General features: G+C 37.7%; 4 protein-coding genes and 1 pseudogene across 8 annotated transcripts; 4 read left to right on the top strand and 1 right to left on the bottom strand.

Moving 5' to 3' along the window:
* The first annotated feature begins 16,287 nt into the window (after positions 1-16,287).
* On the top strand, positions 16,288-17,659 carry LOC122224974 (annotated as a pseudogene).
* Positions 17,660-29,030: 11,371 nt separating this feature from the next.
* On the top strand, positions 29,031-35,355 carry CCNG1 (cyclin G1). The gene is made up of 7 exons (XM_042947461.1): positions 29,031-29,255; positions 30,359-30,622; positions 32,315-32,568; positions 33,139-33,217; positions 33,297-33,395; positions 33,629-33,823; positions 34,625-35,355. Exons 2-6 carry the CDS (start codon positions 30,359-30,361, stop codon positions 33,818-33,820), a joined length of 888 nt encoding a protein of 295 aa, XP_042803395.1. The 5' UTR covers positions 29,031-29,255; the 3' UTR covers positions 33,821-33,823; positions 34,625-35,355.
* Positions 35,356-43,538: 8,183 nt separating this feature from the next.
* On the bottom strand, positions 43,539-49,412 carry NUDCD2 (NudC domain containing 2). The gene is made up of 4 exons (XM_042947450.1): positions 48,984-49,412; positions 46,738-46,786; positions 46,381-46,532; positions 43,539-44,042 (listed from the first exon to the last, which is right to left on the bottom strand). The coding sequence occupies exons 1-4, from the start codon at positions 49,170-49,172 to the stop codon at positions 43,959-43,961; spliced, it is 474 nt and encodes a 157-aa protein (XP_042803384.1). The 5' UTR covers positions 49,173-49,412; the 3' UTR covers positions 43,539-43,958.
* A 265-nt stretch (positions 49,413-49,677) lies between these two features.
* Positions 49,678-89,624, top strand: HMMR (hyaluronan mediated motility receptor). 2 transcript variants are annotated; one of them, XM_042947437.1, is made up of 18 exons: positions 49,678-49,880; positions 53,917-54,015; positions 54,484-54,563; positions 58,187-58,231; positions 61,360-61,548; positions 63,006-63,092; positions 63,180-63,280; positions 64,811-64,885; positions 65,019-65,197; positions 65,862-66,010; positions 70,725-70,939; positions 73,911-74,027; positions 80,838-80,984; positions 81,254-81,406; positions 81,497-81,596; positions 82,277-82,453; positions 88,079-88,241; positions 88,775-89,624. In XM_042947437.1, the coding sequence occupies exons 1-18, from the start codon at positions 49,835-49,837 to the stop codon at positions 88,792-88,794; spliced, it is 2,142 nt and encodes a 713-aa protein (XP_042803371.1). In that variant the 5' UTR covers positions 49,678-49,834; the 3' UTR covers positions 88,795-89,624. The 2 variants fall into 2 exon arrangements, with proteins under 2 accessions (XP_042803371.1, XP_042803362.1); XM_042947428.1 differs by having other exon boundaries at positions 58,184-58,231.
* A 15,683-nt stretch (positions 89,625-105,307) lies between these two features.
* MAT2B (methionine adenosyltransferase 2B) lies at positions 105,308-128,081 on the top strand. 4 transcript variants are annotated; one of them, XM_042947390.1, is made up of 8 exons: positions 107,755-107,926; positions 114,205-114,399; positions 116,723-116,837; positions 117,027-117,179; positions 120,064-120,257; positions 121,595-121,708; positions 122,327-122,498; positions 127,907-128,081. In XM_042947390.1, the coding sequence occupies exons 1-7, from the start codon at positions 107,864-107,866 to the stop codon at positions 122,495-122,497; spliced, it is 1,005 nt and encodes a 334-aa protein (XP_042803324.1). In that variant the 5' UTR covers positions 107,755-107,863; the 3' UTR covers position 122,498; positions 127,907-128,081. The 4 variants fall into 4 exon arrangements, with proteins under 4 accessions (XP_042803345.1, XP_042803324.1, XP_042803334.1 ...); XM_042947400.1 differs by lacking the exon at positions 127,907-128,081 and adding an exon at positions 124,092-124,264; XM_042947411.1 differs by lacking the exons at positions 107,755-107,926; positions 127,907-128,081 and adding an exon at positions 105,308-105,508 and having other exon boundaries at positions 122,327-123,253.
* Positions 128,082-144,179: the final 16,098 nt, after the last annotated feature.

Here is a 144,179-nt window from a genome sequence, read left to right as displayed (position 1 = left end):
CAGTTATCAATACTTTCTGAGAAAGTGTATGTGGGGTGTAAATGAGAAGACAAAATAAGCCAGGGCATGGGATATCCATATTCTCATTTCCAAACAGTTTGGTATTAGCATTCGGTGTCATTTGAAGCAACCTTTTTAAATCACATTGGTGATTAGGTAATTTTCCTCTTCAGCTATCCAATTTTTCAGAAGCTCATCCCTTGAATTGAGTGTATTAATATTAAAGCTTGCAAAATAGCGACCTTGGAAAAAATGTATGCTCTGACTTTTCCCCTTTCAGAAGTGACTTCATAAGTGGCTGCAGCCCTCTGATGCCCAATCAGCTGAATCGCAATGACAATAATTAATATTTATCAAGCACATGTAATATGCCAACACTGTGCTTTACATACATTACTTCATTTAATTTCTACAGCAGCACTATGAAGCAGATACTCTCTCCATCCTATAAATGAGAGAACTGACACTTAAAGTCTAAGCAAGCTGTAAAATCTGACAGCTGGCAAACAGTGCAAGCCACATTAAAAGCCAAGAAGCTGACCAAAGAGCTCACACTCCTACCTTCCAGACTACAGTCACTTCTTCTCTTAAGGGGATAATTTACTCCGACTGATTACTTAACAGGCCCAGGTAAAATTCTAAGAGAATGGAATTTTTCTTTTTTTCAGTGGACCAATAATCCTGAGATTATGATATAAAAACACTACAGCCTGAACTCCCCAAACCTAAACTGATGCTCTCTCATTGTCAGATATTCAATAAGATTTAATTGGCAGTGTTATGCAGACAAAACCTTTCTGGATATGGCAAGGGTTGGGGTGTCCAGGCATCCTCATATCGACGGCATCAGCTTAAAAGATGTAAGCTAAGAAAGCTACAGCATTTAATCTTCAACGTAAATATTGATTGACCTCTTTTTTCCTCCAACTTTTCAAAAAGATGTGGAAAGAAAATAAAAGGGTGAGCCAAGCTGAGAACACGATCAAGAAGAAGAGGGGGGAAAATACCACTATCGGGTGCTGCTTGGTTTCACGTTTCTCCAGTGAACTACTCTATCCTGATAGCTATCTGAATAACTCCACTTGACTTGGGTGATTTGTCAGGAAAACTGATAGCCATAGAACTGGGAAAATCCTTTTGAACTTGCAAAAGTCTGCATTATCTTCTTGAAGCTTCCTTTTGCATCTTTTTTAAACACAAGAAAGGGAAGCACAAAAAGTTCACTAGGATTCAGCAGAGTTCCTCATCTACCTTGGTGTTAGCCCATTCAAGCTATCGTCGCAAACACCACACACTGGTGCCTTATCAATCATAGAAATTAGTTTCTCATAGTTCTGAAAACTGAAGGTCCAAGATAGGTTACCCCCATGGTCAGGTTCTGGGGAAGGCCCTCTTCCAGGTTAGACTGCCAGATTCTCACTGTGTCCACACAAGGTAGAAGGGGTGAGTTAGCTCTCTAGACTTTCTTTTATAGGGGCATGGATCTCACTCCTGAGAGCAGAGACCTTGTCACCTAATCCCAAAGGCCCCATGTCCTGATACCATCACATGGGGCACTGGGATTTCAACATGTGAATGTGGGAGGACACGAACATCAGACCATAGTACTTTCCTAGATAGGTATAATCTCACTCCCTCCTCCCTCTCTCTCTCTCTGTCTGTCATACACACACACACACACACACACACACACACATGCAAAATAACCTTTATTTATTTCACAATTACATGCGCACTCCAGCTACCTAAGGGCTTTTATGATTCTAATATGTACACATTTCCACATGTTTTCATCAAACATTTACTGAATTCCTATTACGTCCTAGATGCTATGAAACAACATCAAGTATACAACATGAATAATCTATAGTTCCTATTGGATTTTGGAGAGTCTTTGTTTAAGGAGACATAGAAAAAAAAAGGTCAATTTTTTTTAGTACTTACATGTCCAGCAGAGTGATTTCCATTTATGCTCTCACTTAGTCATCACAAGACCCTCATGATGTAGATAATAATTTTTTTTTCCATTTTCCAGTTGAGGTAACTGAAGCTTACATAAGGCAAGTAATGACAAGATCCAGGTGATGAATTATTGCCACTATAACTAGTAGAAGCTCACATATATATTAAGCACTTACTGTGAGCCAAGAATTGTTCCAAGCACCTTCCACGGATTAGTTTATTTACTCTTATAATCTTCCTTCTACCAATAAGGAATCAGGATCACAGAGATGTTAAATAAGTTCTCCAAAGTTACCCAACCAGCAGATGGCTGAGCTGGGAGGCAAACCCCAGCATTACGATACCAGTTGTTCTTAAAAACTCACAGACTCAAGTCTGACCATCCCCAAATTCATGCTCATCACCATGATGAAACTGAAAAGCAATGTAGGGCATCCTTAATTATGATAATGTGTTCATCTTCCTGGTCAGAATACTAATGAGAGAAGAAAACTTAAGGACAACAGTTTATTTCAACAGATAATAACCGTCTTTTGGAATGCTGTCTGACCTCAATCTATAAATTATACTCAGAAGTTATAAAATTCAGAAACAAAACTAGGGCTCCACTAAATTGCCATTACCTGGTTCAGTTTGCCACCTATTTTTCCTGTTTATAACAAAGGACTGAGTGACTAATAGTCAATTACTACATAATAATGCTTTCCACCTATGAGTAGTATATTCCATATGCTCCATGAGAGCAAAAGTTAGGTCCATTTTTACTCCCCATTTCGTTTCACAAATTGGGCATCATGATTGGCACATAGTAGTCCCTCAATAATTTTTTATTGGCTATATGTTGAGAAAACCTTTCTGAACAAGCACTTAAGAGGATTTCCAGAGCTGGGACTAGGGCAAATGAGGCACCCATCTTGACTGCAAAATTTAAGGAGGCACCAAAAAGCTGCTTTTGCCTCAGGCTCCAAGTTGGCTTAGCAAGGCATTTAACAGATCCTGTCTTTACAAAAAAGTTTGGTACTTTGTTCATATGGATTATTGTACATTTATTTTTTCTCTGCCCTTATTAGATACATTCTGGTTACACACAAACTCAATAAAAGCAATGTAAGGCAAGAATATAAAGAAATGACTCGGACATGGATCCTATCTTCCTGGACTCACAGGGAAGTAGATTATTTCATTGTGAACACAAATACAGTACAGAGTAGAAAGGGATGCATGCCATAAGAAAATCATACCTAAATTTCTATTATTTTTGAAGCAAAAGGGTCAGAATTATAACATCCAGTTGGAATAAGAAATTTTTATTTCTAAATCCTAACTAAACTGATTTCTTTTCTATAATAAATCTAGAAAAGACTCAAATGCCATCCCACAAATAAAACCAGTGAAACTTCTTTTTTTTTCTTCTTTTCAATGAAACTTCTAATGTTGGAATATGGAGAACAGTTATTTTAAAACCTTATGTGTGATTCCTATCTTAGAAAACTTGGAGCTCAATCTAGCTGTAATTTACTGAGATTGCAAAAACCCTACTAATTCTCAAGGATTTAGTGAGAATGGTTTACCATCCAGTTAAGCTAACCTGGGCTCCAAACAGTTCTACCTTTCGGCTGGGTGGTCTTGGGCTAATTGCTAAACTTCTCTGACCCGCAGTTTTCTCCAATGTAAAATGAGAGGTAATAATACTTAGTTCATAAGGATGTTATGAGAATGAAATGAAACAATTTATGTAGAGTGCCTGGCGCGTGGTGGTTACCGAGGCAGTGCCCCCACGGGTTTAATTAAAGCTTTGGCTCTCTGCCTCTCAGTGAACAAAAAACTTTGAGTGTCATAATTAATGGAAGAAGTCCAAAGGAATAGAATGTCAAAACCACGAGCCAGATAGAAACGAATGAGCTGGCATCCTTTCCAAACTCTTGGCTTTTTTTTTTTTTTTTTTTTTCCTCCTAAATTTAGATTTTTCTGAGTGCTTGAAAAGTGGCCCGAGGCTGCCATCTAGTGGTTGAATGAATGAACACCAAGCCCTTGTATTTAAGAACCAGAGCTATGAATCCTTCCAAAGGGGCTTCTAATGTAAAAAAACACCTCCTCCACACAAGACTTGATTGGTAGCAAAGTGCCAGCTTCCTTGAGCACAGAAGTAAAGCTACTGACACATTTTCCTTGAGTTCCCTTCAACTCTGTGCCCCACATTTCCAAAGGTCTTGGCCCCACCATCCTGTCAAAACCTAGGTCAGCCACCTATCACCTTGAAAAGACTGAGTAATTTACATCGTTATTTCTAAAATTTCCTAATGCAAGATCATTCCATGAGATATGTGCACTTTAATTTTTATTTAATTTGGATTTTCTTCTATTTTGCATTTCGTTTTATTCTGCATTCAGTTAAGGACACAATTGCTTCAAGGCAGTGGCTCTCAAACTATGGTAGGTATCAGAATCATCCTGAGGGCTTTTTAAAATACAGAATACTGGACCCCATTGCTACACTTTTGGAAACATGGATTTCTAACGAGTTCCCAGATGATAAAATGCCATCGGTCTGGGGGATCACAGTTTAGTCCCCACTTCTAATGACAGAATTTCACTTTTTAAAGGAGCTCCTTTACAGACTTTCTTATGCTATTTCCTATACTTCTGAAATCCATCCATTCTCTCCATCCCCACAGCCACCTCTGCACTAGTGACCGCTGCGTCTCTCCTCTACTCCTGCAACAGTCTCCCTCAGTTTTGCCCCCTCTAGCAGATTCTTCATATATAGACTTAAGTCATCAAAAGCGTATCACTATCCAGCCCCATCAAAGGCTTCCAATGGACCTCAGGACCCAATTCAAACATATCCTTCAAGACCTTTTATAATCTAGCCCCTACTTTATGTCCATCCCACTCTACCCAGTTCTGCACGTTACTCATTGTGCTCGTTCTAGCCTAGTGGTTCTCAAAGTGTGGTCCCCAGATGAGCAGCATCAGCATCACCTGACAACTTGTTAGAAATGCAAATTCTTCAGCCTTCTTAGGCCTGCTGATACAGAACGCTTGGGGTAAGTCGCAGCTGTCTACATTTAACAAATCTCCAGGAGATTCTGATGCAGCCGACGTTTAAGAACCACTGCCCCTGCCATCTTCAACCATTTGCCAAACATGTCATACCTTCCCTCTCACTGCCACAGTTTTGCACATGCCTCTCCTGGAAGTGTTCAGCCCTACCGCCTTACCATGACAAGTCCTCACTGCTCCTTACTTATGTTAATCACTTCTTCCCAGATAATTTCCCTGTCCCCCAGTCTAGATTCCAAGCTCATGTTAGGAATTTCACAGCACCCCGCACCTCCCTCAGCACCCAAGTCATTACTATAATATAATGTAAGTTGAGTGCTCACATGTCTCCATCCTTGTCCAGGTGCTGACTACTTTTTATCATATGCATATTGTATCTCAAATGCCTAGGGCAGGGCCTGGCTCAGAACAGGTGTCCAGTATTTGTTGAATGAATAAGTATCACATGAACAGTTGCCTTCTCCACTTGGCACCATATGTAAGACATAAAAAAGATGAGTAGTGATGAGTAAGATATTTTCTCACTCAGACATTATCTGGCCTTGGAAGAAGCTCATTGATTTCAAAGTGAATTGTGAGTAGCTCTGGTCTGAATAACCTATTGCTGTTGTAAGTCAGCCTTAGAATAACAATGTGACGTGAGCAATGCTTTGTTTAAGTTCAACCAACACACTGAGGTCTTATGACCTCGGTCAGGCACTGAGCTAGGAACACCAAATCTAAGGAGCACCTAATCTCTCATGCGTTACGGGCCCACAAACAATTAGAATAGTGCCACAGGATCACGGGGGAGGTAGAAATAGTGTGGACCATTCTGGAAAGTCTTCAGCAAGAAAAGTGAGTTAAGCCATTGTAATCGGTTGAATAATGCCCCCCCCCGCCCAAGAGATATATTTAAGTCCTAACATCCAGTTTCTGTGAATGTGATATCATTTGGAAAAGGGGTCTATGCAGATGTAATTAAGGATTTTGTGATGAGATCACCCTGGATTTAGAGTGGGCCCTAAATTCAATGACTAGTAGTATTCTTCTAAGAGAAAGGAGAGGGAGGGTGGGTGGCTCAGTTGGTTGAGCATCCGACTTCAGCTCAGGTCATGATCTCATGGTTCGTGGGTCCGAGCCCTGCATCAGGCTCTGTGCTGACAGCTCAGAGCCTGGAGCCTGCTTCGGATTCCGTGTCTCTCCCTCTCTCTGCCCTCCCCTGCTCATGCTCTGTCTCTCTCTGTCTCTCAAAAATAAATAAAAATTAAAAGAAGAGGGAGACTTGAGAAGAGGAGAAATGAGGAAAAGGTCACGTGAGGATCGAGGAAGAAGCTGGAGTGACAGGGCAAGGAATGCCAAGGATTTCTGGCCCCCACCAGAAGCTGGGAGAGGGGCTCAAAGTCTCCAAAAGGAACCAATTCTGCCAACATCTTAATTTTGGACTTCTGGCCTCCAGAACTGTGTGACAGCATAAATTTCTGTTGTGTTAAGTCACCAAATGTGTGATAATTTGTAACGGTGGCCCCAGGAAACTAAAACAGCCTTGAAGGGTGAATTGAAAGTAAGCTGCTAGTCAATGAAAATGGAAAGCACAAAGGTACAATCTCATTAAATCATGTGTTTCCCCCCCACACACACACACACAAATCCAGTGAATAAATGAGCAGAAGACATGAATAGACACTTTTCCAAAGAAGACATTCAGATGGCCAACACACATACGAAAAGATGCTCAACATCACTCATCATCAGGGAAATACAAATCAAAGCCACACTGAGATACCACCTCACGCCGGTGAGAGTGGCTAAAATGAACAGGAAACAACAGATGCTGGCAAGGATGTGAAGAAATGGAAACGCTCTTGCACTGTTGGTGGGAATGCAAACTGATGCAGCCTCTCTGGAAAACAGTGTGGAGGTTCCAGGGATACAGGAGTGCTGATGCATAGGGGCACTTGTACCCCAATGTTTATAGCAGCATTTTCAACAATAGCCAAATTATGGAAAGAGCCTAAGTGTTCATCAACTGATGAATGGATATAGAAAATGAGGTTTATGTATACAATGGAATACTACTTGGCAATGAGAAAGAATGAAATCATGCCATTTGCAGCAAGATGGATGGAACTGAAAGGTATTATGCTGGGTGAAATAAGTCAGAGAAGGACAGGTATCATTTTCACTCATATGTGGATCTTGAGAAACTTAACAGAAGACCATGGGGAAAGGGATGGGGGAAAAAATAGTTACAGAGAGGGAGGGAGGCAAACCACAAAAGACTCTTAAAAACAGAGAACAGGGGCGCCTGGGTGGCTCGGTCAGTTAAGTGTCCAACTTCGGCTCAGGTCATGATCTCACGGTGCGTGAGTTCAAGCCCCACGTCGGGCTCTGGGCTGATGGCTCGGAGCCTGGAGCCTGCTTCCGATTCTGTGTCTCCCTCTCTCTCTGCCCCTCCCCTGTTCATGCTCTGTCTCTCTCTGTCTCAAAAATAAATAAAAGTAAAAAAAAAACAACAGAGAACAAACTGGGGGTCGATAGGGGAGGAGAGAGGATAAAACGGTTGATGGGCATTGAGGAAGGCACCTGTTAGGATGAGCACTGGGTGTTGTATATAAGCCAATTGACAATAAAATAGATTCATAAGAAAAATCATGTGTTCTGAAGACACCAAGAAATCTAATGAAAGAACCAATAAATCAACTCAAAAGGTAGGATATCACTGGCTTGTGCAGGGCTGTGAATCTTATGCTGTGTTAGAAACTGGAATCATATTAAGAGGTATTGGATGTTATTACAGGCAGCAAACTCAGAAATAGGAGAATTATAATAGCTATTATCATTGCTCTTAACCAGACACAGGAGAGGAAAGGAACACTTTAATACCAGCCAGGCCTTGAACCCAATCTCAAGAGCAGAAATCTAATAATCAAGTTGAACCAGGTAGAAGCTTTCTTTCTCCTAAGCCTCAAACCAAAACAAACTCTGAGGCCTGTTCTCCCTATTTACTCCCTCGACTTCCAATGCTCTTTGCCACTATGCTGCAATGAAAGAAAACTGTTAAAATCTAAACTGAGGCACCTTAACCTTTTCAAAACTTAAGCTGAGCAGACATTGATTGGAATCAGGCAGTGCCAAACGGTCAGTGGTTAGGAGTTGCTCCACTGACAGGCACTAGGGGAGAGGTTTTTAGAGAGGAGACCTAGAAGCAAAGAAGGAAATTATTTGATTGGTGATAGCTTAAGTGCTTGCCTTATCTGGGAATGCCTGGTTGACTGTTTGTGATTGTTCTTCAGTTTGATTTTCTCGGGTTCCAGTGCATTGGCCCTGGCTCAGGTTTTGGTTTGCTCAGCAGGCTAACAAGCATTAGAGGTACCCCAGTCTAACGGCCAGCTTGTGTAATTACTTTAACAAAACAAGCCCACACCCTGTGGCATCACCAAAAACAGAGCCAGAGAGTTCCAGAAGGATTGTGTTTACTGGCACTGGGGCACCTAGGCCATTGTTCTGGGACTGGCTTCAATATGGAAAAAAGAGATGGTTAAGAACAGTTACACCCACTCTGGTACATGTCACTGCCCTCTCAAACTTGCCACAGGTTGCCTGTTGTAAATTTTACATATATAAATATACATGTATACTTACACACATACTATGTACACACAGATATATGTATACATATATATATACATATATATATATAAAGCAAATACAATTTGCATTAAAGAATTTCTTTATTACTTCCTATTCACTGAAGGGTTCTTTTCTTTTTAGCTAAAATCACAGTTACTTCATAGCTAGCACACAGGATGGTATCTAAATGGTTGAATTCTAGGCTTTTGAAAACATTCACTTGTTAGTAAGATACTCTCTATCTTCTTTGACAGATCCTGTAAAGTACTTAATTGTGAAATGTTGTTTGCTCATAGCATCTTTTCATAAATAACTGCAAAATAAGCTATTTCAAATGAAAAGAAGACAAACAGTGATATTTTTAACCCAAGAAAGAACTCTTCAGTCTACTTACTTTGAAACACATGATCTGTCTTAGCCAAGATTTAATTTTATCCTGAAAGTGGTCCTTCTCAGCCTCCAAACCAAATTCCCCCATCATCCTATCCCCAGAAATGTCATTCGTACTACACCCCGAGGCACAGGACTCACCAGTCTGGATTTGATCCATTTCCCCGACTAAGTCAGGTGGTGCTCACACATCCGTGATCCTCCTTCCTCTGTGACACCTGCCAACACAGCTGGAAGCCCTTGATCAACATAAGACGTGAGAGGCAAGGGAAGCAGGTCCTCTCTGAGCCAGTTCCTGCAATGACAATGTAGAACCAAAGTCAAACGGAGTCATTATGTCAGGGGAAAAATGGAGACGGTCAATGCAGGTGTATAAAAAAGAACAAAAGTTAACCTCACCTCACAGGAATTCACAACTCTCCTCAGAGATCAGCAGAGGATGCCAGCCAAACCCCAAACACCAAGGCTCTTCACAGCATCTCTGGACATCCTTGTTGCCCTGACTCAGCCACCCTATTCCAGATAAGGAAAAAGACCACCTGGCAACCAATCAGCTGAACAAGCCAGATAACTTCTGCATTTACCCTATAAAAGTCCTTCAGTCTGTGAGCAACTTGGAACTCATTGCTCCATAGTCTTGAGTTTCTGGGCTTGCACGTCAAAACTGTTGCAATGAACTCATCTTTCTGCTTTGTTTTGCTCAGTATGCAGAGTTTGGTTTTGCACAATAACCTGGTTCCTGGAGAAAGCAGGGACCACAGGAGAGAGCATGTGCTCCATTAGTCTTTGTCTGCCCCATACTAGTCTATATCATCTAGACTCAACCTGCCCTCACCCCTTTTCCCATTGTGCTGTTTAAACTCACTTCTACTTCTCGAACACTATAATGCCCCACCCCCCCATAGTTCTAAATGTCAAGGGCCAACAAACTAAAGTTTTCAAAGCAATAAATAGTCTGCCCTCTCTGCAGCGAAAAAGATCAAGTCTCTTTTGGTTCAACAAGCCTTAAAAACATCCTAGTTTCATTTTAAGTCAGGCCATAGTGAGACAGGGGGACAACATCTCAAACATACATATTCTATGTGACACTTAATTGTCCAAGTGTGTAAGAAATTTCACATGTATTTCCCTTTAACCCAGCTCTGTCATCATTTCCTTTTCCAGAGTTACATGGGAATGTTGGGAGCTTACCAGCACCTGAAAAAGCAACAGAAGTCATCTAATCTTCAGTCCATTGTGACTGTTGCCACTATCCTCACTGTCTGCTTTTGCAGGACCCCCTGAGGTGGGCAGTTCCACTGCTACCATGTCAATGGTGCACAAAGGACTTTGCCTACCTAGCTCAGTAGCCCCAGAATTCTGCTTCCTGGCAATACTGATTTTGCTAGACTTCTGTACTGCCCTAGAATGAGTGGACAAAAGTTAACAACCTGCCTGCTACTTCTGTCTCTATGAATTTTCTCCAGTGAACACTGCTGTCCCAGATCTGATGTGTATGCTCTCTGGTTATCTGCCTTTGCATGTATATCGCACCCCCTATGCCAGAAAAAAGGGGAAAAAATGAATCTCTGGAGTAAGAATCACTTCATTCTTTTATGGCAATCTTGTATTAGCCAATACTCCAAAGCCATGCAAAATGACTAAGGGCATTTTGGGGGCAACTGGGTGGCTCAATTGGTTAAGCATCCAACTCTTGATTTTAGCTCAGGTCATAATCTCACACATCAGGCTCTGCGCTAACACACAGAGCCTGCTTGGAATTCTCTCTCTCTCTCTCTCTCTCTCTCTCTCTCTCTCTCAACAAATAAATATTTTTAAAAAAAGACTAAGGACACTTTGGACTTCTTCTAAGGTGGCTGACTGAATACAGGTGTTCCATAAACAATAGTAAAATAAATACAATAGTAAATCAATAGTAAAATAAATACAAACAATATCATTCTAAAATGCAAAGAGAATGGAAGGAAGCTGATGAAGAAGTTAACACATTTTTGAAAGATGAAAACCTAACTGATTCACCAGAGTGGAGAAAGCTTAAAACCTGACTTCAGGAAAAAGATTATACCCCCAAAGAAAACCTATTCAGTCAGAGAAAGACAGAAAGACAAAAGGAAGGGAGGGAAAGGAGGGACGGAAGGAAGGAAAGGAAGAAGGAAGGAAGGACACAGATGTAAGGGTAGGGAAGGGAGAAAAGGAGAAGAGAGAAGCACACAGGAACTGAAGGCTCCAAGTACCTCAGAAAACAGAGTGAGATGTGGTGATCATTTAAAAATCTGTATAAGGAGTCATTAAACCCCCATATCCCCATGACCACACCACAGCCAGGAATTTACTTTTCCCAGACCACCACAAGACACTGCAGGACTTATTCTATAAAGACACTGAAGCAGAGAGATCCTGGACTCTGGAACACTGGGCACTGAGGAGAGAAGGGGTAGGGCACCTAACTGGAAACAGGGGGACTGAGAATTCCCCCTCCCTATCTCATTCCCAAAACACTGTCAGCTAAACTTTTTTTTTTTATTCTGCAGGCATAATATTAGAGGATCCCTTGGTGGAGAAAATGAATGCTCACTAAGAAGTTCTATAATAATTTTTGAAAAAAGTTTGGGGATGTATCCCCAGTTGTCTGATCACTAACACAGCAGAGGTCATTACATGCAATCACCTTGGTATAACTGACATTTTGGACCATATGATTCTTTGTTGTGGGGCCTGTCCTGTGCATTAGAAGATATCTGGCAGCATCCCTGGACTCTACCACTAAAAGACATAGCTCTTCCCCAGTGGTAACAATCAAATATTATTCCAGGAGCAACTTGGTGGCTCAGTCAGTTGAGCATCCAACTCTTTTTTGTTGTTGTTGTTAAGGTTTATTTATTTTTTGAGAGAGAGAGACGGAGCACAAGCAGGGGAGGGGCAGAGAGAGAAGGAGAAAAAGAATCAGAAGCAGGGTCCAGGCTCTGAGCTGTCAGCAAAGAGCCCAACACGGGGCTCAAACTCACAGACCACGAGATCATGACCCGAGCCAAAGTCAGATGCTTAACCAACTGAGCCACCCAGCCGCTCTGAACATCTAACTCTTGATCTCAGCTCAGGTCATGATCTCACAGTTTGTGGGATAGAGCCCCTCATCAGGCTCTGTGCTGATAGCATGGAGCCTGCTTGGGATTCTCTCTCTCCCTCTCTTTCTCTGCCCTTCCCCAGCTGTGCATGCTCGTTCGCTCACTCTCTCTCTTTCTCTCTCTCAAAAATAAATAAATAAACTTTAAAAAAAATTCCAGACATTGTGAAATGTCCTCTGGGGGGCAAAATTGCTCTTAGATGAATGATTGCCCACAGTCCATTTAAAAATACAAAATAAAATATTAAGGTAAATGCAAGAAGAGGCAGTTACAATGTTCAGTGCTTTGTCTCTAATGAACATAAGCAAGGGATGAAAAGTGGGGTAGGGGATTTGAGTCACAGAGGTAGATGGAATTAGCTGTTACTATAAGTGCTAAGAAGACAAAGATGATAACTGTCAAATGTATAAGACCAATGATGTAAAAACTTAGAAAAAATTGTTTTTCTTTTGGGAACTAGGGAGTTCTTCACTGAAGAAGCTGTGTTTGAAAACTATCTTAAAGGGCCATAATGATTGAGAAGGATAGAAAAAAGAAGGTGGAAGACATTTCAAGCAGAGGAATTTATGTTTAGATCACACATGCAAGTCAGGGAAAACAGAATCAATGTTACTGGAGCAGTTACAGGGGAACAAGACGACAATTCAGTTTCTTCCACAAGAAAACAGAGGGCTGCAGAGGTGCATTGTCACTTAACAGTGACATGTTAGGTCATGTCAGACTCTAGCATTCTAGAAATCTGCTGTAATTCTAAACTTTTTTAAAGGAGGGTGTGAACTCTAGTATTTGGGACTAGGAAGTGTCTACAGGATTGTAGTCTTGGAGAGAGAATTAATGTTTCAATATCCAAGTTTTAGGGGCGCCTGGGTGGCTCAGTCAGTTAAGCATCCAACTCTTGGTTTCAGTTCAGGTCATGATCTCATGGTTCATGGCTTCAAGGCCCGTGTTGGGCTCTGCACTGACAGCACAGAGCCTGCTTGGGATTCTCTGTCTCCCTCTCTCTCTGCCCCTCCCCTGCTCAAGCTCGCTCACTCTCGCTCTCTATCTCTCTCAAAATAAATAAACATTAAATAAATAAATAATTGAATATAGGTTTTAGAAAACTACCAACATGAAGAGCATTGATTTAGGATGTCCTCATTATCTGAGGATAATTAATAACAGGAAAACAACGTCTATTAAAAGTGGAATAGAAATTCATATTAAATAATGAGAAAAAAATTTTTATAGAGACATTCATAATGAGAAGAGAAACCAAAGATTGTAATTTTATCTTATATTTAAAAGTTAGTTTGTAATTGCAAATATGTCCTAATACAACAAACAAAAAATGAATTAAGGATTGATTTTGTTTTAGTTCTGGCATGATTCTTTTGATAAAGTTGATGAGAGTCCTAAGTCAGTATTTCCTTCATATTCAATTTTCAGATTTTTGCAAAATATACTAGAGTTTCATCAATTTTCCCAAGGGCCCCTCCTTATCCTTTGATATTCAAATCATTCCCTTCTGAATTATCTATCCTGTCATCATCCTTTTTACAAGGTTTGCAACTTCATTTTGTAATCCATCTGTGTCCTATTTACATTATATATTCTGCTTGACAAAGACATTGACCTGATGGGTGGGCTAGACACAAGTGTTAATGAGTGAAAGAATCTTTGAGATGAGACTAATTTCATAAGTGCTTGGTTCATTAGTGAATATGTTCATATTATGTCTACTATTGTAACTGGGGGTAACTTGCATCAGCACTTATGTAACAAGAACTCCCAGTACCTACCACAATGGTCTTGAGCTTACATATAAGATAAAGGCTCTGTTGTCTGGGGCAATGACAAGGGAGAGTTAGTCAAACATTGTGGTTAACTGATAGTATTAGGGTTTACTTAACCATTAACCTAAAACTCATGGGAGTAAACAAAGAAAAACAATGTCTCACTATAACAGTCTGTGACTAAGAGCATGAAGAAACAGACTCCTTCTTAAATCAGAATAATTAGCTGTCACAACCCAAAATTCACTTAATGCTCTGTTCCAGTGAGTGTCAGCATTTGGTACTGGTAATTAGACTAGAGTTTGCAAAAAATATCAAAAGTATTCATTTGTAGAACTTTCTGATTGGCAAAGTGACAAACAGTATAAATTTGGAGTAGTTCTTTTTCCCCCAGTTACGAGTAACTTTCTCGACAGGTACATGTTAGAAATAATAATAAGATCTGGTTACCAAATGTAAATCACTTAAACCTTAAGTTCAAAAATAGCATGAATAAGGCACTGTTGATATTCTCAGCACTCAATTCCAACAGAATCACTCTCCACAGAATTCTAGATGACCTTCAAATCCATGTCCTTTTCTGCTTTCCTTGACATAATATTTTTTCAACATTCATCTTTCAAACTGTCTAATCTTTACTAATTTTATATTTAGGTAGCTTCAGAATTTAAAAAAAAGAACCCACACTGATAACATCCTGACCATTCTGGATGACAGTGTCTCTACACAAATTTAAGCAGCAATGATAAGGAAACTTACTAGAACATTCTCTTCAAATCTTAAGATTAGTGAGTTTTCAAAAATAAATTCTACTTTGCAAGACTTTGCATAGACAGCTTGACTCACATAATTCTTAGAAAAGCTCATTGTTCCCTTTTAGAACTGGTCCATGTATTACAGAATATGTGGTTGCCTACCTAATGTTACTGAAAGGGCTGTCCAACTGTCTCTGCCAAAACTGTGTTTTATTGCCTGAAACTCCCATTTTGACAATCATTTCTTTAGATTTTTAATATTGCCTTTCCAGAATTTGTATATTGCCATTGTGAGGTATGAAGATTGTATTTCCAAAAATAGCCACAGAAATATTCCTGGCCTTAAATGCTCTCCCAGAACCTTGCAGCCATATATCAGTAAGCAGAGCCTATTTTCCCTGTCCTTGAAGTGGACTAGGCTACTTGGCAAATAGAGAACAACAGAAGGAATGTGGCATGACTTCAGAAACTGGTTCATACAGACCATATGGCTCCTGCCTGCTCTCTAATCTCTATCTCTCTTTCTTTATGTGCTCACCCTTGGAACCCAGCCACCATGCTATAAGAAAGCCCAGCAGTCATATGGAAACATCACATGCAAGTATTCTGGTTACAACCAAAGCTGAACTCCCACCCAGACAGCATTAAGGCCACACAGGTGAGTGAGTGAGTGAGTGAGTGAGTGAGTGAGTGAGTGAGTGAGTGAGTGACCCTTCAGAGAATTACAGCTATCAGTCTCTGAGCCACTCTAGTCTACTCTGGCTGAGTATGGATTTGTTAGTAAGTAAATGGCATCACTGTTTTAAGTCACTTAGCTTTGAGGTAGTTTTTGTTGTTGTTGTTTAATGTAGCCATAAATAACCAATAGGAAAAACACATTAATATTGGTACAGGTTAAATTCTCAGATTAGCTAGCCACTTTGTGGTAAATATAGGGAACATGAGGGATTACAACATGAAAAGAAAAAGGAAGAAGATAAATGATTTATCTAAACCAAAACCTTTTCTGTTTATGTTGGGTAGAGAAACTATAAAACTCTTAGAAGAAGACACAGGGGAAAAGCTTCACAACATTGGATTTAGTAATGATTCCTGGATGTGACATAAAAAGCATACGCCACAAAAGAAAAAAAATAGAAAACTGGATTGCATCAAAATGAAAAACCTTGGTGCATGAAAGGACACTATCAACAGAGTAAAAATGCAGCCTATGGAATGGGAGAAAATATTTGCCAGTCATATAAATAAAACCTTGGATTGTGAGTAACTTGTTCTGCAAGATGCGCAAACATTTCTAATAAATTTTAACTTGATAAACCAGTGATGTCTTGCAATATGAGTAGTATATGATGCCAAACATCACATGATCACAACTGGGCCATTGGTTCTTGAAATTCGCTTTGATATTCAAGTGCTTGGGATTACAAACATGTTTCCAGAATGAATTATGCTCACAAACCAAGGTTTTACTGTATATGATAACAGGTTAATATCCCAAATATAAAAGGAATGCCTAGAATTCAACAATAACAAATCTGATTTAAAAATGGTATGGGTGGTGGCCCAAGCCTGATTCCTGGCCTCTCCTCTTACTCCTGGAACAGCATGAGCTTCACCAACCGCTCTACCTTTTCCTCCAACTACAGGTCCCTGGGCTCAGTGCAGTTGCCCAGCCACCAGGTTCAGCCAGTCAGTAGTGCAGCCAGGGTCTATGCAGGCACTGAGGGTTCAAGCTCCTGGATCTCCATATCCTGCTACTCTAGCTTCAGGATGGTTGGGGGTCTGGGACATGGCCACCAGGATAGCCAGGGGTCTGGTGGGCATAGAGGAAATCCAGGGCAAGAAGGAGACCATGCAAGACTTGAATTACCATCTGGCCTCCTACCTGGAGAGGGTGAGGAACCTGGAGGCTGATAATCAGAGACTGGAGATCAAAATCTGGAAACACCTAGAGAAGAAAGAACCCCAGGTCAGAAACTGGGGACATTACTTCAAGACCATCAAGGCTCAGTTCTTTGAAAATTCTGTGGACAATGTCCACATTGTTCTGCAGATTGACAATGCCCATCTTGTTAATGATGACTTCAAAGTCAAGTATGAGATGGAGCTGGCCATGTGCCAGTCTTTGAAGAGTGACATCCATGGCCTCTGTGAGGTAATTGATGACACCAATGTCACTTGGCTGCAGCTGGAGACAGAGATTGAGGCTTTCAAGGAGGAGCTGCTCTTCATGAAGAAGAACCAGGAGGAGGAAATAAAAGGTCTACAAAACCAAACTGTCAACCCTGGGTTGACCATGGATTTGGATGCCCCCAAAATCTCAGGACCTCAGCAAGATCATGGTGGACATCCAGGCCCAGGATGATGAGCTGGCTCAAAAACCAAGAGAAGCTGGACAAGTACTGGTCTGAGAAGATTGAGGAGAGCACCACAGTGGTTACCTCACAGACCACTAAGATAGGATCAGTTGAGATGACACTCATGGAGCTGAGACGTACAGCCCAGACCTTGGAAATCAACCTGCACTCAATGAGAAACCTGAAGGCCAGCTTGGAGAACAGCCTGGGAGGTGGAGGCCCACTACATGATGCAGATGGAGCAACTCAACAGGGTCCTGCTGCATCTGGAGTCAGAGCTGTCCCAGCCCAGGCAGAGGGGCAGTGGCAGAGAGTGGCCAAGAGTATGAGGCCTTCCTTGCTCAATGTCAAGTTTAAGCTGAAGGCTGAGATCACCACCTACCGTCGCCTGCTGGAACACAGGTAGGACTTCAGTCTTGGTGATGCCCTGGATAGCAGCAATTCCTTGTAAACCATCTAGATGACCACCACCCACAGGATTGTGGACAGCAAGGTCCTGAGACCAACGATACCAAAGTTCTGAGGCACTGAAGCAGCAGAAACAGGGTACCTATGGAGAGCAGGAGGCCAATAAAAAGTTCAGAGGTCAACAAAAAAATTAAAAAATTAAAAAATTAAAAATAAATGGTAGGGTGTCTGATTGGCTCAGTCGGTTGAGCCTCCAACTCTTGATCTAGTCTAAGGTCACGATCTTGCAGTTTGTGAGTTCAAGCCCTGTGTTGAGCTGAGCACTGGCAGTGTGGAGCCTGCTTGGGATTCTTTTTCTCTTTCTCGCTCTCCCCCTTCCTTGCTCGTGCTCACTCTCTATCTCCTTCTCTCTCTCTCTCACAATAAATAAATAAACATTTTTTTTTAATGGGGAAAGGACTTGATAGATATTTTTCCAAAGAACATATACAAATGACCAATAAGGACACAAAAAGACACAACATCCATTCCTGTGGAATGGGTGTTATTACTTTTACGCAGAAGAGAGAGTGGGTACTCAGACAAGTTAGTAATTTTTTCCAAGAAATTTAAGCATTAGACAATGATGACAACGACGATGACGACAACTACTATTAGACTACACTCTGCTAAGAGCTTCTGGAGATCCTGGATCATGTATTTTGTTTCTGTTTGCCCAGACACCTAATAAACATCAGTTGAACAAAGAAAAGAGAATAAAATAAAGAACATAAAATGATGTCTAACATCACTAATCATTGGAGAAATGCAAATTAAAACCACATAAATCCAATTTCACACCCATTAGGTTCACTATTATCAAAAAAAAGAAAAAGAAATTAGCAAGTGTTGACAAAGATGTAGAGAAACTAGACCATTGTGCAATGTTGGTGGGAAAGTAAGATGGTACAACCACTATAGAAAACAGTATGGCAGTTTCTCAAAACATTAAAGATATAATTATAATATGATCCAGCAATCCCACTTCAATATACTCAAAACATTTGAAAGCAGGGTCTCAAAGAGACATTTATACACCAGTGTTCATCACACCAATAGCCAAAAGGTGGAAACAACCCAAGTATCCTTTGATTAATAAATGGGTAAACAAAACAGGCTACATACATACAATGGAATATTATTCACCCTTAAAAAGCAATGAAATTCTGGCCAGTGCTACAAATGAATGAACATTGAGGACATCATACTAAGTGAAATAAGCCAGTCACAAACATAACAAATACTGTATGATAACATTTATATGAAATACCTAGAATAGTCAAATTCATAGACAAAAAGTAGAATTGTAGTTTCCAGGAGCTGGGGATCAAAGTAAGGGGACTTATTTGATGGGCACAGAATTAAGTTTCAGTTTGGGAAGATGAAAAAGTTGTGAAGATGGATGGTGGTGATGGTTGCATAACAATTTGAATATACTTCATGCCAGTGAACTGTACACTTAAAAGCGGTAAATTTTATCTGATGAATATTTTACCATAATAAATGAGCAAAAGATTTTTTTTCCAAAGAAGATATTAAAATAACCAGTAAGGCCATGAAAAGATGCTCGACATTATTAGTCATTAGACAAATGCAAAACAAAACTATGAGATAACACATCACAGCCCCTAGGATGACTATCATCAAAACACCAAATAACAAGTGTTGACAAGAATGTGGAAAAATTGGAACCCTTATACATTGTTGGTGAGGAGGGACAATGGTGTAGCTACTTTAGAAAAAAAGCTTGGTAATTACTCAAAATATAGAGCTGGCATATGACCGATCAATTCCACTGCTAGGTAAATACCCAACAGAAATAAAAATATATATCCACACAAAAACATGTACATGAACGCAGAATTACTCGTAGCAAACAAAAAGTAGAAACAACTCTGTAATGGAGTGAATGTGCTCTCCAAAAATTCATATGTTGAAGCCCTAACTCCTCAATGTGATGGATTTGAAGGTGAGGTCTGTGGGAGATAATTAAGTTTGAATGAGGTGAGGAGGGTGGGACTCAGTTGATGGGATTGGACAGCTCTTCTTTCTTTTTTTTTTTTATTTCAAATTTTTATTTAAATTCTGATTAACATGTAGTTTCAGGAGCAGAATTTACTGATTCATCACTTATATATAACATTCAGTGTTCATCATAACAAGTGCCCTCCTTAATACCCATCACCCTTTAGCCCTCTCTTACCCACCTCCCTCCATCAACCCTTAGTTTGTTTTCTATACTTAAAAGTCTGTTATGGTTTGCTTCCCTCTCTTTTTTTTTTCTTTACTATATGTTCATCTGTTCTGTTTCTTAAATTCCACATATGAGTGAAATCGTATGGTATTTTTCTTTCTTTCCCTGACTTATTTCACTTAGCATAATATACTCTAGCTCCATCCATTTTATTGCAACTGGCAAGATTTCATTCTTTTTGATGGCTGAGTAATATCCCATTGCATATATATGCCACATCTTCTTTATCCATTCCTCAGTTGTTGGACATTTGGGCTCTTTCCACAGTTTGACTATTGTTGATAGTGCTGCTATAAACATCAGGGTGCACGTGTCCCTTTCAAATCTGTAATTTTGTATCCTTTGGGTAAATACCTAGCAGGGCAATTGCTGTATCTTAGGGTAGCTCTATTTTTCACTTTTTGAGCAACTTCCATATTGTTTTTCAGAGTGGTTGCACCACTTTGCATTCCTATCAACAGTGCAAGAGTGTTCCCCTTTCTCCACATCCTAACCAACATCTATTGTTTCCTGTGTTGTTAGTTTTAGCTATTCTGACAGGTGTGAGGTGGCATCTCATCGTGATTTTTATTTGTATTTCCCTGATGATGATGTTGAGCATATTTTCACGTGTCAGTTGGCCATCTGGATGTCTTCTTTGGAGAAGTGTCTATTCATGTCTTTTGCCCATTTCTTCACTGGATTATTTGTTTTTTGGGTGTTGAGTTTGATAAGTTCTTTATAGATTTTGGATACTAACCCTTTATCAGATATGCCATTTGCAAATATCTTCTCCCATTCTGTTGGTTGCCTTTTAGTTCTGTTGATTGTTCCCTTCAGTGTGAAGAAGGTTTTTATCTTGATGAAGTCCCAATAGTTCATTGAGAGCTTGCCTTTCCATCCTCCCAGGGCCCGGGACCCCAAGCCCCCTCTGCTATGTGAAGATAGAGCTAAAAGGTGGCTATAAGTATATCAGAGAGAGGGATCTCACCAGGAACTAAATCTGCCAGCACCTTACTGTTGGCTTCCCCAGCCTCCAGAAAGGTGAAGGGAGGGCACAGCGGACATATAATTTGTTTTGATACTCATAAGATGTCTCTATTAATTCCTCTATTTAAGAAAAAAAGAAAATCTGAAACAGCAATAGTTAATTCATGGCCCAAGAGGGGTTTGTAACATGACATCCCTTGCTAGCAATTTCATAACAGGTTCTTTCCCTTTTTTAAGTGTTTTTTGTTGAAGGGTTTGTGAGTTAGGGACTATTAGAATAAGCTAACCCTTAATTTCTCAAGCTAGTCTAAAAGCTATTGTGAAATGACCATCTAAAAATAGACAATAGTGAACTCCAAGACAGTCAGTTCAGTTGAATCGAGCAAAATACAATCAAAGAAATTCTAAACTTGGATTTCAGGTGTGAATAAAATACCATTCTTTTGTTTCTGAATTTAAATCATTTCATAAATACATGCCATCAAGAAAGCATTTCTGGAGAAATAATTTCAGCAGGAAATGTGAGATGTGTGATGGGGAAAAATAGGATCATGAAAAGCTAACCACAAGCCAAGTGACCCTGAAAAATCTCTGGCCTTACTGTTCTCTCCAAGAAACTATGGACTAAACTGTGTCCCCCTCAAAATTCATGTGCTGAAGTCCTAACCCCACTGTGACTATTTTTAGGAATAGGGCCTTTAATGAGAGAAAATTAAATGAGATCCTAAGGGTGTGGCTCTAAACCAATATGACTGCTGTCATTATAAGTAGAAGAAGTGACACCAGCAAGATGTGAGCACAGAGAAAAGTCCACGTAAGAACACAGCAAGAAGGTGGCCATCTGTAGGCCAAAGGGAGACCTTAGGAGAGTCCAAACCTACTGACACCTCGAATTTGGATTTCAGCCTGCAGGACTATATGAACATAAGTTTCTGTCATTTAAGCCATTCATTCTGTCTGAGATATTTTATCATGGCAACCTAGCAAACTAAAACGTAATCTTTGCCCTGAAACTCTGGGAAGGATTCTAGGAAGTTTAGACAAGAAAATATACGTGAAATTCCTTTGTCAGTGATGAAGTTTACTTAGAAGATGCCATTACCTCTTGATGGGAACCATTACACACTTTCACTTTAATGAAAAGTTTCTTAAGGAAAGTTCTTAAGGACAATGCTTACCAGAAGGAAGTCTAAAGAAAAACCTAAAATATTGGATTATGTTTATTAGATTTATATTAAGCCAACTCCTCCCAGTTTTTGAGCTCTTATATCTGGCATATTAGGAGATGAATTCCCGCTTCAAGGTTAAAACAACTGGAAGGCTAACTTATTATTGTAAGTAATGAAGGGCAATGTCTTGATAACATTACTCAGTTTAAATACACTTAATCACTGATGTCAGCAGTGCTATGGGTTATAATTTATCTCTCAGAAGGTTACTTAAACCTACAGATAATAATATCTAACACTTGGGATGCCTGGGTGGCTCAGTAGGTTAAGCATCAGACTCCTGATCTTAGCTCAGGTCTTGATCTCAGGGTCGTGAGTTCGAGCCCTGTGCTGGGTTCTGTGCTGGGTTCTGAAGCCTACGTAAAAATAATAATAACTGGGATGCCTGGGTAGCTCAGTCGGTTAAGCATCCAACTTCACCTCAGGTCATGATCTCGCATCACAGTACATGGGTTCAAGCCCCACGTCGGACACCGTGCTGACAGCTCAGGGGCTGGAGCCTGCTTCAGATCCTGTGTCTCCCTCTCTCTCTGCCCCTCCCCAGCTAGCGCTCTGTCTCTGTCTCTCAAAAATGAATAAAAAATGCTAATAATAACAATAATAATATCTAATACTGAGCTCTTACATGTTCTCTTTCCATGTATTAGTTCAATTAAGCCTCACAACTTTTGACGAACTGTTAAAATATGAAAGCACTGAGGCTGTAAACTAATAAGAAGGGAAACAGACCCAAAATGTAGTCTGTCCCTTGTGTCTCAACCAAATTAATTATTGAAAGTTCTTCTACCAGGCAAGGATTGGCAGGAAATGTCTTATAGAGAAATCTGTATCAATGCTATTTGGCAGTATTATTTATCACATCCAAGTATTTTCATGCTCACATAGACTGTATTTATGGTTGCAGGATGTAAATATATGCATATTTCCATTAAAAATAGAAACTTCAATAATGTGCCTGAAGTTTTTATTCTATTTGAGCTAAATCTATGCATGGGCGACTTCCAACAAAAAGCTAGATATTTTAGAAGGCTTAAGCAAATTGAAGCTTTGTTCCATCATATTTTAACTACACATGGGCACATAAAATGCATGTTTTAATTTATTACTCTTTCTTCAACACTGATACAATGCTCCTAAACTTGACAAGCCAGAATATTTTAAATCAAGAAGAGCCCTTTAAATAATTTCAGACTGGAAATCATGAACATAAAACAATTGTATAAAACATAAACATATATGAAGCTTTTAGTGATGTTTCTTAACATCTATTTAGAGAATTTCAAGCATGCTAAATACATCGAATTTCTGCTCCTCTGTGATGTTCGCTTCCATTGTAATCTGTGAGTATTTGACTAGAAGCTTCTATAACAATACAGCTGACCAAATGTAAATTGACTAGTGTCACATGAGGCTTTAGATTGTTCCAGTGGTCAGATGCTTCTTTTTCCCTGCTGGCTCTTTCCAAGCATCATTTAAACATGTGCAAATCTAGCTCATCTTTGAAAAGCAAAACATCTCTCTCAATATCATGTGCACCCTCTGCCCATTGCTTCCACCCCTCACAGTCAATATCCTTGAAAGAATGGTTTGTATATTCATTGATTTCATTTTCTCTCTTTTGTGTTCATACATCATTTTATCCTCTTTACAACATCAAGTACTGGTGCTCCCTCTCTCCTTGAAAACTTTTCTCTTGCTTCCTTAACACATTCTCTCCTGTATCTCTTCTCCCTGATTTATTTCTATAACTCAAATCATCCCCTATATTCTGATGAAGCCCACAGCTATCTGGAGCGCCCAGAGTTGTTCTGCATGTCTTTTGGACATCGCTATCCTCAGGCATCACTGGCTCAAATATTTCCTCTACAAACCCGGTCTTTTTCCTGTATTCCCTGATCTTAGCACATAAATAGAATCACCATTCAACCTGTTACTTAAACCAAAAATCTGAACATTATTACTGAACTCTTCCTTCTTCCTGATCCCCTGGCCAATCAAATCTAACTAGTCTCCACATCCACCAGCTCTAGCCCGAAAGGTCCCTCAAATCTATCTCCTTCTTTCCATTCCCATTTTTACTTTCTTACTTCTCAGTTCAATCCTGTCACTTTTTCCCTAGATTAAGACAATGGTCTCTCAACTACTCTTCCCAAGTACACTCTTGATTCCTTCTTCCCAGCCTCCACACTGTTGCCCAGTGGTCTTTCTAAGTCACAATCCAATTGTGGTATTCTCTTTAAGTTCCATGGTTGGTTCCCTAAAACTTATAGAATAAAGTCCAAAATTCCAAGAATGGTATACATGGTATACATGGCCCTTTAGGATGAACAACTGTTTCTTTCCCCATCTCATTGTTAGACACCTCCGCTCAACACCCTCCAACCTCTAGCCAGAGTAATCTATATCCCATTTGTAGAAATCCACTCACCCTCTCTTTCCTTGGAGCCTTTTGAACATACTGCTGCTTTTGTCTGGAATGCCCTTTGCACCAGCCTCTTCAGTTGGCTAAATCTTTCAAAGCTCAGATCAGGAATTAGAGTCAAGAGGCCAAAGAAATGAGGAAAGTAGTGACATGAAGCAAGGAAGGCCTCGGACAGTTTAAGGCTAACATAGAGAACAAAAGTTCTGACCTACAACATAACCTTATTCTAGTACAATGCAAAGGAAGAAAAAAGCAAGATTAGCAAATGCAATGTTTCATTTGCCAAACCTCAACTCTGTCAAAACCTTTTGTTTAGATGTGTATGTGTATACGCACATGCTTTGGGGAAGACAGGGTAGCAGCCTAGGCAGAAACCTGAATAAGGAAGGGAATTACTGGGGCCTCCGGGTAGCTCGGTCAGATAAGCTGCAGACTCTTGATTTTGGCTCAGGTCATGATTTCATGGTTCATGAGACTGAGCCCTTCATCAGGCTCTGTGCTGACAGTGCAGAGCCTGTTTGGGATTCTCTCTCTCTCCCTCTCTCTCTGCCTCTTGCCTGCTTACTTTCTCTCTCTCAAAATAAATGTTAAATAAAAATTTTTTAAAAGGAAAGGAATTGTTATCCCTCCCCATTCCCACCCTCTCCTACTAAAGCAGAAGACCACAGAGACCCCCTCAATGTGGCCTTCAGACTAAAGAAGAGATGCACCTGGAAAACAATGACCCAGCTTCTCCTTCCATCCCCTATCTTTACAGAGAGCAACAACCAACACACCCTGTGGCCCAACAGCTATTACATTTTTTAAATTTATTTATTTATTCTTTTATTTTTTAAGTAAGCTGTATGCCCAATGTGGAGCTTGAATTCACAACCCCAAGATCAAGAGTCACGGGCTCTAATGGCTGAGCCAGCCAGGCGCCCCAAGAACTATAACATTTTTACTTCTGGACTACAAAATACAATGGTCTGACACCTCCAAAGTCCTCAGTAAATATTTGTTGAATGGACAAACAAACAGAAAGTAAGTAGACAACATGGACAAAATGTTGATAGCTATTGAAGGTAGGTAATGAGTTTGAAATGTTCCAAAATAAAAACTTTTTTTTAATGTAATAAAATCCAAATTCAAGTTATGTATAAAGTATATTTAGTAAACAGTAAATGGTAGCTAGTAAATAGAAAGTATACAAGATATCCCTCATTTCTGAATAATAATAATAATGATAATAATAATATCCGAGTTTTAGAGAAGTAAGATCACGTGGGTTTAAGTTCAGCATACAACCTGGAACATGGTAAATATATGACAAATACAAACTTTTTTGAGAGAGAGAGGGGGCAGACACAGGCAGGAGGTTGGGGGGGGGGGCAGGAGAAGGAGCAGAGGAGAAAAGAGAGGGAGAGAGAGACAGAGAGAGAGAGAGAGAGAGAGAGAGAGAGAGAGAGACCCTTAAGCAGGCTCCATGCCCAGCAGGGAGTCTGACAAGGAGCCCAATGCAAAGCCCGATCCCATGATCCTGGGATCATGACCTGAGCTGAAATCAAGAATCTGACACTCAATCGACTGAGCCACCCAGATGCCCTGCAAACTCTTTTTATTATTTGCTGATCTTGGCTTTTAGCCCTGCAGTAAACAGAATCTATGACCATTAAACTAAATGCTAGAGAACAGGAGATCTCCCTCTAACATTTCCCAGTGCCTTTATGAAGCAGTGGTTACTTAACAAAGTTTAGGTTTTTTGAATATAATGAAACCCCAATTAGTTGAAAGCGGTTACCTTTTCTGAGGTAGTGAGAATCTCTGAAGGGCAAGATATACCTGACCTTACTAATCTATTTTCCATGGATCCTTCGTCCTGCCTCCCCACCACCACCCAGACGATACACAATTTCTCTGGTATCCTAGGAGCTAGTAAAGACTCAAAAAAAGCCACTGACAAGCAAGCTGTCTTCATACAAACAGGACTGAGTAGATGTTCTAGCGAACAGCTGGAGGTAGTAGGGGTTGTAATAACTCGTTCCAGGAAGGATCAGGAAACAGAGGGGAAGGTACTAAGCTGAGATCCTTTTCATCCTCACTTCTTAGTCCCTCATCACAACTGGAAAAATCTACATCCAAAAGTTCTGGACATTTGTCAAGGAGCCCAAAGAGGGTGAGGCAAAACCTCCTCCAATCTCCTGGATGGAAACAGAACCAATTAGGAATTTCCCTATGAGTCATGGCAGCATTTGACATACAACCACTGTTACACCTGTTATAATTTTTGTTGCTCAAAGGCACTTCTGCAGTCTAAAATGTAGAGAATATGATTAAATCTTCCTGTGACTGCCTGGGATTCTTGCCCAGCCTCAAGGCTATTATTCTGAGCTTTGGTTCTTGCTGCACTTAACTGTCGACAGAGAAGAAAGTAAAAAGATGGCAGCTGCATATATCATTGAGCCTAGAAAATACCTTAGAAGCCAGTCATTTGAATTATTCCTGACAGAAACTCATTATTAAATCTACACATCTTTAAAAATAAAATCATAACTAATGAATGGCTCATTTTCTTTCTTTTACAAGAGCACATAATTGGGTGGTACATTTGCACATTTTTCTAGTTAGGTCTTTTCAATTATTTAAATGATTGTCTGTATTCTAATATTATGAATAAAAATGACAGGGTGAGGGGAACGAGAAAAGGTAAGGAATATCCATTTGACTTGATTTATTTTTAATCAATGTTTCTTTAGCGCTATTGAAACAATTTCTTTCATGTAGGGAATTGCAGATTTTAAAATAATAATAATAAGATCCTAATGTGAGAGAAACATTTTTACATAAATAATGATATATTACCTAGAGTCTCATGTGAAAATTTCAAGTATAATAGGTATAGAAAATAATACATGCAACTTAGATACTTTTATTAATTTTAAATAAATAATATTCTAATAGTCCGATTCTAGGCTGAGAACACTAAATCTGACAATAGAGAAAACACAGTCAAATGTATGGTTAAGCAAGACATTTCGAAAGAAATCTTAGTAATTTAATAATAAAGGCTACTATTTAGCAAGTATTTACTCTGTTCCAGGCATATTGCCTACTTCTTTATGTACTTTGCTTTAATCTTCTCAATAATGCTATGAAGAGGGTGCTTTTACTTCCCATTTTTGAAAAAAGAATGGAAACTCAATGTGATTTAATAACTTGCTAAAAGTCACAGAGCTAGTTAGTAGCCTATGATTTGAAAAAGTTTTATTCCAAAGTCTACGTGTTCATAGTGTCCAGAAGCCTTACATGTTCCACAAGCACAGGGACCAATAAATGTTGTCCTCCACTGGCACGTATTATGTGTTCAATAGATATTAGTGAATGATGTTGTAACTAAAAGCCAAAAGAGAAACATGTACATTTGTAAACTCACACATTATTATAGTATTTTTTAAATATTTTAAATTGTCCATTTATATTCATTATGTAAGTTTGTTTTCAAGGAGGACCAAGGCCCCTTCCCCATTTGAAAGGCGGCACTTTGTCAACTAACATGATTTTGTGGCTGAGGTGTTATTTTGAAATATTAACTTTTCTCCCCAGTTTCTCCTCCCCCTTTCTCTCCACAACTCTGCCCCCATTTCAGGACTTGGTTCTCAAGTCCTCAAGAAAATACACCGTAAAGAGCAGAAATACCAGTAAATCTTTCAGAGTTTTACTTTTAATAGCCCAGATGGCCACTAACCAGGAATAGATCATGAGAACAGAGACATCCCAGCACAGTCCATGAGACCTGATAACTGACTCCTTGCTCACCAGTCCTCAGGTCCTTTTAACGCAGACCCTTCTCATCTGTGACAGTGAGAGAAAGAGGAAGGGAGTCCAGGAAGGCTTCAGGCCAATCATTTTCCCACCAACATGGCATGGGCTCACTTCACACACGGATCTGTGGACTTAGATTCATAGTTACTACAACTATTTCCCCATGTACTCCTCTTAGGAGTCAACCACACACCTTCCATTTTAAGCCCTTAAAAAGCTACCAACTTTTCTCTTTCAATTTGTTAAAAAATAAAATTCAGAAAATTGGTAAAGACCAAGAATGTACCTACCCCGACTCCATTCTTTGATAAATTATACAAAAAGCAAATTAAGGCAAGAAATATTGATATCCAAAGCTCACAAGAAGAAACCTATGAAATTTAATACACCACCCCATAGAAAATACACCAACTCTCCATCTGTAATGAAAAATCAAGGCTTTACTTTGTGTTTTGTAACTAGCCACTGTAATTTTAAAAAGAGAAGGCCGAACCACTTTACTAAACCACAGGAAACAAAAACTCCCAGTACACTCTGGAAGGATGTCCTGGTCAATCCGGTTGCCAGAGGAGACCTTACCCGGGACAGGGGGCGTGCAGCATTTAGTTCGACCTCCCCTTCATTGAAGACGCTTTAGAAAATTCTCCAATGAGAGACGCTTAGAGGAAGTAGGGCGTGGTCTCAAGGGGCGGAGAATTTGACTCGGATGGGAAGTGTGTGCTGATTGGCTAGACTTCTTCCTCCACAGACCAGCCCTCTTTGGACCGCTGGGGCCATCCATCAAAGGAACTACACCAATCAGGGGCGAAAATTTCCCCCTCCCCCTCCCGACTCGGGAAAGCCCCGCCCTCCAATATATTACCCGGGCAGTCAGGCGCGGTCCCTTCGGCTCGGAGCTGACTCTGTGGTGGGCAGTGTCGTCTGGGCGGCGCTGCGGAGACCTCCACCCAGGACGGCTCCCCCTCCCCGGGCCACTCACCTCTTACCCGCGAGTCCTCTCGCCTCGTGGGCTTGTCGGATCTGATATCCTGGGGTGAGGTGAGAGCAGGCCCGGGGAGGGAGGTTACCACCGAGGAGCCGCAGTCGCGGTCAAGGTGAGCTGGGACTTCGGGGTTGACTTCGTGGTGCAGCTAGGTAGCAGGGTTGGGGGCGTAGGGTGAGGGGTAAGTTCGGCCCGCGCCCTTTTTCTCAGTTAACTCTCCCGCTGCTGTAAGCAACAAGTCCAGGCTAGTTCGAGCTTGGAGGGGCGGGGCCAGACCCGACCTCCTGAGAAGTATCAACGCCAGGTTGGCCAGGCCCCAGGGACCAGCCCAGGGCTAAAAGAGCTGGACCCATAAAGTTAGTGGTTCCTCATCTGCGTCCGTCGCCCCACTTTAAAGATCCCCCTGCCTCCCTGTCTTTCAGTTGGTGTATGGGAGGAGCCCTGTATCCGGGGCTTCGTTGTGGCCAGGACATAGTAGCTGTGGAATACCGGCTTTTAAATTAATGAAACTCCTAAATTCGTTTTGCAACTAAATTAGCCTCCTGCCCTCACTACGTGTTCCCATAGCACCCTTTAAGCTTCCTTTCCTGACACCAATAACAGTTATCAATTATTGAGCGCTGTGTGTTACGCACTGTGCAAAACTCTAGGTGAATCATCTTAATAGCCATTCAGAGACCAATATTGTTACCTCGTTTTACAGAGGTAGAAGTAAGTTATTATTGTCCCGTGTTTACTAGGTACTTACTATAGGTGCTAAGCACTACACCTAGGTGATTTCATTTTTCCACACAAGCCTGTGAGGTAGGTAATAATAGTCATACCCGCTTTACAGATGAGGCACTAGAGATTAAGTAAAATTAACATTAACAGTTCTTGTTGCTAATATGTAGCAGAATACATACTACCATCTAATTTCACTCTTGCAGCATCGATATTCATAGTTCTTTCTTGACAGTGAATGGCTTGAACAAGAATTTCTTGAAGGTTTGCACATTTTTTAAGGCACAGCTCCCACCCTGTAGAAAACTCACAATTTGGGATGTGACCAACTGGTGGGATGGGGTTGGGGGTAACAGATGGCACTTTGCAAGGACTTAGATTTCACTAGCAGCTTTGGGGGAGGGGAGACTTGAGTAAAAACTGCTTGGCTTTCTGTTGAAGGCAGGAAGGGCTTTTCTTAACACTCCTTTCTGTGCCTTGTTCTATATATAGATGATAGAGGTACTGACAACAACTGACTCTCAGAAACTGCTACACCAGCTGAATGCCCTGTTGGAACAGGAGTCGAGATGTCAGCCAAAGGTCTGCGGCTTGAGACTAATCGAATCTGCACACGATAATGGCCTCAGAATGACTGCAAGGCTAAGGGACTTTGAAGTAAAAGATCTTCTTAGTCTAACTCAGTTCTTTGGCTTCGACACGGAGACATTTTCTCTAGCTGTGAATTTACTGGACAGATTCCTGTCCAAAATGAAGGTATGTTTAAAGCTACATTACACAGAGTATTTCTTAATTTTGCTCAGTGTGTTTTGGAGATGGAATAGCTAGCTTTGGGCCAGTATTCATAAACTTGACCTTTTTATATTCATCAAGTAGCCAAAACGTTGTGATGATTCTGTGTGCTACAGCATTGATGAGTACTCTTCCTTAGAATCAAGAGGAATGCATCATTAGATTTAACTTCTGACATTGAAAAACAACCTAATAACAAGTAATTGCAGACTCTGCCAGTATGAGAGGTGGCTGTTGTTTTTTAAAAATTTTTGCTTGGGCATTTTCATTTATTTACTGTTGTTTTTAAACTTAAAGAAATTTGTTAGAGGCCGAATGCTAGATTGTGGTTAAGAATTAGAGGTTTGGGGCACTGGGGTGCCTCGGTAGGTTAAGTGTCCGACTCTTGATCTCAACTCAGGGCTTGATCTCAGGGTCAGGAGTTCATGCCCCAAGCTGGGCTCCATGCTGGGCGTGAAGCCTACTTAAGAGAGAGGTTTTTTGCTGTTTTTGTTGTTTTTGTTTTTTTGATGCTGTGAACCACCTGGTCAATAGAGTATCTTAATTTCTAGTCATATATAAAGTTCTAATTGTTTTAGCCCTAGACCTATTCAGATCTTGCTTATAATTGCCATTTCCAACATCAGTTTGCACACAGTAGGGAAGACAGTATCTTCTGAAGGAGGAACATTTATGTAATTATTTCCCTATACTGGATAAGTGGACATCCATGTAACTTTCAGAGCTTGCTTAACTGTTAAAAATATATCTGCCTTCTCTGTGCCCATGAATGACACTCATCTTTTAGTCCTTCACAACACATCATATACAGAAAGAACTCAGTGTTTGCTGAATTGGATGGTTCAAAAAACTTGCTCAGACAGACTAATTAAACTATTCTTTGGACACTACCTTTGAATCTATAAATGTTGCACAGATTAATAATACACATCTGTCCCTTAAAAATATTATAATCTTATGTGAGGATGTTTGTGCCAATAACTATTATACAATGCAAAGTATAATAAAATTAAACATCTAAAGAGGAATAAATATGTTAGAGGGGTTCCAAGAAAAGAAGGGTACAAACACTGGTACAAGCTTCTTAAAGTTTAGTTTAAGCTGGAATTTAGGGTGGATAGAAGCTTGACACTGTTACATTGTAGGTATTCTGGAAAGAATAAATAAAAGACTGGGAGTGGGTAAAGCTTTAGAAGCAGAATAAACAGTGTGTGCTAAAGTATTTAAAAACTATTTTACACATTACATAAAGAAAACAGCCTGGAAAAACACATCTTCCTAGAAAGAAATTTTGTGCATAAGCTGTAAAGGTGTTTCAGTCCTCACAGAAGCCTTTGACCAGTTAATTTATTTGGCCCAACTAGAACACAGTGCTGACAGTTCTACAGTGAGTTACAAAGGGGGAAAAAAAAAAGTTTCATATGGGCTAAATCCAAACATTACACTGAAACTTAGTCCACTTTCTCCAAAATTGGTTCCAAGTGGGTACATAGCATTGACCGGCTGCAGTTGAAGTATGATTGGATATTGTTAGGTCCTTCACAGTTGAAAAATAAACCTCAAGGATACATTGTCATAATGATGGGTCTGAGTTCTATATTATCCTTTATGGTTTAATTGAAATAAGCTAAAGAAATGGGCTTACTGTCTTTTTAGGTACAGCCCAAACACCTTGGGTGTGTTGGGCTGAGCTGCTTCTATCTGGCTGTAAAATCAATAGAAGAGGAAAGGAATGTCCCATTGGCAACTGACTTGATCCGAATAAGCCAGTATAGGTTCACAGTTTCAGACTTGATGAGAATGGAAAAGATTGTATTGGAGAAGGTGTGTTGGAAAGTCAAAGCTACTACTGCCTTTCAATTTCTGCAACTCTACTATTCACTTATTCAAGAGAACTTGCCAGTTGAAAGGTATGTGACCTTTGTTTTGCCCAAAGATTTGGAAATCAAAATGGTGTTCTGGATGTTGCAAATAATCAGTATCTTGGGATAATTCTAATGAAAATAAGCAAAATGAGGGGGAAAAAAACTAAACAAAATGACACCTTCAGCACTTTCACTTCACTATCCAGCAGAAGCTGTCAACAGCTTCTTGAAGTCTGTGAAGGCCAATTCTTAGGATTAAAGGACATGTTTACATTTTTAAATTATATTTTCCATTTATAGACTAGTTAACTCATAGAACCTAGTAAGTAAGCATCTAACAGATTTATGGAAAAAGAACTTTAGTAGGTGTAGAAATAGATTAAAAAACTGGATAGTTGTGGCATAATACATTTTTCAAGAAGGGGGAACCAATTATTTAAAATTCATTTATGACATCTTTAAGAAGTTAATGCCATTGAAGGAATTCTTCAGATAATTTATTTTCTGTGGTAAGTGTGCATAAACTTTACTTTAAAATGACTTCAGTGTTCTAAAAATCTCTTGTGACTACATTTAAATTTTCTATATAAAATTAATCTCATTTTCTTTTTAAAGGAAGAATAGCCTTAATTTTGAAAGACTAGAAGCTCAGCTTAAGGCATGCCACTGCAGGATCATATTTTCTAAAGCAAAGGTAAATATTTTATATAAAGATTAAACCTACTTATATACATATTTTCTATTCAATACTTACTTTAAATTTTATCTTTTAGCCTTCTGTGTTGGCATTGTCTATCATTGCACTGGAGATCCAAGCACAGAAGTGTGTAGAGTTAACAGAAGGAATAGAATGTCTTCAGACACATTCCAAGGTATGTCAAGGTCATAGCCTAAACGGTGTTAACAGCTGTAAAAGAAACTAAACCACTTGTACTATCTCCTGAAGTAAAATGAGATGTCATGTGTCTGTTTGAAACGTAAGTAGCTTATCCTCAGATTTATTTGACAAGGAAAGACACATGTTAGGAAGATGACAATTATTGCTATAGTTAAATAATATAGGACTTTTTTATTGACTGATTTTTTTTTTTTTTTTTATGTACAGATAAGTGGCAGAGATTTGACCTTCTGGCAAGAGCTTGTATCCAAGTGTTTAACTGAATATTCATCAAACAAGTGTTCCAAACCAAATGTTCAAAAGTTGAAATGGATTGTTTCTGGACGTACAGCACGGCAATTGAAACATAGTTACTACAGAATAACCCACCTTCCAACAATTCCTGAAATGGTCCCTTAATTGGTAAATTTGGTTCATAGTTACTCTCCATACAGAGAAAATCTTCTAACGCTACAGTTTTATTCTAGAGTTGAGGAATTAAAATCTGAATTATTTTCAAAATAAACAATGGAATTAAAATAGCAATGGAGAAAATGACTTCACTGATCTAGTTAGCTAATATTTGAGGGCATGTACTAACTACATTTAAAATAGAATGCCCTGAGAGTAAGGAATTTATCCAATCATTGATATGTACATTGGCCACTTCATTAAATTAGCAGCATAGAAAATCACCTTAATAAGCTGAATTTTAAAAGAAGCACTAAGACAGTATTTTTCACCTATTTTGCTTTATGTAGACTCAAGTTCTTGCACATTTAAAGTTAACACAAGCCTGAGTAGGACAACAGGACCAAAAGTTTCAACCATAAATGAAGTAATTTGAGACTATTGACTTATAAACAAAATCAGTATGAACTTGGATGTTATTCTTAAAGTAAGTTATGGCAGATGGTCTCCACACTGGGTATCTGCAAATTGCCAGGGTGTCTCAGTGCTGTAGTTGTATACCATTGCTATAGCAGTTAGAACACTGGAAAATAGTTATATGCATAAAAAATGTAAACCTTGTCACTGATACGATACACATTGGTGCCATCTAAATTTACCTGAGTGGTGATTTCACTTTTTCCTATTCAAACTAAATATTAACACATCTACATATGACATGATTATAAATCTTCAATTGAACAGTTGATTTTTAATAGTTAATAATATTTATATTTTGCAGACTTCTAATAACTTGATTTTTTGTTTAAATAGGATTGTTACAATGACAATACTCCTCTGAAGCCTTTCTCCACAATCCTGAGCTATGGATTCCATAATGTTATAATGGATTTAAGCTGTGAAGCCTCAAAACATCACAACGAGATTAGCATTGATGTTTTCAGATTTGGGAAAACTACCTAATTAACATGTTGTAGTGGAATTATAATTAAATTTGAATTCATCTGTGAGGCATATAAATCAAAGCTAAGAGTATAAATGTGAAATGTTAATAACAGGCCTGGGAAGGTTAACTGTGAATCTTCATTTCAAACATTGATCCAACTTTGTAGATTGGGTCAGTATATTGTATTTAGGTGGTATTAAAAGTGGTAACCTAATTAAATTCTAAATTATGAGATATACGTCAAAACCAACAATTCACAAATGCACTTTTAAGGCATAATAAGGGTTACTGTTTTAGGCAGTGAAAATGGTTTCTTGGTACCTGTAGTGCAAACAGATAATCCAGAGATGTGGACTTTATTGCTACTTGGAAATCACATTTAAATTTGAGGGCATTTTATAAAAGCAAAACTACAGACCTAGTCATTTTGGCATATTAGGTTATCTTTAATATTTTTTCTAAAAAACAGGTAATATTTGTATCCATGACAAAACTTACACAATATCTACTGCCTCCGTCTAATCCCATCAAGAAAAACTGGTTTAATTGTGTAATTCAAAATAAATCAACTTCACTCCAAAAACTTGATTTAACACTCCGTAAGCTTCTACTAAGGGCTGTTTTTATAACAACTGCTATTCCAGGGGGTACTGGTTGGCTCATTCGGTTAAGCATCCAACTTTGGCTTAGGTCATGATCTCACAGTTCATGAGCCCTGCATTGTGCCCTCTACTGTCAGTGCAGAGCCTGCTTTGGGTCCTCTGTCCCCCTCTCTCTCTGCCCCTCCAATGCTCGCACTCTCTCTCAAAAATAAACATTTAAAAAAAGAACTGCTGATTTAGAATTTTAAAAGGAAGAGAATATACTTTCACTAATTGTCCCTCTTGTGCCTAAAGGAAGTCATTAAAAAGGTAAGAGATGTCTTCATAATTATGAAGTTGCTAAGGTAGTATTCAGGATTTTCTATTAAGTCTATAAGGAGATCTGTGGCATTAAAAGTGTTGTAAACAGTTACGCAGTGCAGTGAGTAGTAGCCTGAGTCCATCCAGAATGGCTCTACCCAAATTTGACATGTTATGGGTAAATGTGCCTGGAAAATAAACCAAAGAACCATAATATATCTTATAGTTTTGTAAACTCTGTTTTGTGGATAACCTCAGTTTTCCCAAAAGGCTCATCATTTCAATAATCTGACCTCATCAGTGATTAATTCTGAGTTGGCAAAGGCAGCCTAACCAACTACCATTATGTTTTGGTACTAAGGGATTTATCTTTCAATAAAGTTACTGACATGCATTCCTTTGCTGGGTAGTTTGTGTTTGTTTCTCTTCTGGTTTAACTATTTTGGCAATGTGATGCCAGAACCACAATAAAAAGCTATCTCCACTCAGTAAATTTAAATTTAGCAGGAAAGTAAGATGCACAGTAGCAGGAACAAAATCTCAATTAATAGTATGGCTTTAACCTAATTGTTGCTTTACTTGCTAATGGCTTTTTAGAAGACACAAGATTAGGACAAATATGTTTTAATATGCATTAAACAGGTGGTGTTTATGCAACATTGGTTACTTCTCTCATGTAGATTCAGGACTACTGTGGATATCCTCAGTACAAATTCACCCTTATATTCAGCCCACTTGAAGTTCTGTACAAACTGTCTTACTTTAAAGGGCATTCCAGCAATGTGCTTGGTAATGACAGATTAACAACCAGGTGCTGTGTTAGCCTGCTTAGATCAATTGGTAATTTGAACTGAAACAACAGGATTTTGAAGCAATTAGGTTAATTAAGAAGACAATGTGAACATTGCAAGGAGTTACTGATACAAAAACTGTTATAAAGGAAAGTTCCTTTTGCACTTAGCTTAGCCATACTTAATAACCCCTCTTTTCAGTGTTAGTTTTCAAAAGGGCACCTGAACCTTATGTATTTCAAATTATGTAACATACTATCTAAAAACACATTTCTGGGGGGCCTAGCTGGCTCTGTCTGTAGAGCATGTGACTCTTGATCTCTGGGTCTTAAGTTGAAACCCCATGTTGGGCACAGTACTTACTTAAAAATATAAAAACAGACATTGCTAGATCTAACATTTGTGATTAGCAATGATAGTTTTCTACTGTCAGGTACTACTGTCATGTCTCATATGAATCATCTCAATTCCTCCAAATTAAATGAGAGTATCCCAATTTACAAATGAACTGGAGCCACACAAAAGGTGAGCAATTAGCCCAAGGTCACATATCTGATATTTGGGAATGAGGATTTAAATCCAGGCAAAGGCCGTGCTCTTAACCACTGCACATTACCTCCCAAAATAGACAATTACATGGACTTATGAAATTGTGTACTTTACAACTGAAACTATTTTCTGGCCACATGAACTTCAGTGCCACCATCATGATCAGAAAATAATACTATGGAATTTGCTTTTCCTATTTTTACTAATAAAATGATTTTTATAAGATGTGTTATGGCTTACTAAGTTTAAAACCTGTAATTTTCATAAACCAAAATGAGTAAACATAAGCCAAATAAGCTTGATTTACAGATGTCAATTTAGGGCGGGGAGGAGGGCATCTGGCTCACTCAGTACAGCATGCAACTCTTGATCTTGGGGTCATGAGTCTCAGTCCCACACTGGGGGTAGAGAATCCGTAAAATAAAGAATTAATTAATTAATTAATTAATAAAAACAGATATGCCAATTTTTTGTATCAATTTGACAAAATAGATTTTGGAGCAATTAAAATCAGGAATAAAATCTTTGTGTGCACCTGACATTAGAACTTAAAATACAAGAAGCCAAAACAGCATTGAAAAGAGAAATGGACAAAGCTTCAACTATATCTGGAGACTTAAACACTTACCAGTAATCTATAGAACTACTAGGAAATCAGCAAGAATATACAAAAACTGAGTAATACCAACAACTAACTGAATCCCTGACATAAAAAACTTTATCCTATAATAGCAGATTAAGTATTGTTTTCAAATAGACATGGAACATTCACCAAAACAAACCATATCCTGGGTCACAAAACAACCCTTAAGAAGTTTAAAATAACTAAAATTACAGACTATGTTCTCTGATCATAAACTAGGAATTAATAACAGTAACAGGAAAATCTACGAACACCTGGAAACCAACAGACTTCTCAAAAATTCATGGCTCTAAGGGGAAGTCTAAAGGGAGTAAAATATTTTGAACCCAATGAAAATATCAAAATGTATGAAATGTAGCTATACTAGCGCTTAGAGTAATTCACATTCAAATTACTTTTATTAAGAAAAAAAAAAAAAGGTCTCAATAACCTTCCACAGAAAGAAACTAGAAAAAGAGCAGAATAAACCCAAAGCAAGCAGATGGAAAATGGTCATAAAAAAAGGAGGGGCTAAAAAAAAAAAAATCAATGAAATTGAAAACAATAAGGAATATCAACAAAACCAAAAACAAGTTCTTTGAATAAAGCAATAAAATTGATGAGTCTCTAGCAAGACTGACAAAAAAGACATAAATGACCAATCTCAGGCCTGAAAGAGGTACCACTATGTTAAAAGGACACTCAGGACCTAACACAAACAACTATGCACATCGAGTTATATGAATCAGTTCCTTGAAAGATACAAACTACCAGATCTAAACTAAAATAATGTAAACTAAAACTAGATAACCTGAGTAAGCTGTTTTTAAAAACTGAATTCAAACTTGGGTGGCTCAGTTGGTTAAGTGTCTGACTTTGGCTCAGGTCATGATCTCATAGTTTTGAGTTTGAGCCCTGCATCCAGCTCTGTGCAGACAGCTCAGAGAGCCTGGAGCCTGCTTTGGATTTTGTCTCCCTCTCGCTCCCTCCCCACTCGTGCTCTCTCTCTTTCTCCCTCTCTCTCTCTCAAAAATAAATGAACATTAAAAAAAATTAAAAACAAAAAATGAATTCAAGTGCCTGGCTGGCTCAGTTGGTAGAGCATGTGACTCTTGATCTTGGTTGGGGTCATGAGTTTGAGCCCCATGCTGGGTGCAAAGATTACCTAGAACAATTAAAAAAAAAACAAAACTGAATTTGTTGTTTAAAATCTTACTGGAAAATCCCATAAAACACTGAAAGAAGGCAAAACAAATTCTACAAATCTCTTCTAGGAAGTATAAGAATAACTTCCCAACTCATTTTATAAGGCTAGCATTACCCTGGTAGCAAACCAAGATAAAGATAATACAAAAACCAAAACTACTGACCAGTATCCCAGATGAACAGACACAAAAATCTTCAACAAACAATCCAGATACATAAACTGCAGTAACATACCATGACCAAGTTTGGGATGTGGGAAAATACAAGCAGGTTCAAAATTTGAAAATTAAATCAAAATTTGAAAACCAAACAGGACAGGGATGGCCACTTCCACCACTTCTATTCTTATAGCAAGTGCAATAGGGCAAGAACAAATAGACTTATGAAGTAGTACTGATTGAATAAAACCTCCTGTTTGGTTTATGAAGAAAATCCCAGGAATTCATAACAAAAAACCCCTAGAAATAAGTTTAGCAAGGTTAGCAAGGTTACAGGATGCAAGGTCAACAAACAAAATCAACATTTCTATACACTACTTATGTGCAATTGGAAACTGAAATTTCAAAAAATGTATCATTTACAACAGCTCCACAAAATGAACATTTAGGAATAAATCTAACAAAAGATATAAATGCTGTACAAGCTGAAAATCACAAAATGCTCATGATTGAAATCAAAGAGATCCTAAATGGAGAGATGTCCCACATTCATGGATTGAAGACTTATGTTATTCCAATGAAAACCCTAGCAGGACTTTTTTGTAGATATAGACTAGCTGATTCTAAACTTTATACAGAAAGGCAAAGGAAGTTAAAACAGCCAAAACAATTTTAAAAAAGGATTAAATTTAAGGAATCTTCTACCCAATTTTAAGACTTATCACAAAATTACAATTATTAAGGTAGTGTGGTATTTGTGAAGGGACAAAGATCAATAGAATACAATAGGAAGACCAAAAACAGACCCATATAAATATCAACTAATTTTTGACAAAAGTGCAAAAACAATTTAATGAAGAATGAAATGCCTTCTCAATATATTATTCTGAAACAATTGGACATCCACATGCAAAAATATGAACTAGATTTCACAGCTTATACAAAAAAAAATAAAATAACAAGTGACAGATCTAAATGTAAAACATACAATAAAACTTTTAGAAGAAAACACTGGAAAAGAATCTTCATAACCTAGGAGTGCACAAAGAGTTATTAGACACGATGCCAAAAGCATGATGAATTAGAATACATCAAAATTAAAAACATTCACACTTTAAAAGACACCATCAAGAAAGTGAAAAAACTACACAATAGAACAAAATACATACAAATAATATAAGAGACTGCATACAGAATATATAAAGAACTCTTAAGATAATCCAATTAAAAATGGGCAAAGGATCTGAATAAACATTTCTCCAAGGAAGATATATAAATGGCCAATAAGCACAAGAAAAGATGCTCAACATTATTAGTCATTAGGGAAACACAAAAAACCACAGTGTGATACCAGTTCATATCCACTAGGATGACTAAAATAAAAAACAAAAATTGTATAAAAAGTGTTGGCAAAGATGTGGAGATATTTGGTAGGAATGTAAATGGTGTAGCAACTTTGGAAAACAATCCAGAAATTCCTCAAATGATCAGACATAATTTCTATAGAATTTCTAGGTAAGAAATGAAAATATACACGCACATAAAAACTTGAACTTGAATGTTTTGGCTATTATTACTAATAATAGCCTAAAGGTAAAAACCTCCCAAATGTCCATCAACTGACAAATGGATAAATGTGTGGCAGTTATACAACGGATTATTCAGCTGAATAATATATATTATTCAGCCATAAAGAAAGATTGAAATACTGACGTACTAGAACACGGATAAACAACTAAAACATTATGTCAAGTGAAAGAAGCCAGTAACAAAAGACCACATATTATGATTCCATGTATATGAAATGTCCAAAAAAGAGAAATTTATGAGATAGAAAGCAGATTATTCAGTGGTTGCTTGGCTGGGGGTTCCGTCAAGGGAGAGAGTTGATAGCGAAAAGGAATGAGTTTTGAGGTGATGAAAATGAAAACTGACTATAGTAATGGCCGAATAGATGACTAAAGACCATTGAATTACATACTTTTAATGGGTGAAATGTATACTATGTGGATTATTTTTCAATAAAGCTGGGTGGTTTTTTTTTAGTATTATGTATGATTCCATTGCTGTAACATTCTTGAAAAGACAAAACTAGAGACAGTCTTAATCAGTGGTTGCCAGGGTCTGAGGCTAGGAGTGGGGTATGACTACAAAGAAGAGCATTGTTTTTGTGCTGATTAAACTAACCTCTTGGGGTGCATGTCTGGCTCAGTCAGTAAAGCATGGGTCTACTTGATCTCAGCGTCATGAGTTTGAGCCCAATGTGGGGCATAGAGTTCAATCTCCTAATTTATGAGGTGCTTACACATACCTCTACATGTTAAAATTCACAAAACTTATGAACAGAATCAATATGTTAAAAATTCACAAAACTATGGGGGCACCTGGCTCACTCAGTTAAGCATCTAACTCTTGATTTCAGCACAGGTCATCATCTCACAGTTTGTAAATTCGAACCCTGTATTGGGCTCTGCGCTAACAGTATGGACCTGCTCAGGCTTCTGTCTCCCTCTCTGCCCCTCCCCTGCTGGTTCTCGCTCATGCTCAAAATACATAAATATTTTTTAAAAAGTTTATAAAACTATGAACAGGAGAGTTAAATTTACTGTTTATTCAAAGTATTTTTTTTTTCTAAATGTCAAGAAGAGAAGCCAATTAGAAGAAAAAAGCCTCTTCCCCAACAATTAATTCCTAAAGTAACTGGGTAAAGTGAACAAGGTAGACATTTTGACAAAGGGTATGGCTGGGTTGCATTGGCCCATAATAGGGTGTTCGGGTGCAAGCAGGTGAGGATATCCTTGCTTGGAGCAGGGTGTCGGGAGCCTGAGCAGAGTAAAGAAAGAATTCATGAGAAGATGAGAAGATGACCTAGTATAGGGAACCAAATACATTAAGAATATAGGAATCAGGCTTCTCACCGTTACTGTTTTATAGGAAGGGAGAAAAGAAAAATGAACCCCATGGGATCAGAAATGAAAGCGTAAGTGTGAACTCATGGTTTTCAATATACATATAGAAATAAATACAGATATATATAAGCAACATACACACACACCAACAGCAGTTGCTCACTAGCACACAAATCTTGGCTTCTAAATACCATCCTCCATTTAAAAAAAACAGGGCACGTTAAAAAAAAAAAATGGCTTTTTCTTGAGCTAGGGCAGGGAAACCATAAGTCTGTTATATCTCATGGAAGGGAGTAAGAAATTACTCAAATAATGATGGGACATGTCAAAAGGACAGAAGTCACCTAGAATGGTCTTCCCCTGGCCAAATCAAGAAAAACTGTGAGCGTCACAGTAATGGTAACAATAGATTTTAACCCACTGAACAAAGTAGCAAATCATGAGTCCATATAGATATAAGTTGGAAGTTTGATGAAAAACAAGGTAGTACTCTGAAACTACTTTCCCACAAAATTATAAACCAAAAAAGGATAGCTTTACTGTGGATAAGACTGGCAGACACCACTTATTCAGTGATCTAAAGTAAAGACCATCAGAAAAAGGACAAATTAAAGTTACTAACTCATGACAGGATGCAATAAGAACATGGCATCATTTCTGTAACATTCCTCCCAAAGATGCATAACCTGAATCTAATCAAGAAGTATCAGACAAAACTTAGAATGAGGGATATTGTACAAAACTAGCCTGTAATCTTCAAAAGTGCCAAGGCTGCAAAAGTCAAGAAAAAATGAGGACTTGGTACAGATTGAAGTAGACCAAAGACACCTGACATCTAATCTAAAGGCAAGGCATGATTCCGACTGGATCTGGGACAATCAGTTAAACTTGAATGCAATGAAGATGTGAGGATTAGATGGTCAGAAGGTATCAGTGCTAATTTCCTGATTTTAATGGTTGTATTGTTGTGACGTAAGAGCATGTTCTTTGAAGGAAATACACACTAAGGTACTCAGAGGTGATGCAGCATCATATCATAAACTTACAAACAGATCAGGAAGAAAACAATTTGCGTACTTTACACGTAACTTTTCTAAACGTTGGGACCGTTTAAAATATTTCTTAGGGGCAGGTGGCTGGCTCAGTCGATGGAGCATGAGACTCTTGATCTTGGAGTTGTGGGTTTAAGCCCCACACTGGGTATAGAGCTTACTTAAAAATAAAACCTTTAAAAAATATAGACAGAAATATTTTTAAATTTCAAAGGACATAAAAAGAATGAATCACAGTTTTAAGACAATCCATACTTATGTGTCTGGATCACTGAAGAGCAAAATTATGTCACTTACTTATAAACATTAACCATAATTTGCTTTCTGTCACTGACAAAGGACTCACCCAATAACCACATTCACTTTACTGCTTCTGTTTTGTATTAATCCATTCCTATTGTTAGGTTTCTAACTATTTTTCAAATTTCTTGACAGTCATCTCCCAAGGAATAATATGCTACTTCAGAAATTTTCATTAACTCTTGAAATTACATTACTCAGAATATATTTGTGGACTTTTCCTTTCTTAAAACTTTTTTCAGCAATATAATTCCTTGTATGAACTGGTATACTTAGACAAAGGGGTCCACAATTCCTATTTAGAAAAGTTTATTGATCATTATTCCTGCATTACACTTACTGAAAGAAAAATTTAATTGTCCCTGAAGGCACCCGGTCATTTCACATGAACTATACCCTAATGTTTTTCGTATTAAAAATACAGGTTAAATATGAAATTAGTAAAATCCAGCATATAAAACTTCATGCTGAGCAAAAAAACAAGTCCAAAAAAAAAAGTTACTTTCTATTAGTAGAATAGCTTCCACAGTATTTAAGATGTTTCCTATGTAATTCATATTTGAATACAATTTTTAGAACCATAGGTAAATATATTTTGCAATTTGTTAACTGCAGGTATCCACATTTTCCTTCCATCACATAATCTGTTCCTTTGATTAAGTTGGCAACATCTGCTGAGATCCACAGAATGCAGCAAAAAAAAAAGTAGTGGTTATTTCTCAAGATTTGAGAAATCTGGTCCACCTTTAGAGTAGTTTCCTGAGATTTCTGCTCCACTGAAGTCAAAACCAGGATTCTAAAAGACATGAAAAAAATAATGATAAAATAAAACTTTTAAGGAAAAGTATAAGTAACCCAAAAGGGAAATGGTAAAGACATGAACTAGCCACTGACAAAACAGGAAATCTAAATGACCAATAAACATGTGAAAAGATACCAAATTTCACTGTAATCACCAAAATAGAACTTAAAATTAGAAGGTATATTTGAATTTTCAGATCTACAAATGTTGTATATTAAAAGGTTGGCAAGTGTATGGACAAACACAATACTTAGTATAAAGTGTGAAAATAGATTTTAATAACTAGCATCATTTGAGAGTTTGCTACATGCCAGGCAGGGTTCTAAGAGCAATGCATTTATTAACATATTTAATCCTCACAATAATCCTATGAAGTAAGTACTATCTCATGCTTTAGTCTCTTTGGAGGGCATTTCACTTATTCAACAAACATTTACTGAGTTCCAACTGTTTGGAAGACACCATTAGAAGCATGTGGAATTCAAGAGTGAATAAAACAAAGATCCCTGCACTGGTGGAGCTGCCATTGTTATAGGAGAACACAAACAATAAAACCGTAAGTTAGCTAGTAGAGGGGTTGGCCAACTTTTCTGTAAAGAGCCAAGTAGTAAATATTTTAGGCTATGAAGGCCGCATAGTCTCTGCCATAACTACGTAAGTCTGGTATCGCTATATGAAAGAAAATACCAAAAGAACAAGCATAGCTGTATTGCAGTATAACTTCACTTCAAAAACTGGGAGTCGGCCAGATTTCACCCATGGACCATAGCTTGCCAGCCCCTGATCCAGAGCGTTAGAAGTTGGTGCAAGTGCCAGAAAGGAAGGAAGGAAGGAAGGAAGGAAGGGAGGAAGGGAGGAAGGGAGGGAGGGAGGAAGACAGGGCGAACAGAGTAAGGGAAATGAGATCATAGTATTTAAATAGGATGATCAAAGATCAAAATATGCTTTACAGAGCAATGACTTGAAAACAATGAAGAAGTCAGCCAAGCTTTGGGAGAACACTGTAGTCAAAAGGACAGAAAAGGAATGGCCTGGAATATTCAAAAATACAAAAAAGCTAAGGTAATACAATATGGCTAAGGTAAAATGACTGAAGCAGACAGTTGCAGGAGAAGAAGTCAGGGAGATCATGGAAGACCACATCAGATAGGGCCTGGAAAAAAAACTTTGTCTTTTACTAGAGTGAAAGAGTTCTGAGAAGAGAAGCGATGTGTTCTGACTTGCATTTTTAAAAGGACTGCTATGCTGTTTTGAGAACACTGCAGCTTGGCAAGGGTAGACGAGAACCATTAGAAGGCTATTAGAGTAACTTAGGCAAGACATTACAGGTGGTCCAGATCAGAGTGGTTGGAAAGTTGGTGGTGACAAGTGGACAAATTCTGAATATACTTGGAAGGTAGTGCCAGTAAGGTTTCCTAACAAATTGGATACGGTGTGTGAGAGAGAGCTAGGAATGGAGGATGATTTCCCATTTCTGAACAAGCAGTTTCCATCAACCAAGATGAGAAGGCTAGAGGTATAACAACTGTGGGAGGAAGTTAGGGAGTTCATGTTGAGTATGTTGAGTCTGATAGGTCAGATCAACAAGTGGAGATGCTGAATACGCAACTAGAAATGTGAGTCCAATACTTGGGAGAAAAGTCTAGACTGGAGATACAAATTAGGAAATCACCATTATATACATAGAAATTATCCATCAAAACTTGAAGAGTGCTTTGATCCAGTAATTCTTCTCCTAGATAAATTAATGGAACACTGGAATAGTTTCAAAAAGATGAAAGAACAAACTGTGAAATAGATACAAATCGAAAAATCCAAATCTTATCAAAAGGGAAGAGCCAAATAAATAACGATGATACAGTCAAACTAGAAAACATTCTGAAGCACTTAGAAGGAGAAAAAAAACAAACAATACATATAGTGTGATCCTGCATTTATGTTACAAACAAAGCAGCAAGCCAATATATCAATGAGATAAAAATGAAACAGAAGCAAGGAATGGAGAGATGTTAATGAAAGGAACCTATAACTTTTTTACACTATGTAAGTCTACACTAATTAAATTTTTATGAGTTCACTCGTGCATTACTGGTGTACATTAAATAAATTTAAACTTATAAACTATGGCATTACAAACAAAACCCTTCCCAGAAATTCTGAAAAACTAAAATCCACAAAAAAGACCAGTAATTTTTCTAACCATTTAACTTTAAAAACTCCTTTAAAGAACTTTTGTGATTTTTCTGTAACCAAATTTGAGTTTTAATTTCAAAAAATAATTTTTCTATGATCTTAAAATGCTTAACAATATTCATACACTCATCTGACTTACTTCTTTCTGGAATCTTTCTAATGTAAGTTTTCTCTGCATTTGGTCTTGCACCCAAGGATCAGCTGCATATTCAGATTCTAGAAGAGAAGTCCAACAATTTGCTGCATCTCTCTTTGTCTTTGTAAGAACAATACGGACCATTTTTCTGTCCTCTAAACAAAAATCACAAAGAAATTAGAGTTCATCATAAAATTGTATATTTTCAAAAACCATTAGGTAACTATTTACAATACATTTCTATCACTCTATCTTCCAGAGCTGCAAAGACAAAGAACCTGATACCACAGAAGAAACATACTAAGTTTGAAGACAAGATTAATTTTTAAAAAGATTCCAACAATTATAGATCACTCTTACCCAAAGTCCATGTTCCCTCATCAGCTATTGTAGAATCAAAGAGTTTGCCCTGAAAAATAAACATATTTATTTTAGTACAAAAAATAAGTAAATAAATAAAAATGTTTATTTTAGTACATGAAATATCTATGTACTGAAAACATTAATGTCATTAATTTTTATAAGACTTTCATGATTTAAGAGTTTGCCAATTTCCTTTTTGTTTACAAATTTTTTTTAATGTTTATCTATTTTTGAGAGAGAGAGAGAGAGAGAGAGAGAGAGAGACAGAGTGCAAGTGGGAGAGGGTCAGAGAGCGAGACACAGACTCCAAACCATGCTCCAGGCTCCAAGCTATTGGCACAGAGCCCAACGAGGGCTCAAACTCACCAACTGTGAGATCATGACCTGAGCCAAAATTGGACGCTTAACTGACCACCCAAGTGCCCCAACTTTGCTAATTTCCTATCTAATCCAGATGTTAGTTGTCTAGCTTGGTTATGGTAGGGAGATAAAATTTTATACCATTTCAACATATTTGATAGGTGTTCAACCCTATCTTTCCTCCTAGCAAGTTAAAGGCAACCTAGTTTACACTGCTTGGGATATTTACTGACAACACACGGCTCTCAAAAGAAAGATCAGAACTCCTTAATTTTCAGGAGATGAATAAATATCACTGATCACTTAGTAGCCAAATGTGAAATTAATATATGAAATGCTTTGACTTTACCAATTAAAATGAACTACAAGAGCTTCCCTGCTGAAATTAAGAAATGATGTCTTTTAAAATAAACTTCAAAAATCTGGTTCAATCTCTTTGTTGGGCAATGTAGCACTAAAAAATTTTAAAGCACATACTGCAGTTCTGATTTCAGATAAACTGTGATGAAACTATTGTTTTAAGAAAGAAATCAACAGAACATAAGTTTAAAAGAGAATGCATCTGCTCAAATCCATTTTGATTTGTTGCTACTTGCCAAATTTAAGTTTTAGGAAATAAAATTAAAATGCCACATAAAGCAAACACATTTTTTTTTGTATTTCAACACCAGTGAGAAAAAAATCTTACTAGTCTAAACATGTATCTAAAATCCTGAAGTTGAAGTTACTGCTAAATTGTAAATAAAGTTACTGTTAAAGTCACTGCTAAAGTTCTGAAATTACTAAGGTAAATTTGAATGGTAATCTTAAACCACTGTTCAGGAAACCACGAACTGCACAACTATTCAGAAAGGTCATTAAAATCCAAGCTGACATAAATCAATGTCTTCCACATGGCTCTCTCCCTTTTCTCTGAGGCACTTAAAGCACTTCCATATTAAAGATAACAGTAACAGCTAGCATGTAAACTCATTACATACCAGGCACTTGCCCAAACTCTTAATTCCCATGGATAGCACCTAATGCTCAAAACAATCCTATCAGAAAGGTACTATAATTATCACACTTTGTGGATGAAGGCATAAGGACACAGAATAATCTCTTGCCCAAGGTTACAAAATTAGAGAAACGGCAGAGCCAGGTATCCTACATCAAGGAATCTCCCTTCGCTACACTATCGTCAAACATCGTGAGTATGTAATCTGGGAAAGAAGTCCAACTTCGACGTAATTGAATTTAACTATAAAGCTTATCCAGGAAAATGCAGTTCTCAGATCTAAGGGGCATGATGACAATAAATGAAGTATTATTCTCTCCAAACAACCCTAGACTATCTGCTTAACCACTCCACAAACATGCAGATTTTTGTCTCATTTTGATGAAAAAATAAATCACCTGATATCGTCTCTGAATCCTCATCCCTGTATCCTTATCCCTTATTTTCTTCTTTACTTTTCCGTGACTGCCTAAACATTTATTAGTTTAGTTTTATTATGCCTCCCTACAAGAACATAATCTGTGTGCAAAAAACGTATATCTTATTCACCTCTGACCTCTTAGCACCTAAATCAGTGCCTGGAAGAAAATATATGTACGATAAACATTTGTTCCTTTAAAGATCCAGGTGAAGACCCGCAGAGGAACAAAAGAAGCCGTTTCATTTGGTTGAGAAAGCCAGAAAATTGGGCTCCTCAAATCTCCACTCAACTCAGGACCAGCCTTGAGTGGGGGCTCCGACCAGAACAAAACTAGGCCAATGCTATAGCTCTTTCGGGCAAGGAGCCATCCGGCCTTCCAAGTCTTTCCACGGAAACCCTGAACCTTAGGACTCGGGGACTCAGGGGCCAGGAAGAAACTGGGCACAAGCCCCGACTTGCCGCTACCTTAAGGATCTCGCGACCACCCACGGCCAGCGCCACATGCCGGCTCTGCAGGCCGCACTGGATATCCTGGGCGCGAGTGCCTGGCGGCACCTGAACTTCAATGAACACCTCCTCCAAGGTCTGGTACCACTGACCCCACGGCGTCCCGCAAGGAACCACCCCACTGCGTTCCTCAAACGGGGCCGACATACTCCAGGAGCCTCCCAGCTGCAGCCACAAGAAGCGAGGTGAGCGCACGCGCGGAGCGTCCACGCTTAGGCCACGCCCCGGAGAGTCCGCTCAGGTCACTGCACATGCGCAGGGACGTAAGCGACGTCTCAGCGTGTTCCTTTTTCCTTTTCAATGGCCATTTAAGACCCTTTCAGTAGCTTGTTTGAAAGAACTGAAACCCGGGGGGTTTACACCCAAGGAACGGCGAGAGGAGGTTGGAACCAGTGAAACTAGAACTCACTGCACTGCCACCTATATGACGCCAAAGGCGGACTTCCGACCTTTTCAGCTATGAAATGCGCTTGCGCAAATGCTGCTCTTCTTGTAAGTTACAATTGAGTAACGCCAAGAATGATTGGACACTGCTTGGGGTGGGGAAGGGAGGCAGTAATAGTCTCCTATTGGCTAGTAACCGGAACTCACGGAACCGCTAATTACATGCTGCGAGGCCAGGTGCGCATGCTCTTTAGCTGTTCCCGTCCTGGATTGGTGTGCCCAGGGTTTTGGTTTTCGAACCTGCTGACGTGAAGGTGGGCGGGGAATAAGCGGGGAGATTTGAATTTGGAGTGAGTAGGCTGTAAGGCAGCGGGAAGTTGCCGAGGACCGCTAGTGACCTTCGGTTTGTGGAGCTGGTCGTCAACATGTCCTTTCCTAAGGCGCCCCTGAAACGATTCAATGACCCTTCTGGTGCGTACAGGGAAAGGAGATGGGGGATGGGATATGGTGTCACGCACCTTGCCCCTCTCGGTTCCCTTCATCAGAGGCAAATAGGCGATTTTAGGGCTAGGATGGGTCTCCTTCAACTGACTAGTTTTTCTGGAATCTATACGAAGCATTTACTACATGCCTAGCACTATTCAGAGTGAGAAGGATACAGCAGCGAATGAAGAAAAGTCCCTACCCAAGTAGCTTGCATTCAAATGGACAGTACAGCCAATAAACAATTAGTCTGTGGAGCAACTAAAGCAGAGGGAAGGGGATGGGGATAAGGAAGCTATTTGGTAGCTATTTGGTGGTCAAGCCCAGAAGGCCTCACTTATTTAAAAAAAAAAAAAAAAAAAAAATGACCACTGCTTTTTCGTATGAACTTGTGGATTTCTTGTAGATATTCCACTCAGGAATACAAGAATGCTGATTGGGAACGGCAGTTTTTGGGTAAAATTATGGTAGCTGCGCTTACTGAGAACATTATTAATGAAGTAGTAACAGGTAATATCAACAGTACCATGCTAAGTATTTACAGTTAATTCTTCTTTAATTGTCCAACATTCCTGAGAGGTCATCCTGTTATTCAGTATTTTATTGACAAAAATACTGGGATTTAGATTTGCTCAGCGTTACACAACCAAACTAGCAGAACTAGGACATGAAACCCGGCCTCCATGAATCCATCCTGTGCTCTTAACCACTGTAGGGCATAAGCACAATAACCGTAAGACTCAGATGTGGTTGGTGAGGCCCTCATTCAGTAGACACAAACTGTATGCAGGGACTGTGCTAAGGTCTTCCCTGTTCGGTCTGGTTTACTCTTTCCAACAGCCAGGTGAGAAAGGTACTGATATTGTCCTCATTGTACACTTGAGGGAATGGAGGAGTTTTGTAACTGTACTGAGCAGCAAGTGAGGGGGAGGGCTGAACATCAAAGCCCCTGATTTATCCATTACCCATTATAATACATACTTTTAATGTTTTTTTAGTTTATTTTTGAGAGAAACACACAAGCAAGGGAGGGCAGAGAGAGAGAGACAGGATCTGAAGCAGGCTCTGTGCTGTCAGCTCAGAGTCTGATGCGGGGCTTGAACTCCGGAGCTGTAAGATCATGATCTGAGCCCCCCAGCTCTCCAATAATATACACTTTTTAATGATCATTTGTTACATCTTTAACTTGCCAGCCAACATGCAAGTGGAAATAAGAATCACTTTGTTCACAAACAAAAGCCAAGTGACAAATGGATCAGCACAAGCATATTTTCTAAATTAAGAGATTCAGGGAATGTATATTTCCTGGATATTCAAAGAACCTTCTCTAAATTCTCTCAGCAGTGTGTCTTTTAAGGAGAATTTTATTTTCTTTATAATAGATTAAATTGCCTTTACCAGTGTTACAATATTTCAGACTCACAGTTTCAGGAGTAATAATAGTTATCACTTATTTGATGCTTTGTGCATGTGTGAGCACTGTAGTGATTTCTCTTATTACTCCAGTAACCCCAACAACTATGAGGTAGATACTCTTTTATTCCTGTTTCACAACTGGGGAATTCAGCCTTGAATAAAAATAACTTTCCAGGGGTCTTAAAGCTAGATTAGAAAATCAGAGTATAATGTTCACATCTTTCCCCTATGACTGAAAGTACTTGGCACATAGTAATGTCTATTGATTGGCATACAAAGCTGGATTTGAAGCCTGATTGGAGGAATTACAAAACTCTATTCCCATTCTGGCATCCCCAGTGACTTTCTATGTTTTCTTCACCATACTGCCAAACTCAACCCCGAGCCAAATACTGGGGATACAGGCATGATCAAAAGAGTTTCTAACTTCAACCAATTTTATCTAACTTGCAAGATGAATAAGTACATTATCTGATTTGGGAGATGGATAAGTGTATTAAAAGCCATTACAAAAGTGTCAAGTTCTTTGATAAGAACACTATTCATAGGCTGCTATGGAGGGAGGTTTCCAACCTGATTTGGGGATTCAGAGAAAACTGGAAGAGGCTGAGATCTGAAAGGTAAGTGAGAGTTAGCCAGGCAAACTGGAAGCTGGGCTGTCCATTCGAGGTGGAAGAAATAGAAAATAAAGAGATCTGGAAGTTTGAAGCATTTATTTAATGTAATGCATAAAATGTTTGGTTTGTTTACAAGTATTGACTGCCTGTGTTAGCTTCCGATTATTGTTGATCAAAATAGAAGTTGTGCCAGAAAACTTGTGTTATCCCCCAGGATATCCCATCCCGTTTGTCTAATGTCTCCTCTCCCCACATTTCTAGCAAGTCATATGTATCTGTGATGTCGTACATTTAATCGTTAGTAAGGAAAAGACCCAGAGCATGAAAATAGCACATACTACAGTCTCACAAAGCCTGGATTTCAACCTAGTTCTTGAATCTAAATCCCCATAAGTATCAAATGGGATTTCTTTGCTCTTTAGGGAAGTTTTTGTTAAGTGTGATTTTAATTGTTCTCAACTCGCGTGATGCTGCTTAGTCACTGTACACCATCTGATCTTTTGCTGGCCCATATCCCCTTTTGAGAGTGTAGACCTAATGATGAACCAGAATACAAGAATTCAACAGCATTTTATCTTCTGGCTGCTCTGACGAGTCTAGACCAGTGCTTCTCACACTTTGCCACAGAAACATTCCTAAAAGCAGAGAGCAGGGCATCTTGCTGGCTCACTTGGTAGAGCATGTGACTCTTGATCTCAGGGTTGTAAGTTCAAGCCCCAGCTTGGGCCTACAGCTTTAAAAAAAACTTTTTTATGGGGCATCTGGGTGGCTTAGTCGGTTTAGCGTCAAACTCCTGGTTTCAGCTTGGGTCATGATCTCACAGTTGGTGAGTTTGAGCCCCACATCAGGCTCAGTGCTGACAACGTAGAGCTGCTTGGGATTCTCCCTCTCTCTCTGTCCCTGCCCCACTTGTTCATACTCTAAAGAAATAAACAAACAAACATTTGTAGATAAAAAACAAAAGCAGGGAGCAAAGAATAGCCACACATTCTGCATACACTCATCCCCACCTCCCCAAAAAGGGCAACAGTGCCGGCAGTTTTCTTTGAAGTCTCTTGTTACTTTAAAATAGGATATGTTCTGCGCTGCTTCCACTGATCCCTATTCCAAATGGGTGACATAGGTGCTTTAAGATGTGCGACCCTTAAACTGATTTTAGGGAAACCGCTGTCAGCCTCCTGTTTACCCCAGGGTGTAAACAGTTGGTGGAGTGTGAGAGATCTGAGCTAGCCAAGACTAATGTTTCTAAGTCTGCCTTTACCTTAGATGACCCATTGAATTCTGTACTTCATTTTGAGACTCTTTCCTGATTGGAAATCTACTACCTCAACCCCTTATTGACCACATTTAGATCTAAAAGCTCCCAGTATTGGAATCTTTGTGTGAGTACATATAAAATGATCGTTATTCATTTCTAGAATCTGATGGTAATTACCTGTGACTCTTTTTGGGTAGGGTTGATTCCAAATCTTTTTTTCTTATATTCAATCCTTAATAACAAAGCCGTGTTGCTTGTTCTTTCCTGATGTTTATTTCAAGACTGTCTTTGCTGTTTTGCTCAGTTGCCTGTGTTCCTTTGACTCATTGAAATAAAGATCATTTGGGAAGATAATGATGTTTTCTTCATAAAGAGGCCTGTTTTGTAATATCAAATTTTTACATTTGAAAAAATAAACTATTTATTTTAATGTTTAGGTTTTTTTGTTCTTTTGTTGTTTTTTTTTTTTTAATTTTTGAAAGCACGTGAATGGGGGAGGGCACAGAGAGAGGGGAAGAGAGGATCTGAGGTGGACACTGTGCTTACAGCAACAAGTCTGATGCAGGGCTTTATGTGACCTGAGCTCAAGTCGGACACTCAATCAACTGAGCCACCCAGGAACCCCTGAAAAAACAAACAATTTATTAATGGCATTTTACTATAACATATTTTTAACTTAAGATCATAAGTAGCATAAGATGAGACATTAATTAATGTTTTATGTTTCCTGTAGGTTGTGCACCATCTCCAGGTGCTTATGATGTTACAACTTCAGAAGTATTGAAAGGACCGGTATCTTTTCAGAAATCACAAAGATTTAAAAAACAGAAAGGTAACAGATTCCCAAATAACATAATGGTTATATGATCTCATAAGCTTTAAAGTTATGAGTAACAGTATTTAAATTAAAAGATGCTATAGCATTTCTAAAAATGCAAAGCTACAGTTATATTTAAATTTTCTTATTTGATGAATTTACAAAAGAGTCAACTGCAGACTAATGCTTTAATCATTTCACTGTTGTGTAACCAGGAAAGTTAAGCAAGACACTCACACAGATACATAGTTTCCCTTTTGGTAATCACCTTAACTTTCCATCGGGGAATATTAGGAAAATCAGAAAAGTATTAGATGTGTAAATACTATTGTACAACTAATTATTTGGACATATACAGTCAGAAAAAAATAACTTTAATACTACTTCACTAATAATTATAATAAGAAATTTGGAAATTGGGTTTTGTCTGTGTTTCAAACATGTAAGTGCCAACTAAAATCTGTACAATTTATTTTATTTTAGAATCTCAACAAAATCTTAATGTTGACAAAGATATTACCTTGCCTGCTTCAGCAAGAAAAGTTAAGACTTTGGGATTAAAGGTGAGGAACTCTGATATTCTAGCTGGTTTAGTACCTAAATCATGAAAACATTTCCAAAAGTTATTTTATTTGACTAGAATGGGTTAAGTGTATAATTTAAGGTTATAAGTAAATCTATAAATTAATAAAAATATCATCATTAGGACTCTAGCAAGATTTATGTTTACATCATTACTACATACATTGTTTAAATGTGTCTGGAGTTCAGAATTACAAAATGGTCTCCACTTCTCAGTCATTTCTCTAGATAAATTTTATAATACCTAGTAAGCCTTTAAAAAGTATGCAGTGCTTTGATATATTAGTTATCATTGTTTGAGTTGTTTTGGTTTTGTTTGCTTACTTGTGCAGAAGGGTAAATATTGAAGAAAAAGGAAAAAAGTATTGTAATGCCTAAAAGAGATTTATTTGCTATTCAAAGACTGCCAAGGAGTGGTGGGACATTAAATTCTTAACTTCATGTTGCGGCTTGTGCAACAGCCTATTTATTATCACTGTTTCCATTAGTTTATAAAGCAAGTTGTACTTTCTTAAGGAGTTGCAAAGAGTGATTTGTTAAATGTGAAAAAGATTCAGAGTTGGGAAACCAAGGCTTAGACTTGTTCATTTATTTAGCGATTATCTAAGCTTCTTGTTTTATAGGGCTTCATTATCCAGTATGGAAGTGATTAGCCACATGTGGCTATCGAGCACTTCAAAGTGAACAGCTAAATTTTTGATACTATTTAATTTTAAGTAATATATAAAAAACTGATACTTGATTCTATTCTTGGAAAACTTAAATGTTTTTGGAACAACTTGGAATGTGCATCTACTTTTTCATCTGTACATTTTATGAAATCTAAATATAGATGGCTATTTCTGATGAAACTTAAGCATCTGAATTGAGATATGCTGTAAGTGTAAAATACAAACCAAAGTTTATAGACCTAGTACAAAACATATAAAATATCTCACTAATAATTTCATACTAATGACATGTTGAAATAATACTTTTTTACATTTATGGTACAGTAAAATATATTTTAAAATTTTTTACTTTTTATTTAAAAGTACATATTTTTTTAATATTTATTTTTGAGAAAGACAGAGTCGGGGAGGGGCAGAGAGAGAGGGAGACACAGAAGCTGAAGCAGGCTCCAGGCTCTGAGCTGTCAGCACAGAGCCCAACGTGAGGCTCGAACTCATGAACTGTGAGATCATGACCTGAGCCAAAGTCAGACGATTAACCGACTAAACCACCCAGGTACCCCTAAAATTTTTACTTTTTAAATTAACTACTAAAAAAAATACATATGTGGTTTGTGATATATTTTTATTAGGCAGCACTAATACAGACAGTCTTTTCTTACACATCGATTCAAATAAATACACACACACACACACACACACACACACACACACACACACAATGGAATATTAGCCATAAAAAAGAATGAAATCTTGCCATTTGCAATTACATAGTTGGAGCTAGAGAATATAATGCTAAGCTAAATAAGTCAGAGAAAGACAGATACCATATGATTTCATTCATACATGGAATTTAAGAAACAAAAAAGAAAATGAGCAAAGGGAAAAAAAACAATCCCAGAAACAGACTCTTAATTATAGAGATCAAACTGATGGTTACCGGGGGGGGGGGGGGGGGGGGGGGGGGGGGGGGAATGGGTGAAAGAAGAGATGGGAATAAGGATGCACGGGTTCTGATTAGCACCAGGTGATGTATGAAGTGTTGAATCACTATGTTGTACACCTGAAACTAATAGAACACTGTATGTTAACTGTACTGGAATTAAATTTTTTTAATAAAATAATATTTAAAAAGAAATTGATTTAAATCTCTTGACTTGAATTTCTTGAAGAAACAGTTCTGATATTTTGAATTAATTATGTAACGTTTAGAAAACTAAATTACATACAAGTTTGTGCAAAACCCCTAAATAATAGGCCTTCCTTGATAGAAAATTCCATCAGGTGGGAAATTAATAAATATGATAGTTGTGTAGCCCCCTCCCTCCCCAACTTAGAAGTACATAAAACAGGTTGCATTCAATATATTTATCCATTTTCTTCCATTTAACATGGGAAAGATAGATACTCAGTTTGGGACCATTGTATCAGAAAGGCTGTTGGATATAAAAGACATAGACCAAAATTATATGTCTTATTTTGAATGAAGGCAATAATTAGATTAAAACCAGTTTTTACTGGGGCGCCTGGGTGGCTCAGTCGGTTAAGCGTCCAACTTCGTCTCAGGTCATGATCTCAGGGTCCATGAGTTCGAGCCCTGCGTCGGGCTCTGTGCTGACAGCTCAGAGCCTGGAGCCTGCTTCAGATTCTGTGTCTCCCTCTCTCTGTGACCCTCCCCCGTTCATGCTCTGTCTCTCTCTGTCTCAAAAATAAATAAACATTAAAAAAAAAAAAAAAGTTTTTACTGGTGCGCCTGCGAGGCTTATTTGGTTAAGCATCCAATTCTCGGTGTTGGCTCAGATTACGATCTCATGGTTTCATGATTTCGAGCCCCGCTATGGGCTCCACGCTGACAGTGCTGAGCCTGCTTGGGATTCTCTCTCTTCCTCTGTCTCTGCCCCTCCCTGGCTCATGCTCTCTGTGTCTCTCAAAAATAAATAAGTAGACTTAAAATTTTTTTTAAATCATCTTATACCATTTTAATTTTTTTTTTAATTTTTTTTTTAACATTTATTTATTTTTGAGACAGAGAGAGACAGAGCATGAGCGGGGGAGGGGCAGAGAGAGAGGGAGACACAGAATCTGAAACAGGCTCCAGGCTCCGAGCTGTCAGCACAGAGCCCGACGCGGGGCTCGAACTCACGGACCGCGAGATCATGACCTGAGCCGAAGTCAGCCGCTTAACGGACTGAGCCACCCAGGCGCCCCTTAATTTTTATTTCTCTGTGTGTGTGTGTGTGTGTGTGTGCACACACACACACACACACATTTTTTTCCTCTTTGCGTATCAGAGTTTAAGTTGATTTTTCTTTGTAAGATTGTTTTCTTTCTGGGATAGCATAATTAAATATTCAAAATGTATTGCTGTTTAACATTAGAAAGAAAGCGCTCAGTAGCTTTATTCGTAAAGCGCCACCTGTTCTTTTCCCTGGACTTATTAGGAAAAGCCTAATAATCTATGGGGGTGAAAACTTAAACCTGAAATATTTTAAGACTTAAAGAATCCATTCCTTCTTTTACCAGGTAAGTCTCCTACAAAATGTTTAATAGACTCAGTGAAATTTTTAAAATAAAAATTAACTGTTTGGGAGGCAGCTCCCCTCTACGTGCTAGATGGAATGCTGCCTGATGCATGAATCAATTAATAAAGTCAATTATATTTTCAAGAAAAGAAGAAAAGGGCGCCTGGCTGGCCCAGTCAACAGAACATGTGACTCTTAATCTTGGGATTATGAGTTTGAGCTCCACTTTGGGGGTAAGGTTTAAAAGAAAGAAACAAAGAGAGAGAGAGAGAGAGAAAGGAAGAAAGAAAGAAAGAAAAGAAGAAAGAATTTGAACTCTTTAATCTTTTTAATAGCTAAAAATCAAATCTGGCTGTGATATTTGTGGTGCTTAAATTTGTTTATCTCTGTTCTTTGATTTTTAAATAGAAGGAGTCTCAAAAGAATGATAAAGATTTGAAGATACTAGAAAAAGAGGTAAGCAATGCTTTCAACTTAATTGAAAAATAAATGTGCTATAAAATACAGAGTGACTTAGAGTTAAGAGACAGGTATTCTGTTGCAGTTTGGGGAGTTGCATAGCAAGGCAGATAATCTGTCCAGACCAGTGCCTGCGAGGTAACTATTCCTTAGCTTCATTAGATACTAAGTTTCGGAGCCTGGTGGTCAGTGTGGTATGCTGACAGTGTCAAGTTTGTTAGGGGTAGATTCAAGATTACCCACTCTATGAAAAATTGATCACTAAAAATTAATATATTGCTATATTGCAATTATGCGTGTGTCAAATATTTACATTTACTCAGTGCACACTCTTCCTGTATGCTAATGTTTATGTTAAGACAGTGACTAGCTAGAGAATTTCTTAGCATGAAATCCTAGCAGGTTAGTTGAATTGTGAAAGAGTTGTGCTAATCTTACACATCCTCTGCTCTGTAAGTTATATATGCCTTATTTAAGGATAAAATGGAGCTGGAGGGTAAATCTGGAGCTATCCTGTCCAGTATGGTAGCCACTCACCATTTGAGACTTATTTAAATTAAGTAAAAGAACTCAATTGTTCAATTGCACTAGTCACATTTTAAATGCGCTGTAAGTACTCCAGTGAGTGGCTCCCATACTATACGGTACATTTCCACCATGGCAGAAGTCTCTACTGAGCAATGCTGACCTAAAGAGTCCACTTACTTCCCTAAGCAGGAGTAAGATGGTCACTACCAGTTTTGCTTCTCTAGCAGTCTTCTTTCCATGTTTACATTGCTGACCAACTCTTTTTCTAGTGCACATATTCTTATGACATATTAAAACTTTCCAGTGATTACAGTTAAATGTTAGCTTAGGACCAAGAATACGTCAAGATAGCTTTGCAAATCTCTGCTCTGGTTGCTCTGATTCTTTTAGTATTTAATTATGTTGGCCATCATTTTATTGAGGATACATGCCTACAATGTAGGGGTTAATACTTAGAGAGGTGATAACTGAGTCTCAGATAACTGGTAAGTGAGTGGCAGTGCCAAGATTAGAACTGATAATTTGCATCAGTTTCTTAATCGTTTAGAGTAGAAAGGTTTTTTTTAAGTTTATTTATTTTTGAGAGGCGCAGAGAGAGAGGGGGAGAGAGAGAGAGAGAGAGAGAGAGAGAGAGAGAGAGAGAGAGAGAATCCTAAGCAGGCTCCACACTGCCAGTGAAGAGTTCTATGTGGGGCTCAGTCTTGCAACCATGAGATCATTACCTGAGCCGAAATTAAGAGCCAGATGCTTAACTGACTAAGCCACCCAGGCACCATTAGAATAGAGATTTTTTTTTTTTTTTTTTTTTTTTTTTTTTTACAAATAGAGCTCTTTTTTATTTAAGCCCCATAGTATTTGTTGTTTGTTTGTTTATTTAATTTGAATTAATTATCAATATTTAAAAGTAACATTTCATGTAAAACATTCAGATTTCTGGCTTATGTTGCAAAATCAGACGATCTGACGACACTGTTTCCACTTTCCACTACAGGGCAACAATGTGCTAGGGCTTTGCAGGGCTGCCTCCTTTATACTCCACACTTGCTCCTCAGTCCTCACCTGGCTCTCTCTACTTATTTATATTATCTGCTTGGCCACATAGGCATTTGAGTGTACAAACCCTTTTTTTGAAGCTTAAACTTCCTGAACTGCAAAAACCTGTAAAGATAATCTCAGTGTTCTTTTTTCTAGTTTATAATATTTTGCTATAAATGTTGTTTATAAACCAATAATATAAGCGTAGAGAATCTTCTGGTAGGGAACCTTAAAGCTCATTCAATCGCTAGCATCTAGTTCATAGCCATATATATACATATGGTGTTTGATACATTTTTAGATAAGCATTTTTGGCCTAAAATACTGAAATTAGTATCAACACAAAGTCAGTTAAGAAAGAGTAGGAAATACTTCATGTGACTTAATACAACTGTGCTGTTTCGATGCTTTTGTACCCAACAAATAATCTGTTTTGGTAAATGTTTTATGTGCACTAGAAAAGAATGTATATGTACTTGTCGGTACAGTTTATATATGTCAGTTCAATATGTTTAAAAGTTTTGTACTGATATTTTTGTCTGTTTATTCTATTAGCTAGAGAAAGAGGTACTTTCTCATTTCCACCTCATACATACACCTATGTAATGTACACATTATACATTTTGCTTTGTATATTTTAAACTTAAAGTTGCACAACAAATTTGATTGTATCTTCCTCTTGAAATGACCTTTCCATTATAAAATTCCTTCTTTATTGCTAATAATACTTTCTGCCTTAAATGTCTACTTTGTATCATATTAATAAGGGCATCCCATCTTTCTTTTGTTTAATATTTACATGGTAGATCTTTCCTGACCCATTATTATGTCTTTCTATGTCCTTATATTTAAAGTGCAAATCTTGTAAATATCTGGGATCATTTTTGTTGAGCCTACACACTCCTTTAGTACCTTTTGTTCTGCAGGCTATTGGCAGATCCTCTCAGCTTTTCTTTTCTCGTAAGACATCATCATGTCACCTTCAAATTTAAAGGATATTTTCCTTGGGAACAGAATTTTAGATTGGTACTTTTCCCCTTATATTAAACAAGTCATTTCATTGTCTCCTGACTTCCACATTTTCAGTTGTCAGATAGGTGGTTTTGATTTTGGTTTTGGTTTTGATCTCATAATTGCAACAAGAGTGGTGGCTTACTGATCACTCCTACTGTAGCGCTTACTATATCCTACACAGAAGCCCATTCTGCCTTCTTGAAATAAAAAAGATAGCATTTCAAGCTATAATTTGAGTTCATATAACTAGAACTAGAGAAAAGAAGAACTCTTATAGGTAGAAATACCTTAAAAGTGAACAGTTTAATTATACCTGGAAGCTTACAACAATTAAAATCCTCTCTTCTTAAAATGCTTACAGATTTAAGTTCTTACAGATTTTTAAAACATATAAATATGAATGTTCAAACAGCTAGTGAAATCAGAATATTTAACAACATCATGTCACAAAGCTTTTTCTAGAATTTGAATGTTTTATTTTCAGTAGCATCTAGTTACATTGGCATTGTATTGGTAAATCATTCATTTATCACCTTGTTTCCGTCCAGATTCGTGTTCTCGTGCAGGAACGTGGTGCTCAGGATAAGCGGATCCAGGATCTGGAAGCCGAGTTAGAGAAGACAGAGGCTAAGCTAAATGCTGCAGTCAGGGAGAAAACATCTCTCTCTGCAAGTAATGCTTCACTAGAAAAACAGCTTATTGAATTAACCAGGACTAATGAGCTACTAAAATCAAAGGTATTTAAATCTCATGGTAATATTTACAACTGAATAAGTTATAAACATGTTGTAGGTTTTTTTTCTTATATCTTGAGAATTTTAGGCTCTAGTTTAGCCTTATTCCTTTACCAAATGTACCTTAAATGTTAAGCTGCTTCCAAGAAGAATTATCATTGTCTTTTTTATTATGGTATCTGACACATAAGAAATGATAAACAAGTTGCTTTTTGTTTTAATGTCTGACATTTTCTCACCCTCCTTCAAAGTCACTCCTAATAAATAAGGGCATTAATAAAACTTGTAGAATTTATGTCTAGAAGTCACTAGATCTTTCTCTGAAATAAATAATCACATGACAGCAGGCTTCCATTTCAAATCCTTTTGGGATTGAAGTGGGAAGTGAATAAATTTGTGGATTAAATGTGTTTAATAGATATTCTGTTTATTACTATTTTATTTAATATTAGTATTATTAATAATATTATACTAATAGATATTAAAGGACATAACACGGTCATTTGCTTTTGTCAGAAGTAAAAGGAGGCTGTACGTCACTGTTCAGTTTAATAGCAATCATTTATTCAGAGCCTGTAATGTGTTGAGCTCTTTGAGTGAGGATCCGTATGAATCAAGCTTAGGGAAAAAAGCAGATTCCTGGGCCCCATCCAGGGAGATTCTGATTTAGTTGGCCTGGGATGAACTGTATAGTCTACATATTTCAAAATAGACTAGGCAGTTTAGATGCATTTTGTTAAGCAAGCACATATTACAAAATCCTCTCTGAGAAGCTTGTTTTGGAGGCTTGCAGTGGACTCTCCAGCATGTAGAGGTAGGTAACTACCCAAGGAGCTTTAAAATGTAAGCAGAAAAGGGTGCCTGGAAGGTTCACTTGGTGGTGCATGTAGCTCTTAATCTCAGGGTTGTGAGTTCAAGCCCCGTCTGTGTGTGTGTGTGTGTGTGTGTGTGTGTGTGTGTGTGTACAGATTAGTTAAAATAAAATCTTTAGCTGAGCCTGGATGGCTCAGTCGGTTAAGCATCTGACTTTGCTCAGGTCATGATCTCACAGTTTGTGAGTTCAAGCCCCACATCAGGCTCTGTGCTGACAGCTCACAGCCTGAAACCTTCTTTGGATTCTGTGTATCTGTCTCTCTCTGCCTCTCCTCTGCTTGTGCCATCTTTCTCTCTGTCTCTCAAAAATAATAAATGTTAAAAGAAATTTTTTTAAATAAAATAGAATCTTTAGAAAAAGTAAAATAAAAATAAATAAGCCAGAAAGTCACATTAATCAAAAAGAAGGACAAGAACAGTAGCAATATTACATAAAATCAGTAATCCTGGTGTGATCAAAGGCATTTTCTCTACCAGAATATGTTGTAGGTAAATAATAGTCCCAGTAATAATCAATATTTATGTGATTTTATATAAGATCTAACAGAAAATATATCTAAATGTTTTTATATGTTTCTTGTACTTAGTTTTCTGAAGATAGTAACCAGAAGACTATGAGAATTCTAAGCCTCGAATTAATGAAACTTAGAAACAAGAGAGAAACAAAGATAAGGGTGAGTGATACTTTTGGTGAGTTTGCTGTGTCTGGATCTGGGGACCTGAACAACTTCCACTTCCTAACACCTATTTTTGTTGTGTAGAGTATGATGGCTAAACAGGAAGGCATGGAGGTGAAGCTACAGGTCACTCAGAAGAATCTTGAGGAGTCTCAGGGGAAAATAGCACAACTGGAGGGGAAACTGTGAGTGCCTAAAAAGAAAGAGAAATTGTTAAGTGTAACTGTTGATTTCCTTCTCTCACCTCTCTCTTGTTTACTGAGACTTAACCTTCCTCCATACTTCTCTCATTGCCTCCCTGCTTGCCTTATTTCTCTTCTTTAGCTGAGCCCTGATCACTCCCATTTAATGCTGAAAAGATGTATAAATGTACTACTTTTGTCCATCTTTTGTACAAATTATGAGGAAAGGCCTCCTCATCTTTGTAGTAGCATCATCTTATGGAGATGGTAGACCAAAACTGAGGAATATTGGTATAAGAAGCGTGATTAATGTATAATCCTAGCCTTCCTTTTTATGATTGAGCTGTAACTTACCTACAAAAAATATATAGATCATAAGTATTCAGTTTGATGACTTTTGACAATTGTATACACCTCTGTAATCACCCTACAAACAAGACTGAGAACATTACCATCCTCTCAGAAAATTCCTTCCTGCCTCTTCCTGCTCCCCTTCTCTTCCCCATTATGAGGCCCCCAACCCGTGAAGCCACTTTCTGACTTCCATCATATAAATTAGTTTGGTCTTTGGAGGGTGGGGATGGGAGGTGTTTATCACAGTGTGTGTGTGTGTGTGTGTGTCTTCTTTTGTTTAACATAGTATTTTAAGATTCATCTATACTGTTGTATTATAATTTGTTCTCTATTTCTGAGTAGTATTCCACTATCTGAATATACCTCCATTTGTTTACTATTCCTCTGTTGATCATTATTTGTGTTTCCAGTTTTCTGATAGTGTGAATAAGTCCGCTATGTATATCTTTTTGTGGACGTAAGTTTTTATTTCTCCTGAATGAACATCTAGGATTGCAATACATGGGTCATAGGGTAGTGTAGTATATGTGTAAATTATTAAAACAAACAAACCAACCAACCCAGAGTGGTTGTATGAGCCATTTTACAGTCCCACTTAGCAATGCGTGATAGGTGCAACTGTTCCACGTCTCCAAGGTTTGATATTGTCAGTCTGTTTGATTTCCACCTTTTAGTAGGTAGGAAATAGTATCTCATTTGTAATTTTGTTAGTCTAAGGCCGAGCTTCACTGTATGTGCTCACTGACCATTCATATATATCCTTTTGTAAGGTGTCTATTTAACTTTCTTGCTCATTTTTTAAATTGAGTTGTTTGGAGGAGGTAAACACCGAAGTAATTGCATAAAAATAAACCTAGAACAAAGGCTATTTTGTATGTGTGATGGTGGGGTGGGGGCTGGGAAGGCTACAAGAAAGATCATTTCTAACACTTGGAGTGTTATAGGTGATAATTTTCATCATCATGAAATTTATCAGAATTTATTTGGAAAGCTTTCTCACTTTAAAAAAAACCTTCAGTTTCCTATTTGCATATACTAAATTGTCAACTTAAGAGGTCACAGAAAATAAGAATTAAGGATTTGGAGTCTAGAGATAGCCTATCTGATACAGCAGTATCTAGTACAGATTAAACATTATGTGTGACTACTGTGAGTATTCATATATGTAATTTTTTTCAGTGTTTCAATAGAGAAGGACAAGATTGATGAAAAATCCGAAACAGAAAAACTCTTAGAATACATCGAAGAAATTAGGTAATATTAATAGTAGTTTTAAATTGGACCTTATTTTGTTGAATAGTGATGAATACATCATTTTCATCCTTTTTAGTTTAATTTTCCCTGTGCCTAAATTATGTGCTCTTCAAAATAATTTGTTTTACTGTAGTTGTGCATCAGATCAAGTGGAAAAATACAAGCTAGATATTGCCCAGTTAGAAGAAAATTTGAAAGAGAAGAATTATGAAGTTTTAAGCCTTAAGCAATCTCTTGAGGAAAATGTTGCTATGCTTTCTAAACAAGTCGAAAACCTAAATGCTAAGTGTCAGCTGCTTGAAAAAGAAAAAGGTATGTAACATAAGTAACATGTACAGTATGTAAAGACTGTACTGCTGTATTAAAACAAACTTTTTTTTTTTTTTATTGTCAAGTTAGCTAACATACAGTGTAGTCTTGGCTTCAGGAGTAGATTCCCATGATTTATCACTTACATACAACACCCGGTGCTTGTCCCAACAAGTGCCCTCCTTAATGCCCATCACCCGTCTCCCCCACCCCTCCTTCAACCCCCGACTCCATCAACCCTCAGTTTGTTCTCTGTATTTAAGAGTTTTTTAAAAAATTGTGGAAATAACATTAAAATCCTATTCCCATATGAGAATGTTTGTCTTTTACAATGTTTGTTTTCTGTTTATTTCAATATATTGCTTGTCTTGATTGAAATATATACAGTGGTACATTTCTTGACTTCCTCATTGGGTGGCCATTTAAATTGAGAAGATATATATCAAACCAGGTTTGGAGGTTTTATTACATACCATAGGATATGCACTACATTTTGTGTAGTAAATGATACAAACTTCAGAATTATGTTTTGGCTTTATTTCTTTGGAAATACTTGGTCTGTATAACATGCTAACAGCAAAAAATGGGTATATGGAAATCCAGTTTCTCTAAATGCAATACATTCTCTAAATACATGTATCTAAATACAGCATTTTCATTTGTATAGAAGACCTCATCAACAGGGATAGGGAACGGGATGAAGCTCTGAATTCTGAAATGCAAAACTTAAAGGAGAAACTTATTCTTGAAAAGGAAGAACATGAAAAGTTACGACAAAAAGAACTGCAAAGTGATTCACTTCTGCAACAAGAGAAGGTAGTACACTACAATAAAAAAAAAGCAAAAACTTTTGCTTGTTATATGTCATACATTTCCCTGTATATCTGAAAACCTTTAAATTATATATGTCTTTCGATCCAACAATTCTATTTTTAAAGTCTTATCTTGAGGAAATCGTCGTGTATATGCTGTTAAGCCACACAAATGTTCATCACATTATTGATGATGTGAAAAAATTACAAGCAACTAATAAACCAAAATAAGAAAATTGTTTAAAAATATTTTCTGGCATAGGGGCACCTGGGTGGCTCAGTCGGTTAAGTGTCCGACTTCGGCTCAGGTCATGATCTCACAGTTTGTGGGTTCAAGCCCTGCATCAGGGCTCTGGGCTGACGGCTCAGAGCCTGGAGCCTGCTTCAGATTCTATGTCTCTCTTTCTCTGTGCCCCTCCACACTCATGCTCTCTCTGCCTCTCAAAAATAAAGAAACATAATAAAAAATTTTTTTTTTTTTAATATTTTCTGGCACATTCTTGTGTTAGATTACTACTTAGGCATTTACAGTTATGTTGTAAAATAGTGTCTAAATGCATGTGAAACAAAACTGAAAAATTTTTAAAACCCAGATTACATAAAAAATATTTTATGTGAGAAGAAAGTTTATTAAAAAAATGAGCATAGCATGTAAATTTATCATTCTCAGTAGAAATTCAGATAATCTGTAAACACGAATACTCTACCTTAGTAATAATCAAAGAAATGGAAATAATTTTTTCCCCTTACAAGATTGGCACACATTAAAGCATTTGATAATAGGGGCACTTAGGTGGCTTAGTCATTTAAGTGTCTGATTTCACAGGTGGTGAGATTGAGCCCTTCATCAGGCTCTGTGCCAACAGTGTGGAGCCTGCTTGGGATTCTCTCTCTCTCTCTCTCTCTCTCTCTCTCTCTCTCTCTCTCTCTCTCTGCCCCTCCCCCACTCATGCACACTTGTGTGCACAGGCACACAGCTGTGCTTTCTATCTCAAAATAAATAAACATTTAAAATATTTGATAATACAGAACACATTAGTGAGAGTGGAGCAAACAGGTAAATGCACTGATGTGAAATATTATATTTTGGGCAACCTGCAACAACTGAAGGAATTAAATAGATCTATATATACTGGCTTGAAGATCTCAACTATTTTTAGGATTTTTTTAAATGTTCGTTACATACGTAGTATATATCATTTATATGTATGTATTTTTTAAGTGTATAAATGTGTAAAAAAGACTAGAAGGCATATATACCAAAACTAGTGGTTATCTCTACAATGAGGAAACTAGGATTGGGGTGTGGTATAGTCAGAAGCATTTTTCCACTTCATTTGTTTTTTGTTTTTTGTTATTTTTTGTCCCATCCAGTCCCACAACTGCAGTTACTGTTGGCAGACCTTTCAAATGTTTTCTTGTATCTTAGTATTTAAGAGATGTGTCTCCTAAATGCATTGTTAGGAGTGTACAGGATGGAGAGAATGCTTATTTACATTGACCATTCTTTTTAAATTTTTTTTAATGTTTATTTTTGAGAGAGAGAGAGAGAGGGAGAGGGAGACACAATCTGAAGCAGGCTCCTGGCTCTGGGCTGTCAAGACAGAGCCCAATGCGGGGCTTGAACTCACAAATCTGGAGATCATGACCTGAGCCAAAGCCAGACACTTAATAGACTGAGCCATCCAGGCGCCCCATATGTTGACCGTTCTTTTTAAAGGCAAAGGGCCCTGTTTTCTTTCATAGAGTGTTCCTGGGCACATCTACACTGGGTTTTGCTTTTGCTTTTTTATTGAGGTATAACTGACTTACAACATTATGTAAGTTTCAGGTATATGACATAACAATCTAACATTTGTATATGTTGCAAACTTACTACCACAATAAGTCTAGTTAGCATCTATCACTATATAGAACTATAAATTTTTTTTCTTCTGAGGAGTGTTTAAGACTGTCTCAGCAACTTCCAAAGTGCAATACAGGACTGTTAACTATAGTCACCATGCTATAACACTCCATGACTGAAGTATTTTTTAACTGGAACTTTGTACCTTTTGACTCTTTCACCCATTTTACCCACCCCCACTTCTGGCAACCATCGGTCTGTTCTCTATGGCTGGGTTTTTGTTTGTTTCCAGATTCCACATATAAATAAGATCATATAATATTGTTCTTTCTTTGTCTGATTTATTCCACTTAATATAATACCCTCAGAGTCCATCCACAGCATCACAAATAACAAGATTTTCTTTTTTATAGCTGAAGAATAATCAATTTGTGTGTATATATACCACATTTTCTTTATTCATCCATCCATCAGTAGACATTTAAGTTTTTTCCATATCTTGACTATTGTAAATAATGCTGATATGAACATTGGGTGCATAATCTTTTCAAGTGTGTATTTTCATTTTTTTCAAATAAATACTTAGAACTGGAATTACTAGATTGTATGGCAATTCTGTATTTAATTTTTTTTTTTTTTTAATTTTTTTTTTCAACGTTTTTTTTTTTTATTTATTTTTTTTTGGGGGGGGACAGAGAGAGACACAGAGCATGAACGGGGGAGGGGCAGAGAGAGAGGGAGACACAGAATCGGAAACAGGCTCCAGGCTCCGAGCCGTCAGCCCAGAGCCTGACGCGGGGCTCGAACTCACGGACCGCGAGATCGTGACCTGGCTGAAGTCGGAGGCTTAACCGACTGCGCCACCCAGGCGCCCCTGTATTTAATTTTTTGAGGACCATTCATGCTCTTTTCCATAGTGACTGCACCAATTGACATTCCCAGCAACAGTGCACAAGCGTTCCCTTTTCTCCACATCCTTGCCAACTCTTACTATTGTCTTTTTTTTTTTTTCAAGTAATCTCTGTGCCCAACATGGGGCTCGAACTCAGACCCCAAGATCAAGAGTTACATGCTCCACTGACTGAGCCAGCCAGGCACCCATATTTCTTGTCTTATTGATAATAGCCATTCTGGTATGAGGTGAATCTCATTATGGTTTTGATTTACATTTCCCTGTTGATTAGTGATGTTGAGCATCTTTTCACATACCTGTTGGCTATCTAGATGTTTGGAGAAATGCCTCTTTAGATCTGCTACCCAGTTTTTAATTAGAGTTGGGTTTTTTGCTTTTGAATTGTAAGAGTTCTTTATATATTTTGGTTATAACCCCTGTCTGCCCTATCTGATATATGATTTGCAAATACTTTCTCCCATGTAAGTAAGTTACGTTTTCATTTTCTTGATGGTTTCTTTTCCTGTGCAGAAGCTTTTTTTTTTTTTTTTTAACACTTATTTATTTTTGGGAGAGACAGAGTGAACTGGGGAGAGGCAGAAAGAGGAGAGGGAGACACAGAATCCAAAGCAGGCTCTAGGCTCTGAGTTATCAGCACAGAGCCCAACAAGGGGCTCGAACTCACGAGCTGTGAGATCATGACCTGAGCAGAAGTCGGATGCTTTAACTGACTCAGCCACCCAGGCGCCCCCAGAAACTTTTTAGTTTGATGTAGTCCCACTTGTTTATTTTTGCTTTTGTTTCCTTTGCTTTGGTGTTCTGTCCAAAAGATCATCACCAAGAACAATGTCAATAACCGTACTGCCTATGTTTTCTTCTAGGAGTTTTATGGTTTCAGGTCTTACATTTAATACATTTTTATTTAATTTTTGTGAATGGTATTAAGGTAGTAGTGCACTTTCATTCTTTTGTTTGTGGTTTTCCAGTTTTACCAGTACCATTCATTGAAGAAACTGTTCTTTCCCCTTTGTATATTTTTGACTCCTTTATCATAAATTAGTATGTGTGGGCTTGTTTCTATGCTCTATTCTGTTCTAGTGATCAATGTGTCTGTTAGTATGCCATCACCATACTATTTTGAGTAACATAGTTTGAAATCAGGGAGTATGATACCTCCAACTTTGTTCTTCTTTCTCAAGAGCACTTTGGCTATTCAGGGTCTTTTGTGCTTCCATACGAATTTTATCTTATTCCATTGTTCTAGATCTGTGAAAATTCCCATTTTGATAGGGATTGCACTGAATCTATAGATCGCTGTGGTTGCATGGGTATTTTAGCAATATTAATTTTTTCAATTCATGAGCACAGAATCTCTCCATTTATTTGTGTCTTCACTTTATTTTAATGTTAGAACTTTTTCCCAGTATTGATATATTTGTGCATTGTATAACTTTATTTTTTAAATGTTTATTTTGAGACAGAGGGCGGAGGAGAGAGAGAATCCCAAACAGGCTCTGTGCTGTCAGCACAGAGCCCATTGTGGGGCTTGAACTCACAAACTATGAGGTCATGACCTGAGCTGGACATTTAACAGACTGAACCACCCAGGTGCCCCTGTATATTATATAACTTTAAAATATATTTACGTACTGTCAAAATCATAGTACACTTTTTCTGTGGTATCCTCTGAGAAAAATATGCTAAAAGTCAGTTGTAGAATATAATTTTAGTTTTATAAGAAGTGTGTGAGTGTGTGTTGCATAGTAAAACTGAAAAAACATTTACCACATTGTTAACAAGGTGCAGAATATAATCAATGACAAGATGCAGGTGATATCCGTATTTTTCAAAGGTTTTTTTTTTTTGAGGCTCTTGAATTTAGTATTCATACTTTACTTTCTGTACTTCTTTTTTTTTGTCATTAGTAAAAATCTCTTGATGCCATTTCATATTATTTTGGTGGTTTCTATTTGGATGTAGGAGTTGTCCTCCAGTCTTCAACAGAAGCTAGGTTCTTTTCAAGAGGAAATGATGAAAGAAAGAGATCTCTTTGAGGAAGAATTAAAGCAAACACTGGAAGAACTAGATAAATTACAGCAAAAGGAGGAACAAGCTGAAAGGCTGATTACACAATTAGAAGAGGAAACAAAATCTAGAGCTGAGGAACTGAAACTCCTAGAAGAAAAGCTGAAAGGGTTGGTATCAATAAGATCTCATGTCTCATATGACTTCAGATGTTAAAATGTGCTTTCCAGTACATTCTCTTAGCAATGTCACTTCAGTCAAGGTTGGAATTCTTTTACAAGTAAGGAGTAGACACAGAGAGGTAAAGTATACCTATAGAGGGGCACCTGGGTGACTCAGTTGGTTAAGCATCTGACTCTTGATTCCAGCTCACGTCGCAATCTCATGGTTTGTGAGATTGAGCCTGGCATCGAACTCTGCACTGACATCACAGAGTCTCCTTGGGATTCTCTCTGTCCCTCCCCTCACCTCTCTAAATATAAATAAATAAAACTCAAAAAAAGTATACCCAAAGAATATGCATACAAACAAGTATGACAGCCAAAATCAGAAGCTGTGCCCTTTCTTTTTTTTTTTTTTTTTTTTTTTTTTTTAAATGTTCACTTACTTTTGAGAGAGAAAAACAGCATGAGTTGGGGAGGGGCAAAGAGAGAGGGAAACACAGAACCCGAAGCAGGCTCAGGCTCTGAGCTGTTAGCATGGAGCCCGACGGGGTTCGAACACACAAACCATGAGATCGTGACCTGAGCTGAAGTCGGATGCTTAACCAACTGAGCTACCCAGGCGCCCCTGCCCTTTCTTTTTTTTTTTTTTAGGCAAGAGGTTTAATTTAAAAGGCTGTTAATAAACAAACTCAAAATTTGGGGTTTCTTTACTGCTGTTACGTTGTCTAAAATTGTTGGACATCAGCATTATAGCAATAACAGATTTAGAAAAAAGGCTAAGAATCTCACCCTTTAATAAGAAACATTTCCATTTTTTCCCTGTGTGTACATCAGTTTACATAGCATAAGCATAAGTTATACCTTTAATTACCTTTTCTAAGGGAGCACAAATACTCAGAAGTAGCAATGAAAACAAAATGAGAAAAAAAAAACAACCGAACCTGGGCAACATTCAAAAATAAGAAATTTAAGAGATCTTGGGCTTTTTTTTCTTTCTTTCTTTCTTTCTTTCTTTCTTTCTTTCTTTCTTCCTTCCTTCCTTCCTTCCTTCCTTTCTTTCTTTTTATTTTAAAGTAAGCTCTATGCCCAACATGGGGCTTGAACTCACCACCCCAACATCAAGAGTTGCACGCTGTACCAAGTAAGCCAGCCAGGTGCCCCTCAGGCTTTTCTTTTATTGCTATTTCCGTATTACTTTCATCACATTGTGCATCCTTCTCCACTACATTTATTTAGGTTAAAATACCAAGTGGATTCTTGAGTTCAAACTGTATCTACAATAATTAACATTATTTGACTCCTTAAGATTTCATTACTAAAAATATTTCTAGCAAGGAACCAAGAACTGTACATGAGTCTACAGGACTGTAGTATATCTCACAACTGTGTATCTGTCTCCTGTTGGATACTTTTGTTAAAATCCTTTTTTTTTTTTCTTGTTTTCTTGTGGTGGTAAGTGATAAAAAGGACACAAATGTTTTTTATATGCCTGCTTTTGCCGGGAGAAGTACCAGAGTATTCTTAGGGAATTGTTCTATACTGGAACCATTCTCAGGGAGCAGGCACTTTAAGAAACTGAGTAGATGACATCAGTTTCAGGGAGGAAAGAAAGTTGAGACAATCATTTATTCAACTCAAGGAATTCAGTGCAAAGGTCAGGAGATAAGGATTTTATTGCTGGATCTGTTAACCAGCTGTGTGATTGTAAGCAAGACAATTCTAATTTCTTTAATTTACTATTTCATCAGATATAAAATAAAGGGATTTTAATAACGCGATCTCTAAGGTCCCTTCCAACCTGAAATCTTAGGCATAAGGGAAAAAATAAGAAAATTGGAAATGATTTCTCTGTGGGGCAGGGAAGAGAATATTTTTATTATAAAGCCTTTAGTACTATGTGATTGCTTTGAGCTGTTGGTGTGTGTATTTTTTAATCCCATGCTCATTACAGAAGGAATTTGATTAGTTCCATTTATTTTATCTGTGTCCAACTTAGCCTATAAGCAAATAAAGCTTCTTATTTATAGTTCTTAGTTCTATATGTTCTTTAAAAGGTCTCTTACAAGCTCATGTGCATATCTCAAAATTTTTCTCACTATTTTGGTAATATGTAATGTTAATATTTCAAAAACTTTCTGAGGTTTGTAATATATATGAATAAAGATGACTTAAAAGCTATTTTGTCTATGTAAGTAATCCACCAAATAAGTTATTGAATATTTTTTAATAACAATTTCATATATGGATTACTGAAATAATCAAAATAAATCTACATAGTCCTAAGGGCACTTGCGTGGCTTAGTCAGTTAAGAGTCCAACTTCGGCTCAGGTCATGATCTCACGGTTCATGGGTTTGAGTCCCACATCAGGCTCTGTGTTGATGGTTCAGAGCCTTGAGCCTGCTTCAAATTCTGTGTCTCCCTCTCTCTCTGACCCTCCCCTGCTCGCACTCTATCTCTCTCGCTCAAAAATAAATAAACATTAAAAGAAATTTTTTTTAATTTAAATCTACATAGTGCTATCAACTCTTTTTTCAAAGAAATACCAAGTGTAGTTAAAGAGTGTTTCTTAAATGCAGAGACACTTTATTCAGTGAGCCAGCTTTTTAGCTGGTAATTTGGCTGCTGCCATTAAGATTGTGTTTTAGAGTCTTTTTACCCTACCTTCTTCTAAAAAAAAAATGTTTAAACTACCTACATACGTGCATATAGTGTCAAAAGATAAATTTAGAAATGAGTAAATTAGGATGAAAATGAAAGTAAAATAAGGGCAGGAAGGATAAGATGAAGCCAGAAGAGAAGTTAGTACATAAATAAACATGCTATTAGAAGCAGGTCATAAAGTTAGATCTGAACAGTCCAGTAGTTTATGCAGATACAGACATTGGACACATGATTCACAGTGCCAAAGGTAAATACTATCCGCTTTCATAGAATATAATTTGTAATTAGCCTTTTATCTTTTAATTGTTCCTTAGGAAAGAAGCTGAACTAGAGAAAAGTAATGCTGCTCACGCTCAAGCCACCCTGCTTTTACAGGAAAGGTATCAGAGTACAGTGCAAAACCTTGGAGATGTTACTGCTCAATTTGAAAGGTATTTTTATTGGGAGCCTACACTCTCAAATATGATATGAGTAGGGAGGGGTGCTTATCTAGAAAAATCTGAAAAAACAATCACACAGATAGTTGGTATTACTGTAGATTCCATAATGACCAACCATAAATGGGCATTCAGGGTTACCTGGTAATCTTATGTATAGGAATTTCCTTTCCTGCCATCCACTTCAAGTTTCATGAACTCTCAATCCTTTGGCCCTTCTGTCTTACTCTCCTGACACCATTATTTTCCTCATGAAGAATTCTAAAGCTTTTATCTCATTACCCTGCGTGTAAACACACCTGCCTTTATGCTCATCCTATCTTCCCACCTGTTACAGGAGAAGTGACTTTATATTTCACTTATCCTTTACAGCCTTTCTACTGGATTTTTTCCTATCTGTATTAAAACATGTTAATGTTCACTTATCTTTGAAATACATAAATTCAAAGTGCCTGGGTGGCTCAGTCAGTTAAGCATCCGACTCAATTTTGGCTTAGGTCATCACCCCATGGTCTTGAGATTAAGCCCTGTATGGGGCTCCGTGCTTAGCGTGGAGGATGGAGCCTGCTTGGAATTGTCTCCCTCCCTCTCCCTCTGCCCCTCCCTCACTTGCATACACATGCACACTCTCTCTTTATCTTTTTCTCTCAAAATATAAAAATAAATTTAGAAAAAAAAACTTAAAAAAATATAATTAAGTAAAATATATAAATTTTATTAACTCCTTTGACAGCTCCCCCCAACTTCCTCCTGCACTATCCAGCAATACCTCTCACTCCCAACACCCTTTTTTAATCCAAAATTCTACTCATCTTTATAGCTCATCTAAATAGAAGATTCTCAGGGCGCTGGGTGGTTCAGTCGGTTAAGTGGCCAACTTCGGCTCAGGTCATAATCTCACAGTCCGTGAGTTCGAGCCCCGCGTCGGGCTCTGTGCTGACAGCTCAGAGCCTGGAGCCTGCTTCAGATTCTGTGTCTCCCTCTCTCTCTGGCCCTCCCTCATTCATGCTCTGTCTCTCTCTGTGTCAAAAATAAACATTAAAAATAATAATAATAATTTAAAAAAAATAATAAATAAATAGAAGATTCTCTATACCTACTGTATCCACTTCCTCACTTCCTATATCATCTACTTATTATTTTCCCTTTAAAAAAAGTTTATTTGTGGGGGAACTATACATTGCAGAGGAGAGTTTAAGAAATGTATATGCATCTCACACCAAGAGAGTATTAATATGAACATTTTTGTTATATTACTTTAGACCATTTCAGAAGGTCTCTTTTTCTTGTGTCTATCTTAATATATTTAAGAAATACAAAATATAAACAACAGTTACATAAATTATAAAGCATAAAGATAAAATCAACATGTATGAGCCCATAAAAGACAACCAAACCAGTAAGCCAAAAGATTCAACAACTCGGTATCTATGTAGGAGTTCCTCCACCATCTGCATGCTTTCCACCAACGGAAACACCATCTCAGAGCCTCCATTTATAATTGCCTCACTTTTTTCTATATATAATTTTACAACATGTATATCCATACAAATAATATTTTATGTAATACTACTTTTGTGCTGAACTTGAACTTGGCCAAAAAATTACGTCATGGTGTATGTCATTTCCTGGGACTTGTCTTTTTTATTCTGCAATATGTAGGTTTCTAGAATTGAATCACATTGTTGACTGAGGTTATAGTTTGTTCCTAGTGGCTGCTGTAACGTGTTCGATTTTATTAGTATATCACAATTTACCCATTCTCACTTTGGACTTTCGAGTTGTTTTCCTTTTTTTGTTGCTTCTTTCATCATAAGTGTACTCTATAATCCCAATCCCCTATTTTCCCCATACCCTCCCACCAACTTACCCTCTAGTAACTCATCAGTTTGTTCTCTATAGTTAAGAATCTGTTTCTTGCTTTGTCTTGTTTATTTATTCATTTATTTACTTTTGCTTGTTTGTTTCTTAAATTGCACATGTGAGATCGTATAGTATTCGTGTACAAGTATTTTTTGACTACTACACTTAGCATTACACTCTAGTTCTATCCATGTTGCTGCAAATAGCAAGATATCATTCTTTTTTCTGGCTGAATAATATTCCTGTGTGTGTGTGTGTGTGTGTGTGTGTGTGTGTGTGTGTGTGTGTAGATATATACACACCACATCTTCTGTATTCATTCATCTGTGGACAGTTAGCCTGCTTCCATAATTTGGCTGTTGTAAATAAAGCTACAATAAACATAGGGGTGCTTGTATCCCTTTGAATGAGTATTTTTATATATTGGGGGTAAATTCCCAGTAGTGTGAACTGGGTCATGGGGTAGTTCTATTTTTAATTTTTTGAGGAACCCCCATACTTTTTTCCACAGTGGCTACACCAGTTTGCAAACTCCGCCAACAGTGCAAAAGGATTCTTTTTTCTCATATCCTCACAATACTTGTTGTTTCTTGTGTTATTTTTATATTAGCCATTCTGACAAGTGTGAGGTGATACCTCACTGTAGTTTTGACTTGCGTTTCTCTGATAATGAGTGATGTTGAGCATGTATCTGTTGGCCATCTGGATATCTTTGGGGAAATGTCTGTTCATGTCTTCTGCTCATTTTTTTAATTAGACTATTTGGTTTTTGGATATTGAGTTGTATCAGTCCTTTATATATTTTGGATACTAACCCTTCATCAGATACGTAATTTGCAAATAGCATCTACCATTCAGTAAGCTGCCTTTTAGTTTTGTTAACTGTTGCCTTCACTCGAAGTGCCAAAACTTTTCATTCTTACATAGTCCCAATCATTTATTTTTGCTTTTATTTCCCTTGCCTCAGGAGACATACCTAGAAAAATGTTGCTATAATCAATGTCAGAGATTAATGCTGTGCTCTCTTCAAGGATTTTTATTGTTTCAGGTCTCACATTTAGGTCTTTAATCCATTTTGAATTTATTTTTGTGTATGGTGAAAGAAAGTGGCCCAGTTTCATTCTCTTTCATATAGCTATCCAGTTTTCTCAACACCATTTGTTGAAGAGATTGTCTTTCTCCTATTGTGTATTCATTCTTCCCTTGTCAAAGGTTAATTGACCATATAATTGTGGGCTTATTTCTGGGTTTTCTATTCTGTTCCGTTAATCTATGTGCCTGTATTTTTATGCCAATACCATATACTGTTTTAATTACTGGCACTTTGTGATATAACTTGAAATCTGCAATTGTGATACCTCAAGTGTTTTTTTTTTCTTTTTCAAGATTGCTTTGGCTATTCGAGGTCTTTTGTGGTTACATACAAATTTTAGGATTGTTAGTGCTAGTTCTATGAAAAATGCTGTTGGTATTTTGATAGGGATTGCTTTAAATCTGTAGATTGCTTCAGGTAGTATAGACATTTTAACAATATTTGTTCTTCCAAACTGTGAGCATGAAATGTCTTTCCATTTCTTCGCATTGTCTTGAATTTCTTTCATCAGTGTTTTATAGTTTTCAGAGTACAGGTCTTTCACCTCTTTGGTTAAGTTCATTCCTAGATATTTTATTGTTTTGGGTGCAGTTGTAAATGGTAGTTTTCTTAATTTTTGCTGCTTCATTATTAGTATATAGGAATGCAACAGATTTCTATACGTTGACTTTGTATCCTGTAACTTTACTAAAAATTTATTTATTCATTTATCAATTCTACTAGTTTTGTTGGTGGAGTCTTTAGAGTTTTCTATATATAGTGTCATGTCATCTGCAAATAGAGTTTTACTTCTCCTTAAGCAATTTGGATGCCTTTCACTTCTTTTTTGTTGTCAATTGCTGTAGCTAGGACTTTTTCCAGTCCTGTGTTAAATAAAAATGGTGAGAGTGAATATCCTTGTCTTGTTCCTGACCTTAAGGGAAAAGCTCTCAGTTTTTCACTATTGAGTATGATGTGATGTTAGCTGTGGGTTTTTCATAGATGGCCTTTATTATGTTGAGGTATGCTCCCTCTAGACATATTTTGCAGAGGGTTTTTATCATGAATGGATGTTGTACTTTGCCAGATATTTTTTCTGCATCTACTGAAATGATCATATGATTGTCATCCTTTTTCTTACTGATGTGATGTATCACACTGATTGTTTTGTGAATATTGAACCACCCTTGCATCCTGGGAATAAATCTTACTTGATTGTAGTGTAAGACTTTTTTAATGTATTGTTGGATTCAGTTTGCTAAAATTTTTGGAGGATTTTTGCATCCATATTTATAAGAGATACTGGCCTGTAGTTCCCTCCCTTCTTCTCTCTCCCTCTCCTTCTTTCTCCCTCTTTGTTTTTTTGTTTTGTTTTGGGGTTTTTTTTGGTGTCTTTATCTGGTTTTGGTATCAGGGTGATACTGGCCTCACAGAATGAATTTGGAAGTTATTCGTCCTCTTATAAGTTTAATTACTGAAAAGAGTAGGTATTAACTCTTCTTTAAATGTTTGGTAGATTCTTTTGTTACTATTAATAGTATTTTTACTAATATTCTTGTAGTCTCCTAGTATACTTGAATAAGAATTACTCTAAAACCATACATTTATGACTGCTCAACTTTAAAATTTAATGCCAAATTGCTTTACAAAACAATTTGTACACTCTACACTCTCACTAGCGTTGTACGAGTAACCATTGATCTACTTCCTCTCCACAGCTTGTTAGATTTCTTCAATTTTGCCAGTGTACTTAGTATAAAATGGCTTTTTTCCTGGAGATAATCCGCCTTCCCTTTTCTGTAAAAAGCTTATATATAAAAAATTATAAAAAAACTTTCTATCCCAAAAGGTATTAACTTATTTTTTTAAGCTTCATTTTTCCATCTAGAATGAATTTCTGAGTGCAGTAAAACTGGGATCAAATTTATTTTTGTTTTTCCATATGGAGAACATATTGCTTAATGCCCATTCATTGAATGGTACTTTCTTTCCCCAATGATCTTTTTTTTTTGAAACTAAATACATTTTAATAGAAAACAAAATACGAAGTGACTCTTATCAGAAAACAGAAATTTTTAGTCCTTTTTTGATGAATTCAAACTTGCTTTATCTTCAAAGCACAGTTGTATATGCGTGCATATGTACTTAATGATTTGTTCTCAAACTGTTCATTAAACTGCTATTGCAAGCAGGAGGTGGGAGCAAACAATCACAGGAGAAAAGGACACTGAGAAAGCCACCCATCTGAATAGATGGGCATTTGGAAATTTAACATTTTCTAATTCTATCTTTGGACTTATTGCTTCAGTTTATTTTCATTTCTTTACCACAATCCTTTCAGGGGAGAGAACTATTCACAGAAGTGCAGCCGCAAGGAGACTCTTCTTCTCCTACCATCACTGTGAAAGCCCAGGACTTGTTCAAACAAATCCACACACTCACTTCTAGAAACATGTCAGCCAGAGTGACCAGTCCATCACCCAGAAATTTTCCCTTTCTCCCAAAACACTGTGCTACCAAATTCTCTGAATTCCCTGAACCTCAAGATTCCAAATACCACAGCCAGTGATATAATGTATTATGACATATATATCATATATTATGCTTTAGTGCTGTTTTCAACCTTGTGAAGGGATTTCCCTTCCTGCTACTTTGAGAAATAGTACCTTAGGTTTCTAGCCTCTGTGACTTCACTCACCATCAGTATGCCAATAGTATTAAAATTCATTTCTTCAAACCAGGTCTTTCCTTTGAGCTTTATACCCATATATCCAGCTGCCTACTTGACGTCTCCAAGCAGATATCTCACTACCGTGTAATATTAACCTGTCTAAAACAACTTGTGATTTCCCTTCTCTCTCTTTCTACCTCTCCCTCATTCTTTTTTATTTCAGTCAGTGGCATCTTAATCTTCCCATCTTCTCTTTCTGTAAATCTTAGAGTCATCTTTAATCACTTTCTCTCCCTTTCTCCCAATATCCAGTGTGTTTAGTGAAATTCATATTTTGCCTTCAAAAGAGATTTCACATCTTTCGACTGCTAAGTTCTTTTTTTTTTTTTTTTAACATTTTTATTTATTTTTGAGACAGAGAGAGACAGAGCATGAACGGGGGAGGGTCAGAGAGAGGGAGACACAGAATCTGAAACAGGCTCCAGGCTCTGAGCTGTCAGCACAGAGCCCGATGCGGGGCTCGAACTCACGGACCGCAAGATCATGACCTGAGCCGAAGTCGGCCGCTTAACCGACTGAGCCACCCAGGCGCCCCTCGACTGCTAAGTTCTTAATCTAACCCTCCTTTTCACTCACCAGGACTGATGTGCACCACGGTGATTACTGGCCCATGGCTTTAGCATCTGCGCCGGCCGCCCTTATTCGGTAGACTCCAATCTCGTGTCTTAATGCAGTGTCCTACCTGCCTCAGAACACATATGCATCTTTTCCTTCTGAAATACTTTTCCTTAAATCCTTAGATAACTTTTCTTTGTCCATCACATCAGTTTAACTATAAATTCCCTAGAAAGGCCTTTTCTGAATCACCAAAGAAAGTATGTTCCCGATTTGCAGTTTAAGGTTTTCTAAAGTTTTCTTCATAACATATACCACAAATTTAATTATACATATTATTTCCCATTTTTTTGCCAAGGCCTGGAGAGGAATTTCCATATCTTACCATAAGACCATAACTCTGTGACCATATTTGCAGGGATCATAAATTTGTTCATTTTGGAGTAATTTTCATGTTAAGTATACTTCATATACATAGTAGGCACTTGTGTTTTTTTTTTTTTTTTCTGAATGAACAGCATATGCCATATAAGCTCCTTAGTACCTCAGAACACTATATTGTTTTAATTTTCTTTTTACTTAGTTATAAAGCATTAACAGCTAATGAAATAGAAGATCTTAAGCTGAAGAACTCAGCACTTCAGGAAAAAGTGGCCAGTGCCGAGAAAAGTGCAGAGGACGTTCAACATCAGATATTGGCAACTGAGAGGGCAAATCAAGAATATGCAAGGTATGTGGGAAAAATAAAACCTGCCCATACTTGTAGCCTTAGAACTGTTAAGACAATTTAATGTTGAAAGCCAGCTAAGAAGTGATCCAGGGAATTATAGCTTTGGGTGATCTTCAATTACAAAGTAAGAATTTGCACAGTTAAGAGGGTACAATTCTTGAAGAGTTCCTTGAGTTGTGTTTTTCATTTGTTTTTTCAGTAAAAGAAAGGGGGGAAAGTTACTAAATGGCTATAAAATGTTTAGTGGACTCTCCTCTCTCAAACCCAAGGATGCTTCTAGATCTGCAGACCAAATCAGCACTTAAAGAAGCAGAAATTAAAGAAATCACAGTCTCTTCTCTTAAAACAATAACTGATTTGCGGAACCAACTCAAGCAACAAGGTGAAGAGTTTAGGAAACAACTGGAAGAGGAAGAAGCAAGGTAATCTAGGTTTAGAACTGGACTGCCACATAACCTCAGTTATTTCTTCTAGCACACTATGTTTTTTAATTTCATTTTTTTCCCTTACAGAAAAGCTGGAAAAGAAAACACAGTGGCAGAATTAACTGAGGAAATGAATAAGTGGCATCTCCTTTATGAAGAACTGTATAATAAAACAAAACCTTTCCAGGTTTGTCAGGACCACACTCACTTGTGTTTGGTTTAGGCGCTTTGTTCCCTGTCACAGTCACAACAGTGACCTGATTTTACTGAAAGATCATTTTGCTGTGCATTTCCAGTGCCGATTTAACTCCCTATTAAAGGGGACTTCACATTTTTTAAAATTATTCTGCAGACATTTTTTATGCCACTTTCTATAGGCTAAGAACTACCTTGTCATAAGAGACTTAACATTAATAGTTTAGAAGGCTCTCCTGATAGAAATTTTTGATAATGAATCTATGTAAATTTTTGATGCTTATTTTGTTACAATCTTGCTCAGTGTTTCTCAAATTAATAAACTGATCTTCAAAAAGGATAAAGGCTAATCTTCACCCTTAAAAAGAGTGGGAGGGCAGTATTGGTTATAACGTGATGATGCAGATGATATACAGAGTAGGCTGGCTCCTGGCCTTTCCATGGGTTTCTCCCTACTTTAATGACCTTTGAAATGAAATACACAAAAGTTTTTTTGAAAGAGCCAGAATTTATGGAGAACCTGAGAATATGTCAGCATGATCTGTTTTCGTCCATTGTTTTTTATGTTCTTGTACTTGAATTTCCTTGTAGTTTCTTTTTTCTTTTTTCCTCTGTAGTTTCTATGAGACAAGTAAATTTAACATTTCTAATTATAAAAAACCTCTTTTTCAGCTACAACTGGATGCTTTTGAAGCAGAGAAACAGTCTTTGTTGAATGAACATGGTGCAGCTCAGGAACAGCTTAATAAACTAAGAGATTCTTATGCTAAATTACTGGGTCATCAAAATCTAAAGCAAAAAATCAAGCATGTTGTGAAACTGAAAGATGAAAATAGCCAACTCAAATCGGTTTGTAAAATAACACTTAGTCCTACTGAAAATATCAGGGTGGGGTATTTTTTATTCTAACTATAACATTTAAGTTCAACAAAGAATTTTGATATCAGGAAAACTTAAGTTTATAGGGGAAAATCCATCTGATTATGGATTTATTTTAGACCATTGACCAGATGGGTATTATGTTCTCAGGTTTTCCAAATACTTCATTAGTGTATTAGAAATCACTAGTGGGACACCTGGGTGGCTGATTCGGTTAAGCACCTAACTTCAGCTCAAGTCATGATTTCATAGTTCATAGGTTCAAGCCCCATATTGGGGCCTCTGCTGTCATCACAGAGCCCCCTTCAGATCCTCTCTCTCTCTCTCTTTCTCTCTCTCTCTCTCTCTCTCTCTCTCTCTCTCCAGCCCTCCCCCACTCTCATACATTCTCACTGTCTTTCAAAAATAAACATTTTTTAAACATTTTTTAAAATCACTAGGGGCATCTGGGTGGCTCAGTTGGTTAAGTGTCTGACTTCAGCTCAGGTCATGATCTCACGGTTTGTGGGTTTGAGCCCTGCTTTGGGCCTGTGCTGACAGCTCAGAGCCTGGAGCCTGCTCTAGATTCTGTGTCTCCCTTACTCTCTGCCCTTCCCCGCCCCTCCCCCCCGCCCCCAATTCACATTGTGTCTCTCAAAAACATAAATAAACATTAAAATTTTTTTTCAAAAACTATCACCAGTGTAATTGGAAGAATTCACAGAGCTTTACATATCCATTTCTATTTGCAAAATAGCAAAATCCTTGGTATAAATAAATATAAAGATAAGCAGTATTCAAAAATAGTTAAGCATTTGGGATACCTGGCTGGCTTAGTGGGTAGAGCACATGACTCTTAATCTTGGGGTCATGAGATTACTTTAAAAAAGCAGTTAATCATTTAAGTTGTTTTTAACAGCCTTATTAAGATATAATTTACATACCATACAATTCACCCATTTAAAGTTGAGTTTTATACAACTCAGTAGGTCTTAGTACATTCAGAAATATGCAACCATCTGCACAATTTTAGGATATTTGCATCACCTCAGACTGAAACTCCTTACCCTTTAACTGTCATCTCCTTATCTCCTCATTCATCCCTCCCACTACTAAACTACTTTTTGTCCATAAATTTCCCTATTCTGAATATTTCCTATTTGTGCGCTCAAATAATATGTGGTCTTTTGTGGCTGGCTTGTTTTGATTAACAGTGTTTTCAAAGTTCATCCATGTAGTGTAGCATGTGTCCGTACTTCATTCTTCTTTATGACCTAATAATATTTAATTGCTTAGATATGTCACATTTTATTTATCCATTTGTCAGTTGATAGACATCTGACTTGTTTCCATCTTCAGAATGTTATGAATAATGCTACCATAAACATTCATGTACAAGTTTTTGTGTGGACATGTTTTGGTTTCTCTTGGGTTGTACTTAAAAGTGAAATTTCTAGGTAATTGGGTAACTTAATGTTTACTCTTTTGAGGAACTGTTTTCTACAGCAGTTATATCTGTCTACATTCCACCTATAAAGTATGAGGGTTCTGGTTTTTCCATATCTTTACCAACATTTGTTATGTGACTTTTTCATTCGGACTATACTAGTGGATATGAAGAGATACCTAATTGTGGTTTTAATTTGCATTTCCCTGGTGACTGATAATGACCATCTATTCACATCCTTATTGGCCATTTGTATATCTTCCCTGGAAGAAATATCTGTTTATACCCTTTGCCTATTTTTATTTGGATTATTGTTTTTTTTTAACAAATTATGAGAGTCCTTTATATATTATGTATATGTTCCTTATCACATGTAGTCTTTGAAAATATTTTCTCTCATTCTGTACATTCACTTTCTTGATGTTTTTTGAAGCACAAAATTTTGACAAAGTCTGATGTATCTATTTTTTCCTCTGTTTCTTGTTCTTTATTCTCTAACGATCTTTTGCCAAATCCCAGATCTTGAAGATTTATCCCTATGTTTTCTTCTAAGGGTTTTTACAGTTTTAACTTTTACATTTAGTTCATTGATATATTTGAGGATTTTGTATACAGTGAGAGCTAAGTGTCCAACTTTATACTTTAGCATGTGGATATCTAGTTGTTCTCATGCCATTTGGTGAAGAGACTATTCATTCCTCTAATGAATGATCTGCACACCCTTGTTGAAAATCAGCTGACCACATATTTATGGTTTATTTCTAGACTCTCAAATGTTTTCCACTGATCTATATAGCTATCCTTGTGCTTCCACACTGTCTTAATTACAGTTGGATTGTAGTAAGTTTTAAAACCAGAAGACATGCATAAATAAATAAATAAATAACCTTAAAAAAGGGTAGGGACACCTGGGTGGCTCAGTCAGTTAAACATCCGACTCTTGATTTTGACTCAGGTTCTATGGATTCAAGCCCTGTGTCAGGCTCTGTACTGATGTCACAGAGCCTACTTGGGATTCTATGAAGGAAGGAAATGAGGGAGAGAGGGCAAAGGGGAAAGGAAAGGAATCCTTAAAACCAGGAGGCATGAATCCGCCTACTTTTCTTCTTTTTCAAGATTGTTTTGGCTATTCTGGGTCCCTTGCAATTCCATATGAATTGCAGAATCAGCTATTCAATTTTTACAAAGAAGTCATCTGAGATTCACATGGGAATTATGTTGAATCTGTAGATAGGTTTGGGTCATATTGCCATCTTAACTATGTTACATCTTCTGATCCATGAACATGGGATGTTTTTCCAATTATTTACATCTTTAATCTCTTTCAACAATGGTTTGGAGTTTTGAAATTATAAGTTTTACACTTTTGTTAAACTTGTTCCTAGGTATTTTATCCTTTTTGAGGTTATTGTAAATGAAGTTGTTTTCTTAATTTCATTTTCAGATGGTTCCTGGCAAGTGTGTAGAAATAAAATTGATTTTTGTATACTGAAATTGTATCTTTCAATCTTGCTGAACTCATTTATTTGTTGTAATAGATTTTTAGTGGTTTCCTTAGGATTTTCTGTATAGATGATCATTTGTAAATAGAGATAGTTTTACTTCTCTTTTAACCTGAATGCCTTTGATTACTTTTTCTTGCCTAATAAGTTCCCTGGCTGGAACCTCCAGACAAAGTTGAATAGAAGGTGTGAGTGGAGATCCTTGTTTTGGTCCTGATTTGGGTGGGGGAAAGCATTCACACTTTCTCTGTTAAGTATACTATTAGTTGCAGGCTTGTCACAGATACTCTTTATCAGGGTGAGAAAATTTCCTTCTATTCCTGGTTTTTTTAGTGTTTTTACCATGAAAGGGTATTAAATTTTGTCAAACACCTTTTCTGTGTCTATTGAGATGATCATGTGACTTTCATTCTGTTTATTTCTTAAATTAACTGATTTTTGGATATTAAATTAACCTTGCATTCTGATAAATTTTGCTTGGCCATGATGCATAATTCCCTTTGTATTGCTGGATTTCTTTTGCTAATATATGCTGAGGTTTTTTTCGTCCATATTCCCAACAGATACTGGTCTACAGGTTTCATACAATATTTTTGGTATTATTTGGTTCTGGTATCAATGCTGACCTCATAAAATTGGGAAAAATTTTGTTTTTTCTATTTTTTGAAATAGTTTGTGAATTGGTATTAATTATTCATTGACTGTGCAATAGAATTCAGTAGTGAAGCCATCTGGATCTGAGCTTTTTGTGTGTGTGGGTAGTTTTTATTATCCAGTCTCTTCTTATGAGTCTATTCATACTGTCTTTTTGAAAGAGTTTCAGTAGTTTGTGTCTTTCTATGAAGTTCTCTGTTTCATTTAAGTTATCTCACTTATGGATATACAACTCTTCATAGTATTTTTTTTGTAATCCTTTTTATTTTGGTAAGGTCAGTCACCATGTCCCTTCTTTCATTTCTGATTCTAGTAATTTGACTATTCACACTTTTTTTTTTTTTTTTTTTTTTTTAGTTCTCTTAGTTCTGTGAACATATTTATAATGGCTACTTTGAAACTGTTTTTGAATAAATCCAGTATCTGGTTACTCTCGCAGTTTTTGTTCCCTGCTTTTTTCCAATGTATAGGTCATGCTTTCCTGCCTTTTTTGTTGGAAAGTGGATATTTTAGATTATATGTTGTAGCACCTTTGATTACAGCCCTTTCCTTCAAGGTGTGTTGTTATTTTCTTGTTGATTTGTTTAGTAATTGGCTGGGTTGTGCTAGTGAAGTCTGTTCCTCCTCCCCCACCCCCCACCCCCCCAGTAGTGTAGTGCCTCTGATACTCCTGCTCAGGGAGGTTCAGTCTGAAGTGTGCCCACGGTCACCCTGGGATGACACTGATTTTGGTAGAGCTGTCTCCTCTATTTCCCTCATCACACATTAAACTAGATAACTTATTGCTCTTAACAGTGCCCTGGAGTATAAATTGCTCTTCAAAATAATCCAGTTGAATTCTGGCTCCTTTGTTGGAATTATGTCTGAGGTCATTGATTGATTGTGTGCTGACCCCAGAAGGACTTCTCCCAGCTGTCTTATTCACCAGTTGTAAACCTACAGCTTCGCCTGTATTTTGAATCACCTCCCAGCTCCCTTGCGCCACCACCTTGACTGTTATTCACAGCACCCTCCAGCTTGAACTTCTCCAAATGCTGTTGCAAGTGAAGTCAGTTCCTTTGGGGAGAAATTAGGAACTATGTGTTTTATAGTCTACTTCTCTACCCCTGCTCCCCCAGATAAAATCTCTGAGACAGGGTTCTGGAGCTGAAGTAGGAGAAAATGACAAGCTTTTTCTCTGAATGAGACATCTGGCCTGGGAACTGAGTGCTTGACAAACGTGGGGGAGAGGGGCAAGGAGAGCACCCTCAGGTTCTCTCAGCTTGCCTTTTCTGGCATGGAATCATCACCTTATGAGCCAAGGCAGCAAAGGTGATCAGGGTCCCAGCATTTTCTGCACACAGCACCTAAGGTAGAGCCCCTGTTGCACAGAAGAAAGGATCCTTCACCTCTCAACCACATTTGCTTGGGATGTGGCCTCAGCAACATGAAAAGCCTCTGAGTTGGAGCTGGAGAAACAGAGGGCCCTGTTCTTGCCTGCAGCTGTCTATGCCACCTTGCTAAACTGGGAGTTGCGAGAGAGGGAGCAGACTTGGGTCAAATACCACAGACCCTTACCTTTTTTTTTTTTTTACCATATTTTTGTAGATTTGGTTGAATAGATGTTTCTTCATTGGCTGTTTTGCCTTAGAACCATTTTTACAGGCTTTAAATGGTTGCCCTTTTTTTTTTTTTTAATAATTTTTAGTTTCATTAGGAAGCAGGTTACTGGAGCTTCTCTTGCTATCATGCCACAAGTTCATCTCAGCATTTAATTTGGAGATGAACTTTTATCGGAAACATAGCTTTGTATCTGTAGAGTGGCAAAAAGACTGAAATGTCTCATTATCCCCTTTGTCACACCTGTTCAGTGTCATTTTATAATTTGTAGTATTAAAGCCTGTATCTAGTAGTGATTTTTTGCCTTTTGGTTTGATACATGAGCACCTTGGGAAATTTGTCAGTAACACTGATAACACATTTCACCAACATGAGGTTTAGTAATTGTTTGTTTTCTATATTTCTCTTACATAGGAGGTGTCAAAACTCCGCTCTCAGCTTGCTAAGAAAAAACAAAGTGAAACAAAACTTCAGGAGGAATTGAATAAAGTTCTGGGTATCAAACACTTTGATCCTTCAAAGGCTTTTCTTCATGAAAGTAAAGAAAATTTTGCTCTCAAAACCCCATTGAAAGAAGGTAAGAAATGAATAAATGGATAAGTGTCATCTTCCTTTGAATTTGCTTTCACAGCATATCACAAATTGTCCATTTTTATGAACTGTGAAAATTTGTTGACAGTTTCTGATATAAAAAATTGATATTGGGGCATCTGGGTGGCTCAGTTGGTTAAGCGTTAAGACTCCGGCTCAGGTCATGATCTCACCATTCATGGGTTCGAGCCCTGCATTGGGCTCTGTCTGCGCTGACAGCTCAGAGGCTGGAACCTGCTTCGGATTCTGTGTGTCTCTGTCTCTCTGTCTCTCTGTCTCTCTGTCTCTCTCTCTCTCTGCCCCACCCTGCTTGTGTTCTCTCTCTCTCTCTCTCTCTCTCTCTCTCAAAAATAAATAAATAAACTTTTTTTTTAATGGTGAATGAAAAAATATAATTATGGTACAAAATATTGCTTCACCTGCCTTACAGAAGATGGAAATGCCTGTTTTTAGTTTATAATGGCTGACAGATTAGTTTCAACGTAGATTACTAACACCTCTTTTTAATAATTCTTCCAGGCAATACAAACTGCTGTTGAGCTCCTGTGGAGTTTCAAGAATGATGCAAGTAAACATCTGAAAGACCTGTTAAAGATTATTTCATTCTTACTATTTTTATTACTGTTATTGCTATTGTTGCTGTTACTGTTATGTTTGTAATGAGTATTTTTAATGTATTTAATATTAACTTCCTATGCTTACATATGTAAATGGAAGTTCAACATTTTTACCAATATGACTTCCGACTTTTTTTTTCTATTGTCTGTACCTCCCCTTGATGCTTACCTTTATCACCTCATTCTAAACCTCACTGGCCTTCCATCTTTACAACTCATCCCAGCAAATCAACGTTCCTTTAAAAATCACTCAGATTATTATTCCCCTACTCTGAAACCTTATTTGGTTTCAAGATTCAAATCCATAGGTTTTTTGGTGTGATACTGGAGGCCTTTTCTAATCTGAGCCTCTTAAGCTAGGCTAAAACACGTTGGCCCGTTCCTGCCTCTCCGTTGATTGTCTAACAAGGTTCATTCTATCATACCCATCATCCATTTTTCCAGTTCAAATAAGAAATAAGTGTATGCCTAACTCCATAGTAATCTCTTTGTCTCCTACCAGGGTCACTAAGTTGGTCAACAATTTGTGGATTCCTAGACTCTATCTCAGTCCTACTAAATTAGAATCTGGTGTTTAGCTTGAAAATACACATTTTTAACAAACTCTGCAGTCAATTCTTAGATTCAGTAACACTCTGAAAACCTATGCTCATAACCTCAACAGAATTTGTTATAGAGTGCTTGCCATCTGACTACTGGCTGCTTGGTTAATATTTTTGTAATATGAAATAAAATCACACATTAAGTCATTTACCCAATTATTCAACTTGTATTATATGAAGTTACATTAATGCTTCTATTTAAGGTATATTTATTGTCTCTGCTCTCCCCTCTCTATCTTGTCCCCAGAATCATACTTGGTAGTATATTATGTAGAAATGGTGAATCGTCATCTAACATAACTGATGTACAAAGTTGGTATGATATTATAAGCCACAGTTCTGAAGAAATATAGAAATTATAAAAAAAAATGCACTTCAAATATAAAGACAAAAATAAGTGAAAATTAAAGCAATTTTAAAACATACCATACTGAGACATGACATTAGCAAGATGGCAGAATAGAACCCTTGGACCTGCCTTCTCCCCACGGACATACTGATTCAGCAATAATACATAGACAAATTCCCCTTGTGAGAAATCCAGAAACTAGTTGAGAGTGCCAAGAATATAAGTAGAGAAAGGATAATATCTTCAGAAATATATCTAAGTGCAAAAGAACGAACCATATATAAAAATCATCTCAAAAACCTTAAAGTATAAAACAGCTAGAAGAAATGTAATAGGAAATCTTCATGACATTGGTCTTAGTGCTGATTTCTCATACCAAAAGTCACAGGCAACAAAAGCAAAGTGGATAAGTGGGACTACATCCAACTAAATTTTCTGCATGACAAATGAAACAACAAAGTGAAAAGAACCTATAGAATTCAAGAAAATATTTGCAAACTGTACATCAAAGGGGTTAATTTTCAAAATGTGTAAGAAATTACAACGCGATAGCAAAATAATAATATAATGTAAAAATTGCTAAAGAATTTGAATAGTTATTTCTCCAAAGAAGACATACAAGTGTTCAACAGCCATAGGAAGAGATGCTCAGAATCACTAGTCATCACAAAGAGACAATATTTCACACCTGTTAGGATGGTTATTATCAAAAAAAAAAAGTAAATATTAGGATATGGAAGCATTAGGACCCTTGTTTTTTGTGGTTTATTTATTTATTTAAATTCAAGTTAGTTAACATACAGTGTAGTATTGGTTTCAGGAGTAGAACCCAGTGATTAGAACAATTGTACAGTTGTTGGTGAGAAGGTAAAATAGTGTAGCCACTATGGAAAATAGTATAGAGGTTCCTCAAAAAATTTAAAATAGAACTACCATGTGATTCAGCAACCCCACTTCTGAATATTTATCCAAAAGAATTGAAATGAGAATCACAAGAAGGTATTTGCACTTCTGTGTCCATTGCAGTATTATTCACATTAGCCAAGCTATGGAAACAACCTAAACATCCACTGACAGATGAATGGATAAAGGAAATACATACAATGGAATATTATTTGGCCTTTAAAAAAGAAAGAAACCGGGGCGCCTGGGTGGCTTGGTCGGTTAAGCGTCTGACTTCGGCTCAGGTCATGATCTCACGGTCTGTGAGTTCGAGCCCCGCGTCGGGCTCTGTGCTGACAGCTCAGAGCCTGGAGCCTGTTTCAGATTCTGTGTCTCCCTCTCTCTCTGCCCCTCCCCCGTTCATGCTCTGTCTCTCTCTGTCTCAAAAATAAATAAACGTTAAAAAAAAAAAAAAGAAAGAAACCCTGCCTTACTGCTATAACAACACAAAATTAGTGGCTTTAAAGAACACAAATTTATTATATAATAATTCTGGAGGTCAGACGTCTACAATGAGTGTTATGAAGCCAAAAAATAGATGTTGGTGGGGCTGTGTCCCTTCTGAAGGCTCTAGGGACAAATCTATTTTCGTGTCTTTTCTAACTTCTAGTGGCTGCCTGCATTCCTTGGCCCATATCTCCTTCCTCCATCTTCAAAGCATCACTCCAACCCCTGCTTCAATTGTCACATCTTTCTTACTCTGACCTTCCTCCTTCCATCTAAGGACCTTTTGATTATATTGGACCCACAGAGTTGATCAAGTATAATCTTCCCATCTCAAAGTCTCTAATAATATCTGGAAAGTTCCTTTTGTCATATAAAGTAATATTCATAGGTTCCAGAGATTACTATGTGGACATCATTGAAAGAACCATTGTTTTGTTTACCACAGTCATCAAAGATGATACAGTATTTCCAAGGTGTTCTTGGACACTTGATCTTGGAATCCAGCCATCTTTTGTTGATTCCCTTCCTTCAAGCCAACTGCCCCAGGTGATGTGGAACAGCAATGAATGGCCTGGGCTGATCCCTACCCAAATTACAGATTCATGGGCAAAATAAATACCCAAATTATAGATTTGTAGGCAAAATAAATAACAGCAATTAGGACGATAATTGATCCTAAAATTCTTACCAGACCACCTTCTGTTTAATTCACTTTACTATTTATGTTAGGTGTAACGGTCCATTACTCTATCTTTTTGTGTATTTCCTTCCACATTCCTGTTAAAATTCAACACTGCACAAATTCAGTTGTCTGTATCTTATGCTTTTGTACCCAGACTGTTGAACAGTACTAAATAAAATCCACTAATATTAAAGGTAGTGACCATGTCCCGCTTTCCAACCTTAAGTAGGCTCTTGATGTCACCAAACAATTCTGTGTTTCTTTTTCTTTCCCTTTTTTTTTTTTTTTTTTTTTTTAGGTAGGCTCCACACCAAACATGAGGCTCAAACTTAATGACCCTGAGACTAAAATTCACATGCTCTGCATACTGAGCCAACCAGTCACCCCTTTTTCCCATTTTTAATTTTCCTCAAACCTCAGACTTCAGCATCTCCCTCTTAGCCACTGATAGCTATTTCTACTTAAATAAAATAGAAATAATCGATGGTGGAATTTCCTCAAAATGTAGGTTATTCAATAAATAGTTTCAGGATGACTGGCTTTCCATATAGAGGAAAGAAGTTGTATATTTCACCTCACTTTCAAACCAAAAATAAAATACAGATTAAATTTAAAAATCTAATCATAGTACAAGATAATGTGAGTGTCTTTATAATTTCAAAATGGAGAAATTTTGTAAAGACTATGAAGCCCCAAAATACAGCTGTGATTTCATAAAAAGTAAAAGAATCTGGATGAAGAAAAGTTCCATAATCAAAGGACAAACACATATGATAGGCAAAGCAGAATTTCTTTTGATTAGAGAGTTCTATAAATGAATAAGGATAACACTAAAAGTCCAAAAGTAGGCAAGATCTATGCAGACACAACCTAGAAGAAATGTGAATGTTCTTTAATTTTGAAAAGATAATCTTACTTATTATCCAAGAAATGTAAAGTAAAATGAAATGCCGATACTTCCATATCAGATTAACAATGATCCAAAAATATGATGATAGGGGTACCTGGGTGGCTCAGTCAGTTAAGCAGCTGACTCTTGATTTCAGTTCAGGTCGTGATCTCATGGTTTATGGTTCAAGCCCCACGTTGGGGTCTGGCTGACAGTGGAGAGCCTGCTTGAGATTCTCTCCCCCTCTCTGTCCCACTCCACTCATGCACACTCTCTCTCTCTCAAAAATAAATAAACTTTTTTAAAACCTGATTTAAAAAAACTATGATGATACACTATAGATACATTACTAAAAATCAACTGGACAGTATCTGTTAAAGTAAAAAAAAACATGTGTTCTTTGACCCAGAAATTTTCTCCCAGGACTTTGTCTTTCAGATATCTATACAAAGCCTTCAGTATAAGAATATTCCCTGTAAAATTGTTTGGTAGCAAAAGGCAATACAGTCCCTGATGAGCTAAGGGGTTAACTAAGATCTTACTTTGCAAAGTACTTAGTAACCTAGTGGAGTCTGTAAGCCCATCCAAGTCAGGTCAGGAGGTAAGCACGACCCAGGACCTGAAGAAATGGGTAGGGGTGAGTCAGATAAAGAAGGATCATAGATACGAGGATTCACTGGAAATGCAACATCAAATGGGAAAGTACAAGAGTTTGGCACATTTGAGAAACAACATTCAATATCACCAGTAGAAAAATGGCAAGAAGTTAAACTGCAAGGATAAGTAGATCTGACTGCGCAAATCACAAGGAGAAAACACAAGAAATTTGATCTTTGGGGTGCCTAGTTAGCTCAGTCAGTAAAGCATCTGACTCTTGATCTCAGGGTCATGAGTTCAAGCCCCACATTGAACTTTAACCTATGGACAATGGTGAGCTATTAAAGGGCATCAGATATGTTTTTGAATGTCACTCTGCTGCATGGAAAATTAATTCTGTGGGAATAGACCAGAAGTCAGATCATTTATCCAGTAATATTTACTGGTACCTAGTATGTGTTAGATACTGTCTATTTACTTTAGGAAAAGAAGAAAAAGGGGTGCCTGGGTGGCTCATCGGTTAAGTGTCCCACTTTGGCTCAGGTCATGATCTCATGGTTCATGGGTTCAATCCCCACATCAGGCTCTGAGCTGACAGCTAGGAGCCTGGAGCCTGCTTCGGATTCTGTGTCTCCCTCTGTCTCTGCCCCTCCTCAGCTCATGCTCTGTCTCTCTCTCTCTCTCTCTCTCTCTCTCTCTGTCTCTCTCTCTCTCTGTCTCTCTCAGAAACAAATAAACATTAAAAAAAAATTTTTTTTTAAAGAAGAAAAAAAGATAATAGTCTAAATAAAAGCAGAAGATGGCCCATAGCCTGGTTTGGACAATGGATGAGTGACCTTGGTATTCCCTGAGATAAAGAACTTGGGTGAAAGACCCCATTTGCCAAGTGAAGTAAACACATTTGGTTTGGAACATACTGAGTTTGAGGTGGAGATATCAGGTAGAATCTTGTATATACAGGTCCTCAGGAGAAGGCTCTGGACAACACATACACATCTGGGAATGGTGAGTGTGCAGATGGTAACTGATCCTTATTGACCAGTCATGTAACAACTACCAAGGTTGGGGCGCCTGGGTGGCTCAGTTGGTTAAGCATCCACCTTCAGCTCAGGTCATGATCTCATGGTTTGTGAGTTCAAGCCCTGTGTTGGGCTCTGTGCTGACAGCTCAGCTTTGGAGGCTGCTTTGGATTCTCTGTCTCCTTCTCTCTCTGCCCCTTCCCAACTTGTGCTCGCTCTCTCTCTCTCTCTCTCTCAAAAAAAAAAAAAACAAAAACCAAAAAACAACCACCAAGGTTTTTTTTTAATAATCACTATGCCAGAGACTACAGAAATGTATGAAGACAGTTCCTATCTTCACAGAGCTTTCAGTCTAGGGAGAAAGAATCACACTTATGCGCATATAGTTACAAACTGATTTCATTATGCTAAAGAAAAAGTAGCACAGCTTTAATAATAAGATAGAGGTACAGAAGGTAATAAATGACTCTAACAGTGGATTCTATCAAGGACTACATGAGTGAGAGGCCAGTGACATTACCTTTCCGTACTGTTGCCAAAAATCATCATCATCATCATCCCAGCCCCAGATCTCCCCAAAGAGAAATATATCCAGGGAAGAGTGTTCAGACCTTTCAGAAATCAGCTGTGAAATGAATGGATTACATTTCTGAGGGAGTGCCAGGCTAGGATGTACTGAAGGTGTGGATGTGGTATCTGTAGAAGGAAAGGGCTGAACTTTGGACTGTTTTAATCCTTTAGGCTTTTGCTTCAAGGGTTTTGGCATGCTGCCTGCCAGGAACATGCAGGATCTGGTCTGTGTCTTCTGAGGCTGACAGGTGAAAATTCGAGTGATCAGAAGCCTGGGCTTGGGAATTAAGCACAATGTGTACTTCAGCTCAGGCCCTATATATCCACATTAGCCCTTAACCTTAAATACCAGTTCATGCTCACACTACTGACAAGAAAGCATTGTCCACAGTTTGGAATGCCCTGCCTCCTTTCTCACCATCCCTGGAACCGTCCCTCCAGATCCTCTCTTTTTGCTGTTATTCGCGATTTCTATGGAAATATCCCCTGAAAATAGGGTGGGGGCCCAAAAAGTGATGGCAATGTAAAACAGAAGGCCCCAGAACCTAGAGACATGGAGACATCCACTCTCTTTACAAAAGTTTTTGTTGAGACTCCGGGTCTAACTCATTCAACATTCGTCTTTTTCAATGTTTTAGTTATGTATTTATTTTTGAGAGAGAGAGAGAGAGAGAGAGAGAGAGAGAGAGAGAGAGAGAGAGAGAGTGAGTTTGGGAGAAGGGCAGAGAGAGAAGGAAATACGGATCCAAAGCAGGCTCTGTTCTTACAGCAGAGTTAATGCTGAGCTCAAACTCACGAACCCTGAGATCAGGGTCCTGAGCCAGAAGTCAGACGCTCAACGTCTTAGCCCCCCAGGTGTCCCCAATATTCCTTTAAATTAGGAGTCACCTGAGCCTTGATCTTCAATCAAATTTTTGTCAACTAGATTTTCTGGAGACTATCATGACAGAGGCTCCATCCAATACCCTCCCTTCCCATCTCAGTCACAATGTTTACCTCTTCTCCCTGAGTCAGGAAAAAGGACTGAGCCTATTTTACCCCCATCCACTTCATAATCCTCATTAGCTGTACATTCAAGACAATAACAACAGCAGGGCAAATATTTGCTATTTTGTGTATTTTCACTTAAACCATCCTAATTCTGGCTCTATGGATGCTGCAAGGTGGGTAGGAGAAAATTAAGAGAGTGCTACGAGAAATAAAATTTTTAAAAAATTTCAAAGATTAAGATTTCAAAATCTTACCTTACTACACAATACTTTAAAGCTCATATTCAGAGAGATGACCAAAGGAAGACAAATAAATGTAAAATCTTTGAAAAACAGTAAGTTGTGCTTATTGACGAGCACAAGCTAGAGATTTTTTTTTTTTTTTGAGTATTTTTTAAATTTATTTTTGAGAGAGAGACAGAGTGCAAGCAGGGGAGGGGCAGAGAGAGAAGGAGACGCAGACTCTGAAGCAGGCTCCAGGCTCTGAGCTGTCAGCACAGAGCCCAATGCAGGGCTCAAAGTCAGGAACCATGAAATCTTGACCTGAGTGGAAGTTGAACACTTAACTGACTGAGCCACCCAGGCGCCCCAGGCTAGAGATATTTAAAGCCACCTGTGAAAAAGGTACGTAGTAAGTTCTTTCTGCCTTGTCTTTCTCATTCTAACCCACTGTAGTTTCGTTTCTGTCCCCAGTCCTCTGCAAAACTACTGGCAATTTCTCCAGTGAATTCTTGAAATGCTCTGTTTTCCATAGAGCCAATGCCATGTATTTGGTTTTCCTTTCACCTAACTGCTGCTTTTCTCACTCCTTTACTGCACCATCTTTTACCTGACTTGTGATTATTGGAGGGAGTAAGGTTGAACCTGGACTCTCTTCTCTTCTTTATCAACATTCTGTCCCTAGACAATCTCATTAAGTCTTATGGACTTTGCCACCTCCATATACTCATTGACTTAGCTGAGTAACATCAATGGAGGCAATTAGGTGAAAGTTGTTAGGTTACAGGATACTTACAGGTTCGAAAGTGGGACCCCAAAGATTAGTTATTAATTGTAAATGGTGAAAAAATGTGCCACCAGGGGCACCTGGCTGGCTTAGTCGGTGGAGTGTGTGACTCTTGATCTTGGGGTCATGAGTTTGAGCCCCACATCGGGTGTAGAGATTACTAACAATAAATAAATAAATAAATAAATAAATAAACAAACAAACTATATATATATATATATATATATATATATATACCAAATATATATACACTCTACCAAATGGTAAGACACCACTAATATTGGGATGACTTTTTGTCAGGTGCCTCCTAATATGATACAATATGCATACGCAGCACTATAATCTAATCAAGTCTCCAAAGGAAAAAAATCACTCTACAGAAAATACAAGGTTAGTGAAGTATTATATGAATGCTTGAAGAAAATCATCAGGTAACTGGGTATCGTCTCTTCAAAAAGCCAATGTGATGGGCAGGGAGAGGGGCGGGGTAGGGGGCAGGAAACAGTGGGGAGTATGACTGTTCACACAAAAACCTGCACACAAAAGTTTGCCGCAGCTTTATTCATATTTGCCAAAACTTGGAAACTACCTAGATGAAGGTATAAATACATTGTGGCACATCCAGACAATGGAATATTAATCAGGGCTAAAAAGAATGAGCCACATAGCCATAAAAAGCCATGGAGAAAACAAATCCATATTAGTAAGAGAAGCCAACCTGGAAAGACTATCTACTGTACAATTCTAACTATGTGACATTCTGGAAAAGACAAAACTATGGAGACAAAAAGATCAATGGTTGCCAGGAGCCGACTGGGGGAGGAAAGGGATGAATAGGTGGAACCCGGAGGATTTTTAGGGCAGTGAAAACGCCCTGTATGGTACCACAAAGATAGATATGTTTAAATCCACAGAATGTACCACACCAAGAGTCAACTAATGTAAACTGTGACTTTGGGTGATTGCAAAGTGTCAGTGTAGGTTCATGCACTGTAACAAATGTACCACTCTTGTGGGGGATGTGGATAATGAGGGACACTGCAACTGTGAGGTACAAGGGGCTGGCAGGGGGCATAAGGGGAATTTCTGTACCTTCCGCTCATTTTTCCTATGAACCTAAAACCACTCTAAAAACAGTCTTAAGGAAAAAAAAAAAAAAGGAGATGAATAAAGCAAACAAAATGTGAAAATGTGCAGACCTTGGTGGTATGTTGTTTTTTTGTTTTTTTTTTTTTTTAAGGTATAAAATACATTCTTGGAACAAGTAGAGAAATTACAATGTAGATGATAATATGAAATTGTGAATCTTCCTAAGTGTGACAATGGTATTGTAGTCATATGATAGACTGACCTTATTTTTAGAAAATGAATGCTGATGTTTTTAATAAGACTAAAATGTCATGACATAGAGTAAAATGTCATGATGTCTACAACTTATTTTGAAGTGTTTCAGAAAAACAAATTTAATTTCAAATATATAGAGAGAAAGCAAGTATAGCAAAATAAACAATTGTAGAGCTTAGGTAGAAAGTATAAGGCTGTTTGTTCATTAAACTCTTCTCTAAATTTTTCTGTAAGTTTGAAAATTTTTATAATTAAAAAGTTTTTAAAATCCTCCTACATTAGATGACACAAAGACCCGCCCCCCCCCCAAAATCTGCATTAGCTAAAAACTTACTTATGTACAATTTTCGTTCATTTTGAGGCTTCTTCTCAAAGTTCTGACTCATGTATCCCTCCTTCCTCATCACCCCCAGCTGACGATATTACCACACACTTAACTGAAAACTGAAACAGATGGGCAGGACTTCCTCATCTTTCCTCTTTTAAATTTTCCAACTGAATATATGTGTCCTCAGATTCTCTTGCCTTTATTCCTTGCAGTACCTTGTATTATTGTTCAAAATACGGTAATCGCAGGGGCAGGATTATACTTCTCCATTCCACTGATGGCAGACTAAACCACGAGACTTGCAGTGTCTCCCTTCAGGAGAATTCTACATCCCTGTCTCCATAAATATGAATTGGACAACAACCTTATTTTCAAACAAGGTCACATTCTGAGGTGCTGTGGATTAGGACTTCAACATGTCATTCTGGGAGGCATAACTTAATCCATAATACCTCCTATCAATTAATTGATCACACTCCTTGTTATACAAACATACTCTAATAGTAGACCTTTTAAAACTAAGCAAAAAACAGGGCAAACAAAACTCACAGTCTTTCTTGGGTATTAAATCCGCCCCCACTCCCATGCCTTTACCCCTTCCCAGTGTTTGGAAGAGTTTTCTACAATATTGAGCTCATCTTTATCTTCCATTCCTTTCTCTCATCCTTTGGTTGAACTTTTGTACCCCTCCTCCACTAACCTGTGAAATTCAGTGGCCACTTCCAAGAATTTGGCAATGTTTCCTGGAGAGTGGTGGTGGTTTCACAGCTCTGGATATACTGAAAACCATTGAATTCTACACTTTATTTTTTTTTTTAAGTTTATTTTTAAAGTTTATTTTATTTTGAGAGAGACAGAATGTGAGCGGGGGAGGGGCAGAGAGAGAGGGAGTGAGAAAGAATCCCAAGCAGTCTCCTCACTGTAGGCACAGAACACAATTCCGGGCTTAAACTCACCAACCCAGAGGTCATGACCTGAGCCAAAATCAAGAGTGAGACACTTAACCCACTGAGCCACTCAGGCACCCTGAATTCTACACTTTAAAAGGTTGACTTTTAAGGTTTTTTCTTTTCCCCCTGACTTTCAAGCTTCCTTATATAGCATAGCAATTAGCTCTTGATTTCTCATGCATCATATATATTTTCTCCCAGTTTGTCTTTTGACTTGGATAATTATCACTATTATTATTGCTATTGTTGTTATGCAGATATATACTAAAATCTATATAGTCTACTTTGTTGATATTTTCACTGTTGGTTTCTGAATTTTATGATATGCTCATAAAAGACTTCCTCCCTCCAAGATTATTATATACATTTTCCTCTATTAATTTTTCCCCACATTTTAAACTTTTTTAATATGTTAATATGTTTAATATGTTTAATTTATTTTAATGGGGCACCTAGGTGGCTCAGTCAGTTGAGACTCAGCACCCAACTCTTGATTTCGGTTCATGAGATTGAGCCCCTGTCACGCTGTGCATTGATGGCATGGAGCCTGCTTGGGATTCTCTCCCTCTCTCTCTGGCCCTCCCCCACTCTCATTCTCTCTCAAAATAAATAAATAAACATTTATGAAACCCTTAAAAATAACTAATTTTAGTACAAGTGAGGTAGGAAACCAGGAAACAACTATGTTGTTTTAATGATTAAATTCTAATTTATCTTTATTCCTTAATAAATCCCCATATGCATATTTGAGTCTATGAGTTAATTAGTATAAAAAGTATCTTTCTCACAAACCTCAGGGTTAAGAGGAAGATCGGATTTGGAGGACAAGATGATGAATTAATATTAAATTTACTTTTAGTTTCTTGGACCTGTGAGTTTGATATACCAGAGGAACATACAGTTAAGATACCTTTTAGGCATCTGGAAATGGGAAAACATAGCTTAGGACAGAGTCATTCATGTAGGTATTAGAGTCACAGAGATGGGAACATCTGAGATAGTGGAATCAAAGGGTATTCTAAAAGTAGAGAGGAGGGGAGCCTGGGTGGCTCAGCCAGTTAAGCTTCTGACTCTTGATTTTGGCTCAGGTCATATCTCACAGTCATGAGATAGATCCCTGGGTTGGACTCTGTGCTGACAGCATGAGCCTGCTTGGGATTCTCTCTCACCCACTCTTTCTGCCCCTCCCCTGCTCTCTCTCTCTCTCTAAATAAATAAATAAAATTAAAAATAAATAAAAATTAAAATGGAGGAGTGGGGAGGTAAATAAAAATTAAAATGGAGGAGTGGGGAGGTAAGAGGAGGTTATAAAACAGAAGCAAGAAAAATCCTTGCTCTTGCCCTTGGGGTATCATTCATTATAATTTAGAGATCTATTTCTTAAACTTGAAAAAAGTGTGCATATCCTATCAAGGAAAAAGTTTTACATTTCTTAGGTCCTAATGAGTTTAGAAATTTAAATACTGTCCATTTAGTTCATCATTTGTACTGTAACAGAACTCAAGGGGTGGAAATGGAACACAATCCAAAGAAGCCTTGAAAGCAAAGAACTTTTTGTTACTTGTTACAAGTTAGGAGGGGGTTGGGGGTGGATAGCTCTCAAAGCATTATCTCCCTATGGGGTTAGTACAGGAAGCTTTTATTCAGTGTATTAGGGGGCAGTGGCAGGGAGCTTGCATGTGCATTAAGGAACATATATGTATATTCTATCACTTAGGTACTCTGGTTCAATTGCACATGCCTAGCACGTCAACATGTTAGAACATACATTGTATGTTCAAAAACTGGTGGAAAACCCCACCCATTGGAGGAGATCTTAGTATTATAATGACCTAAAGGTAACTTCAGGACAGCTCAGGGGGAATTGTGTGTTCCAAATTAGTTCAAAATGGCTCATACAAGGGGTACCAGGCAAAACACCTACCCAGGTGTCTGCTTGGCAGGAACTACTGGTCCTGCAAAACAAAACACATTTTGTGCCTCCCCCCACCCCCCCCTTCTGCTGATAGCTTGCATCCTAGAGAACACTACCAATGCAATGGTTAACACTACCTCAAACTAGTATACTGGATATTGTTGACTGAATCTAAGGTTGTGACCCAAATGCCCAAAATATGACTGTGATATTGTTTTGAAATTGAGGTATAAATTACATATAGTAATACAGTGAAATGAACAGCTCTTAATTCTTTTTTTAAATTCTATTGCAACTTATTTTATTTTTAAAAATTTTTATTATTAATTTTTAAAATATTCTATACAGCCAATATAGAGCTTGAACTCAGGACCCTAAGATCAGAGTCACATGCTCTACCAACTGAGCCAGCCAGCCAGCCTCCCCTATATCATAATTCTTATAGTTTGATAAGCATATTGAAGATATAAAACTATCAAGATAGAGGCGCCTGGGTGGCTCAGTCGGTTGAGCATCTGACTTCAGCTCAGGTCATGATCTCACAGTTTGTGAGTTCGAGCCCCACATCAGGCTCTGTGCTGTCAGCTCAGAGCCTGGAGCCTGCTTCAGATTCTGTGTCTCCTTCTGTCTCTCTGCCCCTCTCCCACTTGTGCTCAATCTCTGTCTCTCAAAAATAAATAAATGAAAAAAAAATTTTAAGCTATCAAGATAGAAAATGTAAAAAAAAAAGATATAAAATATTTCATTATTTGGGAAAGTTCATTTATGGCCTTTATGATCAATCTCTACCTTTCCCCCAAGCTAGTTTCTTTTACCATAGATTAGTTTCAACTGGTTTTAGAATTTCACATATATGGAATCATACTCTCTTGTGTCTAGCTGCCTTAACTCAGCATAATGATTTTGAGTTTCATTCATATAGTTCGTTTCTTTGTATAGCTAAGTAAGATACCAGTACTATGAATATACCATAATCTACTTATCCATTCATCTATTAATGGATATTTGAGCTGTTTCCAATTTTAGGTTGTTTTGAATTCAGCTGCCATGAATATTCTTGCACAAGTCTTTATGTACATATGCTTTAATTTCTCCTGGGTGATCATCTAGAAACAGAATTACTGAGTTAGGGGTTCAACTTTATAATAAATTACGAGTTTTCTAAAGTGGTTGTATCATTTGATACTCCCACTAGCAATAAATGAGCAATCTAGTTGCTGAAAATGCTTGTTAGCATACGATATTATCAGTCTTTTAAATTTTAACCATTCCATTAGGTATGTAACGGTATTGTAACCAAACTAACATAAATTCAATCCTTGGTAAGTCACAGGTAAGAGCTACACCCCAGGTGGAGTTGTCACACACAGTAAACTTTATTTGCAGCAAATAAGGAGATCACAGGGAATAGCTTCCAAAGCCATGAGTCCCTGAGCAAGGGTGAATGGATTCCTTTTATTCAGGGTTAGGATGCAAGTAGAAAGGGGAACCTCATCAGCATATGTAGAAGCAGGCATAAGATTGTGCATGCGCCGTAAGGAAACATGCCTATACATGTTCTGTGAATGAGGCTTGTTCCCCGCTACCGCCCCCCCCCCCCCCAGCCGGGTGGAGATTTTAGTATTATAATGAGGTAAAGTCATTTTACTGTCAGTAAATGTAAAAAATGTAAAAAGACTGTAAAAAAATGACTGTCAGTCACCCCACAGATCACTCAATGGTCCATTTCCACAGGCATGATTCGGGGGTTGAGCTCAAACTTGTCTGGAGGTCTGGGCCTGCAGATTCTTTGCCCTACCATTTGATACTGCTTGAGGGGTAGTTGCAGTTTCGGGATACTCTGCTTTTCAGGTCTTTTGCCTGAGTTAAGAGATAAGCTGGAAAGAAGAGCTTAAGGAAAAATGTGGGACAAAGGTCGGTGGGTATAAGCAGGTAAGTAGTAAAGGTCAGGTCTTGGGGTCTAGCCGGTGACAGTATTTCAGTATGATTTTAGTTTGCATTTCCCATATGCTGAGCATCTTTTTATGTAATTATTGACCAATTTTCTGTCTTTGTTAAGTATGTGTTCAAAGTGTCCTTTTTTTAAGTTTATTTATTTTGGGGGGGGGCGGGGAGAGAATTGTAAGCAGGCTCCACACTGTCAGTGCAGAGCCCCACGTGGGGCCTGAACCCACGAACCGTGAGTGAGATCGTGACCTGAGCCAAAACCAAGAGTTGGACACTCAACCGACTGAGCCACCCAAGGTGTCCCAAAATTGTGTTCATTTTTTAAATGATTTTAAAAAACAATTGAGTTGTAGTGTTGTCAATAACCAACCTCTGTGTTTCGGATCCAAAATCTAACATGAAGACAGAGTTTGGAATAAAGAGGAACAATAGCTTTATTGCTTTGCAGGGTAAAGGCAGCTGCAGCAGGCCATGGCTTTCAAAAACCGCAAGCCCCCTTCCTGCCCACCCCCTCTGCAGACAAAGAGGCTGGGGGATTTTATAGAGAAATAGAGGATCTAGCCAGTTTAGACACGAATTGTGTATGTGTTTTCAGGGTGGAACTGGGTTCCTGAAACAAAACGCTAAGAAGGGAAGGTTTACTGAATGGAGGAGGGAAGGAAGGTTGGAGGAAGAGAGGGAAGGGGTTACTCAGTTTAAAATCAAGCTTTGCTGAAGCATTCGTGTAGCCATTTTGATTTTTGTTCAGCTTTATGCGTTTTTAAAATAAGTTATTTAAGTAATCTCTACACCCAATGTGGGGCTTGAACTCACAACCCCAGATCTAGAGTCATGCCCCTCTAACTCAGCCAGCCAGGTGCCCCTCAACTTCATGCTTTCAAGCAGTTTCAACAGGTGTACTTTAAATATTCTGACTAGAAATCCTGTTCAGATATATGCACCAAGATTTTTTCCCTCAGTTTGTGATTTGCCTATTTGTTAATATTGTCTTTTGATGGGTACAAGTTCTTTTATTTTGATAAATTTTAATTTATCAATTTTAAGAAATTGTATAGTCCTCCATTATTTATAGACCTTCTGCATGTCTCATAGAGTTTACTATGTGCTGTGTGCCCTAAGTGTGTAGAATATAACGACTTAATATAGAGTTAGCTCTATCTAAATGGCAATTTTTTTTATTGTTCTTAAATTGTTACAGAACCATAGTCCAGAACAATGGTTCAAATTTAACTGAGCATATTCATTGTCCTTGAAATAGTTAAAAATAAGATTATTGGACTTAACTCCTACAGAATGACTTAGTTTCATAGGTTCTGGGGTACAGACAGGTCTGGGAATTGCTGATCTAGAAGTCCTTAATGCCTGGCCAAACTTAAAGCTACTCAATCTACCATTTCCTCAGTCAGAAGGCAGATCAGTGTTAATAGAAATGACCTGCTGCATTTTAATTGTCGGGAGCTGTTACCACCAGTGCCTTTTAATGTCCTTTGAAATAGTTAATGAGGAGACACCGGGAGGAAAAACACTGAAAAACTTTACAAAGATTCTGTTGTAATAACCATAATGTATAACTGAATAAAATATTTCAGAATAGGAATCAATCAATTGCATGATCTGCCTTCTTTCCATCTGTGAGCTCTTGCTTTTCTTCTTCCAGAGAAAATTGCAACAAGTATTCACAGGAAGTTTTTTTTTTTTTTGCTTCTTTGTTTCTTCTTTAAAAAAAAAACAACAAAACAACACTGGTTCTCCTAATGGTTTTGTAATGGACCTTAACTTGGCAGGCAATTAAACATGAAACTTCTCATTGGGTATTTTCAGGACTGCCAGGGGGAATCAGCTGCCAGTTTACTGCAATGTGGAAAACTGCATGAGATTCTGGGATTGGAATCAAAATGCTAATTTAAAAGGTCGAGTGAAGCTGAAGCTCACGTTTTTCCGTGCCTGCGCTCTCTTCAGGCAGAACAAAGACCCAGGCAGAAGCGGCAGAGACTCATCCCAAGTCTGTTTTCCTGAGATATTTTGGAATCATGCCTGAAATGCCGGAGGACATGGACCAGGTAAGAGCCAGATATTCAAGAAATGAAGCATTCTGGAGTTAGTTTCTTTTAAAAGCATCCCAGTGAAACCAAAAAGGTGTGTTAAAAGAAGAAAAAAGAAACGGGGTGTCATTCATTTCTTTAAAACATGTAACTTTGGAACATGGAAGAATAAACCAAGTTTAATTATTGACGCTGGGAACCAGGTTATGGAGAGCTCAGCTAAGACTCATTAATTGACAAAAATTAAATGCAAAACAGAACAGCAGCTTCATTTACCACATTAAATGCAATGATGTAGGTGAAGGTTCTATGTAACTAAGGATTTTATCTGTAATTGTGTGCTCCAGCCTTTCTTTGTCTTAGCATGAACTGAATCTGCTAACATAACTTTTAGCTCCAGGCTGCTCTCTTTAAATTTATAGACTTAGCCACCATACGTACTTGGATATTGTCTACAACAATGGCATTTTTGTTCACAAAGAAACTTTCATCTTTAAAGAGAATGATAAAAAACTATACATGAACATATACCTTTAGAACTATATGCAAGTTTTACCTGGGAGCTATCAGACCAGGTTCTCAAAAGTAGGTGAGAAAACTCTTGTTCCTAACTCTACACAAGGCTGCTCTGCAAAAATAATAATAATAATAATAAATAAATAATATGCAATGAAATCTTATTCATATTGAACACTTACTTTTTTTATTAATAGAAAAATTAGGTTGCATCGCAACGTTGTATCTAGAAATTAAAAAAAAAAAACCAAAAATCTCCCAGTTTTTAAAGGAGGAGGATTAGGAGGATCTTAAATTTGCCTCTCCTACCTCCCACCCATACTCACCTTTCTCTTTGTCTGCAGATTATGAATGTTTAATGCTGGGACAGTCCTCTCAAGGACTGTCTGAATAATGCTAAACTGATTAAGGGTAGCAGCTTGCATAAAAATAAAACTCCGAAAACGAGGGGCCTCAGGTTCTCTTCCCCCACCATTCCAAAAAAAAAAAAAAAAAACAAACCCTGTTAACACGAATAAAGAAATGAGTTCTTGTTGGGGGGTTGGGCAGAAAGGAAATTCACGGGGCTCAGACAAAGAAAAACTTTTTCAAAAGGCTGCTTAGTCTTTGGCTCTAAAGTAAACTAAAGGGATTATGAAAAGAAGCCCTTTTAAGAAAAATCCAAGCATCGGTCACACTTGTGAGAGACTTTTCAGTTTTGGTATCGTGTATATCTGAATAAAGACACTCGGATTGGAGCGGTGAAATGTTGGCGAACCCTACAGGGTCTATGGCGGGTTTTTTCCTGAGTAAATTTCTCAGGCATTCCAACTGATAGGCATTTTGCTGTTTTGAGCTAGGAAGGAAACCAGTTGCCTGAGAGGTCGTTCTCAACACTTAGATATGTTGTTTCTGATTTGTTACTTTTAAGAAGTCATACAGGTGGTGGAAGGTCCAGACATTACTCTGTCTCTTGGTTTCGTCCTTAATTTACGATGGTTACGGAGGCCAGGCTGGCGTAGCCTGACGGGGCAGTTCCTAACGTGATGCTTCTCAAAGGTGGTCGGTGGGGTTTTGACTCCTGTTAAATCCACTAAAATGTAGAGTCCCTGGTTTTATATTACCGCAGATTTTCATTCTGTAAATACAGGTAAAGTCCGAGAATCTGCGTTTTGAAGAGGCACCCAAGTTATTCCTCCCCTTACCCTCCTCTTTTGAACTAGTTAAAAATAGTTTATTTGGAATTTGACACATACTACATTTTAGCATCCCAGAATGACAAATGGGTTGTTGAGGTTGTTAATGATTCAGATGCCAGGACTTGTATTTTTATTCTTCGTCTTTCTAAATCTCTGTAAAAAACATTCCTAATGCTGTACGTCCACTGTGCTCCCTCCTTCCCTTCTTACCTAAACACACCCATGGCTTTAAAATGTTTTCTCCTACTAAACGTATTTCATGCTCAGTTGATTCCCATGCACTGCGCAGTCTGCAAACTTGAAGCCTCAGGCGATCCAGTTTAATCCTTCCCTAGTCAAGAAGAGAGACGAAGAGAGAAAATAGTACATAAAATAAACAATCTTCCCCAAAACAAAACTTGTATTCAGTGCTGAAGGCCAAGGCCTTTGTTTTGTGTATCCCTTTAAGAGTTGGGGGGTGGGCTGGCTGCGTACAGGACGCTGCCCGGCCCCTTTCGGAGGCATTCACGGAATGTGGCCAATCATCGGGCGCGGCCTTGGCGGCGGAAGTCGGAAGCAGTGAACAGGGGGTCGGCCCGGACCTAGGGAGGCGGGCCGAGGGCGAGGAAGCTGCGGCCCGTGGCGGTCCTGGGCTGGAGGAAGTGGCGGTCGCTGCGGCTGCGGCGCAAAGACGGCGGGCATGGTGGGGCGAGAAAAGGAGCTCTCTATCCACTTTGTTCCCGGGAGCTGCCGGCTAGTGGAGGTGAGGGAGTCGACCTGGGCGTCTCTTGCAACGGGGAGTGCGGAGGGGGACGAGCCAGGTCGAGGGGGAGGGAGGGCTTGGGTGGTTTTCCTTGCGCCTCCTGTAGCAGTCCTAGCCCCCAGCCCTGAGTCGTCTCAGCACCTTCCTAGCTCCGGGAGGAGAGGGCGGCGCCACCGAGTTTGTTTACCTCGGCGCACACCCGTTTGTGTTTGCTCTTCCAGTCCTGCGGCAGGAAACGAGTAGGTCGGTTTCACTTTCTTGTCTTCTGTCTCCCCCTCCCAGCAACGAAGAGGCGTTTTTCTGAGCGGTTTCGATTTTGGTTTTATCTTTCTGAATTTCTTTTTCATTCTTTGTTCATATCCCTCGATCCTACCAGTTCTTATGTCTGAGAAAGTAGGGGAAAGTGGCTTTTCAGAAATAGCAGTTTTAGAGATGACAACTTACTGAACTTTTAAGTTTTGTGCAAGGCACTGTATTATGCACTTTACATGCATTATTTAATCGTCATAATTATGAGAGGATTTTTGCTCCATTTTACAGATGAGAAAATTGAGGCTTGTAGGGTGAGTCCTTGGCCCAAGTTCATTAAGTAGGCTTGGAACCTACAAATCTCTTTCACTTTCTCGGGCTTTGAACCGCTACAGAGATTGCAAAAAAGGAAGGTTGTTACGGTGGGAGAGCTATCCCAGGTATTGCGCTTTCTCCATTCTCTCTCATATTTCATTACAGGCCTCCCCACATTCAATCCACAGAACTGCTAGAATTTATCTAGCAGTGGGGATAAAAAGAAATGTTAATGCCTAGACCAATGTCTTATGAAAATAAGAGACGGTATGGGAGGCTGTTTTTGATAATGCAGAATTTTTATGCTTTCAAGATACAGCATAGTTAGTGTTTCTAATCACTTTGGGATTTGGGAGGTTAAGTTAAGTTTACGTGTTGTTCCTATGTGCTCCTAAAAGTACTGAACACATAACGTTACATATTGTTTACATATATATGCATGCGTGTATGTAAAGCTTAATCTTTTTTTCACAGTGGGAGTTCTGTAGACTAATGAAAATAGGTTTTCAATAGGTTTTCATGATTTCCTTCATTAAAAGTGATACAGCCTAAATCTTTTTTTTTAATTGTTTTTTATTTGAATGTAATCTGTACATCCATCAGGGCCCTCTAACTCACAGCCCCAGATTCAGATTGTATGCTGTACAGACTCAGCCAGCTAGGTGTCCCCACGCTAAATCTTGACACATACTTGCTGCTCTCTCAAAACATACAGAATTAAAATTCACTTGTGAGAATGAGGACTGCCTTGCATATTGTGTTGGAGAAGACAACTGTACTGGTACCTGTTTACACTGTCTTGTAGGATAGTAATAGGGTAACAGTAGGAGTTAGACCAGTGTTGCCTAGGTACTCAGGGGATCTTGAGTTAAGTCTTGAGTCCAGTACAGTCTACTCAAAAGATCTGCCTCCAGGGGAATGTTGTATGAGGATCGGGGGGGGGGGGGGGGGGGGGGGGGGGGGGGGGGATGGGAAACTGCCAAATTGAAAAGGTTCCAAATAGCAAATATTATGTTTACCACTAAAACTTAAGAAGATCTCTATTTAGATGTTAGTCTTTTGCTAAGACATTTTTAGTGGAAGTTAATGCAAGTATGCTAAGGTAGAAATAATTGTCCCAGAGTACTGTGGCCATTTGGAAAGATCCATTTATCTCATTACCTATAGTTTGTTAGCACTTGATTAGGTAGCATAATAAAAGTGGTAGTTCTGCATTTATTTACATGTATTTAACTTTTCAAAGAATTTTTTGATGTCTATAAATCTGGTCACTTGAAGTTCTGAACTTGTAAGAGTTTATGCAGAGTGTGGCAAGTATATTCAGAATAACAAAGTGATGTTTGATACTTTACACATAAGATCATAAAAATTAAGAAAGTAGATTTTTCAGGCAGATGATTTTTTTGAGCTGTTTATTGTGGTTTTGGGTTAACTAGAAAACTTTTTATTTTTCATTCTGAGTTCCTTGAAGTGCATGGACATTTCTGTGTTTAGCAGGACTAAAATATTTTATGGCGGAACAGTCTAAAATAATTTTTTTACAGGAATATTTCTTTTCTTTTGAAAATAGAATAATCAAAACTGCTTTTAAAAAGCTTCAGGTAGATTTCTGATATAGAAAGTCAAAAATAGAAGAGCTATTTTTGTTAGGCGTCTTTTAATTTCAGAGTGAGGCATATTTTATTTGCTAACAACCAATAAATTTGCAGTCCAAATGAAAAACCTTGTCTTGGCTCTTACACTGGTGACAGAAGGTGCTCATTGAGTCTCTAGAAAGAACGCTGTGAAGAGGAAAAATTACTTTAAGTAAATGAAGCTCCTTTCACTCCTTTCAGACTCCGTCTACTCTGTGTTGAGGATAATGTGGAAAATGTTAAAATTGTATGAGGAGCCTTAGTCATCTTGTCCAAATGAGGAATTCGATCAATAGAGATTTCAGTAACTTCCCAATACCATATTTTGTGGCAGAACAGTTAAAATTTAATCATTATGAAGTCAAATAGAAGGTCAAAGGATTAAGACGCAACTCTGTATATATTTGGCTTGGACCATAGAAGCAAGTTCTGGTCCCAACCTTTCCCGTTTTCCATACAACCTTTAACATCTCTAGGCTTCAGATTCCTCAGTTTGGAAATACTTACATGTTTAACAAGGTTATCTTATGATCAAAAGGTATGATATAGGCTTACATAACACTAAATAGTTTTCAAATACAAGATAGTGCAGTATCATTTTTGTTTTAGGAAATGCTTGCACTTCAGATCTCTGCTATTTTAATAAAGAAAATTCTTGAGCATTGACATCTGACCGCTAGGTACCATGGACTGTTTTTCATATTTTCTTCTAGGGACCATACAAGTTACCCCAGAGGATAAGGATATAAGGTGGTATTTTTTCCTCGTAACCTCATCCCTTTTTTGAAGTTAAGTGTATTGAATTCCCAAAGAGCCTTGCTGTGCTTGTAATTTAATACTACTATATTGCATCAAATCCAAGATGTATTTGATTACAATATCATCTGGGTTCTTGTTTTAAGATGCACTAAAAAGCAAAAAACACTGCAAGTCTAGGACAGTAATAAGATGCATCTCTATTTCATTCATTTAACAGGGATGTTAAAATGAGGAAAAAGTGTGTTTCACAGAATCAATGCAGTATGCAGAGATCTGAATTCATTGTTTAATAACCTTTGTGGAATGCGTGATGCTTGTTCTTTGACTTTTTGTTGTTTTTCTTTTTTCACGGGGGAAGAGAGAAGGAAAGTTTGTTGTTGCTTTTAGAAAGATGACAATTTTTGGCTTGTTTGAATAAGATAAATTCATCTTTAGGAAAACCTTGGATTTTCCCTGGAGTTCAAGATTACATTTCTCCACAGTTCCCAAATCACCATCATCAGCACGTTCCTGAGAACTTGTTAGAAATGTAAATTATCAGGATTTACCTCAGATGTACTGGATCTGAAAGCCTCACTCATGATTCTTATCTACAGTAAAGCCTAAAAACCACTGACCTAAGAACTGTTCTATATTCCTTTGCTTCTATAAAGTGAAGTACTAAAGAGTGAGAAACTCTGAAGAAACCAAATTATAGCCACTTTATAATATTTTCCCAGGGATCTTTATGGTATTTATTCTGTGTAAATGGTTTTCTGATTGTATCTACTAGACTTGGCATGTTTTATCTTCTTAACAATTCAGTCTTTGTAGAGCTGTTTTTGTGCCAAAATTCAAAGAAAATATTTTGTTGGCTGAAATCCTTGTTTTCATAGATCAGTTGGCTTAGAGCCAAGTTTTACACTAGAGAGCCTAGATGAATTTCACTTCAACTTTTAAAATGTTTTGAAGTTGGTTGCACTAAGGAAAAAATATCTTCAAGAATTTACCTTTTGTACTGTTTCTGTCCGCCCTTTCATTTCAGGTTTTTCCTATGGTATAAATAGATAATTTTGGTGGCCTTTTTTTTTTTTTTTTAAACTATAGTGCCAAGTTATTCTGCTGACATAAGGGCTAAAAAAGAAAGATCTTTAGTTATTATATGCTTGTTTAAAGTTTTTGACAGCTCAGAATAGATGACTATAACAGCACTTGAAATAAAAAGACCTCAAATTGATAAAACTGTAAGAAATTTTTTTTTTTTAAGTAGGCTCAACATCCAACATGGGCTTGAACTCACAACCCTGAGATCAAGAGTTGCATGCTGTACCAACCGAGCCAGCTGGGTACCCCTAATAAAACTTTGTTGGTGTTTGTTTATTTATTTAGTTATAAATTTTTTTTTTTAATGTTTATTTGTTTTTGAGAGAGAGAGTATGAGCAGGAGTGGGGCAGAGAAACAGAGACAGATGCACAGAATCAGAAGCTGGCTCCAGGCTCTGAGCTGTCAGCACAGAGCCCTACGTGAGGCTCGAACCCACGAACCATGAGATCATGACCCTAGCCGAAGTCTGACGCCTATCCAACTGAGCCACCCAGGCGCCCCTGTTTTTGTTTTTTTAAATAGTAAATGTTGATTTTATTCATGAGTCTGGGAAATTTGATGTTACACGTCTTGGGAAGAAGGGAAGTTCTTTAAACTGCTTTGGAAACAACTTATTTTCTAGGTAGTTCCTTTTAATTTCATTGTGTAAGGAATTTTTTCTTTCACAATAGCAACACAGATCAATTTAAAATATTTTAGTTTATTTTTTTTTCTCATCTGTTAATTTTTTTGTCCTTTTGTCTGTTAGGTCGTTTTTTTTTTTTAATTTTTTTTTTTAATGTTTTATTTATTTTTGAGACAGAAAGTGACAGAGCATGAGCAGGGGAGGGGCAGAGAGAGAGGGAGACACAGAATCCAAATCAGGCTCTAGGCTCTGAGCTGTCAGCACAGAGCCCGACCTGGGGCTCGAACTCACAAACCACAAGATCATGACCTGAGCCAAAGTCAGACGCTCAACCGACTGAGCCACCCAGGCGCACCTGTGTTAGTTTTGTTTTGTTTTGTTTTGTTTTTTATATATGTTTGAGTGGGAGAGAGTATGTGAACACAAGTGGGGGAGGGGCGCAGAGAGGGGGACAGAGCATCTGAAGCAGGTTCTGCACCCACAGCACAGAGCCAGATGTGGGACTTGAACTCAGGAGCCACAAGATCATGACCTGAAACTGAGCCACTCAGGTGTCCCTGTCCTTTTATGTTAGTTTTAACAGGTCTGTTAAGATAAATTTAGAGTTAACTCAGGAACCTTTACTGATTAAATTTAGAAATGGTTTAATTTAAACCATTGGTTAAAATTGAATATTTGGTTTGGTTAAACTCAGAATATTATTACTATTAAGACCACATTTTTTTTTTCCTCCACATAAATGCCTGTGACATGTGAATTCCTTAACTCAGACCTATCAAATTTGATAAATCAATGACATGTGAAAGAAAAGTTGAGGTTACAAACTGAAGACCAAAAAATGTCAACTTTTGAGTATATTGTTGAATACAGCCAAATAGTTCATCAGGCCATAAAAAATAAGTAAGCTTCAAACTAATTGTGCATTTTATAAACTGGAGGATGTAATTAAAATTGCTGTTTGTTCATTTTGACATCACTCATCATTAAAATAAGATTTTCCATTATCAACATAAGAAATCAGGGCACCTAGCTGGCTCATTAGGTAGAACATGTGAATCTGGATCTTGTTGTAAGTTTGAGCCTCACCTTGGGTCTAGAGATTACTTAAAGATAAAATACTTTTTAAGTTTATTTGTCTTCAGAGATAGAAAGAGTGTGCTCATGCAAGCAGGGGAGGGACAGAAAGAGAGAATCCCAAGCAGGCTCTACCTTAAGTGCAGAGCCCAGTGCAGGGCTCAAACCCACAAACTGTGATACCATGACCTGAGCTGAAATCAAGGGTCAGGCGGTTAACTGAGCCATCCAGGTGCCCCCAAAATAAAATCTTTATTTTTTTTTCAAAAAGGTGGGGGAGGGGGTGGAATTTAATTGACTAGGTATATCCTTACAGTATCATTTTGGGTTCTTTTTCATGGATAGGATTAATAAAACTTTTAATAAGTGATATAATTATTGATGCAGTTTGATTTTTATTCTAACTTAAGAGTTGTCTAATAGATGTAGGACATGAAGCTAACTTCTTAGACTCAAAGTATTTAGTGAGCAATGATGATGACTGATTTCTTAGAATATTTTCAAAGTGAGTAATCTTTATCCTTCTTCACTTTTTTAGGAGGAAGTTAACCTCCCCAGTAGGCGGGTTTTGATTACTGGTGCCACTGGGCTTCTGGGCAGAGCTGTGTATAAAGAATTTAAGCAGAATAATTGGCATGCCTTTGGCTGTGGTTTTAGAAGAGCAAGACCAAAATTTGAACAGGTTAATCTTTTGGATTCTGAAGCAGTTCATCACATCATTCATGATTTTCAGGTATGGTTGAGTCTGTTTATTTTAGCACATATATAAACTATGTTAAGAATTGTCTGGATGATTTAGAAATTGTTCTTTTCTCAAGGGAAATACTGTACTTAAGCTGTAACCTACTAAGCAGCAATAATATACAGTTGACCCTTGAACAATGCAGGGTTTAGGAATGCTGACTCCTGCACAATTGAAAATCTGTATAACAGGGGCACCTGGGTGGCTCAGTTGGTTAAGTGTCCAACTTTGGCTCAGGTCATGATCTCACAGCTCGTGAGTTCGAGCCCCGTGTCGGGCTCTGTGCTGACAGCTCAGAGCCTGGAGCCTGCTTCCCATTCTGTTTCTCCGTCTCCCTCTGCCCCTCCCCTGCTCACACTCTGACTCTCTCTGTCTTTCAATAATAAATAAACGTTTAAAAAAAAAAAAAAAAAAGAAAGAAAATCTATATAACATTTTACTTCCCCCAAACTTAACTGCTAATAGCCTACTATTGACTGGAAGCCTTACCGATAACTCAGTTGATTACACATATTTTGTACATTATATGTGTTCTATACTGTATTCTTACAATAAACTAAACTAGGGAGAAGAAAATATTAGTAAATCATAAGGAAGAGAAAATACATTTAAAATACAGTACTGTAGTGATAAACAACAACAAAAAATCAGCATATAAGTGGATCCATGCAATTCAAATCCATGTTCAAAGGTCAATTGTGTAGTGCACTTTTTTTTTTTATAAGCATGCAAAGTATATGTAGTCCTTGAAAAGATTAGGTTGAAACATAGGTTGACAAAAGTTGGAAATATGAGCATTTTATAAAAAGCTTATGTTTGTTAAGTACTCTTGTTAAGTACCACTTTCTATGCAAATGCTTTTTTAATATTATCTGTAAACCTTACAGCACTGCAAAATTGATACTATCATTTCCATTTTAGAGGTGAAAAAAGCTCAGAGAGGTTAAATAACTCTTAACCATTGCCATAGAAAAGTTATGAAAAAAATTTATATTCTATTCTACGTCTGATCAAATTGAGAGTTCTTTTCAGAAGTATGGTCCAAGAGACACATCAGAATCACTTGGGGAACTTATTCTTTAGGTGTGTCTCACTTCCAGAGGTTTTAATTCAGTAAGTCTATGGTGGGGACCAGGACATCTTAAGAAGCACCCTGGATTATGCACATTGAAGTTTTAAAACAACTCCAAAGGTCATGGTTCCTCTAACAGTTGTTGAGGAAGGAGATCATTTGGTATGTTTGTACATTAGCCCTGTGTGTCAGTGGTTTTACCAAATCTTAACCTTGGTTCAGCTTCTCTGGGAAGTAGATGCCCCATGCATTCCTCAATCTTTAATTAAAAACATAATTTTTTTTTTTTTTTTTTTTTTTTTTTTTTTTAGTAAGTTCTAGAGAGCGCCTAGATGGTTCAGTTGGTTAAGCATCTGACTCTTGATTTCATCTCAGGTCCTAATTTCAGGGTTCATGAGTTCAAGCCTCCGAGTCAGTGTCTGTGCTGCACGGAGCCTACTTGGAATTCTCTGTCTCCGTCTGTCTATCTGCCCCTGTCCCTCCCCTGCACCTTCATATTTTCCCTCTCCATCTCCCTCTCCCAAAATAAACATTAAAAAAAAAAAAAAAATAGTAAGCTGTAGGCCCAATGTGGGGCTTGAACTCACAAACCCAACAAAATCAAAAGTTGCATGCTCTACCCACTGAGCCAACCAGGCACCCCCCCCATTCTATCTGAAATAGAAATGTACTGAAATAGTCTCCTTACATATCTGTCTTTTTTTGTTGTTTTCTACTAGATTATGAAATCCCTGTTTCTTGCACAGTGTTTAGTATACAGCTGACATACTAACTGATGAACTGGGAATTTAGTTTTTGTGGGTAGTTGACATTTGTTAAGTGGTCTAAGAGATTTGAGTTTATGAATTTAATTTGAAATTTGTATTCTCCCTTTAATGTAGATTTATTAAGTATTAAGGTCATATTAATTACATTAATGTTAGCTCTTTTCTCCGACCCACATTAGAGGACAAAGCTTATTTTGATTGAGAAATAATAGTTGTTGACACTGATTTTGGTTTTCCTCGGGATTACTAAATTGCTCTTTGCTTTTCAGGGCCTATATATGTATGTTAAGGAAGTTGGAAACTTGAAAAAGGAAAGCATGACAAAACTACAATAAAAATTACAGCGATTCTTTAGTTGAAGGAATGTTGATTTAACAAACGTTTTTTTTTTTATGAATTGAGTTGCTGTTGGAAGGCTGTAGCACCCCTGTTTTATTGCTTATGGTTTAAAAATACATCAATGTTTAACTTCCAGCCCCATGTCATAGTACATTGTGCAGCAGAGAGAAGGCCAGATGTTGTTGAAAATCAGCCAGATGCTGCTTCGCAACTTAATGTGGATGCTTCTGGGAATTTAGCAAAGGAAGCAGGTAATGATGACTTTATATAAAGTCTTCATGAAATATTAAATAATTGCTGAGTTTATAAAGATTAAAGTTTTGTAGATTGCTTATAAGAGGTTTGTTTTATATATGATGAATAGCTGTTATGAATACCAGTACAGAGTAATGTTGTGTAATAATTTAATAGGTGATTTTTTTCATGTCTTTCTTTTTTAGCTTTAATTGGAGCATTTCTAATCTACATTAGCTCAGATTATGTATTTGATGGAACAAATCCACCTTACAGAGAGGAAGATGTACCAAGTCCCCTAAATCTGTATGGCAAAACAAAATTAGAAGGAGAAAAGGCTGTCCTAGAGAACAATTTAGGTAAGACACAATTTCTTTAGCCTCTGATTGCTTTGAGGAAATGATATGACATCTATACAAACATGTTTTTTAGGGCGCCTAGGTGGCTCAGTCGGTTGGGTGGCCGACTTCAGCTCAGGTTCTGATCCCATAGCCCGTGGGTTCAAGCCCTGCGTCGGGCTCTATGCTGACAACACAGAGCCTGGAGCCTGCTTCAGATTCTGTCTCCCTCTCTCTGCCCCTCCCCCACTCAGTCTGTCTCTGTCTCTCAAAAATGAATAAATGCTCAATAAATAAGTAAATAAATAAAATATTTAAAAAAATATGTTTTTTAAATTTTGAAAAAATTGAGCATAAATCATTGGAGAAAGAAGGTAGTTAATAAAAAAGAAAAATAAGAATTTTAGAAATCATGAAGAATTTATGAATTTTTCCAGACTTTCCAGTAACAGTATATACATAAATGTCATTTTATAGGGGCACCTGGTGGCTCAGTCCATAGAACATGTGACTCTTGATCTTGGGATTGTGAGTTCAAGCCCCACATTAGGCGTAGAACTTACTTAAAAAAAATATATTATTGTATAAAGAAAAGAAGTCTTAATAGTATAAATATTTGTAACCTACTTTGAAAAAACAGGTCAGTATCATTTCTCCTAGATTGAGGTATTTGGGGTTTTTTGTATGGTTTTTATTTTTATTATTTATTTTATTTTATTTATTAAAAAATTTTTTTTTAATATTTATTTTTGAGAGAGAGAGAGCATGAACGGGGAGGGGCAGAGAGAGAGGGAGACAGGATACGAATCAGGCTCCAGGCTCTGAGCTGTCAGCACAGCTGACATTATTTTATTTTTATTTTTTTATTTTAGAGTTGGGGAGAGAGGCAGAAAGAGAGAGAGAGAGAATCTCTTTTTTTTCTTAATGTTTATTCCATTTTGAGAGAGACAGAGCATGAGTTGGGGAGGGTCAGAGAGAGAGAGAGAGACACGGAATTTGAAGCAGGCTTCAGGCTCCAAGCGGTCAGCACAGAACCTGACCTGGGGCTTGAACCCAGGAACTGTGAGATCATGATCTGAGCTGAAGTTGGATGCCTAACCAACCACCCTCTTCCTTTTCAGGGCCTACATATATGGTAAGGAAGTTTGAAACTTGAAAAAGGGAAGCAAGAAAAATTACATTAAAAATTACACACATATATATTTATATATATTACAAATATTATATATTATATATATATTTGTGTATATTTTATAATGAAAACCACATTAAAAATTACAAATATATATTTATGGATATTTTTATGTATTTACATATATGTGTGCGTATATATGGGGGGGGGGGGGAGAATGAATATGAATCATAAGCAGGCTCCAGACTCAGCACAGAGGGTTGATCCCATGACCCCAAGATTGTGACCTGAGCTGAAATCAGAAGTTGGACGCTCAACCCACAGGCGCCCCTTTAGGGTTTTAAAAAGAAGTCAAGAGCAGAAGTTCTTTTATAACGCTGCTTCAGAGAAGCACCAGATGTGGTTAGGTATGGAAGCAATTTTTGTGAATTTTTAAAAATGTATGGGTTTTGTTTTTTAACCTGGTTCTCCCCCCATATTTGTATTTTAATACATAGTGAATCATCTCTGGGTTATCTTTTTCCTATCAATGGCTGTATAGTACTTGATGTAATGATTGCTTGCACTGCCCTAGACTGTACGGTCTTTGAGAAGCATCCTCTAATATAGATTTCCAGGATATATATTTTTTTAATATTCTAAATTATCATGCAGGAATCATCCTTGAATGCATTTCTATACACAGTTATCCAATATGTTGATTTAATTAAAAATACTTTGTGGGGTGCCTGGATAGCTCAGTTGGTTAAGCTTCCAACTTCTGCTCAAGTCATGATCTCCTGGTTCGTGGGTTTGAGCCCCGTGTTGGGCTCTCTGCTGACAGTGTGGATCCTGCTCTGGATCCTCTGTCTCCCTCTCTCTCTGCCCCTCCCCACTTGTGACCTCTGTCTCAAAAATAAAATAAATATTTGAAAAAAAAATAGTTTGTTAATTTTCAGTTAAGGTGTTAATTATCCAGTCTGTTGTGACAGCTCACTAGGGACCAACATAAAATCTAAATATATCATAATTCCTTACTCAGTGGTTTCAAGAATTGAAATTCAAGAATTGGTTGAATTCTACCCCAGAATAGTTTACTATGCCATTTATCTTTTAACAAGAATGTTCTTACATAATTACAATGTAGTTATCACACTCAGGAAATGTAACATTAATATAATGTTATACTATACATATTGTTTATATAGGAATTTTCCCACTTGTCCTAATAATGGCCTTCAATGCATTTTATTTCTTATTTTTTTATTCTTTAATAAGCCAAAGATCACTTACTGTGTTGTCATGATCGGTTGAATTTCTTCATTACTAGGATTGTTGAAAATAACATATAAAAATACCCCAAGTGACAGAGACCTTTAAAAACTCAGTATTACATATGGGGCGCCTGGGTGGCTCAGTCCCTTGAGTGTCTGACTTCGGCTCAGGTCGTGATCTCATGGTCTGTGAGTTCGAGCCCCGCGTTGGGCTCTGTGCTGACAGGTCGGAGCCTGGAGCCTGCTTCCCCTTCTCTGTCTCCCTGTGTCTCTGCCCCTCCCCTCCTCATGCTCTGTCTCTCTGTCAAAAACAAATAAACATTTAAAAAAATTAAAAAGTATCATATTTGTTAAATGGGCCTTATTACAGAGAAGCCATATGTCATTTTGGTACTTTGCAAGGTTCCTACAGTCTAGTTTAAATCCGCATACTTTTCATTTTATATCAGGACTTAAGATAAGAACCAGTCAGCTTTAAAAGATTTTTTTAAAGAGTATCTTTTTTTTAATTAATTCGTAGGAGCTGCTGTTTTGAGAATTCCTGTTTTGTATGGAGAAGTCGAAAAGCTTGACGAAAGTGCTGTGACTGTTATGTTTGATAAAGTGCAGTTCAGTAACAAGTCTGCAAACATGGACCACTGGCAGCAGAGGTTCCCCACACACGTCAAAGATGTAGCCACTGTGTGTCGCCAGTTAGCAGAAAAGAGGATGCTGGTGAGAATCTTGGGAAGGAAGAACTTCTGATTTCCACCATTGAGTGAAAGTCACAGTGCTTTTGCTTTCTTTGCTAATATTTCTGTCTTTTTAAAGTGATGGAAAATCATTGAGGTTTTTTTTGTTTTTTTATGTTTATATATTTATTTTGGGAGAGAGAGAGATCGCGTGCGCACAAGTGAAGGGGCAGAGAGAGAATCCCAAGCAGGCTTTGCACCGCCAGTGCAGAGCCGGATGTGGAGCTTAAAATCACGAACTTCGAGATCATGACCTGAGCCAAAGTTGGATGCTTAACTGCCTGAGCCACCCAGCCGCCCCTTAAATAATAGTTTTTAATTAGTAATATAAAGAAACAACTGCAAGTTTTTATTTAAAATTTTTAGAACGACAAAGAGACCAAACAAAAGTGGTTTGCAGTAGTAGGCTATATTTATAAATAGTAAAAATATTATGCTCTTGTGTTTGAATTGATCTCTCATATACTATGGACCCTGTCTGTCATTCTTTTATTGCAAGATGACTAGAAACTTGTATTTTTTCTTTGGATGACAAAATAATCTAATGTCTTTAAGACGTTACTCTGTTTGGGGCACCTGACTGGCTCATTCTGTAGAGCGTGTGACTCTTGATCTCAGGGTTGTGAGTTTGAGTCCAATGTTAGGTGTGGAGATTACTTAAAAATAGAATCTTTTAAAAAAAAAAATTATTTTGTTTAAGATCTGTGTAGTGCCAAAGAAGAATGAATCTACATAGGAATTTATAATTTCAGCCTTTTTAAGAATGATTTGTAATATTTTTAGATATTAGGAGTTAGTTTTAGACATGAAAAAGTCGGAACTAAATAGAGTATTAGTATTCATGGAAAGATGAGACTGATTTATTTTAGAATAGTAATAAGTTTGTCTATAGTTTTTTAACACATAAAAATTTGTATTTTAAATATGTACTATACTAGTATTTAATGATGTTATGACTAATTACCTGAAAATGATTCTTAACAGTTTTGGTTTTAGCTTCTTAGAATAATTAGAAATACTCATTAAATGGGCCTGTTTCCATAAAAATCTGTAATCATTTTTAGGATTCCCACTAAATAAAATTGGAGTCATTTATATTTTTATTTAAAAAAATTCTTAAGCCTAAATTCAGGAAATTACTTCTCATGTTTAGCTGGGTATATTTATAGGAATTTGATTTTAGATACCTTGTGGAGAGCATTCCAGAAAGGAGGGATGTGTTTCAATTCTTGGACCTGTTAAATTAGCTTTTCTGTCACACCTACCATTCCACTCAGCTGAAAAAGTTGATCCTATTTTGAATTCTCGTGTCTTTATTAGGATCCATCAATTAAAGGAACCTTTCACTGGTCTGGCAATGAACAGATGACTAAGTATGAAATGGCATGTGCAATCGCAGATGCTTTCAATCTCCCCAGCAGTCACTTAAGACCTGTAAGTACATGGCATTTTGTTTTGTTTTGTTTTGTTTTATTTATTTATTTAAAAAATGGTTTTTTTTTTTTAATGCTTATTCACTTTTGAGAGAGCATGAGCGGGGGAGGGACAGAGATGGGGGGATGCAGAATCCGAAGCAGGCTCCAGGCTCTGAGCGCTCAGCACAGAGCCCGTTGCGGGGCTCGAGCCCATTAACGGTGAGATCAGGAACTGAGCCGAAGTTGGACACTCAACTGACTGAGCCACCCAGTACATGGCATTTTAAAACCTCACTTGTTGAAAGCCCAGATCTGTCACGATAGTATGTATTGTTGATACAATTTTTCTTGTTGCTTTAAAAATATTGAAGGACTTTATTTTCTAGTACTAATTAAAGTTCACTTTGCGTGTTTGCTGGTGGCTTATATTGTTACTTATCTCTAAATCATCATGTACAAGGAAGCCCATGAGTACTGGTGAAGTTTATAGAAAAAGTATTGTCTTAATTGTTTATTTGTATATTTTTCCAGGAATCAGACAGATTTGCAGTAAGGACAGAGTCAAATAGAGAATATAAAACCTCAACATGGGCTTTTTACTTATTTCAAATATTTTTGTTTCTGTTTTTCTTTAAAGATAACTGACAGTCCTGTCTTAGGAGCACAACGTCCAAGAAATGCTCAGCTTGACTGCTCCAAATTAGAGACCTTGGGCATTGGCCAGCGAACACCATTTCGAATTGGAATCAAAGAATCACTCTGGCCTTTCCTCATTGACAAGAGATGGAGACAAACGGTCTTTCATTAGTGTATGTGCAGTTTGCTTTTTTTTTTTTTTAATTGAGAAGTACAGTATGTGGCACTTTTTAAAGAAAAAAGGAAATAGTTTTGTATGAGTGCTCTTTAATTGTGACTCATGATCTTTCAGGTAAATGATGCTCTTGCACTAGTGAAATTGTCTAAAGAAACTAAGGGCAATAATGCCTCATTTGAAGTAATGATTTTTCTGTTTATCATTTTGTTTGCTCTGGCTTAACTTTGAGTATAGTAAATTATGATTCTTAAATATTTACGAGCCAGGATGAGACAGATCTACTGTAGACTTTTTCTTGGATGAAATGCATTGTTCATTCCTATAACCTCTACATTTTCAGGACTTTTGCAACTGTCGACCCTTTTATGTTTTAAAGTGTGTTAAGCAGTATGAAAATCATTGGTGTTCATTATTTGCATTGCTTGAGCTCTGATCAAAATGTTTGAAGAAAGAAACTTTATTTTTGCAACCTAAGTGCAGTTTTTAAGCTTGAGATGTTTCAACAAGTTATGTGTAATTGGAACTCCTGCAGCTTGATGCCTCCTGCTTTTGTAGCAGTGTATGGTGAGCACTTGACGGGGAGAGTATGTGTGAATGTGTATGTATTTTTTTAATATGTGTAAAACTGTCCTTTTCACTCCATGTCACTAAGTGATATTTCATATCTGTGGTTATACTAATAAACATGGGCCTTGTAAGTCTTCGGGGCCATTCACGAATAATAATAAACATGTACTGCTGGCATGGTAATGCTTAGTTTTCTTTTATTTACTTTTTAAATGTAAGGACCGCACATCTAAACTCATTGTTATTTTGTTGCTTGCATTTTTAAAAATTACGTTCTTGTGTTAAATCTGATGCAGATAAGAAAATATAGTTACTATCGAAGTTTATAAACCAATAACGAACACTGGTGAACTCACCACTTGAGATGCAGAATGTTACAGATATTGTATCTACTTTTGCCAACTGATTGTTTTTTAACTAAACTATGTAATCTTGCTACATATTTACATAGAATGTTCCTTCTGAGGAATACAGAGTATTTGAATGTATTATCTATACTAAGTAGTATTCAGGTGACCTTAGCCTCAAGGATATTTTTGGTCCTTAATAAGGATTCAGAATGGTGGAGTGACTTGTAAATGCCTTGACTTCAACTCAAGAGTCAGTGCAAACCCTGGTTTAGATTTTCTGATTTCGCTTCTAGAATATCCTTTCCCTAGGTTATGATCGTATCCTTCATTGGACAAAAAGTATTTGTTTCTAAGTTCCTAATTACTTAGAGTTTTAGTTTAGAGAGAATCCGGTTTGGGTAATTTGGTTAAAGCACCAATTCCCAAACCATGTTATATTTTCAAATTAGGAAATTTTAGAGATATCTGACCCCTAACCTGGACCCACTGAAATAGAATTTCTGGAATTGAGGCCTGCTAATCTAGTTTCAAATTTTCCCTGGATGCTTCTAAAGTAGCCAGCCTGGCACTTAAATTTAAGCACCCACCTAATTAAAGCATTTTTTTGTTACTTTCACAAAGTACGAAATTGAAAAGTTTCAGAGTAAAAAACCTTTCTCATTCTTCTTTAGCTACTGACTTTCCATCTGTGGCGGAACCCAATGTAGATCAGATCCTTGTATGTTTCTGCAGACACTCTGTATCTGTAAGAATACACTCACTACCTATGTGTGTGTACATACATGTATGTAATCGTCCCTTCCTACAAATAGTAGCTAATACACATTTTTCTGTACTAAATTAAAAAAAAATTAATATGTCTTTATTCTATATTATAAAGAATGTCTATATTTGGTTTTGTTTTTGTTTTTTTTTACAATTCACTGTGAAATTTTGATCTTTTTTTTTTTTCTAAGATTTCATTTTTAAGCAATCTTTACGACGTAGGGCTGAAACTCACAGCCCTGAGATCAAGAGTTCCATGCCCCCGCCGAATGAGCCAAGCAGTTCCCCTGAAATTTCAGTCTTAAGGAAAAGTTGCCAGAATAGCACAAAGAAAGTCTGTATCCCCCTTCATATTTCCCAATTATCAACATTTAGCCACATTTATCCTATCATTTTTTCTTTCTCTAACACAGAGTATGGTTTTTTCCTGAACCATTTAAGAGTAAGTTGCAGACATGCCTTTTAATCATCCACTTAGTATCTAAACGTCAGTGTATAATTTCTAAAAATCAGAATGCTCGTCTACTTAACCCCATAATGTAACCTTCAAAATCAAGAAATTAATATGGATACATTATTACCCAGTCCACAGACCCTGTTCACATAAGTTGTTCCCAGTAATGTCCTTTATAAGTCTATCCAATCTAGGATAACTCATAGTATTTCTTACCGTTTTTCAGCTTCAACCTGGAACAGTTCCTCAATGTTGTTTTCTCTTCATGATCTTGACTTCTGACATCTCTCCGTATAAGAAACTAAATTCACATTGATACTTCCAATGCCAATATTGCCCCACAGGGTTTATTTTAGCTTTCTTTTTTTTTTCCTGTGTTTGTAGCTCCATTCTCTGACAGAAACCTAGCTCCACTGTTCTTAATATGCTTACTAATTGGCTCAAGTCACCTATAAGAACCATTCTTCTGGGGGTGGCTGGGTGACTCGATTGAGCGTCCAACTCTTGATTTCAGCTCAGGGTCGTGATCTCGCAGTTTGTGAGTTCGAGCCCTGCATCGCTCTCTGTGGTGGCAGCACCAAGCCTGCCTGGGATTCTCTCTCTCTCTCCTCTCTCTCTTTCCCTCTATCCAAATACATAAATAAACTTAAAAAAAAAAAAACAACACAATTTTTTTGATTAGAACAATTCTGATCACACCAAGTTCTTCTGCTACCCTCATCATAGACCTCCATGAGCCAGTTGCGCATGCCTGAACTCTAGGTCATGGCCTGTTTGAGGCCACCCCGTCCCTCCCCCAGCTGATGAGGCACTGCACCAACAGCCACAGAAGTACCACGTACATGCAGAGCACCAAAGAAGGAACTAGGTATTCTTCCATAGCCATATATATTCCATTCTATCAGTGAATGAACCAGAATTGATTTAATCTGTTTCTTGATGATGTGCTATAGGTTGTCAGAATTTTAGAGCATGCCTTCAGTGAGTCCAGTGTATAAAGCACTTAAGTTTGTGAGACCTTCTTTTCTACTATATATCCACAGATTATACCTGTAAGCCCACAGGTATATTCTGCAGGTACCGGATATATCAGTCTGTGGAATAAGAATACATTCAGAAAAAATTCATTACCAAAATAGGAAAAGAGCTTGAAATGGATCTGAGTGTATGAAGAAAAGTGGAAATAGGAAACATCCAACTGTCCAATAAAACCTTTAGGAGAAATTACTGTTGGAGTCTAAATTAAATTATCTCTTTGAAAACCAAATCATACTTAGCAGTAAATAAGCCAGATTTAATTCAGTTGTGGAGGTTAGTCAAGAGAGAATTTTCCGGCTTGAGGGCAGTATTAATGTAGATGAAGAGGAACCTTCAAATCTGGATTTCAATGTGGTTCTAACACTTGCTCCTGTCAAATTATTTTTCCTTTGAGTTCCAGTTTCTTTTTAGAGTTAAGTGGGAATAATACCACCTATTTCACAGGTCTGTTGTGGAAATGCCTAGAGCACAGATAATTAGTAAAAGCAGCAGTGGACTCAACCAAGTCCCTGGGGGAAGAGCTTGGGAGTGTGTGGAGGAACCTATGCTTAGACACTCTGTCAGCTGCACTTTCTGACATAAGACATAGGAGTTTCCCTCCAGAAGTAGGATTACGAGTAGTTTTTTCTTAGTGGTTTTTTATATTTTCCAAATTTATATAGTGAGCATATGCTTAGTATTTTGGAAATACATTTTAAAAGATTTTTTTTTTTTAGTTTATTTATTTTGGGGGTGGCACGAGAGACAGAGAGAATCCCAAGCAGGCTCATATGTGCTATCAGCCCAGAGCCTGCTGTGGGGCTCAGTCTCAGAAATCTTGGGACCATGACCTAAACCGAGATCCAAGAGTGGATGCTTAACTGACTGAGCCACCCAGGTGCCCCTGAAAGATGTTAAATAAGATAAATTATTCTTGTACCCTGTTTAGTGTAACAGCTTCTGAAGTTCTGTATTTTGCCACACAAATGCAAAATACTTGAATTTATATATACTTAATTATATCTCTGGAAATTGGATAAGTTAAAATTCCTGTATTTGCAGTTGATTTATTTTGAAGTTTTTTACTTAAAGTAGGCTCCATACCCAACGTGGGGCTTGCATACATGACCCTGAGATGAAGAGTTCATGTTCTACCAACTGAGCCAGCCAGGTGCTCCCCCTGTCCCACTTTTTAAAAATTGTTGTGGGGTGGGCTTTTTTTTTTTTTTTTGCAATTGGCTTAATATCAAAAGATGGCCATAAAATTGCTCAGCTCATTGCCACAATTGTTTTGCTTTCCATGGATCCCATCTTCATTCTGATTTTAGACAAACATACAACATATTGAATAATTTTAATTTTCCCCCAGTTAAAGAACTCAAAAAAAAAACAGCCTTTGAAATGTAAACTTGGTATAGAGGTTTCAAAATGTTTTTTTTTTTTTTTTTTTTTTTTTTTAAGTTTGTTTAATCTCTCTACCCAATATGGGACTTGAATTCACAACTCCAAGATTAAGAGTCATATGCTCTTGTGACTGAGCCAGCCAGGCGTCCTGGTTATAGAATGTTTTAATGTGAGATGCTAAAACTTACCCAGGATAAGTTAAACACTTGGGCATGTTGACGGTCTGGGAATAATTTTTTATTCTCTCCATCAGGCTTTATGTGCTTAGTACATACTAAGTTATTGGATAGTTGAAAGGGTGATGAGGGTTCTGGCCTTTGGAAGTATTCTAGAGGAACTAGAGGACAAGGATGGATGATGGAAAAAGTCTGAAATGGCACCGTTGTCTGTCTAGTTTGATTACATCTCTCAGCAGCATGAGGGATAATCATCTTTAAAAATGTCAAACTCAAAGCATTCTTCATTACTGTTAGTGATTCATCATAGATCCGTCACACATGATCCACTTAAGTCAGCTAAACCAATTTAAGTTAAGATCATCTCCAGGTACAGATGGGCTTAGCAGGCCCAGGTTATTTATTTAAAAATTTGAAGGGTTAAGAAACCTAGATATGAACTTTGGTAAATAGATTGGTTTCATCCCAATCTTAGAATTTACATTAAATTGTTCTAAATTGTGATAAGACATACATACAAAAGTGCTTAAAATGTGTATGCAGTTTAAAGAATAATGATAAATACCATACACAACAACCCAGGTTAAGAAATAGAACATTACGGATCCCTTAGCAAGTCTCTTATACAGTAGTCCCCCCTTATCTGCGGTTTCGCTTTCTGTGGTTTCAGTTACCTGCAGTCAACCGCGATCCAGAAGCAGATGATCCTCCTTCTGACATATGGTCAGAAGGACAGTAGTAGCCTAATGTTACGTCCCAATGCCTACGTCATTCACCTCACTTCATCTCATCACATAGGCATTTTCTCATCTATCATCACAAGAAGAAGGGTGAGTACCGTACAACATTTTGAGAGAGAAACCACATTCACATAACTTATTTTACAGTATATTATAGTTCTGTTATTAGCTATTGTTAATCTTTTACGTTGCTTATTTCTAAATGAAACTTTATCATAAGTATGTATGTATAGGAAAAACTATATAGGATTCAGTACTGTCCACTGTTTCAGACATCCACTGGAAGGTCTTGGAACGTATCCCACGTGGATAAGGGAAACTACTGTATGCCTTTCTCCTATTCTACGTGTATTAGGGTTCTCCAGAGAAACAGAAACAATAAGGTGTGTACATATGTTGAGAGAATTTATGATAATGAATGGACTCTACGATTATGAAGGCTTGCAAATTCAAAATTGGTAGGGTGGACTGGCAGGCTGGAATCCAGAAGAGTCAGTCTTTCAGTTTGAGTCCAAAGGCAGTCTGTTGTAGTACCAGGAAGAGCTGATATTGCAGATAGAGTGTGAAGGCTGTCTGCTGGTCACTTGAATTGAGGCCCACACACATGATGGAGGGCAGTCTGCTTTACTCACTGTCCACTGATTTAAATATTAATCTCCTCTAAAACACCCTCATAGGCAGCTCTTTCTGCCCATGGGTCTTGTCCCCCTGCTTTATTAAAATCACCTTTTTGCACCAAATAAATAAATAAATGAAATAAAACACCCTCCCAGAAACACCTAGAATAACGTTTGCTCTGGGCACTTTGTGGCCTAGACAAATTGTCACAGAATTAACCACTACAGTGCCACTTCTCCTTCCAGGGTTAACCAATATTATACTCACTTAAAAAAACTTTTTTTTTAATTGTGGTAAAAATACACATAACACAAAATTTGCCATCTTAACCATTCTGAAGTGTATAGTTCAGTAGTGAAGTATATTCACCAACAAAGTTATAGAACTTTTCCATCTTGTAAAACTGAAATTATGTCCATTAAACAACTTCCTGTTTCCTTTTCCTCGTGGCCCTGGGCAACCACCATTCTACTTTCTCTCTTTATGAACCAGACTATTCTAGGTACTTCATATAAGTGGAACCATGCAGTATTTGTCTTTTTGTGACCAACTTCTTTCACTTGGCCTAATGTCCTCAAGGTTCATCTGTCATAGACTCTAAGTCTAAGTTCTCTTTTGGCCACCAGAAGAGTGGACTCAGGATTAAAGCGAGAGATGGCTAATGTCCGGGAAAAGACAAGAACCCTGAATAAGGGTCCTTGCCCCGTTTTTATTAGGATCAGAAGGCTTACAAACATGGCGATGGACATGCACAAAGGGACAATGAATCTGTGAATATTAACTTGTGGATGTGAGGGAAAGGGGATCTTGAGGATATTTGTGGTTAGGGGTTTGGGTTAATACAAAACAAAATCCGGGCGCTGGGCAGTTGGGAGGAAGGTTGTTCACAGCGGACATGAGGTAGCACCTCTGTTTATCTTAGCTAGATGGGGATGAGACAGATAGGGGATATAACCTCAGGGTTGACAAAGCACTTTTTCTTTTGTTAACCATCTCCGCTCTGGGCTGCTTTGCCTGCAGCGCAGCGGTCCGGTCCATAGTTTAATTCACCAATTTACCTAACCTGCCCCTATGCTACTGTGAAAGGAACTTTTCTGTTATAGTACTAAATTGGGGGTACTTCTTAGAGTGGGAGAGAGCCAAAGCATAAGAGACTGTTAAAAACTGAGAACAAACTGAGGGTTGATGGGGGGTGGGAGGGAGGGCAGGGTGGGTGATGGGTATTGAGGAGGGCACCTTTTGGGATGAGCACTGGGTGTTGTATGGAAACCAATTTGACAGTAAATTTCATATATTAAAAAATAAAAAAAAAATAAAAAAAAATAAAAATAAAAAAAATAAAAAATGAAGTCACAAAAAAAAAAAAATAAATAAATAAATAAATTGGGGGTACTTCCACCCTGAACATCTAATCTTGTTTATTTCCTATACCTGTGTAATGGGCACCTTTGTGCCATTTCTATTTCAGGCCTTTGCCTCTCCCTCTGTCTTTTGGGGGCTCTGCACCCCCTCCCTATTTTGGGTGCCTTTGCACCTCCCTAATCCTGGCACCCTTGCACCTCCCTATTCTTGGGGTGCCAATCTGGTTTACCCAAACTTGGGTGTGAGCATTTTATGACTTTGTATTTCTTTATGCCTTGTCAACCCATTGGTGTAAGCCCAGGGGATTCCTAAGCTTATCCCCCACATTCAGCCATGTTGTAATGTGTCAGAATTTCTTTTATTTTTAAGGTTGAATAATACCCCAATGTAATGTATATGCCACATTTTGTTTATTTATCCATGGATGCTTCCAACTCTTGGCTGTTATGAATAATGCTGCAGTGAACGTGGATGTCCTGTGTTGCTTCAAGACCACGCTTTCACTTCTTTTGAGTACATACTGAGAAGTGGAATTGCTAGATCATATGGTAATTCTGTTTTTCAGTTTTTTGAGGAGCTGTCATACTGTTTTCCATGGTGGCTGTGTCATTTTACATTCCCATCAATAGTGCACAAGATTTCCAATTTCTCTCTTTTTTTTTTCCCAAAACTTATTTTCTGTTTTTTGTTTTGTTTTGTTTTGTTTTTAATCTTTATTTATTGAGAGAGCAAGAGCAAGAAAGAGAGTCCCAAGTAGGCTCTGCACTGCCAGTGCAGAGCCCCTTTCGGGGCTTGATCTCAACTGAGATCATGACCTGACCCAAAATCAAGAATTGGGCACTTAACCAACTAAGCCACCCAGATGTCCCTGGAAGCCTTATTGATAACACAGCCGATTAATATGTATTTCGTATGTTACAAATACAAACATGTATGTTACAAACATGTATGTTACATGTTTTGTATACTGGATTCTTAAAATACAGTAAACTAGAGTGAACAAAATGTTTTGTAAATAATGAGGAAAATATATTTATAGCACTGTACTTTAAAAGCTATAAGGGAAGCTAGCCTTGGGGGCTGGTGGTGGCACTCATAACTACCCAGGAATTCACTCATACCATCCTGTTCTACTACGTTAATTAGATCTTGGAGATTCCATAATTAGTAATTGTTGAGGGCCTTTGATAGAACCAAGTTTACCTTACATATAACAGGCTTTCTTAAGATTGTGCAATTCATCCAGTAGAGATCTAGTCTCAAGATACAGGTTAAGCAGTTTTGGGTTCCTTGCTAGATGATGTGAGTTCCCTCACAGTTCAGAGTTCCTGTGATTAGCATTGAGCCTTCATAAATTCACTTAATCCTCCCCTTTTCAGTGCAGTTCCTCCATCCTCACCCTGCCCATCTCACACCCTTCCAGTCCAGTCTCTCTAGAATAGAAGTCCAGTAATCTGGGGCTTTTGGGGAGGGGATCAGGGAATCTAATTTAACCCACTTCTCTTTACTCTTCCCCTTCCCTCTCACCTAGAATTCAGAGTTATCTATCTGGTCCTGAGACTTTGAGGATTTTTAGAGTAAATTATGTTGGTTCTCAGCTCTCCCAGCCATTGGCTATAATTCAGTTTTGGGGGGTTGGTTAAATTGTTAGCTATTAGTCCTCTTTGCCTTCTAGCTTCCAAAATTTTTTTACTGTTGTCTGCTTTCTTGTTCTCTCCGTCCTTGCTATCTTGACTTTTGTTCAAAAATTTCTTTCACTGGGATTTTGGGAGGAAACAAAATTTGATACGTGTCTTCCATCCACTATCTTAAAATGGAACACCTTACTTGTATTGATTTTTATAGGCTTGGATCATGAATCTCTTCCTGACCCACTTTATGAACTGAACACTCTGTTTTCTTTAGCTTAATGCCTCCATAACAGATTTTGTGATGTCCTGGCTCACTTGAATGGCTATTCTTTGCCATGTGTATTTGGGAAAGTTGATTAGCTTCAACAGGAACAAAAGTATCTTAGATGAGTTTATCCATCATTTAATATAAATGAAGCACCAAACTAACCATTTTATTTTTGGTTATTAATATTGCCTGCATTCACCTAGAAAAGGTGATGCTGTTGTTAGTCATGATTCCTATTGTATTTGGACTGTTTTTTAGTTGAAAAGACCTAGAATTCTTTGAAGTCCTGTGGACCTCTTATTACAGAATGCCAAGGCTAAGCTTTAAAATTGAGAAACAAAAGTTCTGTTCCTTCCAAGAGCAGTTCTTAGGAGCAGGTTAAGCAGCAGGGCATCTTAACAGTGTTGATCTAAAAACAAAGCTAATAATTTTCATCCTTTACCCAATGTCCCAATCAGTGTCCTTAAGTTAATAATGCCAGCTTCCTGAAAGGACACTAGGTTCTTTGTTTTCCATTTGTGAGATTATAATTTAATTTGATTTTACCAAACAGTATTTGAATTTCCATTGCACAGGGCTAAATGCTGTATGATAATACAATTAATATTAAATCTGTTGTTGGATACTTCAAGAATGATCTGGATATATAAAAAGGATGTTACAGGGGTACCTGTCTGGCTCAGTCAGTAGAGTATATGACTCTTGGTCTTGGAATCGTGAGTTTAGTCTCCACGTTACACATAAGAGTTTACTTTAAAAAAAAAAAGTAGGATCTTATACTATATAGACAATGTGTTGATTTTTCTATGCAGCTTTAACAAATTACCACCTATCTAGTAGCTTAAACAACTCAAACGTATTATCTCACAGTTCTGTAGGTCAGAAGTCTGACAAAACTCTCCCTGGGCTAAAATCAAAGTGTTTTCAGGCCGTATTCCCTTCTGAAGGCTCTAGGGAAGAATTAAGTTTCCTGCCAATTTGGGTTGTTGATAGAATTTAGTCCCTTCTTGCTAGTTGTAAACTGATGGCTGTTCCCAACTTCTAGTGGCCACCACACTCCTTGGCTTGTGGCCCCCTTCCTCCATCTTTAAAGCCTGTCACAGTGGATTGAGTCTTCATGTTGAATTTTTCCAACCCTCTGTGTCCTCTTTGACTGGGAAAGGTTCTCCAAATTTAAGGAGGCATATGATTAGATTGTATATCCCCTAATATCCAGTAATATCTCCCCATCTCAAGGTCAGTGGCCTTAATCACATCTACAAAGTCCATTTTGCCATATAAGGTTCTGGGGATTAGGGTGTAGACATCTGTGGGTGACCATAATCCTGCCTGTCATTAAACCACAGTTTTGTTCTGTAACTAAAAAGTGAAATTATTTAGAATTGGCAAGTTGAAAATGCAAGTAAAAATGTTCCCTTAATGTAAATAAGTGTTCCATCATTTACTTACATATGTTAAAGGAGGGTAGCAGAAACAACCACCTTTTGGGACACCTGTATGGCTCATTCAGTTGAGCGTCCGACTTCGGCTCGGGTCATGATCTCTTGGTTCATGGGTTTGAGTCCTGTGTAGGGCTCTGAGCTGACAGCTAGGAATCTGGAGCCTGCTTCAGACTCTGTGTCTCCCTCTTTCTCTGCCCCTCCCCTGCTCATACTCTGTCTCTTTCTTCTTCAAAAATAAAATAAAATAAAATAAACATTAAAAAATAAAAATAAATAAAAAAAAAAGGAACCACCTTTTGACAGTATTTCTTCTCCTCCCCATATTTGGTTATTTTATTTTTCTTTATCTTTATTTAATCTTTGGTTAAGATTCTTGAGAATAACAAAGACTATCCTTTTGTCCTTTCATAAATATTGACTGCATCTACTCCCAAAGTGACAGCCATTGCAATGGGGCAGATAAAAATGGTGGGGACATTTTCTTTTTTCTATTCTTAGCCACTGCATGTAAGGGAAGCCAGATTAAAATGGAGATACTGAATGGTTTAGGAGGCAAATGTTGCCTTTCTTTGCTCTTACCCCAAAACTTCAAAAACTTCAGTATGTGATCCTAAGACAGACTGGCAATATTGTCTACTGTCTTTTATCATGCTCCAAAAAGCAGTTGATTATCTTGGAAGGGCTTCAAAAGCAATTAAGAAAATCCCTTATGTCAAGTTACATTTCAGACAGGACAAATTAGATGTATGGGGAAATGTCCTGATAAAGTACTTGAGAAATAATGAATCCGTGTACAATTTGTAATTGCTCCTGAAAAAAATTTACAACATAAAAGAGGCTGTTAACCTGAGACTGGAACCTCAGAGATGTATTTTTTTTTCATTACAAATGCAAATGCCTTATGAAACTGAGCCCAGAGCATTTTAAAATGTCCAAAATGTAATTCAAAACATTGTTTATTACATCTCTTTCTGGGCTCTTCACTGCATCACAAGCTGCTTTGTAAATGCTGATTTTTAAGCCAGCAGGTCTGCAATGAAAAAATGACCGATTTGACTTCCTAATGTGGAACAGGCCCTACAGGGCAGCTCTGTGCCAGAATAAAGGGTCAGGGTCAACCGCAGTGCCACAAAAGGGTGGTGATGGATGGTGACTGAAAAGACATTCAGTTATGTGTTTGCAAGATTGTTGTCTTTGGTTTTTACATTATGTATTAAAGATAAATGATCTTTAATCTACATAACCCTATCCCCGTGACTACAGACCAGCTCCATGGATGGCCAGTAATGAATTAATAGGGTCAGAGGTTGGTGGATTGGGTGCTGGAGGCTAGGGATACTCAGTGAGAAATAGGTATCATCTAGATAGAGTACTTTTATCACAGCGCTGAGAAATTCAAACGCAATTTCCTTCCCTTATGAACTGCTATTCCCCTGTGAATAAAATGATTTCAACTCTTCAAACTACTTGGATTTTATCCTCAATTTCCTAACTTTTGAAGTATGAGTGTGCCCATTGCTAATTTTCCCCCAGTGATAAACATTAGCAAGTGGGAAGTTATCTAGGGTTATTATACAATATTTATAGACCACTTTTTATTTGTGAAGTGTTTGAAGGTCTCTTAAATATGAACTGTTTCCAAATAACCTTGGGCTCATTTTTCATCTTGATCCAAATCCCATGGAAGCAAACCAATCATGAAGCTCTGTAAAAAGTCATTGGGAGCCCCAGGCTCAGAACCCAGCTGTGGAGCACGAACTATTAGGTTCTGTGCTGCTGGAAGCTTTGAGTAACTGAGCCACAGGGACTGATGCTCATTTAGGAATCAAAGTTGGTGCTTTGTTTCTGGAAGCCTTTGCCTGAGCTGAGGAAGGTGGACTAAATCCCTCATAGGAGTTCACATTGTGTAGACTTTACTTTTTACACAATTGCTTTTGAGATCATTCAACAAAGTGATGTCTTTTCTGTTTAAAGAACAGGGAACAGGAACAACAAACCAATGAAAAACAAACTTCAGGGTATTCCTATCTGCAGGACGACTCTGATTTCTAAGTTTGTTTTCATTAATGTTCTCATCCACTTTCATCGGTTCGTGTTTTCTCTTGGTAAGCTTTTCCCCGCTCCCATCCTCAAATCCCATCACAGGTACATACCTCATTATTTCTAACTCTGATGTGCCTTCTTCTGATTTACAGCTTGATCATGTTAATTTTCATCTGTCATCAAAGTATGATTGTCCTGACTCTCTCCAGAATCAGCATTTGACATAATAATAGTAAAAATACTTGCTAAGTACATTTCTAAGTGTTTTGCTTGTATAAGTCCATTTAGGCTCAAAATAACCCTCTGGGGTATTTACTGTTCTTGTGCTCATTTTACACATGGAGGAATGGGAGACACAGTGATGATAAGCATGTTGTTTAAGCCTTGCAGCCAGCAGTTGGTAGAGTCAGGGTTCCTGCCCAGGTGATCTGGCTCCAGAGCCCACACTGTTCACTTTTGCTTTTCACTGGCTCTCATAGTGGGGAGAACATCAGCTTTAGGTAAGATAGACCTGCGCTTACAGGCAGATCCTGATACCTATATTGGCTGTTTTGCCTTGGGAAAATTAAGTAACATCTCCATGCTTTAGTTTCCTCAGCAACATATAACTATTTGTGTGTAGAAAACAGATAATCCTCATAAGCTTTCATGGCCATAGTAGGTGCTTGAGAATGTTAACATGCAGCAAACCATTTCTCACCCTCAATGTTCTCTCCAGTATGTAATTTGCAAGTGACATCGGTTGATTTCTGTATGTTACTGGGAAAAATGGTTCAATACGATTCCTCTCTCTGAGGTAACTTCAGGCATCATGAACTTTTCAGACTGGCACTTTTCACCCCTTCAGTCCATGTAGGCAAGGACTACATCTCTGAAGTTGTACCAAGTTACATGTTCTTACATGTACGGGTTTTTGATCTGAAACTTTAATATTTCACTTTACGTGTGCTCTTTGATATGATCTTCAGAAAATGTTTTGAATGAAGAAATGAAGTGGAGTAGCAACCACCTGCTTGTGGGTTTCTATCATATCACGAAGAGCTGGTGGGCTGGTCCACCAAGAATGGCAATGACCCATGGCAAATGCTCTGGCAGGAGTCAGCATATTCCCTGGCCATGGGGCCAGCTGTTTCTAACTGTACACTATGTGGTGGGAAGTTCCCTCTCCAAGCTGGCCCGTTCCTGGGAACCACACGGGCTATTAATTTTACAGTGGCGGATATAACTGCAGATGTCTGTGTGTGAGACTGGGTTGCAAAATAAACCTGATGAATTTATCTTTTCTGTGACTTATCACAATAGCAAGTAGAATGCATAAACTCTTGCCAAATCAGTTATACTTTTTTATATGTGATAAGAATATGAGAAGAATATGGTTGAATTGTATTTAAGTACTTCCTCAAATAAGCCCTCACAATGTTTTTATTAATCATTTGGACAAATTTCTCTCTCTGCACCCCTTTCTTTACATGGCTTTACCGTATGTAAATCTGATCATGTTCATCCACAGATGGATGTGGGTACTATGTAATTTCCTGGGTATGTGGCAATATCACAAAGAAGGAAGCATAACTCTTGTCCTAAAGGATCTTGAAATCTAATAAGAGCCAAGAATCAAACATGTAAAGATGCTACACAGTAAACATTAATATTTTTGGAATAACAGCTATTTGTAAACTACCAATTATTTATGTATCCTTCCAGAGATAGCTTGTGCTATGAGCATATGTTTATATACATTCTCCTTTTTAAAAAATATGGTTAAGAGCATGCCGTAATCCTTAGGTTCCTGGCTGTTTTTTCACTGGACAATATATTTTGCAGGTCATTTCATAGATGCACACATATATATGCTTCATTATCTTTAATAGCTTTGTAGTATCCCATTATATGGAAACCAGTTCTTTTCTTTTATTATTACATAAGTGTTTTAACTCCAAACATGTACATCAAACTTAATCACTTACCTGAGCCTTGGAGTCTTAAGGGAAAAAAATTTAAACACAGAAATTTGGAACTTTATTGAAACAAGTTTATATCTTTTCTCTATTTTGAAGGTGATGACATTTATTTGGACATATATTCTGGCTTATTTGTTTAAAAAAAGCAGCCTCATTAAACCGTAGTCATATCAACATACCACACAACTGTTAAGGGGTTCTGTGTGTGGAGAATTTGTTGGAGTAATTTTTTGTGTGTGTGCCCTCCCTGGAGTAAGTTTTAGTAAAGTGGTGCCCTCATGTATCATGGCCACCAGTAATAGTAGATGTAATTCCTACCCTACTGCTTTACCCACATTTGAAAGGAAGGCTTTGGTTTCCTCACTCACTGTAGGTTTAAAAATTTATTCTATTGTGGTAGGAACACTTAGCCTGAAATCTACCTTCTTAATAAATTTTTAGTTGTACAATATGTTATTGTTAATGTTGCACACTGTATAGCAGATCTCTAGAACTTACCGATTTTGCATAATTGAGACTTTATGTCTATTGATTAGCAGTTCCCCATTCTGCTGCACCCTCTCATCCCCAGGCCCCGGCACCCACCATTTTACTCTGCTTCTGGGAGTTTGACTATTTTAGGTATCTCATACAAGTGGAATCATGCAGTATTTGTCCTGTAACTGGCTTATTTTACTCAGCATTATGTCTTCAAGGTTCATCTGCTTCATATTGCAGGATTTCCTTCCCTACTTATTTATTTATTTAGGAGATAGGCTGCTGAAGGGTCAAAAGAGAAAGGAGAAGGAGGGAAGGATCCCTCTGAAGGGCAAAAGTAGAAATTCCTCACCCTTCTGGGCAAGAGTAGTTCAGTGGGTTCGCCCTGGGGCTTTGGATCTGCATGGAGGAGTAAACTTGGCTGGAGGTTGTCAGTTTCCCAAGGAGTACTAGAGTTAGTCCACTGAGGGAAAGTCCCAAGAAATTCTCAGAGAATCTGGGGGACATCCCCGGGCTGGCAAAGCCTCCCTGTACGGGCCACTAAATGTGGGGCAACCAGTTGGGTGGAAGCCTGCAGTGTAAGAATTTACCCAAGGCAGAACAAAAGAGATAGAAATTTATTGAATACACAGCAAGGAAGTGGGGGGCAGGACAGCAAAGGAGAGACTGTCTGTCCCTTCTTTTTTAAACCTAAATACAATTGTATTGCATATATATATGACATCTTCTTTATTCATCCATTGATGGAAGCTTAGGATGTTTCCATATGTTGCCTATTGTGAATGGTGCTTCATTGAACATAAGAGTGCAGATGTCTTTTTGAGATCCTCGTTTCAGTTCTTATAGATAAATACTCAAGTGAGATTGCTGGATCACAAAGTAGTTCTATTAATTTTTTGAGGAATCTCCATACTGTTTTTCATAGTGGCTGCCTCATTTTATGTTCCAACAACAATGTTCTAATTTCTCCACATCCTTGCCAACACTTACTTTTGTTAGTCTAATAGTCATTCTAACAGGTGGGAGGTGATCTCATTATGGTTTTGATTTGCATTTTCTGATTATATTTTTCATATATCTGTTAGCTATTTGTGTATCTTTGGAGAAATGACTATATAAGTCTTTAGCCTATTTTGAAGTTGGGTTATTCATTTTTGTTGTTGTTGTTGAGTTGTATGAGCTCCCTATATATTTTGGAAATGAAACCCTTGTCTGGTATATGGTTTACAAGTACTTTCTCTCATTCTATAGGTTGCCTTTTCACTCTGTTTTTTCCTTTTCCTCACTCTAGTTTTTGCTGTTGTTATTTTTTGTTTGTTTGTTTGTTTTAGGGCAACATAAAAGAAGATATGCTTAGCAAACTTTAGTAATTTTCACATTTTTATTCAATAATAACTGATACTTATAATTATGTTTTAGGGGTGCCTCGGTGGCTCAGTCGGTTGAGCTTCCAACTTCGGGTCTCAGGTCATGACCTGATGGTCTGTGAGTTTGAGCCCCGCATCAGGCTCTGTGCTGACAGCTCAGAGCCTGGAGCCTGCTTCAGATTCTGTGTCTCCCTCTTTCTCTGACACTCCCCCATCCATGCTGTGTCTCTCTCTGTTTCAAAAATAAAATAAAACATTAAAAAAAAATTTTATAATTTTGTTTTAGAAATTCCAAGATGCTGGTATTACTTTTGAGGAAAGATGAAATTCATGCTAGTTTTTTTTCTTATATATATTTTCTATATGTTTCCTTTATTTTTACCTATATATTTTTTTAAAAAATTTTAATGTTTATTTATTTTTTGAGAGAGAGAGAGAGAGAGAGAGAGAGACGGAGTGCAAGTGGTGGAGGGGCAGAGAGAGAGGGAGACACAGAATCTGAAGCCCTGAGCCTGACGCAGGGCTTAAACTCATGAACTGTGAGATCATGACCTGAGCTGGAGTCGGACACTTAACTGACTGAGCCATCCTTGGGCCCCTACCTATATTTTATTCTAAATTTTTCTTATGCACTTAGTGTTGTACTAGGTGCTTTACATGCATTATGTCATTGAATTCTCACAACACATGAAGTACATATTCCATTTTTACAGATGAAAAAAGCTCAGAGAGACTAAGTAACTCACCCAAGATTATAGAGCAAATGGCAGAGTTGGAACTGAGTTCTGTTTGTATCCAAAGTCCTATTATTTCTGTCCTAATCTTTGAAAACTGTGGGTCTGAATAGCATACCCATGAATGCAATTGTTTATGTGTACACCTACTTACAATGTTAACTAGAAGAGTGCTTATCCATTCTGGGTGGACTTTTCTTGTAGATAGAGGGTTTAGACCCCCACAGTGTAACATCCTGCTCATTTTTTCACCTTGAAAATCTTTGGCCGGCACTACCAACAGGTAAACAACTTGATTTATATGAATTTTATCTCATCTCAGATTTGCCTGTTTGGGGATGGAAGTGATGAAATGAGACAGAAGAGTGAGTTGATGGAAAAGTCATTGTATAATATTCACTATGTGCCACACTAAGCAAAGAACTTTGTAGATGTACCATGTGGTAGAACCCTATCTGTATCATACTAAAGCCCACTTTTCTTGGGGAAAACCCATTCCATGTGGTTCTTAGAGACTGAACTCCTCCTCCCTGCCTGTCAAGGAGTGGTCATTTGATCAGTACTTGGGCAGAGTACCCCATTTCCGTGGCCAAAGGGATTGGATTAGAAATGGGCATATGATCCAGTCTGTGTTAATTTAACCTCTTCATGGGATTTTTGCTGTGACTATCAAGAGTTTTCTCTTTCCTCTTAGGAAAAATAGTTCTAAGGGTAAGCATTAGTGGCCATCTTGGCCACCATGTGTAGGCTAGAATGTAGTCTAGGAATGAAAGCTGAGAAAAGCAGAGCCAAAAGTTTGAGAGAAATATTTGAATTCCTAATGACATCAGTTGAAACCTTTGATTCAGCTATGCCTGAAGCCAGTCTCATTGCCTGGAACTTGCCAATGACATGGGACTCCTTGGAGCAATGGCATATTCCAGGGCTGGAATTATGAGATGCACATAGGTGCCAGAAAATAAGAAAGTGATCAAAAAATAACAGGGGCATGTCAAAAAGACATAGGAACCAACGTGAAGACTATCCCAATAGCCACATCTAGGACAATTTTAGCATAATAATAATAATAATAATAATAATAATAATAATAAATTATATCCCATAGAATAAATATTTGTGAGTATGGACTTACAAATATTTCAATAAACTATTTAAATTATTTAAGTAAATAATGGAATAAACAAATAAATCAGGGAAATGGGTCAACTCTTTCTTCACAGTAGAATTCCAGTTAATAAATATAGGATGCATGGTGGAAACAGAAGTTTACCATTTGCCAAACACCACGCTAATAATTGTTGCAGGCAATAATCATTGGTGGAGACTAAAATGAGTGAAAGTGTGATGAGAAAAAACGTATTTATACTTTCCCAAGGTATCACCTCGCAAAATACTTACTTATGAAGGAAAAAACTCTACAATAGAAAAATTTTGTAGGCACTACCCTGACCAAATGATCAAAGTTAATATCACAGCAATGAGACATTGACATGTGGCTTCTGATATGATGCCCTAAGAAGGGCACAATGTCACTTCTATGGCATTCTTATAAAAAATGTGTAATCTGAATCTAAATCATGAGAAAATATCAAACTCAAGTTGAGGGACTTATTTAAAATACTAGCTAGTATGCTCGCTTCGGCAGCACATATACTAAAATAGCTAGCTAATATTCTTCAAACTTGACACAGTGTCACTTCTGTGGTATTCTTATCAAAAATGCATAAGTGGTTGCCTGGGCGGCTTGGTCGGTTGAGCATTCAACTTTTGATTTCAACTCAGGTCATGATCTCATGGTAAAGCCCCTGAGCCCCTAGTCGGGTGCTGTGCTGACAGTGTGAAGCCTGCTTGGGATTCTCTCTCTCCCTCTCTCTGTCTGCCCCCTCCCCCACTCATGCTCTCTTTCCCCCCCCCCCAAATAAATAAATAAACATTTTTTTTAATGTATAATTTAAGGGGTGCTTGGGTGGCTCAGGTCATGATCTCAGGGTTCATGGGTTCCACCCCCGCATTGGGCTGTGCACTGACAGCTTGGAGCCTGGAGTCTGCTTTGGATTGTGTATCTTCCTCTTTTTCCCCACCCCCCCTCTTCCCCCCCCCACCCCCACCCAGCTTGTGCTCTGTCTCTTTCTTTTAAAAATAAATAAACTCCTCAGAAAACTAAAAATAGAACTACCCTACGACCCAGCAATTGCACTACTAGGCATTTATCCAAGGGATACAGGTGTGCTGTTTTGAAGGGACACATGTACCCCCATGTTTATAGCAGCACTATCAACAATGGCCAAAGTATGGAAAGAGCCCAAATGTCCATCGAAGGATGAATGGATAAAGAACATGTGGTATATATATACAATGGGGTATTATTCAGCAATCAAAAAGAATGAAATCTTGCCGTTTGCAACTACGTGGATGGAACTGGAGGGTATTATGCTAAGTGAAATTAGAGAAAGACAAAAAATATATGAGGACTTTAAGAGACAAAACAGATGAACATAAGGGAAGGGAAACAAAAATAATATAAAAACAGGGAGGCGGACAAAACAAAAGATTCGTAAATATGGAGAACAAACTAAGGGTTACTGGAGGGGTTGTGGGAGGAGGGGATGGGCTAAATGGGTAAGGGGTACTAAGGAATCTACTCCTGAAGTCATTGTTGCACTATATGCTAACTAATTTGGATGCAAATTTAAAAAATAAAAATAAAATAAAAAATAAATACGTAAATAAATAAATAAACAAACATTTTTCTTAACGTGTAATTTGAATCTAACTCATGAGAAAATATCAGACAAACTCAAGTTGAGGGACTTATTTAAAATAACTAGCTGGTATTCTTGAAACTTGTCAAAGTCAAGAAGGATAAAGACAGACTGAGGAACTTTCCCAGATGGGTGGAGACCAAGGAGATATGAAGCCTTAAAGCAGCATAGGATCCTGGACCACAAAGACAATTGTCAAAATTTGAATTTGAAACTGGTTTTCATAGTTTATGACAGTAATTTGTTTAATTTGGGGAAGCTGGGTGAAGGGTGCATGGAAACTGAGTAACATTTCTGTAATTCTTTTGGAAATATAAAATTATTCTAAATAAAAGCTATTTCCCTCTTTTGTTATTTTATGTTAGGTTTCTCTCTGAAACTGAAAATTCCATAATTGAATAAAATATACTTATTTTGTTGAATTTTCACAACAGCCCTCTATAAAAGAGCTTTAGGTGGTTTAAATAATTTTCCAAAGATCACATAGTAAATGACAAAGCCAGGATTTGAATCTACATCTGCTTGACTTCAAAATTTTATACATGTTATAAAAATAACCAACTGAATAAGCAATCCAGCTTATTTTAAAATTTACTGGCTTTTCAAAAATGCTGCCTTGTTCCAGGGAAGACTTGAGGCAGAAGACTTGTGATTTGAGTGCAGGTTAGGAGAAATATTGGCAAAATACTAGAAAATGTTTTGGTGTTTATGTTTTATAAGCATACAGCAGAACTCTGTAATTATGTGGTGCAGGAGGGCATACCAATTAGCCTCAATATGGACTTCCTCTGAAAATAATTAACATTTGACAGACAGTATGATCTAATAAACCAGATGACTGAGGCATTTTCCAATGGGATACATACTTAGTTTAAGCCTTCGATGAGTTGTTTTTTTATATGGGAGTCGTTTAAATTTAAGAAAAAGCAAACAGTAGGGCATGTTAAAATATCTATTAACTAAACACCCTGAAAGGGTATAAAATGCCTCCAGCTGCCAAAAAACAATTAGGCTGCAAATATGCCTTTGGTTACCTAACTACACATTCCCTAAACATTTAGTTCTAATTAATTTTCTTCATTACACAACAATGCCTCTCCTAATTACACTAGAGAAATTCTATAAACCTACCAGCTATTCGAAGTCTTTATTGCACAAATTATTCTGGTAGGCCCCTATTAGAAGCAAATCCTCACTCTCTAATTTATACATACCTCATCTCAGCGGACATGGGCTACTTAGTAAACCCTTGACAGCCAGGCAAACTAATCCTGTATGTGACCATTTTCCAAATTAGTAATTTCAGCGTGATGGAACATCAAGGCTGAATAATTTAAAACATACCAAGGTAAAGGTGAAAAGCACAAGCACAAGAACCGTGTAGCATCTGAATTTGTACACATGGTGCCAAAGCTTGTGATCCCTGGATCAGCAGTAGAGGCTGACTCAGAGGAACAGAATGCCTGTGCTCTCAGTTGAGTACAAAGGGTAAGCTAAGTACAAAGGGAAGGCGGTGGCAGTCTGCAGGCACCAGAAAC

Source organism: Panthera leo, chromosome A1 (genome assembly GCF_018350215.1).
Source record: "Panthera leo isolate Ple1 chromosome A1, P.leo_Ple1_pat1.1, whole genome shotgun sequence".
NCBI classification, from domain to species: domain Eukaryota; kingdom Metazoa; phylum Chordata; class Mammalia; order Carnivora; family Felidae; genus Panthera; species Panthera leo.
Note: the sequence above shows the minus strand (reverse complement) of the source record. Positions and strands in the feature narration are given on the sequence as shown.

Excerpts from the sequence above, each read along its gene's own strand:
- HMMR (XM_042947428.1), top strand. The coding sequence starts at position 49,835 with ATGTCCTTTCCTAAGGCGCCCCTGAAACGATTCAATGACCCTTCTG. Across the intron at positions 65,198-65,861 it reads GCTGCTTGAAAAAGAAAAAG|AAGACCTCATCAACAGGGAT; the intron begins GTATGTAACATA and ends TCATTTGTATAG. Across the intron at positions 66,011-70,724 it reads CACTTCTGCAACAAGAGAAG|GAGTTGTCCTCCAGTCTTCA; the intron begins GTAGTACACTAC and ends ATTTGGATGTAG.
- CCNG1 (XM_042947461.1), top strand. The coding sequence starts at position 30,359 with ATGATAGAGGTACTGACAACAACTGACTCTCAGAAACTGCTACACCAG. Across the intron at positions 30,623-32,314 it reads GATTCCTGTCCAAAATGAAG|GTACAGCCCAAACACCTTGG; the intron begins GTATGTTTAAAG and ends CTGTCTTTTTAG. Across the intron at positions 33,218-33,296 it reads TCATATTTTCTAAAGCAAAG|CCTTCTGTGTTGGCATTGTC; the intron begins GTAAATATTTTA and ends TTTATCTTTTAG.
- MAT2B (XM_042947390.1), top strand. The coding sequence starts at position 107,864 with ATGGTGGGGCGAGAAAAGGAGCTCTCTATCCACTTTGTTCCCGGGAGC. Across the intron at positions 107,927-114,204 it reads GGAGCTGCCGGCTAGTGGAG|GAGGAAGTTAACCTCCCCAG; the intron begins GTGAGGGAGTCG and ends TCACTTTTTTAG. Across the intron at positions 114,400-116,722 it reads ACATCATTCATGATTTTCAG|CCCCATGTCATAGTACATTG; the intron begins GTATGGTTGAGT and ends TTTAACTTCCAG.
- NUDCD2 (XM_042947450.1), bottom strand. The coding sequence starts at position 49,172 with ATGTCGGCCCCGTTTGAGGAACGCAGTGGGGTGGTTCCTTGCGGGACG. Across the intron at positions 46,787-48,983 it reads GTGGTCGCGAGATCCTTAAG|GGCAAACTCTTTGATTCTAC; the intron begins GTAGCGGCAAGT and ends TTTATTTTTCAG. Across the intron at positions 44,043-46,380 it reads TAGAAAGATTCCAGAAAGAA|AATCCTGGTTTTGACTTCAG; the intron begins GTAAGTCAGATG and ends CATGTCTTTTAG.